This window comes from Electrona antarctica, assembly GCF_951216825.1.
Source record: "Electrona antarctica genome assembly, chromosome: 9".
NCBI classification, from domain to species: Eukaryota; Metazoa; Chordata; class Actinopteri; order Myctophiformes; family Myctophidae; genus Electrona; species Electrona antarctica.
In genome coordinates this window covers 7,782,913-7,927,091 of record NC_136790.1, presented here as the reverse complement: position 1 = coordinate 7,927,091, position 144,179 = coordinate 7,782,913, and the positions used below count along the sequence as shown (strand labels likewise).

The window sequence follows — 144,179 nt, the reverse complement described above, 5'->3', positions numbered from 1 at the left end:
GCAGACATCACATTGTCCAGTGGTTCTAGTCTAGAACAGGGGTTCTCAACGTTTTTGGCCGGGGACCCCCGGAAATGCTTTGGCAACGTCTCGGGACCCCCGCCCCGCCCCCTCCCGACCCCCAATATAAATTGACTGCTACAATAACCTTAAACCATTTTGGGCGGGAACCCCTTTTGGTGTTTTAAGCATTGTTATAATTTAGCTATTTAAAAATAGCAGATCTACAAGCTCATAGCGCGCCACCGAGTGGCGCGCTACGAGCTTGTAGGTCTGCTATTTTTGAAAGATCGTGAATTAAAAAAAAAAAAAAAAGAAATCTTTTTTTTTTCTTTTTTTTGAAAATTATTTGGGGACCCCCTAAAATAATTTGGCGACCCCCCGAGGGGTCGCGACCCACGGGTTGAGAACCCCTGGTCTAGAACATGTTAGTTAGTGAGGCCACCCGGCCCGGGCAGAGGCCCACCCGGCCCGGGCAGCCACGCACCCCTGGAGTGGTAGAAGGGCCCACTGCTGTGTGTGCCCAGTTGGACATTCTTCTATATCTTCGTTTGCTCTACTGTCAAATTGTACCACAGTACACAGTACTCATTGTTGTCGGGAGGAAACCACCTAACTCCATTTTTGAGGTTTTAGAAAAGAAAACCCACTTGTGTGAAGTGAGGGGTGCAGCGAGAGCAGTATTTCAGCCAGATTACATTTTACGTTGTCATTTACTGCCCTAAACAAACATTAATAGACTTGGCTGGCGACTGGTCAGCACCATTGGAGCAGATCCGGACATCCGGTTTGAAGTGCCTTGCTCAAGGGCACCTCAAAGAGTATTGTGCAACCTGATGTCAGGTTCAGGGGATCAAACCGTGAACCTTCTGGCCTCAAGCCTCATTGCTCCTCTAAACGTTAGAGTCTAAAGCACTGCAGTGTTTCCCAAACAATAGATAAAACAATAAATAAAAGAAAATCTACAAAATTCCATGAATTCGAAAACAAATGTTGAAGTAGTGAAAATAGCCAAACTACAAGATCACAACACGGCGCGAAGCCGCGCGTTGTGAGCTTGTGAGCACTGCTCTAAAGCATGATTTGTACTTATTTGTACAATGGTGTCCCACACGGAAATTAGACAATCTACACAGGCTTGTCAACTTGTAGATCTGTTATTGTTTTGCATGGGCCACCATGACGTGACTAACCTACAATCCTCTCAAATAACTATTAAAATAATACACGTACAGTACATACAGTGCACATAGCCTATTTATATCCATGCACGCTATACCGTACGATACACATGCAAGCTAAAGCACAAATATACGGTAGGCACAGTAGCCACACACTACTTCCTACTGCTAAAGCGTTTATATGTTTTACTATGTGTCAACTGGAGGAGACTTAATACTTAACCTAATATGTTCAAATCTGGATTCTCCATTAGCATTCTCACTGTGAAACACTGACAAACACAGCTAGGGACACAGTATACTGTTCTTTTATATCCTCATTATACAGGAAGTATTCAAGGTGTTCTTTAATGGCATGTCTTGTTTCTTTACACCTGTAAACCAGTGACGTGACAATTAAGTTGATTCTGATAAGAGTATGAAAAGAGTCACAAAAAAAAAGTACATTCACCAAAATGGCACATCGCAAGCGTTGGTCGATATTTGCCGTCGACTGAAAAGAAAGAAAGAAAATAAAAGAAGAAGAAAAATGGTCCAAGTACAGTTGCAACTTGAAAGGGGTTAAAGGTATATTCAGTGATTTGACTTAATCTAAATATCACTTATTTTTTCTTTTTTTCTGGATAATCCTCCCTACTATAGAGTGTGCTGACCATATAAGGAGTTCCTCCCTGTCCCCAGTGAGCCCCTGGGGTCAAAAAAACCTAGTTTCAGTTTTGGTGGCGGGTGGCAAAGCCTTCATCCAATCAGGATGAGAGGGGCCTTCCTCCAATCATGATCGAGTGGGGGCGGGCCTTGGTGCACATGCTGTTGGCCTGTTGCACTTCCCCCCACTGTAGAGCGTGCATGTGCACATTTTGTTACCGGGGCGGACTGGTTGGTTTTCCAAATCACTCAAATCACTGAATGCTCCTTTAATTAACACAGACGTGTTGTCTGTGTGTTAACGTGGTGTTCAGCCCATATAGTGATGTACAGAACAGTGTAGTGTGGTGAACACATGCAGTGAATTCTCTGCTCTCATTGTTGTCGGCTGTCTGCAGGGCTATAAATTCAACTCCATGATGCAGCCTGAGTAGCAGAGTGGTGGGAAAAGTACTCAAAATGTTTACTTAAGTAAAAGTATCAATACTGAATGAAAAAAATAATCGGTATCATATGTACTTCAAGTATACCAACAGTCGATTGACATTATGTAGAATGTCCCGTTTCACAAGATTTCAAATGTATAAAAATCTTACACCTACAAGTTGCAACATATTGTGAACTTGGAGATCGGCAATCTTCAAATGGCCAAAAGGTTTATAGGGCTGAAGTGGTTAGTGTATGTTTTGTAATAATAATCAAAATCTTCAAAAGTAACTAGTAACTACAGTTTTCAAATAAATGTAGTGGAGTAAAAGTATAACATTTGCCTAGTGGAGTAGAAGTAAAAGTCCTGAAAACTGGCAATACTCCCGTAAAGTAAAAATACCTCAAATTATACTTCAGTATTACAGTACTTGAGTAAAATGTACTTGATTACTTTACACCACTGCTGAATAGTGAGCTCAAAGGCACAGAGACGCAGGAAAACTGAAGCAGTAGGTGCTCTGATGTATTAATGCCTGGCTCACAATATATGTTACGATGACGATTTAGATACAAAAGATGAATGCTGAAGTTATGGTTGTGTAACAGAGAAGACCTCTGTTACCATGTTTGGACATGTATTTGAACCCTTATTTAATTTAACGATATTTGCACAGCATAAGGGCACTTTATTAACTCAGTCATGATTTCATTGTTGAATACCGATTGCTGTTTTAGCTGAGATGGCCACTCAGTTCCACCTGGGGGAAAATTATGTGCATTTGTAGTTGCTAATTTATGTTGTAGGTAAAGTTATTATATTGTATATCATGGAGACTTAATATAATATATTAAGTATAGTAATATACTTGTGGCAGTGGCGCCTGACCAATGGAGCCACGGGCAGCACAGGCTCCGCCTCTCAGTGAGGGCCAGTTGCCCGGCTCACCCGCATGTTTACACACATCAACTATTTTAGGCAAAGACTCCCCCCTGCCTGCCTCTTATGGGACCCCTTCCATTAGCAGAGTAGGGTGGGGCCTCCACTGAGTAGAATTTGGCATCTGAAACATTCCTAAAGTTTTTTGTTTTGTTCCGTTTAGTTGTGTTTAAATGGGTGACATCCATTATCCAATCAGATGGTTTGTGGCAGTAGTGTCTGCCTCTTCTCGGAGCTCCTGGCTCAAGCCGGAGAGTCACATTCAATTCAATTCCATTCAATTCAAAAGGGCTTTATTGGCATGAGAAAACGTATTTTGACAGTGCCAAAGCAAAACGTGGAACAATATATATTTTTTTTTTGGAATTCTCCAATAAATCAATTTCTATGTACCAAGATCACTCGATGCAGATCGTGAGAACGTGAGAACGATGGCTTATGTTTTGGCATTGCAACTTTTCAGGAATAGAAAGTCTGCAGTTTCTATTTGGATTCCCCATACAGTCTCACATACAGTACAATTAAATAATAGCACAATTTTGTACTACTCAGTCTGTGTCTCATAGGAGGGCTGTGGGCAGTTCACAAACCAGTCCACCAGTGACATCATCAATGGGGAATCCAAGCTAATAGAAACTGCAGGCTTTCTATTCCTGAAAAGTTGCAATGCGAAAATGGAAGCCATCGTTCTCACGATAATAAAACCTAAATATATTTTAAATCTTGTTTAAAAAAGCCTAGCGATAATGTCACTGGTAGACGGGTTGCTGAACTGCCCACAGCCCTCCTATGAGACACAGACTGATTAGAAAAAAATGCTTGTAATTTATCATAAAAACATTAGTGAGGACCAATTATATGAAGATAGGTGGAAAATTGTGAAGTGGTCCTTTAAGTAGGCCTACTTAAAGGAGCATTCAGTGATTTGGGTGATTTGGAAAAAAAACCAGTCCACCCGGTAACAAGATGTGCACATGCACACGCTCTACAGTGGGGGAAGTACAACAGACCAACAGCACGTGCACCAAGGCCCGCCCCACTCGATCATGATTGGAGGAAGGCCCCTCTCATCCTGATTGGATGAAGGCTTTGCCACCCGCCACCAAAACTGAAACTAGGGTTTTTTGACCCCAGGGGCTCACTGGGGACAGGGAGGAACTCCTTATATGGTCAGCACACTCTATAGTAGGGAGGATTATCCAGAAAAAAATAAAAAACAAGTGATATTTGAATTAAGTCAAATCACTGAATATACCTTTAACTGTACTTTTGAAGTACAATTCTGAGGTATATATATATAGGCCTACTTGAGTATTTTCAATTTCCAATATTTTTTACTTCTACTCCACTACATCTCAAAGATACATTGCTACATCGCACTATAGACCAGGGGTTCCCAAACTCTTTCACGTCAAGGACCCACAAAATGACACTTATTAGCCCGTGGACCCCCATTAGAAAACATATGCCAAGGACCCCCAAAATGACACTCATTAGCCCGTGAACCCCCATTAGAAAACATATGCCAAGGACCCCCAAAATGACACTTATTAGCCCGTGGACCCCCATTAGAAAACATATGCCAAGGACCCCCAAAATGACACTCATTAGCCCGTGAACCCCCATTAGAAAACATATGCCAAGGACCCCCAAATTGACACTTATTAGCCCGTGAACCCCCATTAGAAAACATATGCCAAGGACCCCCAAATTGACACTTATTAGCCCGTGGACCCCCATTAGAAAACATATGCCAAGGACCCCCAAATTGACACTTATTAGCCCGTGGACCCCCATTAGAAAACATATGCCAAGGACCCCCAAATTGACACTTATTAGCCCGTGGACCCCCATTAGAAAACATATGCCAAGGACCCCCAAAATGACACTTATTAGCCCGTGGACCCCCATTAGAAAACATATGCCAAGGACCCCCAAATTGACACTTATTAGCCCGTGGACCCCCATTAGAAAACATATGCCAAGGACCCCCAAATTGACACTTATTAGCCCGTGGACCCCCATTAGAAAACATATGCCAAGGACCCCCAAAATGACACTTATTAGCCCGTGGACCCCCATTAGAAAACATATGCCAAGGACCCCCAAAATGACACTTATTAGCCCGTGGACCCCCATTAGAAAACATATGCCAAGGACCCCCAAATTGACACTTATTAGCCCGTGGACCCCCATTAGAAAACATATGCCAAGGACCCCCAAAATGACACTTATTAGCCCGTGGACCCCCATTAGAAAACATATGCCAAGGACCCCCAAAATGACACTTATTAGCCCGTGGACCCCCATTAGAAAACATATGCCAAGGACCCCCATAATGACACTTATTAGCCCGTGGACCCCCATTAGAAAACATATGCCAAGGACCCCCATAATGACACTTATTAGCCCGTGGACCCCCATTAGAAAACATATGCCAAGGACCCCCGTAAGAGAAGGTCTTTACGGCTCTAGCAAAGATTCTCAACCCGTTTAATTTCAAGGACCCCCAGTTTGACATGCATGTCTACGGACCCCCATTTAATGGAATTTCTATCTCTGGGACCCCCACTTTATAATTATTAAATCAATGTTAATTTAACTCTGAGAGTGTACAAATGGAACCATTTGTACACTCTCAGAGTTACAGACCCATAAGGGTCCATTTGGTTCCTAGCTATCATATTTAGCTGGGGACCCCCTGGAACTCCCTCAAGGACCCCTGGGGGTCCCCGGACCCCACTTTGGGAACCACTGCTAGAGAGCACCGAAGTCTGACGTCAATATCGGTAGAGGGCGCAAATCCACAGGTTCATGTACTTTTTATTTGCATTGTAATCCCCATAGGGGTATTTTAGATCGGATCATATAAGTAGTGAATTTGAAAAATAAACATGTCACCCTGGCCGTTTCACTCATATGGATATGAAGAATCAACTGACTGAGAGAAAACGCTATTGTTACTGCTACTGAATTAGTTAAATTTTCGCTAGAAACAGATCGTATGAGTGACTGACTGTCGCAAACGATATAGACTCAGAGACACCTCCCTGACAATAACACAGAGACAGTTTGTTTATTTTTGGACCACAACGCTTATATGAAACGATTTTAAGATGAGCCCATGTTATTCTCCATAGAGAAATTACTTCCGTGAACCAGGGGAATCGAGGGGATGAGCGAGTGACGTCAGGACCTCGGCGCTCCATTGATTCTTTCACATAAGTTTAAAAAAAAAAAGTAGTACATTTTCCACCACTGCATACATACAGTACAGACAGAGGCCCACAGTCTTTCAGGAAGTTATTTTTTTCCCTCCACTAAAGACCTGGACTAACCTCTCATCTACATTAGGCCATTCACTCCCCCCCCCCCATACCTGAGCCATCCACATCCCCCTCCTCTCAACAGGTCAGGCTGCTGCAAAGACCCGGTCTCCCTTTAGACCCCTGGAGCCTGCTAACCCCCCTTTCTCTCTCTCTCTCCCCCACAACCTGCCTTCCTCGTCGTACCATCCTCCCACTCCGCTATACCTTCCTCAATATTCACCCCTCTCTCTCTCTCTGTCTCCATCACGTTATCCCCCACTCGTCTCTTCCTTCCCTTCCTTTCCTTCCTTCCCTTCCTATGTATCCCTCTTACCCTCCCTCTCCTTTATACCTGCCTTGTCCTAGCTAGGACACCTCCTTCCCTTGTTCCCTCTCCTTTATACCTGCCTTGTCCTAGCTAGGACACCTCCTTCCCTTGTTCCCTCTCCTTTATACCTGCCTTGTCCTAGCTAGGACACCTCCTTCCCTTGTTCCCTCTCCTTTATACCTTCCTTGTCCTAGCTAGGACACCTCCTTCCCTTGTTCCCTCTCCTTTATACCTGCCTTGTCCTAGCTAGGACACCTCCTTCCCTTGTTCCCTCTCCTTTATACCTTCCTTGTCCTAGCTAGGACACCTCCTTCCCTCCTTTATACCTGCCTTGTCCTAGCTAGGACACCTCCTTCCCTTGTTCCCTCTCCTTTATACCGGCCTTGTCCTAGCTAGGACACATCCTTCCCTTGTTCCCTCTCCTTTATACCTGCCTTGTCCTAGCTAGGACACCTCCTTCCCTTGTTCCCTCTCCTTTATACCTGCCTTGTCCTAGCTAGGACACCTCCTTCCCTTGTTCCCTCTCCTTTATACCTGCCTTGTCCTAGCTAGGACACCTCCTTCCCTTGTTCCCTCTCCTTTATACCTGCCTTGTCCTAGCTAGGACACCTCCTTCCCTTGTTCCCTCTCCTTTATACCTGCCTTGTCCTAGCTAGGACACCTCCTTCCCTTGTTCCCTCTCCTTTATACCTGCCTTGTCCTAGCTAGGACACCTCCTTCCCTTGTTCCCTCTCCTTTATACCTGCCTTGTCCTAGCTAGGTCACCTCCTTCCCTTGTTCCCTCTCCTTTATACCTGCCTTGTCCTAGCTAGGACACCTCCTTCCCTTGTTCCCTCTCCTTTATACCTGCCTTGTCCTAGCTAGGACACCTCCTTCCCTTGTTCCCTCTCCTTTATACCTGCCTTGTCCTAGCTAGGACACCTCCTTCCCTTGTTCCCTCTCCTTTATACCTGCCTTGTCCTAGCTAGGACACCTCCTTCCCTTGTTCCCTCTCCTTTATACCGGCCTTGTCCTAGCTAGGACACCTCCTTCCCTTGTTCCCTCTCCTTTATACCGGCCTTGTCCTAGCTAGGACACCTCCTTCCCTTGTTCCCTCTCCTTTATACCTGCCTTGTCCTAGCTAGGACACCTCCTTCCCTTGTCCCCTCTCCTTTATACCCGCCTTGTCCTAGCTAGGACACCTCCTTCCCTTGTTCCCTCTCCTTTATACCTGCCTTGTCCTAGCTAGGACACCTCCTTCCCTTGTCCCCTCTCCTTTATACCCGCCTTGTCCTAGCTAGGACACCTCCTTCCCTTGTTCCCTCTCCTTTATACCTGCCTTGTCCTAGCTAGGACACCTCCTTCCCTTGTTCCCTCTCCTTTATACCTGCCTTGTCCTAGCTAGGACACCTCCTTCCCTTGTTCCCTCTCCTCCTTCCATACTAGCCCCGCATGCCCAAGACGAGCGCATACCAGACCTGCCCTTCCCTTCCCTTCCCCGCTATGCCTCTCCTTCCCTTCCCCGCTATGCCTCTCCTTCCCTTCCCCGCTATGCCTCTCCTTCCTTTGCCACGGGCAGTGCTTCTCAAAGTGGGGTCTGGGGACCCCCCAGGGGTCCTTGAGGGGGTTCCGGGAGGTCCCCAGCATCGACCTCGGTCAGTGGCATCATAATCAGTTTAGCCACGTTAACGCGATTTATATCGGTTTAAAATCTTGAACAAAATGATAAACATTTTGGAAATGGAATTATTTGGGAACCTTTTTAACACAAATGTTCTCTTATGGGAGTCCCTCCCTGGCCCAAACTATCTTCAGAGGGGGTCGGTGTTCAAAAACAAATGAAAATGTTTGAGAACCATGCATTGGACTGCACCCACCCTTACCTCTTCTCATCACGTCTTTCCCCAAATGGCCCACCTAGCGGATCTACAAGCTCTCAACATGTCGCAGTGCGACGTGTTGAGAGCTTGAAATATGTAAATCTGAAATAAAGAGATACAGGGTTTCTGCTCGACAGTAGATATCATGTGGCGCCAACAGGCGGCCCGCAGGCCAAAACTGGCCCCCCAGAAATAATATCTGGCCTGTGCGATAATTTTGAAAAGTGACAGTCTCACATATAGGCTAGTATGTCCAAATAGAGAAACTATCCCCACCTAAAGAAGGTTTATTATACTTATAATATATATATATGTATATATATATATATATATATATTATATTATATATTATAATATACCGATACCATGTAGACAGGGAGAGCAGCTGGCACGGGGGTGAAAACAGTCTGAATGTTAATGTAAATTGATGTTAAAAAGGCCAACATTTTACTCCAGCCCCCATATATAAAGTAATTGAGAGATATTGGCCTGAAGGACAAACTTAGTTGCCTTTACCCCTGATGTATAATGTCCATACAGCCCACAATGGCTCTACCCCTCTGCTTCATAGCCAGCTCCTCCCTGGCCTCTCTTTCCCTTCCCCTCGGGTGTACTACCTTACCATCGCTCAGCATTCCTCAGCCCTGCCACACATAGAGCCTCATTGTGTCAGTGGGGTGGGGAGAGGGTGGGTACGCAGTCCGACCTCACCCTGCGCCGCGCCGCACATGCCGTCGGGATCACTTTAGGATGCTGCGAATGGAAGCAATGGGCATTTTACACTCTCCCTCCGTCCGTCCCTCCGTCCCTCCGTCCCTCCGTCCGTCCGTCCCTCCGTCCGTCCATTCCTTCCGTGTTTGTCCTCTTTCCCTCCACTCACCACACTGCTGTTGGACGTCAGCAGTGGTGTAAAGTAACTAATTACATTTACTTAAGTACTGTACTTTAGTACAAGGTATTCTTTACTTTAATGGAATATTTCCAATTTCCAATACTTTTACTTCTACTCTGCTATAGCCTACCTCAGAGGCAAATATTGTACTTTTACTCCACCACAATTATTTGAAAACCTTAGTTGTTACGTTGTAGATTTGGATTATCATTACAAAACATAGCCTAGCCCAGGCGGTGGCGTAACCGTCTGGGCACCCGACTGGTAATCCAGTCGCAGTGTGCCGCAGGTTCGACTCCCGAGCCCGACACGGCCTTTACTGCATGTCTTCCCCCATCTCTCTCCCGTTTCCTGTCAGCCTACTGTCTGTCCCTTCAAAAACCAATAAAAGGCGTAAGCCGCAAAAAAATATCTTTAAAAATAAATAAAAATAAAACATAGCCTACAGTACATTAACCACTTCAGCCCTATATGCACATTTCGGCCATTTGAAAATAGCCTAGAGCTAGAGTGTCTGTGAGCTTCAGTACCACAGACGAAAAACAGTCTAAGTCCAAATTTCATTCTGACCCCTCCACGAAAAGGCCTCGTTGTCCTGAATCCTTATCTATCATTTATACATTATCGATCAATAGTGTGGACTTAGACTGTTTTTCGTCTGTGGCATTTGTAGATATGCTAATTTCAAAAGACTTTTATACATTTCAAAACTTGTGAAATAGGACATTGGGCATTGTACTTAAAGTAGGCCTATATTTAGATATCAATACTTTTGTACTTTTACTCAAGTAAATGTGCAATTCCGCACTTCTACTTGTAACAGAGTATTTCAGTATTGATACCTTTACTAAAAGAAATACTTTTTCCACCACTGGACGTCAGCCACCATCAACAAGCCCGGGTTCTTTTTTCAGCAGCAGCTGGTCGGTGTTTCTGACCAAAAAGCCCAGCTCAAAAAGGGCATTGATGAGAAATGAGGGGGAGGGGGGTTAACCCATTCAGGCCTGACGTCGAAATTTAAAAAAAAAAGTTTTCTAAATCATGACAATTTTCGGAAAGATTTGAGGCACATTTTAACGATTTTTCAAAAATAGCAGACCTACAAGTTCATAGCGCGCCACTCGGTGGCGCGCTATGAGCTTGTAGATCTGCTATTTTTCAATAGCTAAATTATAACAATGTTTAAAACACCAAAAGGGGTTCCCGCACCAAAATGGGTTAATGGTTAATGTGGTTAAACGCTAACGTGACATGGATGCGTTCCAGGTCTCAATGGATTAAAGTGAGAGAAGAGGGTGGAGAGGTAAGGAAGGACACGAGAGGTGTAACTACAGGAGCCTGAGGTGCGAGGCTGAATGACTCTGCCCTGTACTGCCTGCCAGTCAACCTGGGGAAGTTGGTAGTTCTTCAAACAACACGGGAACAGAAATAGCCAGGTGAAGGAGTCTGATCCAGTTTACGCCGGTTCTGCTGTGCGATTCTGTGTGGAGCCAAACGGGCCTCCAAATGGAGACACATGCAGTGGCATTCCGAGGCACCGCCATTCCCACTACGGGGCTTCGTGCGGTTAGGGACATGGTTACAAATGCAAACGAGTCAGAATGGAGGTGCGTCGGAATAGCGGGCTTCAGAATGGGATGCGTAGCGTTAGGCCTCACTCAGACCTTTAAAACATTGATGCATGCTTGTTGTATGAATGTTGTTTGTGTCATGGCCGCCCCAATGCATTTCCAATGGAAGTCACATGGTTTGTAGCCCACATTTTGGACTACAAGCTGTTGTATGGCTTTCGGCTGTGTTTCGACTGCGCCCCTCCCCACAAATGTTGTGTCAAACACAAATGTTGTGTCAAACCATGTGACTCCCATTGGAAATGCATTGGGGCAAGCTGTGTCACACCCTTTGTATACAACAAGCATACAGCAATCTGTTGCGACCGTGTGAGTGAGGCCTTATTCCGACTCACCTGCCAGTGAGGAGCCCCCACCGGGAGGACGTACTGATGTATCCTATTGACTCACCTGCCAGTGAGGAGCCCCCCACCGGGAGGACGTACTGATGTATTCTGCTGACTCACCTGCCAGTGAGGAGCCCCCACCGGGAGGACGTACTGTTGTATGATTGTATCCTACTGACTCACCTGCCAGTGAGGAGCCCCCACCGGGAGGACGTACTGATGTATCCTACTGACTCACCTGCCAGTGAGGAGCCCCCACAGGGAGGACGTACTGATGTATCCTACTGACTCCCCTGCCAGTGAGGAGCCCCCACCGGGAGGACGTACTGATGTATCCTACTGACTCACCTGCCCCCCCCCCAATTGTGTTTGTAGTATAGAGCAGGGGTCCTCAATAGGCAGCGGACCACCTCTCTGTGGACCCTGGGCAACAAAAAAAAAAGAAAAATCGTTTTTTTTTTTTTTTAACTTGACAAAATAAGTGTTCTTTGTGCCTCAACACAATACCTCTCATTTGCTGTGATTTTTTGGAGGGGAATATTTGTGAAACATTTTATTTCCATACTCTGCACCCCAGTATTGGTTGGTTGGGAGGGGATCCGATTTGTATAAGCTTGTCTTGGTGTGACTGTACTAAAAAATATAGAGCCCCGCTCTCCGCTGGCCGCTGCGTGGCCCGCGCTGCGTGGCATGGGACCGGACCTTAGTCTTTTTCAAAAATTATTAGTGGACCTTCAGCATTTCTAGTTGAGGACCCCTGGTATAGAGCAATGGTTCCCAAACATTTTAGCCCGTGACCCTATGATGTCTCCTCGGTACCCAGACTAGTGAATATAGCAGATTCGCATTGTGCGCTTGTAGATTGGCTACTTCTTAAACGTTTGTTTTCTAATTTATGGAATTTGATTTTTCTTCTTTCTTCTCCTTCTTTTTCTTCATGAAATTAGTGTTTTTAATTCATGAAATGTGTTGCTTTTTTGAGAATGTTTTTTGGATATGTTTTGAAATAGTACTAATCCCGACCCAGTGTTTGGAAGTGTTATAGACGCTGGGCCAAGCCGGATGCACCACGATGGATTAGAAGCCCTATAGACTCCATGCTGGTGAGCACCCTCAGCACCCTCACATGTCACAACACACTCTTGTTAATGCTTCTCCTTGGTTAAATATTTATAAAACCCACACCTGGCATCCCAATTTTGGGCATTTCATTATATAGTCTTATAAAGTCTTCAAAGATAATAATTATAATAATAATCATCAAAGTTTTGCAGACATAGCAGATCTGCATGCTTGTAGTTATTTCATCACTTTTGTATGACGGGTATAAAATAAGGTAATTATGGAAACAAAAGATGAACTATGGACATAGTCAGGTTTTTGCCCGACAGCCACAACATGTAACACTAACAACACAGCCCAGTAAATGCTTATTAGCAGCGGTGGATAGTAACTAAGTACATTTACTCCAGTACTGTATTTAAGTACAAGTTTGAGGTATTTGTGCTTTATTTGAGTATTTCCAATACATTCACTACTACTCCACTACATCTCAGATCCAAATGTTGTACTTTTACTCCACTACATTTATTTGAAAATGTTAGTTACTTCGTTACTTTGTAGATTTAGATTATTATTACAAAACATACATTTACCACTTCAGCCCTATACATTTCTACCATTTGAAAATAGCCGATCTACAAGCTCACAATGCACATTGTGATTCTGCACAATGAGTTGGCTACTTTCTACTTTTGGTACTTCAAGTAAGTTTTGATGCCAATATTTTTGTACTTTTACTCAAGTATTTTAGCCTATATGCAAACGTCTGTGATCCAAGTGTTGACCCATTTGACCAACACAGAGGTTAATCAGTTATCGGTATCGGTCTTGAGAAGCAGGATGTTATCAATATCGGTTAAAAAAAGTAATGGTGATGGGCCATGGTGGTCTGCTGGCCCTGCAATATGAGTACTTTTACTTTTAGTACTTTAAGTACATTTTGATGCTGATACTTTTGTACTTTTACTCAAGTACATTTTCAATTCCATACTTTTACTTGTAACGGAGTAGTTCTAAATTGCAGTATTGGTACTTTTACTTAAGTAAAACAATTGAGTACTTTTTCCACCACTGTATGCCTATCCGTTGGCCAGGTATAGTAGTGACTCATCACAGCCAAAATGGCGCCCCCCCCCCCCCCCCCCCCCCCCCCCCCGAATTTGCATACCAAAGGTGCGAGGTTTGCCCCTATTGGCCTCGTTTGTTTATTTATCACGTGTGTCTCTCAGTAACATGATTCTGTAAAACACTCCGAGGAGGTTCCAGGGAGGGAGAATGGCCGCGATACGACCCCTTATTCTGACTGGGAGAAACTTTAGCCAAAAATAGCAGATTGTCACCAAAGACATTCAGTGTAGACGTAAAAATGTACAGAGCCAACGCAGGTCCAGTTTATTAGAGGGTTTAAGTGGTTAATGGGGGGGGGGGGGGGGGGGGGGACAGACAGACACACAGACTACACATTAGATGAAATGGGCGATAATTAAAAGGGTACTTTGTCATGAACACACACACACACACACACACACACACACACACACACACACACACACACACACACACACACACACACACACACACACACACACACACACACACACACACACACACACACACACACACACACACACACACACACACACACACACACACACACACCTCTGCAGTATCTATGTATGTACAAAGTATGCACATAGGTGTACGCCGGTATAGACAGACACACACATGCACGTGCACAGACACAGACACAGACTCTCTGCTGCATTCCTGAGAGGCTTAGAGGCTGGGTGTAAAGAGTGAGGCAGCTATAGCCACACAGAGGGATCTCCTCACGAGATGCACGGCCATGTGGCCTGCATGCCTTCAGCCACATTACACAGCACTGGAGCTCAACCCGCGCTCCGCGGACCATTAGTGTCCCATGGCATAACTACAGGTGGTCTAAGGCAGGGGTTCTCAACGTTTTTGGCCGGGGACCCCCGGAAATGCTTTGGCAATGTCTCGGGACCCCTGCCCCGCCCCCTCCCGACCCCCAATATAAATTGACTGCTACAATAACCTTAAACCATTTTGGGCGGGAACCCCTTTTGGTGTTTTAAGCATTGTTATAATTTAGCTATTGAAAAATAGCAGATCTACAAGCTCATAGCGCGCCACCGAGTGGCGCGCTACGAGCTTGTAGGTCTGCTATTTTTGAAAAATCGTGAAAATAAAATTTTGGGGACCCCCTAAAATAATTTGGCGACCCCCCGAGGGGTCGCGACCCACGGGTTGAGAACCCCTGGTCTAAGGTAGTGGTTTTCAACCGTTTTCATATCAAGGCCCATTAGTTATTTGTCACCATTTGATGACATTAAAACCTCTCAGACTCCTGTACTGCCTCAACTAATGAGATAGCAGGTGTTCGGAATCTCGAGTAACAACTCACCAAATACACTTCTCCCCAGACCTTCTGGAGTGCTCAAACGCTTTCCTCTGTCTCCAGTCATGTCTGTCCTCAGTATTGTTCACTTCCCATTGTTGTCGACGCTCTGTTGTTTTTGTCTCACTACTTGTATTTTATTTCCTTGTTTTATGGTGAATACTTGTAGTATTTTATTTCCTTGTTTTATTGTGAATACTTGTAAATGTATGTGAAGTTGTTTGTGTGTATGAGTGTATAATATATATATATATATATTCTGTGAAGGTATGAAACAGCTGAGGTTGTGAAAAAAAAAGAAAAAAGCAGTTGTAAGAAAAATGTATGCTTTTAATTATGTGAAGTTGCCTAAACTGAAATAAAAACAAAGTAAAACAAATAAAAATAAAAACTCTCAGACCCCAAAACTATAAAGAATATTTTGTTATCGCTGGATATCTAATTGTGTATAGACTTCTTTTAAATTAACAGTAATGTAGCCTAGATGTTTAACAAAAATGTAACTCTTGAGAGCGTAAAATGAAACCAAAAATGTTTCATTTTAAAGATCTATAACATCCATTCGGTTAGCAACTCTCCATCATTTGAGTTGGGGACCACCAGGAACCCCCGCAAGGACCACTGGTTGAAAACCACTGGTCTAAGGGAAAATGTTTTGAAATGTAAATATATATACCTGTATGTATATATTGTACGTTTAAATTATATTTCATTCTTACATAATAAACAAATGTTCAACTAATAGTCGTAGCGCTTGAAAACTTGAAATTAAATATTGACGGTTAAGGATGTGAGTAGTCTCGCGTTGCCAGACTGTTGCCTCTCGCAGTTTTCAAATGCTTCTGTCATACAGTCTGGAGCTACGGAAGCTCTATCATTAGTAAAATATAAAGCGGAAGTGGAGCCTCCTCCCCACTTCCGTTTCATCTTTACAGTTGCGCATTTTTTCCCTAATAGAATTCATCTAAGCATAATTTGCTGCTTAGCAGAAATAGAAATAAAACAATACAATGTAAAGATATTTTAAAATATATTTTCGTGAACGGAAATGGCAGCTTGTGTGTCCTTGAAGATTGTTCAAAATATGCTAGTGGTCTAGCATGTAAAAAATGTAAACCACTTGAACCCCAGCCTCTATATATTCCGGGGTGAACGTTCCCCCCAGCCTTTGAACCCCAGCCTCTATATATTCCGGGGTGAACGTTCCCCCCAGCCTTTGAACCCCAGCCTCTATATATTCCGGGGTGAACGTTCCCCCCCAGCTATTTAAACCACTTGAACCCCAGCCTCTATATATTCCGGGGTGAACGTTCCCCCCAGCCTTTGAACCCCAGCCTCTATATATTCCGGGGTGAACGTTCCCCCCAGCCTTTGAACCCCAGCCTCTATATATTCCGGGATGAACGTTCCCCCCCAGCTATTTAAACCACTTGAACCCCAGCCTCTATATATTCCGGGGTGAACGTTCCCCCCAGCCTTTGAACCCCAGCCTCTATATATTCCGGGGTGAACGTTCCCCCCAGCCTTTGAACTCCAGCCTCTATATATTCCGGGGTGAACGTTCCCCCCAGCCTTTGAACCCCAGCCTCTATATATTCCGGGGTGAACGTGAACCCAGCTATTTTTGACAAAGAGATTTGGTATATAGTGAAACAGTGTTTAAAGTACAGTTTCAATGCAGGTTCGTTTTACTCGAATAGAGTCTAAGAGCCAGATCACCCACTGACCATAACCTGTGACCTTTACCCAGATCACCCACTGACCATGACCTGTGCACCTTTACCATGCAGCCAGATCACCCACTGACCATGACCTGTGCACCTTTACCATGCAGCCTGGGCCAGATCACCCACTGACCATGACCTGTGCACCTTTACCATGCAGCCTGGGCCAGATCACCCACTGACCATGACCTGTGCACCTTTACCATGCAGCCTGGGCCAGATCACCCACTGACCATGACCTGTGACCTTTACCATGCAGCAGCCTGGGCCAGATCACCCACTGACCATGACCTGTGCACCTAGAGTAGAGTCTAAGAGCCAGATCACCCACTGACCATGACCTGTGCACCTTTACCATGCAGCCTGGGCCTTTGTCGCATGGCGGTGCCACGCATTGAGAATAGCCAACCTAGAAGCTCACAACTCTTATTATGAACTTAAGCCTCTGAATGAACTTACCAAATGGATAAAACATCTGCAGACAGTTTGCTACTGTGGTAATTGTAGTATTTAGGAAAAGTGACTTACTTTGAGAAATCACTCTCTAACATTATTCTTCGCACGATAGTGTGATTTTCCTGCAAGTGTCCTTTTGTCTAAACAATAGTCAGCCTTTCTTTCCAAAATCCATACATACACGATAACTATGGCCACCTCTTCTCCAACACAAAGGAGGCCTCCAGTCCTCACTAAGTGTTACAACCATCACCGTCATCCATCACCCTCACAATGACCCTGGTAGCTGGGCTGCATGTGAGGAGTGTGCAATGTGCATGCGTGTTTGTGTGAGGAGTCAGTGCGTGTGTGTGTGTGTGTGTGTGTGTGTGTGTGTGTGCCACAGAAGCAGGGCGTGGTTATAAGCACAACCCGAATAGGCTTTTGAATGTCGTGCCCCATTTATAGATTTATAGATTTTGGGGCATAAATAATATGTTTTTAATCCAGAACTGATCGATGTCACCATGGGCCACATACTGTACAAAAAAACCCAAAAAGAACAAACTGTACAAAAACGAACTTTCAAAGGGGCACTTTGCTGTCCAGAGGGGGAAAAGAGCAGGTGCTTTAGCACCACTTACGGTCAAAACGGTGCGTTTTTCCTCGCCATTATTTCCAAAAAACGCCCCAGTCTGCAAGGACCTCAACTCCAGCAGATGAGGGCAAATATCTCAAACCCTGAGCTGAGATGGTCTGCCTAGAGAGGCAGCGGAAAGCAGGTCACTGGGCCAGTAGGCAGGCAGGCAGGCAGGCAGGGAGGGAGGGAGGGAGGGAGGGAGGGAGGGAGGGAGAGACAGAGAGAGAGAGAGAGAGGGGGGGGGGGGGGGGAGAGAGAGCTCCTTAAGTATGGATAAAAGAGCCCTGTTCAACAGAACGCCCAGTCAGTACGTATGGAGGACACACATGGTGTTAATCATAACGTCTTAAATAGATCAAATGAAGGAAAACACATCTCAGCGTGTTTGTCCGGTGGCTGGATGTGTTGATGTATATGGATCACTCAGGCATGTGAGAGTGAGATAGTGGCGAGGTAAAGTGCGTGTGCATGTGTGTGTGTGTTTGATAGAGTGTGTGTGTGTGTGTGTGTGTGTGTGTGTGTGTGTGTGTGTGTGTGTGTGTGTGTGTGTGTGTGTGTGTGTGTGTGTGTGTGATAGAGAGTGTGTGTGTGTGTGTGTGTGTGTGTGTGTGTGTGTGTGTGTGTGTGTGTGTGTGTGTGTGTGTGTGTGTGTTAGTGACTTAAAGTATGTGTGCGTGTGCGTGCATGTGTGTGCGGGTGTTAGCGTGCGTGCGTGCGTGTGTGAATGATAGTGGTGAGGGAAGGTGTGTGCACAGCCTGCACGTGTGTGTCTGTGTGTGTGCGTGTGTGTGTGTGTGTGCGCGCGCGCGCGTCAAACAAGTCGGAGTAATTCAATATCGTTACAAATACAGGAAAAAAAGGCCCCCTTGTGGCAGACATGTGCCACATGCATCTCAGCTCAACCATGTCAGCAAAAGAACAGCAATCCTCTAAGCTGATTAGAGTGCACCATTAAACACAATGAATCAAGGCCTTAGACATTCCTGCTTGGAGTGGCTGTGCTGGTATTAGCATCTGTGCTAAACGGGCTTATTTTGGAATAATGGGCTCACCCAACACTCACACACAAAAGGGGATTTAAGTCTTAATGAACCTATCTGCTATATCTATAGCTGCTTCCTTTACCCAACATCAAAGTGGGGTTTTTTTGTTCTTCTTCTCTGACCTCCGAGGCCAAAATAAGAGAAGTACAGGCGTTTATGAACAAGACTACTGCTCCAGATGTACATTCCAAAATGTAAGTTCTGGCTATACTATAATGACATGGAATGAGCTAAGAATTAAGTTAGAGATTCCAGAGATTCAAGATTCAAGGGGGCATATTGATCACACACACATACATGTACTCAGGCAGCAACATGTTGGTTGTAGTATGCTCTGCAAGACCGTGCTAACAATAATAATTACAATATATCAAGATAGCAATAATGATAATATAGTAGATTGATGTAATGTAATGTGCTTTTAATGTGCCCTCATGTCATGAGAAGGACCAAACTGATGTACTGGAGTGTTCCTGTACGTGAGTGAGACATCTCTACTTCGTTATTTGACATGAACCCTTGTCATAAAACAGCAGGGTATAAATGGTCACAAAAGACTAATCTAAGACTAATCTAAAATAAATACCATTCTTAACATTTATGGTCAAGCAAACATTCTGTTAAGAATAATGTGCATAGCATACAGATACAGTACGCGTCGTCATCTCTCGGCCCCATGCAGCATGGGTCCTCTCAGTGGGGGTGTGGTTAGTAGATTGCCGCGCTATACCGTGCGCTTTAATCACCCGGTGGCTCAGGTCCAGTAAATAACTTTGGCAGCGTGTTCAATGGGCGCTCTGTTTACCAGCCGTGAGTCAGAAGGGGCCACGCAGTCCCAGACTCATGGATAAACGCTGGCATGTCTGGGATGTGCAGACAGCGTCCAACTCCAACCATTAGAGGGAGGGGGGAGGGGGGGTGGGGGGGCGTTACCTATAGGTTTCAGAGGATGTTTAAAGGTCGAGCATCACAGTGAAGACCATGGCATGCTACCGTAGGTATTTGATTTTAAAAGGCAAGGGAACACACAGGTACATTACTAACGGATGACTGCAGCCATACATTCACATGAATAAATGTGTTAATTGTCTACAGTGGTTTTCAACCCTTTTCACATCAAGGCCAATCATTTATTCTGGATTTGAGTGTGATGAAATCAAATGGACCACCTGGAACCCCCTCAAGGACCACTGGTGGTCCCCGGGACCACTGGTTGAGAACCTCTTTAATGGAAATAAAGTGAATAAATTGGGTGTTTTTTGTTTTTTTTTAAGATTTGTTTTTGGCTTTTCTGCCTCTATTGATAGTATCAAGTGAAGACTGACAGGAAAGAGGGAGAGAGAGAGAAGGGGAGAGACATGCAGCAAAAGTTGTCATGAATGGGACTCAAACACGCAACGCGCTGTCAGGCCAAAGCCTATATGTGGCGTGCGCCTGGACCGCTAGGCCAGCGGGCGCCCCAAATTGGGTGGGTTATTGTGGGCGGGAAGAAATAACCACATAATAATGCGTTATATGTTTGTTAAAACTGATAGCAATATAAGTGATAGCAATATGAATTGACTACACACAGTACCCACCAGCTCAGTGGCCTTGTGGTTAGAGTGTCCGCCCTGAGACTGGGAGGTCGGGGTTCGATCCCCGGCCGGGTCATACCAAAGACTGGGACCCAGTCAAGCAGGGAGGCCCTGCTTGACACTCAGCACCAAGGGTTGGATTGGGGGTAATTCCGCTCGACATACTAGCGTCATGTCCAGGGGGTGTACTTGTACATCAAGCTGCCTCACGCTACAGAAACGGTAGATAGGCTCCTGCTCCTATGGGCCTCATGGCTCGTCAAGGCTACTTACACACAGTACTCACTACCCACCATGTTGCCTGGTTTGTGGTGTGATTAATGATTGTCTGCATGTGTCGGTACTGAAACAATCAGTCTTATTACTAGAACACATACAGTAAAAGTGCAAAGTAATGAATGATGTTGTTGCGTCACCATGTCTTGGAATCTTCTTTGTAGAAGACAGGATGACAAATTCCTTTTCACAGAGGCTCTCATTCTAACAAGCAGGTCTCAGACAGACAGAGGAAATGTGCACTATGCCTGCTCCGTCTCAGCTGCGCAGGAGTGGCTCAACTGGAGACTTTACAGCAGTCGTTCCCAAACATTTTAGCTCGAGACCCAAAAGACACATTTTGTGTCATTTTCCACGGGACCCAAACTTACAAAAAATAAGTCATAATCACTTAAAAGAGCATTCAGTGATTTGGGTGATTTGGAAAACCACCCAGTCCGCCCCGGTAACAAAATGTGCACATGCACGCTCTACAGTGGGGGGAAGTGCAACAGGCCAACAGCATGTGCACCAAGGCCCGCCCCCACTCTATCATGATTGGAGGAAGGCCCCACTCATCCTGATTGGATGAAGGTTTTGCCACCCGCCACCAAAACTGAAACTAGGGTTTTTTGACCCCAGGGGCTCACTGGGGACAGGGAGGAACTCCTTATATGGTCAGCACACTCTATAGTAGGGAGGATTATCCAGAAAAAAAGAAAAAATAAGTGATATTTGAATTAAGTCAAATCACTGAATATACCTTTAAGTCTTATTTCAGAAATAGTTAAAATAGCTGATAGATCTACTATTTTTCATTAATGTTCACTATTGTACATGTATTGCCTATTATGACATGCCCCATAAAGGGATGACCCCTAGCGCCCCTGTTAATTCATCTTGTCATGGACCCCTGTGGGTCCCCAGACCCCACTTTGAGAACCACTGGGCTTTAGCTGATCAGCTGGGTAACTGTCTCACTTGCTGCCTGAATATAAAGTATAGCTATATCTGCTGTTGACTTAAGCCACATGAGATCTGGAGAATTGATTATTTTCCTGCAGAGTTCGCCAGATTCCTTTTATAACTTTTCTCAGAATAGGTCACACTGCTACTGCTACTGAGACCCTTCTTGTGTCCGTCCGTGGAGGTGGTGTTATTTTCACATGTCCTGTGGGAGACCCCTGGCTTTAAAATGAGCGGGGAGCTAGGAGGGCACCAGGGTCGGGTTTGGGGGTGGGGGTTAAGCATGAATATCCTCTATATTTTATATGTTTTGGCACCGGACAGAGAGGGAAAGTACAGGGGCTGCTTAAGCCAGCTCCCAATGCCAATTTGGATTATCCTTACCCCCTGCTTTGGAAACTCTATCCAAGCCCAGGCTTATTGTGAAAATAGAAATCCCTTTATTGTGCAGTTCTACTTTGACTGAGGTCCAGCCAGACTTTTAGAAATGTTTACAACGTGCGCTGTACACCGCTCCGTGTTAGTTGTTACGCAGGTGTAGTTCTTTCTTTCTAAGGTATTTCTAACACTAGAACATGGCCTTTTGCCCGGTTCTCAAAATGTGACTTGCACTGTAGTTGTACTGTTTGCTCCACACCAACGGTTGAATCCGGTACAGCAAATGTTTGACGAGGCTTTCAGTTCAAGGAAACACACCTTTACTGGCCAGCGCACCAATGCTGCTTTCTCCAGATATAAATATCCACACTTTCTGAAGAGCCCAGAGTCTGCATGAGGGAGACAATTATACCTCTATTCCTCCACAGGGCTTAATTATAGGCCTGTATATTCAATGTGTTAATGCATTTGCCTAAAACAGCAAAAAGAGACAGGCACGTACGTTTTAAATTTAAAGTGCAGTGCTTGAAATTATTGTGATACTTTGAACATATTTTCCGACCGGCTTACCTGCAATTATTCTATTTCTCAACAACTTCACATAAATTCCATCCTTACAGATCACTTTGGGTCTCTCTCTCTCTCTCTCTCTCTTGCTCTCTCTCCTATGTTCTTACACAGATTGGCCACCCTCTATCTATTTCACCTCTATTTCTACCATTCACTGGTAGACTACAGTAGGGTGCAATATTAAAATCCTAATGGCACTTTGTTAGATTGTTTGAGGTGTGGCACATGGGACTGCACCGGAATGTTATACAGATCACAGATATCATTTGCGCGCGCGACACACACACACACACACACACACACACACACACACACACACACACACACACACACACACACACACACACACACACACACACACACACACACACACACACACACACACACACACACACACACACACACACACACACACAGTGTAGTTTAGTAGTTGCTTGCAACACTTAAGCTTGATTTATACTCAGGACCCTCTGTCTGGACCATTACTGTCTGCTATCAAGAATAAGCTATTAATGGAATAAATAATTCTGATGAAGGACTTACTGGTCCAGTCCAATTGTCAAGGGTACTGTAGGCAAACAGTTCTACAACTAATGCTTTTATTCAAAAATACCTGTTTGCCCGCACATGTTCATTTTAAAACTATTAAAAAAAAGGTATAAAGTTTGAGATTATGGTAAAAAGACTTACATCTGTCTGTCTTTATATGTCTTATTAAAGATGTTGTGAGTAAGTAACCTATACTTCCACATGTCTTAGCTATACATATTAAATGTTTTATATACATCCTGATTGGCGAGTATGAAAAAAGAAAACAACTTCATAACCTTCCTGTCTGTGCCTCTCCACAGTGAACCCTCTATATGTACTGCATGTAGAATCATTTCACTGTCTGGCCTCCTGTGTCAGAATGGATGGTTGTCTACATGGAACTACGTAGTGGGAAGGTAAAGTCAAGATTTTGCTGAAGTCTTCTCCTTTTGCAGACAGTGAGGGCCTTTTTAAGTCACAGAGAGAACAGACTTATGTCAATACTGGGTGAGACAGACGTTCTGATTCATCCTAGGGCCCAACTTACGTAGAAATGACCTGAAATCGCAGATTTCCACAACAGCGGTCTGAACTGACTGTTTTGCGCGGCTTAGGAAAATAAGGACAGTTATCAAACGTGTTCTTCCCAGCTCTGACAGTCAAATTCAGGCAATGGTGGGGTGGGCTTACAGAAGGGGTGCCACGGGTATTACATGAACAGTAAGGGCCTCTGTTCCTTATGAGGGTCCCTTTATGATAACTATGACATTAGTCAGCATATGGAGAAAGGCCTTTCTGTTTTCACTTTCCGACACTGAGGGAAATCGCCCTGAATCGCGAAAGGGAATGGAGAAGTAAGGGTCGTCACTGTGAGCTACTGGAGAACATTCAGTTACAGTAACATGTAACACATTCTGTCAACAAATGTATCCAATCCATAGACGTACAGTACATAAATATTGAAAATGTAATTATTTTCGCTTACAATTTACAATTTACAATTTAGGCATTTAGCAGACGCTCTTAATCCAGAGTGACTTACATTAGGCAAGAACAAAAGTATGGGAATACATCACATATATAAAATGCATTATCAAGAAACATGCGTAAGCTAAGAACGTAACTAGAACATATCTATATAATGATGCTATACATATTAACTATACATATATACTATACTATACATATGTTCTATGATGTGCTATGACTACATACAATGCAATTATTGTGCTGTCTACATGACATGCTATAAGTCTGTTTCAAATGCTATCTAAGTCTAAAAAGTGCTATCTAAGGGGCTTAAACATTTACAATTCTTATGCTGTTTTTGCAGTAAATTCCAGGCTCCCAAAGATTTGCCGGTCAAATTGGCTGCAATCCTAATCAGAGTACTTACAGTAGGCTATAATTTAGTCACCCTCTAGAGTCGATTTAGTAAACTGGGCCGAATCTCTTCGCCTATACAAGCCACGTTGTGAGCTTGTATAGCTGCTATTTCTGGCGAATGTTCCGGCCAGTATATGTGTTCAAGGTGTTGAGTATTGTTTCTAAAACGGTTGCGGGGAATCATTCAATTGACCGTCGGGGTTGAATACTTCCCTTCAAAGCATTGTCTGATAGGAGTTGTTTTATGTTTGGTCTGGAGATTCTTTGAGTTAGATGAGATCAGTCCTTTTGGCAGCCGTTGTGACTCGTCTCGCCTACGAACTCCCTCTCCCTATCACACTTACGTTTTCTCACTGCTCACTTCCAGCACAGTAGCACCGGGTTCACGCAGTAGGTCGATAAGATCGGCTTGATAAATAACCTACTGGGAATTGTCGGTTGATACCATTCGAAGCGGGTGGTGTTTCTGTAAATATGACCAATGTAGCAGTCTGTTAGAAGTCTGACATTTTAGTGCCATGGTGATGCATGCAACAGTCAATTACAGAGACACTAAATCATCCGGCCTGAGGTGGAATTGTTCAGAAATGTTGAACGTTCTTCTTTGTTATGATATGAACACAATGAGAGTTATGCTATGCCTGTTCTGGTGCTCCTTTGCATCTTCTCAGAAAGATGTTGCTACATAACAGTACAAGGGCCACTACAGCTATTTTTAACACTGAGTCTTAAGTTTTCTTTGTTTGACCTGGAATTAAGAAGGCAAGTCAACTCATGCCATAATACCAGGGGACAATGTTATAATTTGTACAGGTATCTACAAGAGGGAAGAACGTGCTTAGTGGGTATTTGAACGCTGAAGCATAGCTACTGTCTGTCTGTGCCCTTCCAGTTACAGTAGTCCATGGCATTCTTTCATACCGTACCATGTTGCCAACACATGTCTGACATTGCAGTTCTTTCATGTTATGCTTTCCTTTGATTTTATGCCACTATATAAGAAAATCGTTTTCACCTTTTTCCCCAATTCCCCTCGAGTTCCAGCCACTGTCAACTCCTACAACTCAGAGTGTACAATAGTGGGTAATCTCTGGGACCCTGATCTACACTATAAAATATGTAGTGGTCATTGAACTATGAGAGTTAAAGAACCACTTTTCAACCTATCTTCATATAATAGGTCCTCACTAATAATCATGAAAAAAAAAATCTACTCGGTCTGTGTCTCATAGGAGGGCTGTGGCCAGTTCAGAAACCGTCCTACAGTGACATCATCGATGGGGAATACAAGCCAATAGAAACTACAGGCTTTTTTTTTTGTGGCTTTCACCTTTATTTTATATATTTTATGGAGGGACAGACAGTAGGCTGACAGGAAATGGGGAGAGAGATGGGGATGGGGGGGAAGACATGCAGTAAAGGCCGTCTGGATCGGGAGTCGAACCCGCGGCACACTGCCAGGCTGGATTGCCAGCCAAGGTGCCTGGACCACTGAGCCATGGCCCAGGCTATTTTTCCAGTTTTTTATGTGTCTATGAGGTGACAGTACTTAATTAGACACCCTGGATTAGTTTTTATGTGCAATGGTGTATTAACTTTGTATTTAGGGTTTCTTCCTGGAGGCTGAACCCTTGACAGTCAAACGGGCCAATGAAATAAACAGTAATATAGTGACATCACACTATCAGCCCCTCCCCCTTTATCATACAACTACAGCTGTGGTTCAGTTCAGGTGGATCACCACCCACCAGGCAAACCAGGCATACTTAATGAACTGGTGGGCGTGCCCACATAAAAACAACATTTTAACAAATACTGTATACTTTTTTGAAAAAATTATACCTCCTTATATAACAATAAGACCTGATGTTTCAGGGTGGGAAAAAATCACGGCACTCCATCTTTAAAGACATGTAAGGACGTATATTTAGACTAGTAACAGTGGTCCCTGGACGGTCCCACACAACGAGAAACAGTGGTGTATACAACTATGTCTCCTCCGATACGCACAAAGTAACTTCTCGAGGACTAGTCATACTCCAATTTAGGTGATAAGGTGACCACCGAAAACTACAACATGACGTCACGCCACAGTGGTAAGCGACTCACCGCTCACCCAAACACATCTCTCTGCTTTTACCAACCACCGTTTCGGTGGTCACCCTATCACCTAAAACTGGAGTATGAATAGGTGTACCACATGCGATCACGCTATCCTTTCCAGTTCCACTCCCTGCTGAAGGCACGCCGACCAACACAGAGCACCCTCCCCTGCAACTGTGAGCGGTTCGACGGAGCGCCCTGCCTAGTCGGAGGCACCGTGGACGAATCAAACCCCAGTGTCCACGGTAGTGGGCAGCCACTGTGGCCTCTGGACATTCCTTTGATATATACTGGAGAATTGTATTTCCTGTTGCAACATACAGCTGTGTTGCTCAGTAAAGCAACACTATTCATGCTGGAGTTACCTGTGGTTTAGTTTTTTTTTAGTTTTGTGGCCCCCCTCTTTTCTTTCTTCAGTGAAGCTGATCTTTCCATTGCATGCCTAACTTTAATAACATTGGACAGTTGCTGTGTTGTGCCCCAGATAGCTTTCGACAGGGAGTGGTGCAACCTGCTGGCAGATGCTCTTGATGAAAGAAGGGTCTTCGCGAGAAAACAAAATGCTTACTGAGACACGAGCGAGTGGCATCAGAGAGCAATCAAGCCTTTGATCTCCCGTCGACGCATGGGGACCCCTTGTAATCAGCAAAACGGAAATGCGGAAGGTGGCGTACGGAGAGTTGACAGAAGAGGAAAAGAAAAGCTTCTCATCTCGCATGCTACATGATTTTAATTGCCAGACTATTGTGTGTATATGCGGTCTCCTCAACGGCTTTTTTCTGCCAGAGTGACTGATGTAATTGCTCGACGCAGGCATTGAGAAATCACTGTTATCTTTTTTACCAATCACTTTCCCTTTGGATCAGTGAAGCTGGGTTGTGCAAAGGAAATGCACAAAGAATGGAACAGGAAATGGGGACTATTATGGCGTAGCCTAGGTGACAGTAAGATGGGTGGTCAGGCTTTTTCTCTCTCTCGCAGTCTGGGTGGTAAAGACATATGGCCTTAGATTCAACCAATGACTCGGATAAACTGTGAAAGCCAACATACAGTTTACACAGCTAGCGCTTGTTGTCTCAGGGGGGATAAAACAGGGGGGTCTACTGTCTGCCTCTCAGCATCACAACAATCAGTAGGACTGCTATGTTTAATCTACAGTATTTAGAGTCAGAGTTGATTTAGTGTAGTCTTTCGCGATGAGATTACATTTTGCAAGTGTTTAGGCTGCTTGTGTGATTTGTCTCATTTTCCAACAGGATTATCAGACTTGTGCAACCAGCTAGGTTTTATGGTTCTGACAGTGGCCTCGATGAGAGGGTACAATATCATGTACTGTAGACTGCTGTAGTTACAGGACTGCAGTGGCGAGCTTCTGTAAACACATCTATAACCATAACTTGGCTCTGGAGTCAGACAGCTGCAGTATCTAGGTGATTAAAGATAATTCACTGACGTGTGTGTGTGTGTGTGTGTGTGTGTGTGTGTGTGTGTGTGTGTGTGTGTGTAACTACCACCATTAATGTAGTAGGTGCAGATTTAAGATGCATTCGCATCTTAAATTCTCAACAGCCCTAACTGGGCCCTCATCAAACCCTGTACACTCAAGACACTTCCCCTGCTGCCACCCTTAGATCTCCATATATGGAGCTGTTCTGACATTGCATATGTTGATCAGACCTCATCAAACACTGTACACTCAAGACACGCTCCATGTATGGTCCAGACCTCATCAAACCCTGTACACTCAAGACACTGCCACCCTTAGATCTCCATATATGGAGCTGACCTGTTCTGACATTCCATAAGTTGATCTGACCGCATGAAACCCTGTACACTCAAGACACTGCCACCCTTATATCTCCATATATGGAGCTGACCTGTTCTGACATTCCATAAGTTAATCTGACCGCATGAAACCCTGTACACTCAAGACACGCTCCATATATGGCCAGTACAGAATTCATTCCATATGTTGATCTGAACCCCCATGCCAAAGCGCCAGCGCTCGCCCAGCAGTCTGCCGTCACCCAGGTGGATGCGTGCACTAGCCCTCAGGGCGTCTTACTGGTATTATGACTATGTCACTATTAGAAAATTACAGTTTCTCAACAGCATAGTGGCATAGTAATAATAATACATAATAAACCTTTGGATAGTATACATTTAGAGAAATGTCGACCACTTCACACAGTGTCCGGAACAGGGAAGAAAAATACACGTTTGAATAAATGGAAATGTGTGGGGATTTTATGACTTCTCACGTGTTACGTTGAGAGACATCAGTGTTACGTTGAGAGACATCAGTGTTACGTTGAGAGACATCAGTGTTACGTTGAGAGACATCAGTGTTACGTTGAGAGACATCAGTGTTACGTTGAGAGACATCAGTGTTACGTTGAGACATCAGTGTTACGTTGAGAGACATCAGTGTTACGTTGAGAGACATCAGTGTTACGTTGAGAGACATCAGTGTTACGTTGAGAGACACGTTTCAGCCATCCGTTGCAGGACCACACCTAGGTTGGAACCTTCCCAAAAATTAATCAAATGCCCTCTGACAGGAACACAGACATCTCTTTGGTGCAGCAGCCAGGAAACTCAGACTAAACACAACATGTTGCTTGTCTGTCTTTGGAGAAGAAACTAAAAAGATGGGGAGATTGGGAAAGGAAACAAATGCTCTGCTACATATTGACTCCTTGTACTAACTGGGCAAGATCTCTCTTGTTGCTTTTGGATGACACGCATAGAGGAGCTTGTCCCACTTCCCAGACTTCCCATAATTCACTCAGGGATGGGTAGAGGAGAGGGACCATACCAATATACCCCCCCCCCCCCCTCCCCACAGAAAGAAAGACAAGCACACATAGTTCCTGTGGATGTGGGCTACATAATTGCTGACTAAGCAAACTGAATTACCTTTCTATTGTATGTCAGGTGGAAGATCCTTTCTGTATGTTATGTCAAGTGGGGAGACCTTATCCTGTAATTTATAATTTCCCATTTGTTTTATCTCTTAATAGTGACCTTATACAAATGCATTTCCTGGCCTGGGCTGTGGCTCAGCGGTCCAGGCACCTTGGCTGGTAATCCAGTCTGGCAGTGTGCCGCGGGTTCGACTCCCGATCCCGACGGCCTTTACTGCATGTCACTCCCCCATCTCTCTCCCCATTTCCTGTCAGCCTATACTGTCTGTCCCTCCATAAAAATAAATAAAAATAAAGGCGAAAGCCAAAAAAAAAAGAAAAAAAAATGCATTTCCTCAACAGTAGTTTTAATACTAAACGTTGAAGATAGGATGTCCCTACTGTTCTATTCTGTTCCAACACCTCTGATTCATCTGTATTATTTAAATGCTTTAAATACATTTTAAGTGTACTAGAATAACAATAGTGTATGCTTTCATCTATAACCCACTATGTCGGTGTTGTCTGTCGGCCAATCAGGGATTGGCTGATGACGTAAGTCACGTAACTAAGGTACGTTTGGTGATCGGCTGGGTATGTATGTATGTATGTATGTATGTATGTATGTATGTACTGTATGTCAGGGTAAGAATGGTGGTCTCTTATTGGCTGTTGATGGTGACGTAACTAAGGTACATTTCAAGGTTGGTATAAGCCTTATATGCTGTTCTAAATCCTTTAGACCCGTTATTGACCTTATACTATAAGGTCAATAACGGGTCTAAAGGATTTAGAACAGCAGTTGCTCTGCTTGCGCACAAGTAGGCCATGTACTGTATGGCCTACTTGTGCGCAAGGCACAAGTTGGCACCTCGACAGAGTATTTAATCACATGGCCCCATGTCAGAGATACATTAATTAAAAGGGTATCTTTGAAAAACAAAGAAGGGTCCCGCACACTGTCAGAAAACTTGCCAAAAATGTTGCTCTTTATTCAACGTTTCGGTCTATTAGACCTTCACCAGGACAGACGATACAGGGCACAATAGAGCGTCGCAGTCCCGCCCCCTACCATGGACCAGGAAATGATTCTCCGTTCATTTTCCTCATAGACAAATAATTAGAAAGAAGAAAAAAACGGCAGGTTACAACACTTTTTTTCTTCTTTGTAATTATTTGTTTGGTCCAAAATATTGTTTGTGTTGTCATGAGTTGTCACGACTCGAGTTAAATACTTTAAGAAATGTCTATGGGAAAAATGCATTGGGATTCATTTCCTGGTCCATGGTAGGGGGCGGGACTGCGACGCTCTATAACCCCCAAACATTTATAGACCACACCCCCAGTGCCCTGTATTGTCTGTCGAATAGACCGAAACGTTGAATAAAGAGCAACATTTTTGGCACGTTTTCTGACAGTGTGCGGGACCCTTCTTTGTTTTTCAAAGATACCCTTTTAAGCATGCTTTATTGCCCTACGCACCTGTCAATAGCCTTGAGGTGTGCATCGGCCTTTTGCTAAAAAGAGATACATTAATAACATCACATGCTACACATGCAGCAGTCACTGCTAGGACACCTCAGGACACACAAAAACTAAAAGGGTCAGCAAACCAAAATGATTTCTTCACACTTTCGCTCAGTGGTATTTCGGCAAATCTCTCTGTGAAAACCAAAACAGTGGCTAAAAAAATAAAATATCCTGTGGGCCTAAAGTAAACCTGACCGAATACAAATGTCTCTAGCCTCCGTTGGAGAGTCTTGGGAGCATTAAGGATAACAAACAGACCCCCCACCGCCACTAAGGGTCTCTAGAACTAAAGCAAATAGCCCCAGCCTGGCCACAGCCGTATTAACAGTCAGCAATCAGCTGCTTCCCATTAGAAGGCCTTTGTGAACTGTCTCTTCGCAAGAATCCCAAACAAACTGATCCCCCTCTTCCGTTTGTCTCCCCCCCTAACCTTTCTGTGCATTGGTGGTGTTTCTCCAAACAACATCCGTTGACACCACAACCTCCCCACAAACAGAGGCTCCACCTGGCTGACCACTCTGACCACTGTCACTGCTTTAAGTGCCATTTTTGAGCGGAGCAGCCGCTCCAATGAATGCACAGCTTTGTGTGTATGTCTGTCTGTCTGTTGGAGCATGGAATGTTCGTGACATCATGTTGTTGCCATCAACAGATGTCATCATCACACAAGTGTGATTTTTACTACTACTACTACTACTACATAACGTGGTATAGTGTTGAATAAGATCATTTATGGTTGGCCAATGTTCAGCCTCTTAAAATGTTGCTGTATCACCCAATGTCTTCACAGTATTTTTGAGTGGTGTAAACCACTCCTACAACGGCTTTGTTAGTCTGTCTGTCTGTCTGTCTGTCTGTGCAGAAAAAATGAGCATGGTTGCTACGGTCACCCAGTTCACCCGGGTGTGATTTCATTACGTCAGACATTACGTCAGACCACAGCTGATCAGGCTATATAAGACCTTACACCACTCAGTTCACACGGGTGTGATTTTTATAAAAGTATAACTGTAGTGTAGTCGGCTACTGCTGTAGACGTTAAAAATTAAACTAAAATGTTGGAAGCTTGCTTTGCATGTGTATATGTGGATTACATCATGAATGGACCACAGGCACAGAATCAGCCGTGAGGTGCAAAACATGCTGGTTGGCAACAAGAGACAGATTAAAACATACAAGAGACAGATTACAACAAGAGACAGATTACAACAAAGGAGACATACTGTATAGTCCCTAATTTTCCCCATAATTAATCATGAATTTCATTTTATAGCACTTTTCCAAGTGCTCAAATATCACTTGAAGGTGAAGCGGCGAACAGTCGACGCCAGTGTCCTCACTTCCCACATTCACACACCAATGGTGGCAAGCTAGCACCGACCAACTCATTGGAAGTAATGTGGGGTTCAGTGTCTTTCCTTTTTTTTTTGCGGCTTCCGCCTTTATTTTATATCTTTTTTTATAGAGGGACAGACAGTAGGCTGACCGGAAATGGGGAGAGAGATGGGGGGATGACATGCAGTAAAAGCCGTCGGGATCGGGAGTCGAACCCGCGGCACACTGGCCGACTGGACCACCAGCCAAGGTGCCTGGACCGCTGAGCCACGGCCCAGGCCCCTAAGGACACTTGTCCTGAGCCACAGCTGCCCTAAAGGCAGATACTGTAATGCTTCTTAAACAATCACAGCCCTAACCACCATGCTCACACTTCTTCTTCTTCTTTCGTGTGTCATCATCAGATGTCCAGCTCAGTAGCGTACAGCCACACCCTCGTCTCAGGTCCCACATGGAATAGGCTGGCCTCCGAGGTTGGTTTATACAGGGGACAGGTGGTCATGATTAGGGTTGGGATTTGTTAGGATTTTAACGGTTCCGGATCCTTACCGGATCCCTCTTAACGGTTCCGGTTCCTATATTATTTGTTTCCCCTTTTTTTCTGACATATATTATGCTTATATTATAACTAACCTAACCAAGTACTTAATAAACACAAATTAATGTTCAGATTAATTTAATATGAAGGACCCCAGTTATACCCTAATGGAAACAAGCCATAGTGCTTTCTTGGGTTATAAAATCCTCTTAGCAGACCTTGTATTGAACTGTAGGCTACATTCCTGTGCTTTTTTCTGCAAACTGTTTATAAAGTAATCAATGTATGGAGGTATATATGCACCTAAAGGCTGGGCTCTCAACAGTTGCGCGATTAATTTAGAGCCAAATCAAAAGAGGTTGAGTTGCTTATAAGTTGTAAAAATAAGTGCAGACAAATAGATTTTTATTTAATTCATGGCTCTATAGTTAACGTGATTCAGACAGAAAGACGTCGAGTCATTGGCGCTCTAAATTAACACCATTAACAACAGTTGTACAATAAGCCTAATAAAAAGCTCTGTAGAAGTTAGTCGTTTTTATTTTCTAACATTACTAGCCTGGGGAAAGTGAACCAGCCTTGCATCATCCTCGTCCCCCGCCGGCTGTGGTGGAACTGCGGGGAGTGGGGGCACGGCTCTCAAACACGATGTGTCACTCACTCATCGCAAAGTGCAATAAATGCGATGCCATAGTTTCCTGCAAAGGTTGTTGCAACTTGCACCAGTTGCACGTCCACATTGAGGAAACATCTCAAAATCAATACGCCTACACGAGTCACAAGATGAATCTACTCACTCATATAGGTGGGGTGACGTCACCCCAGTAACTTGGCTCTGCATGCATGCACAGGCACAGCGGAGCTAAATGACGACTGATGAGAACCGTTTGGGGAACCGTTAATAAAAAAACGATGGAACCGGCTCCGGATCCGCAATGTCGGAACCGGGTCTGAAATGGACCCGGTTCCGAATCCCAACCCTAGTCATGATATGGTCAGCGGTCTGCTCCGGCTCCCCACACTCACACACTGCTCTGTCCGTCAGGCCCCACTTCGTCATGGATGATTTGAAGCGTCCGACCCCAGTTCGCAGGCGGTTCAGCAGGGTCAATTGCCGGCGTGGCAGTTCCTCTCCATCAAATGCCGCCACCCGGGTCCTGGATGTAACGGTGGATGCGTGTTGGCCCGACTGACTCCCACTCCTGCTTCCAGGCGGCTTCCCTTGCTAAGGCGAGGGTAGCAGCCTCTCGTCGGAGTCCGGCCGGGGCAATTTCTGCTAGTACTGGCAGATGGAACACAGAGGTGGGCTTCAGGCAGCCAGTTAGGGTCCGAAGAGTGTTGTTTATAGCAACGTCAACCTTCCTGGCACAGTACTCAGCTGTGGAGAAGACAAGGGCTTGTGTGGAGATTCGAAGCACCTTGACGGATGCACCCCAGCTAGTTATAGTGGCATGCTATTTTCAGTTAAGGCTTATAAAAGATTTAAAAAAATGTATCTTCTCAAACCGTATAGGCTCAGTGTCACAACACAGCCTACACAAATACAGTTGATTGATTGATTTAATGAAACATGCCTTGATTTCTGTAGTCTAGCAAAACTAGCCTACAGTAAAGTCAAAACTAGCCTACAGTAAAGTCAAAACTAGCCTACAGTAAAGTCAAAACTAGCCTACAGTAAAGTCAAAACTAGCCTACAGTAAAGTCAAAACTAGCCTACAGTAAAGTCAAAACTAGCCTACAGTAAAGTCAAAACTAGCCTACAGTAAAGTCAAAACTAGCCTACAGTAAAGTCAAAACTAGCCTACAGTAAAGTCAAAACTAGCCTACAGTAAAGTCAAAACTAGCCTACAGTAAAGTCAAAACTAGCCTACAGTAAAGTCAAAACTAGCCTACAGTAAAGTCAAAACTAGCCTACAGTAAAGTCAAAACTAGCCTACAGTAAAGTCAAAACTAGCCTACAGTAAAGTCAAAACTAGCCTACAGTAAAGTCAAAACTAGCCTACAGTTAAGTCAAAACTAGCCTACAGTAAAGTCAAAACTAGCCTACAGTAAAGTCAAAATGCTACAGTGATCATTTTCACTCAGTCTATGAAAAGAGAACACATTGCCAGGGTTCCATTACGTTTCATGACTGATTTCAAGATTTCACTAATCACTTTTAAATGGACTTTCGGGTCAGGCACCAACATACATCTCTGAGCTTTTAAGCCCTATGAGCACATTCATCATAGCCTAATGTTCTTGGGCAAGGCTCTTCTGGCGTTGCCAAAATCAAACCTTAGGACCAACGCCAAGATGATCAAGCCTTCACTGTTGCAGCTCCAAGACTTTATAAAGACCTGCCTGAGGATCAGAGTAGGCTCTCCCTGAGAACTTTTAAATCCTTTTAAATCTCTTAGTTGCTCTTTACTGTAGACTGTGTGTCTCCTCTTTTACCACTTGTTTTTACTTTTCCTCTCTCTGTGCATGTAAAGCAGTGGTACCTTTTCTGGATCTTGAGGAAAACAAAAAGAAAAAGAAAAAAAAACAGCTTGTGTGTTCCGTCTACTAATCCTCTAAGTTCCCATTTATTCAGTATCCCAATGTAAATGCATTTTTCAATGTTTTAAAGAAAAAGATGCATGACATTTTTTTACATCCATTGTATAATATTCATTATTATTAATCATCATAGTCAATAACATATTTGTGTTTTGCCAATTATTTGGGGGCCCACTTGCAATATCCTGACAGTCCAGTGGGCCCCGGCCCACAGTTTGCCAATCGCTGGTGTAAAGCACTTTTGTAACCCATGGTTTTGAAACGTGCTATATAAATAAGAGTTATTATTATGAATACAGTCGCTCATGCCTGGAGGACTGAGCATCCATTGTTGAGACCCCTGCTCTTGGTCTAGCTCTTGTACTCTCAAGTAGGCCCCATCTGGATCAAAGCTCCCCAGTTGTGCCCTGTACTTCCCACTTCCTGTGATCAATAGAGAGAGAGAGTGTGAGAGAGACACAGACAGACTGAAAGAGAGAGCACAGGACAGAGAGAGATTGAAAAAGAAGAGAACGTTCAAAAATAAAACAGAGAAATTGGAGAAGATGGAAGTGTGAAGTGAAGAGAGATGATTGCAAGCGGGGAGGGTATAATGTTTGGGGCGAGGGGGGGTGGTATTGAGGGGTGAAGAGTGGGTTATAGCTCAAAGGCCAGACCCAAATCAACATGAAGGTAGCCCTTCCAACAAAGCCACCATTCATCCATGTTATACTTCCCCAGGAATGGAAAAGGGCTCTCCCCCCCTACACAGAAAACAGAGCAGGGGGAGACCTGAAAAAGCAACAGAAAGGGAGAGGTCCCCGCCCACCGACGATGTGGATTAGGATCTGCTCGCCGTCGGGCAGCTAAAAGGGCCACGCATCTGCACCACAGAGCACAGTGGTGGGAGGAAATGAAAAGGCAGTGGTCTCATTCCTCATGTGGAAGAAGGGCAGATCGTATGGAGCCACATGGCGGCCAGGGGTACCCGATAGTGATCTGGGGCCATGCTGGCCTGTCGTGCTGCCATGGATGACTGAGTGACTGATTTACCCCATCCATTAGCACCACGCACAGCACAGCGTTGACAGACACATCCACGGTTTGGGATATGCTAGGCTGTGTGTGTGTGTGTGTGTGTGTGTGTGTGTGTGTGTGTGTGTGTGTGTGTGTGTGCACGCGCGTGCGTGCGTGCGTGCGTGCATGCGTGCATGCGTGCGTGCGTGCGTGCGTGCGTGCGTGCGTTTAATATCTCCACCTCCAAGTATTTATTCGCATATGGCATATCACTTGTGGGGATACGTTTTGTCCCTGCTTCTGGTCAGACTAATTAAATTAAACACATACAATACATTTATCTTCTGAGTTATGTAATGTGTTAACCACATTAACCCGGTTTTGGGAAAGGTTTGGCAACAATTTTAAAACAATTTCCCGAATGATTGTTTTATTCTACAAGCTCACAACACACAAATCGACATTCTAATGTTGATAATGCCAATATTGGCTATTGGCCTATATAGACTGGTGGAATTAAATGGGTATAGTTTACAAGAGATGTGCATGAAAAGAAGAACCAGTAACTATGCCTTATTCAAGCTACCGTTCATGAATAGCTGAATGCTGTTATTGAACGCACGCCAAGCAAAACCAAGGGTGATCAATAAGGATTTCCGGATATTAAAGAAAATAAAAAATAACATATCAGTTTCAAACAAAGCACTATTCCCTATTGATGTCATGGATGAGTTTGCAGAAAGAATGTTTAACTTGGAACCAGCCGAACGGGAATAAAGACATCGGATGAAGACATGATCAAAGGGGCGAGGGGGAGGGGGAGGGACTTTGGGTGGCCTCCGAGCTTCCGATTGGCACGTATCGTGGATTGGAAACGCCATTATTTGTTTGGATTGTGCAGTAGAGGAGCGCCCCCTCGGTCCGCCAGTCTGAAGTCCCAGTTATAGGACATCCTGTTTCCTGCGGGGAAGATGATGTTCATGAATCTCTTTGGCCCTCCCGGGGTGTTGTCTGAGGAGCTGGACAAACATGAAGGCTGCGACGCTCATGTTTTTATTGTGGTGTGTGTGTGTGTGTGTGTGTGTGTGTGTGTGTGTGTGTGTGTGTGTGTGTGTGTGTGTGTGTGTGTGTGTGTGTTGTATTTGGACGTAAGATAAAAGCACGCAGCACAGAGGAACTAAATTAACTAATTAGGTTGATATTATTATTTCAATGATGTTGACAGTGTGGAAAGTCACAGCAGCAGCCCGGGATAGAAGAGAGATACTGTAAATGATTGTAATCTGCTTTGGTGTTGCTGCTCCTGATATGATGAGAAGAGAAAATGACCCCGCTGTCATCATCACGGCCCCATGCAGCTAAAGCCAATAGCTAAATGTTGATCATCTAGACCGAAATGGAGTGCTATCATACAAAATGTATTTCATTTGAGAATGCCCTAAGTCATATATGTCAAACTCAAGGCCCGGGGGCCAAATCAGGCCCGTGAATGAATTATCTTTGGCCCGCGGGATGATATTTAATTAGTATTAGAACTGGCCCTCTGGTATATTGCACGGACCACCATAATACTACAAGTCCCACAATGCACTGCGAGTGCATTGGCACATATCACATACTATGAAAGCAGTGCTTGGTGAGGATCATAGAACAGGAAACTGAGCTTAATAATAATGCATTTTCAGTTTTAAATGCATTTACTTTTTTGCTGTTTGCCTGGGACATCCTCATGACCGCGGTGCCCGTGTGTTGAAACACAGTCCCTCGACCTCGACCAATTTCTTTATTTTGGCCCACTGTGTATTTGAGTTTGACATCCCTGCCCTAAGTGCATCTCAGTAGGTTTAAATCAGTTTGCTGCCAAGGCATATCTGAATGACACAGCTACATTTCTAGACACAAGAAATCATTAAATACATCAGAACTTGAGTCTTTAGGTAAGTAATTAAGTAGAAGGAACTGAGGAGTCAATTATGTTGTCAGTATTATCAGCCGATCAACTAGGGCCGCCACATCTACCAACACGTCCAGGACTCACCTCAACTAGGGCCGCCACATCTACCAACCCGTCCAGGACTCACCCAGGAGGAGGCCGCCACCCAGGCCGCCACATCTACCAACCCGTCCAGGACTCACCCAGGAGGAGGCCGCCACCCAGGCCGCCACATCTACCAACCCGTCCAGGACTCACCCAGGAGGAGGCCGCCACCCAGGCCGCCACATCTACCAACCCGTCCAGGACTCACCCAGGAGGAGGCCGCCACCCAGGCCGCCACATCTACCAACCCGTCCAGGACTCACCCAGGAGGAGGCCGCCACCCAGGCCGCCACATCTACCAACCCGTCCAGGACTCACCCAGGAGGAGGCCGCCACCCAGGCCGCCACATCTACCAACCCGTCCAGGACTCACCCAGGAGGAGGCCGCCACCCAGGCCGCCACATCTACCAACCCGTCCAGGACTCACCCAGGAGGAGGCCGCCACCCAGGCCGCCACATCTACCAACCCGTCCAGGACTCACCCAGGAGGAGGCCGCCACCCAGGCCGCCACATCTACCAACCCGTCCAGGACTCACCCAGGAGGAGGCCGCCACCCAGGCCGCCACATCTACCAACCCGTCCAGGACTCACCCAGGAGGAGGCCGCCACCCAGGCCGCCACATCTACCAACCCGTCCAGGACTCACCCAGGAGGAGGCCGCCACCCAGGCCGCCACATCTACCAACCCGTCCAGGACTCACCCAGGAGGAGGCCGCCACCCAGGCCGCCACATCTACCAACCCGTCCAGGACTCACCCAGGAGGAGGCCGCCACCCAGGCCGCCACATCTACCAACCCGTCCAGGACTCACCCAGGAGGAGGCCGCCACCCAGGCCGCCACATCTACCAACCCGTCCAGGACTCACCCAGGAGGAGGCCGCCACCCAGGCCGCCACATCTACCAACCCGTCCAGGACTCACCCAGGAGGAGGCCGCCACCCAGGCCGCCACATCTACCAACCCGTCCAGGACTCACCCAGGAGGAGGCCGCCACCCAGGCCGCCACATCTACCAACCCGTCCAGGACTCACCCAGGAGGAGGCCGCCACCCAGGCCGCCACATCTACCAACCCGTCCAGGACTCACCCAGGAGGAGGCCGCCACCCAGGCCGCCACATCTACCAACCCGTCCAGGACTCACCCAGGAGGAGGCCGCCACCCAGGCCGCCACATCTACCAACCCGTCCAGGACTCACCCAGGAGGAGGCCGCCACCCAGGCCGCCACATCTACCAACCCGTCCAGGACTCACCCAGGAGGAGGCCGCCACCCAGGCCGCCACATCTACCAACCCGTCCAGGACTCACCCAGGAGGAGGCCGCCACCCAGGCCGCCACATCTACCAACACGTCCAGGACTCACCCAGGCAGTATGACTGAGCTGCCATGGACACATCATCCAGCTTTTGATATTCACTAAGAAGATTAAACTAATGCTCATTCAAACTTCATACATTTCATCTGTATTAAATGACATTTATATTGTATGTATGAATACTAATTTATGAGCAAGGGCACCACTCTTGACAGCCACCATATTCAAATGCAGAGCCGTGCAGGTATTATTGTCTTGCAGATTCTGTACTGTGGTTGTCATAATAATAATAATAATTTCTCCTTGATCATCCCTCAATATTTTACATACTCAACCATCAATTGACAACATTTATACATTTTTAATCACTTAAACCGTATATATATATATATTATATAATTACTTGACTCATGTTTTCCCTCCACACCAAATCTAGCAGATCTCCAAACTCACAACACATCACAATGTGATACGCTGTGAGCTTGTAGATCACTTCAGTGTGCATTACAGTAATGCACTACACATCAGACTTCTCCCTAAACTATCACTTTCCGGCCCTGCGTGGCTTCTAAAGACCAGGTTAGAGAGAAAGGAATGTGTGGTAATCTGTACGTGTTTGTGTTTGTGTCGGTGGGTTACGGGTAGGGGGGTGGTGTGTGTTTGTGTGGGTGGGTAGGGGGTGGTGTGTGTGTGTGCGTGTGTGTGTGCGTGGTGTGTGCGTGGTGTGTGCGTGTGTGCGTGGGTGGGTAGGGGGGTGGGCTGGAATGACAGAGCATACTGTATCTGTGTGCTCATCTCAGCTGACACACTGTTCTGTGACATCTTGGTTTGGCTGCTCTAATGTTTAAAAGGCTATGGGGTGCTAGCCTGGGAATTTGAACAAGAAGGAATGCATTGTTAACCTGACTCCGCCAGATGGGGCAGCAGAGAGTACACTGGGTTCCCCCCCTCCTGCTCCCATCTGGGAACTCTCAGGCAGACTTGATGCCCGGCCACAAAACGGCCTGGCCAATCAGCGGCAGCTAGAGGCGGGATCAAGGCATACACAGTGCTGCCTTGATCCCGCCTGGGAGCAGGAGGGGGGAACCCAGTGTACTCTCTGCTGCCCCATCTGGCGGAGTTAGGTTAATGCATTGTATGCCCTTGTATTCTTTCAAAATAGCGACGTGGAGTGCCCATTTTGAAAAAGTTTTTTAGTTTATTTTTATTTTTTTATTATTATTTTTTTTTTTAAAGACGTGTCCAGACGTCTTGGGCACACCATGCGATTATCACATTGGCTGCCGGGTATTCATTAATTATTTATTCCGCCACATGCCACAGTCTTTACAAAGGTCCCGGGCCGTGAACCCGAAGTAAACAACGGCTGTGTAAAGTGCCGCACGATCCTATATTCACAAAAAACGCAATCTGGGAAAAGAATCCGAGATAAATGCTGTTTAGGCGGACGGCAGACATATTATGTTACAGCACCAGTACAAGTGAAAACGCCGGGTCCCGTTGATGCCGGACCCCCCCAAGTGAGACGAAATCACGATTGTCACTTTTTTGGCGGTCCTGTTCAGCGCGGTTGAACCTGCGACACGCTGTCAGGCTGCATTTACCAGCCTAGTAGGTGCCCAGACGGCTATGTCAGCCAGCCAGACCAACCCCAACAGTGTTTTAACGTGAAATAGACCCCGTTAAGGACAGCTTCCATTATTGTCCAAACACATTTGTCTTTCAGTGCACTTTCACTGGTGGGTTGGGACCATCGGTCGTAGTTAATAGTTATACCTGCAGTTACTCCGCCTGCCTGTCTGCCAGCCTGACAGACTCAATTACCTCATCTGTCCTCTCCCTCCTACAGTACATCTGTCCTCACCTCCTCATGGCGTTCCCCAGCTGTGATGAACAATCTTGTACACCTGCAGTGGTGGAAAATGACTAAGTACAAGTACTTGTTGGTACTTTTACTTTTACTATTTTTGAGGGGCCCCTAGCCCCTCCTATGCCCAGCTTTCCCGGTTTGTGTGAACACAAACATTGGCTGATGATTGGCTGAGCAAAGTACATATTGAAGATAAAAGTGAGGGTAGAAAAGTGAAGACGGCAATAGTGATTGGCTGGGATGACATTTGTGATGATTTGATTGGCTGAGCACGGAATGTGATGTATGATGATAAGAGTGATATTTTATTTTTTTACGCTTCTTACTTATACTGTAGGCTAAGTACATTTTCATGGCAACGTTTTTGTACTCAAGTCAAACTGTGAATGCCTGACTTTTTATTGTATATTTATTTATTGTATTGTATATTGTGGTATTGCTACTTTTCTTTCTTTTCAAAATCTTTTTTTATTTTCGTTTTATAACAGTATGGGTATCAAGTCACAGGTTCATAGAAAGAAATAAAAATAAAATATCAGATTTTAGTATCAGTGACTGAGGTAAACAAACATAGCCTACTGTATGAATCACAGAGATCGTGGGCAGACATAATGAAAAGACTGTTATTGTGCAAAACATGCCCCTTCAAGACAAAAGAAAAACATTTTCTCCCCTTCAAGTCCCAATTTAGTAAAGCCAATTCCCAATTCCCCAGCCTCTCTACAAGTACTCCATCTCTGCTAACCCCCACAATCAGTGGTATTGCTACTTTTACTCAAGTATCTTCCACCATGTACACCTGGCCTGACCTTCACATGACCAACGCTGAGGACTGGATTGCCATGGAAACCCAAGGGAAGGTAGACGTCAAGTTGGCACGAGACCAAAATACTTGATCTAATTATTTTTAGGGATAGCTAGCCAGAGACAAGGTTCGCTTCTTAGCCAACCTACCGAATGACTGGGAAATATAAATATTCCCATATTCCCAGCCTCTTCGCGCGCTAGATAGGGCAATAGGCTACAATGTTCTATTGACGGCATTCATATCCGAACCACTGTGTAACAAGTCTTCAACAATATGGTACATGAATAAATACAGTGGAAGTAATTGGTAGTGAATGAATGATAGAAAGGTGGAAGGATTAGGAGGGAGGAGGGTGATTGGGGGGGGGGGGGGGGGTACGAAAATAGCCTATGAGTCGGCTATTTCGGACACGCGACACCGTCATACGACGACATATGAATCAATCTAGAGCCAGACAGAAAGACAGATCAAAAGAAAGAGACAACAGCAACGAGGGGAGGACGAACAGGCAGAGACCATGAAATAGAGACTGGGAAGAGGGGAGGACGAACAGACAGAGACCATGAGATAGAGACTGGGAAGAGGGGAGGACGAACAGACAGAGACCATGAGATAGAGACTGGGAAGAGGGGAGGACGAACAGGCAGAGACCATGAGACAGAGACTGGGAAGAGGGGAGGACGAACAGGCAGAGACCATGAGATAGAGACTGGGAAGAGGGGAGGACGAACAGACAGAGACCATGAGATAGAGACTGGGAAGAGGGGAGGACGAACAGACAGAGACCATGAGATAGAGACTGGGAAGAGGGGAGGACGAACAGACAGAGACCATGAGATAGAGACTGGGAAGAGGGGAGGACGAACAGGCAGAGACCATGAGATAGAGACTGGGAAGAGGGGAGGACGAACAGACAGAGACCATGAGATAGAGACTGGGAAGAGGGGAGGACGAACAGGCAGAGACCATGAGACAGAGACTGGGAAGAGGGGAGGACGAACAGGCAGAGACCATGAGATAGAGACTGGGAAGAGGGGAGGACGAACAGACAGAGACCATGAGATAGAGACTGGGAAGAGGGGAGGACGAACAGGCAGAGACCATGAGATAGAGACTGGGAAGAGGGGAGGACGAACAGACAGAGACCATGAGATAGAGACTGGGAAGAGAGGCGCGAAGCAGACACTTTGGACCGTCGTTCATGGACGGCTGGGCCGGAACACTGGAGGCTCTGTGTTGACCGCGGAGGTGATGGCTATCTTTACCTCACTGATACAATGGCCTCATAGACGGTAGACACCACACCGGGCCAACACCACAGGCCTTGCCTCTCTGTATATACACACCAGAACCACCATCTACCTACCACTGGTCACTGCCAACACCACAGGCCTTGCCTCTCTGTATATACACACCAGAACCACCATCTACCTACCACTGGTCACTGCCAACACCACAGGCCTTGCCTCTCTGTATATATACACCAGAACCACCATCTACCTACCACTGGTCACTGCCAGGAAGAGTGTGCCACCTACAGGGAGAAAAACGCTTTCAGCTCAAGACCCAAAAGTGAAAGTTGGTGTCTCTCCTTACAGCTGGGACCTAAACTGACAAAATGTGTTGTGAATGAATCACATATGCCCCGTTTCAAATATAGTGACATTTGAGTAGGTCTGGTATATCTTCTCTTTGTAGGAAAGGTTAAAAAACGGGATATTTATACTTGCGAGTGCGACCCATAAAATGTTGGGACACCACCGGCCGGTGTAATGCATTGGTTCCAAAACTTACAATTTACAAAGCCTGGTCCAGGAGGCGACACAGTTTTAGACCACAACAGAGGGGGCGCTGTCTCAAGTGAACTTGAGCGACGAGAGACACCACCGAGCGAGCTAAAGCCGTGTCGAACGTTGCGAAGCCAACTCAGCCTTGTTCGAGTTGCGACCCAATAGGCACAGAATAGTAAATCCTCGTCCCTCAATGTGTTACAATGAATGAACACAGCGGAGCACTCTCTACCCCACTGGTGGCCCGTCTCACCCATTCACAAGCCGCGGCGCTACTTCTAGCCACTCCGTTCGTGGGGCAGAAAATTCAATTTAATTCAATGGAGCTTCATTGGCATGAGAGAAAATGCATTTACATTGCCAAAGCAAGTGTCAAAATATTTAATACAAATATTCTCTAAAAATCTTCTATAATGAAAATGGGGAAATATACATTTGGAGCAGGTACAGCATTGTGTACAGAGCTGTGTCACATTGCATCGTCATATACATGCTATATGTACAGGGTATAAGCCTTTTTAAACAAATAGCAGCAATATTTGAGATCAATGTTGTGCTTTTTTGTTTTTAGGTCGGAAGTGATACAGTATTTGATGACGATTTGATGATACTTGATCCCTTAATTTCGTTTTCTTTTTAATAATCGCAGCTTGTCAGTGATCAAACTCCCTCCACCACCCAAGCCTGCTCCTTGTGGCATTCATTTATTGAAGATACCATACATCACAACACTCTTGACCAAATCTTCAGCATTGTGGTGATACTGTGGCGACAGTGTGTCCCCTTTGGTTGTTGGGGTATTTGCTAAAGTACATTTTGTGTTCATTTTGACAGCAAATTCTGACACACCATTTAGTTCGGCTAGTGCCAAAGTTGCTTGAAAATCTTGAAGGTCCTCGACATGAATATGTTTGTGGCTGGGAAATGAGTGAGTATGTGCGTGTCGTTAAGAACGTGGTGCATTGTGGAGAACGGAGGTATCTTGTATTTAGTTTCTTATTTTAGACAGTATTTGTTTTATTGTTGAGAAGTTGAGAAAGAGTGTGAGAGGAGAAGAGGAGAGCAACAGGTCAGACAAGTGACAACACTGCAGCCAGATCGCACAGCACGGCCAGCGAGAGGCAGCTACTACCCTCTCTGCAGAGCTCACCTTCCTGGCCACAAGCACGGCCAGCGAGAGGCAGCTCCTACCCGCTCTGCAGAGCTCACCTTCCTGGCCACAAGCACGGCCAGCGAGAGGCAGCTCCTACCCGCTCTGCAGAGCTCACCTTCCTGGCCACAAGCACGGCCAGCGAGAGGCAGCTCCTACCCGCTCTGCAGAGCTCACCTTCCTGGCCACAAGCACGGCCAGCGAGAGGCAGCTACTACCCGCTCTGCAGAGCTCACCTTCCTGGCCACAGCACGGCCAGCGAGAGGCAGCTACTACCCGCTCTGCAGAGCTCACCTTCCTGGCCACAGCACGGCCAGCGAGAGGCAGCTACTACCCGCTCTGCAGAGCTCACCTTCCTGGCCACAGCACGGCCAGCGAGAGGCAGCTACTACCCGCTCTGCAGAGCTCACCTTCCTGGCCACAGCACGGCCAGCGAGAGGCAGCTACTACCCGCTCTGCAGAGCTCACCTTCCTGGCCACAAGCACGGCCAGCGAGAGGCAGCTACTACCCGCTCTGCAGAGCTCACCTTCCTGGCCACAGCACGGCCAGCGAGAGGCAGCTACTACCCGCTCTGCAGAGCTCACCTTCCTGGCCACAGCACAGCCAGCGAGAGGCAGCTACTACCCGCTCTGCAGAGCTCACCTTCCTGGCCACAGCACGGCCAGCGAGAGGCAGCTACTACCCGCTCTGCAGAGCTCACCTTCCTGGCCACAGCACGGCCAGCGAGAGGCAGCTACTACCCGCTCTGCAGAGCTCACCTTCCTGGCCACAGCACGGCCAGCGAGAGGCAGCTACTACCCGCTCTGCAGAGCTCACCTTCCTGGCCACAGCACGGCCAGCGAGAGGCAGCAACTACCCGCTCTGCAGAGCTCACCTACAACACTGCAGCCAGATCGCACGGCACGGCCAGCGAGAGGCAGCTACTACCCGCTCTGCAGAGCTCACCTACAACACTGCAGCCAGATCGCACGGCACGGCCAGCGAGAGGCAGCTACTACCCGCTCTGCAGAGCTCACCTTCCTGGCCACAGCACGGCCAGCGAGAGGCAGCTACTACCCGCTCTGCAGAGCTCACCTTCCTGGCCACAGCACGGCCAGCGAGAGGCAGCTACTACCCGCTCTGCAGAGCTCACCTACAACACTGCAGCCAGATCGCACGGCACGGCCAGCGAGAGGCAGCTACTACCCGCTCTGCAGAGCTCACCTTCCTGGCCACAAGCATTTGGAAATTGGCTTGTGTTTTCTTGGCTTCAACGCCGACAAATTGAACTTGAAGCTGGGCTGAATTAACACTTTTCTTTTGGCGGTCACGTGATCCAAACATGTGACGTATCCTAGACTGTCCGAGGAAAACCTTGTATGTCTTAAAAGTGATAAAAAACGGCAAATTAAACAATGAAAACATAACTTGTGTAACCCGTGTTTGGAGGGACTTTATTCAGCTCTAAAATAGTATAAATGGGCCCTTAGTCTAGTCTTAGTCGACACAATATCAAAATCTTTGTCTTTTAGTCTTATGCCAGTGTAAAATTTGACAGCTAATTCTGATTTAGTCTTAGTCTTTTGACTAACACACCATTTAGTTGTATCCTATTTTACTCATCTGAAATAGTTTAGTCTAGTCATCCTAGCTATTCGGAGCAGTGGCTGCCATTAACACAGCGCCCATGGTATTAATACAGCACCCATGGTAATAATACAAATCTTCTCTAAATGAATCACAACAGTTAAAGGCCCACAGTGGCAGTGGAGTTGCTAACATTTTATGATCCGTTTTTACTTGGCGTCATCTTCTCAACAATGATTTATTAAAACGTTTTTCATCAAGAGGAAGAAGAGGAGCCTCGTTGCGTCAGCCAGCTCTCAGTCTGTTTGGATCCATGACTGCTAGAGCTATTTCCTTTTGGCATTCCTCTAGGTTTTTTTTTCTTCTCGTGATCAGACACCCTGGCAGGCCTGAGGGAAGAGGAGATCCAGGAATGGAAGAGGGAGAAGAACGGAACATTTTCGGTATTGAAATTGAACACTCAGGTGCCTCAGGAAAGAAGTGGGCTTACACAGCGACACTGTGTTGTAAAGCTCGCTGCTGTAGTCCAGGCTGGCTCTCAAACATTGGCATGTAAAGGATTTACATTGTTAAATCTGTGGACGTCTTTGGTATTACCGCACGGGCAGAGCCCAAGACGTCTGTGGACGTCTTTGAAAAAAAAAAAAAATATATATATATATATATATATTTTTTTTTTATTAAAGAAAATCAAAACAATGATTTTTTTTTTAATACGTGGTGCCAAAGTTTGTGTTTTCGCCATTGAGAATGCATTTGGCGTTTAAATTAAATAACTCAGAAACTATAAAACATTTCAAAGTAAAAAGTTCCAGCATGTGTCTCCACAGTCAGCTGAATTATATAAAATGTGAATGGATTTTCTAGGTGAAAGTGATTTTTGGGCAGTTTTGCGTGGGCTCTCAATGTGTTAAAAAGAAATAATATAAAATAGGGCTAACTGTTCCTCATTTTTGCTGACGACCATCTGGAAGTGCCATTTCAAAGGACCCCAGGCTGGGGGTCCCCGGACCCCACTGTGAGAAGCACTGGTTCAGGCCAGGGCACAGTTTGTATCCGGAAGGAAAGGGCAGATTATTGGTGAAGGGTTTGCCCGCCCTCTCCAGACACCTCCCCCCAACACCACTGCCTCCTCCCTTCCTCTCCCTCCCTCTCAGACATTTATTTCTTCTCCTACAGTGGTGGAAAAAGTACTCAAATGTTTACTTAAGTAATACTGCAATACTGCAATATAAAGTTGAGAGTAAAAGTACAAAAGTGTTGGCTACAAAATGTACTTAAAGTACCAAAAGTGAAAGTACTTATTGTGCAGAATGACCCATTTCAAGTTTTGAAATGTTTTAAAAAATCTTTTGAAAATAGCCGATCTACAAGCTCACAATGTGTCGCGATGCGACACATTGTGAGCTTGTAGATCTGCTATTTTCAAATGGCCGAAATGTACAGTATATAGCCTAGGGCTGTAATCAAAATCTACAAAGTAACTGGTATAACTAAAGTTTTCAAATAAATGTAGTGGATTAAAAGACAATATTACTCAAGTACAAATACCTCAAATTTGTAGCTACTTATGTAACCGTAAGTAAATGCACTTAGTTACTTTACACCTTGTCTGGCTCCCACCCATCACACTCTCCTCTCCTCTCCCTCCTCTGGCTCCCACCCATCACACTCTCCTCTCCCTCCTCTGGCTCCCGCCCATCACACCCTCCTCTCCTCTCCTCTCCTCTCTCTCCTCTCCCTCCTCTCCCTCCCACCCATCACACTCTCCTCTCCCTCCTCTGGCTCCCGCCCATCACACTCTCCTCTCCCTCCTCTGGCTCCCGCCCATCACACTCTCCTCTCCCTCCTCTGGCTCCCGCCCATCACACTCTCCTCTCCCTCCTCTGGCTCCCGCCCATCACACTCTCCTCTCCTCTCCCTCTTCTGGCTCCCGCCCATCACACCCTCCTCTCCTCTCCCTCCTCTGGCTCCCGCCCATCACACCCTCCTCTCCTCTCCCTCCTCTGGCTCCCGCCCATCACACTCTCCTCTCCCTCCTCTGGCTCCCGCCCATCACACTCTCCTCTCCTCTCCCTCTTCTGGCTCCCGCCCATCACACCCTCCTCTCCTCTCCCTCTTCTGGCTCCCGCCCATCACACCCTCCTCTCCTCTCCCTCCTCTGGCTCCCGCCCATCACACTCTCCTCTCCTCTCCCTCTTCTGGCTCCCGCCCATCACACCCTCCTCTCCTCTCCCTCCTCTGGCTCCCGCCCATCACACCCTCCTCTCCTCTCCTCTCTCTCCCTCCTCTCCCTCCCACCCATCACACTCTCCTCTCCCTCCTCTGGCTCCCACCCATCACACTCTCCTCTCCTCTCCTCTCCCTCCTCTGGCTCCCACCCATCACACTCTCCTCTCCTCTCCCTCCTCTGGCTCCCACCCATCACACTCTCCTCTCCCCCGTTCTCGTAATCTTTTCATCTTTCCGTCCGTGTCATGTCCTCTCATGCCTCTAATCAGGCACCAGCTGATGCTAAGTGAAGCCGTAATGATTTTTTAAATGAGCTGAACATCTGCCAGGAAAAGGAATTTGCAGAATTCTACACATTTTCTTTTTCAATTATTTTCATGTAAATGAACCATTAGTCCAGTTATTAAAGAATGTCATTAATGCCCGTCCTATATTCCCACTGGTCAACTCAGTGGTCACTCGGGTCGTATAAAGGATGAATAATTACTGAGACTGCTACAAATAGTGCTCCACACAAACCACAACCCGACAAGACGTATCCAACTCTCTCTTTCTGTCTCAGGCTCTGTCTTTTTCTCTCTCTGCGCCGTCCAAAACACACACACACACACACTAATACTCACACTCACACAGACACACACTGGCAGACCATAATAAACCGTAACCCACAGACACGATCCAACTCCGCGCATCAGTCTGAGTCCACGGCATCATGCGCAAAGTATTTTCTCCAAACCTCCAAGTATGTCCTACAAAGCATTGTCTTTTTTATGCCAAAAAGCATAGCAGATCTGCGAGCTCACAACACGCAGGGCCGGTCCTGAGCAATCTGGCGCCCCAAGCAGGATTTTTACTCTGTCCCAAAAATTGAGGAGACACTGTGGAGGCACTGTGGGGACACTGGGGAGGCTCTGTGGAGGCACTGGCGGGACACTGGCACTGGGGAGACACTGGGGAGGTACTGGGGAGGCACTGGGGAGGCACTGGGGGGGCACTGGGCAGACAGAGTTGGGACAGAGTAAAAAAATAAATGTTAAAAAAAAGGAAAAAAATAAAAATGTTTTTGTTTTTTTTGGCGCCCCTCCCCCATGGCGCTCGAAGCCGCTGCTTCGTCGGCCTGTAGGAAGAACCGGGCCTGACAACACGTCACAATGCAACGTGTTGTGAGCTTATAGGTCGGCTATTATTGGCGCACCACGCCGTGGTACGATGCAGTACAAAGAGGGCTTTACTCAGGGTAGTTCAGAAATGGTCATTACGGTCGGTAAGTGCAGAGGGGAGGGACAATGTGCAAATGAGACCACCTGTTATTTCATCTGAGCTACCAGCTGAGCTGCTGCTGGCGGACAGCTGACCCGTTTCCGATATGGGGCCAGCAGTAGGGCCACGCGCGTCTGTGAACAATTTTCATTCTTTTCACTGAGAGATTTTGACTTCTTTTAAACCACCTCGTTAATAAAATGAAACTTAATACATCAGCGTCAAAAGGCCACCGCGACCAATAACAATGTGGTGTAATACTTTGCTCTTTTACAGAACTGAACCTTTTGCACTGATCATGAAATGACTGATCATGAAAAGACTTTAGAGATATTTCAAGCACAGCAGTTTTGTTACTGCTTAAGAATTTGGGGTCCATTTTGGGTCAATTTAACATACATGTGTATATTCTTTTCCTTTTAGATTGTCGTTTAAGGAGTTTGGTTGGACAGTGGAAGTGAAGTGAAGACAATCACCTATTTCTCTTCAGCGTGCTGAAATAGGAGCTCAAGATGACTTTCCCACACATTTCAACTGAAGGAAGGATTGTTTTTGTCACTATGCTCAGAGCAGTGGAAAGTGGGTGGAAAATGAAAAGAGGAGGAGATTCATTGAAGTGGGAGAAGTTGGCCCATCAGAGTCGCTGCAAATTGTCTCTGAAACGAACGCATGTGGAGGAAACACCCAGTGGCTACATTAGTACATTCACTGTTCCCCCCCCCCCCCCCCCCCCCCCAAGATATTTGTTATATTTAATCCATTGAGACCTGGAACGCATCCATGTCACGTTAGCGTTTAACCACATTAACCATTAACCAATTTTGGGCGGGAACCCCTTTTGGTGTTTTAAACATTATGTTATAATTTAGCTATTGAAAAATAGCAGATCTACAAGCTCATAGCGCGCCACCGAGTGGCGCGCTATGAACTTGTAAGTCTGCTATTTTTGAAAAATCGTTAAAATGTGCCTCAAATCTTTCCGAAAAATTGTCATGATTTAGAAAACTTTTTTTTTAAAATTTCGACGTCAGGCCTGAATGGGTTAAGTGACACGCAGCAAAGTCGTCAGGGATCGGGACTCGAACCGCGCTGTCAGGCTGGATTACCAGCCTAGGTACCCTGGACTGCTAGGCCGGTGTCAGGCCGCTGTCAGGCTGGATTACCAGCCTAGGTACCCTGGACTGCTAGGCCGGTGTCAGGCCGCTGTCAGGCTGGATTACCAGCCTAGGTACCCTGGACTGCTAGGCCGGTGTCAGGCCGCTGTCAGGCTGGATTACCAGCCTAGGTACCCTGGACTGCTAGGCCGGTGTCAGGCCGCTGTCAGGCTGGATTACCAGCCTAGGTACCCTGGACTGCTAGGCCGGTGTCAGGCCGCTGTCAGGCTGGATTACCAGCCTAGGTACCCTGGACTGCTAGGCCGGTGTCAGGCCGCTGTCAGGCTGGATTACCAGCCTAGGTACCCTGGACTGCTAGGCCGGTGTCAGGCCGCTGTCAGGCTGGATTACCAGCCTAGGTACCCGGACTGCTAGGCCGGCCCGGACCGGCTACATTCACTCTGACTCTGTCAGGCTGGATTACCAGCCTAGGTACCTGGACTGCTAGGCCGGCCCGGACCGGCTACATTCACTCTGACTCTGTCAGGCTGGATTACCAGCCTAGGTACCCGGACTGCTAGGCCGGCCCGGACCGGCTACATTCACTCTGACGGCACTCTGAGAGACATATAGGCTAGTCAGTAGTGGTGGAAGAAGTGCTCAGATATTTTACTTAAGAGTAGCACATTAGCAATACCACAATATAAGTAAAAGTCATGTATTATAATTGTTATTTTAATAAAAGTACAAAGGTATGTTGGCACCAACAGTACCAAAGTAAGAGTACTACAAAGGTATGTTGGCACCAACAGTACCAAAGTAAGAGTACTACAAAGGTATGTTGGCACCAACAGTACCAAAGTAAGAGTACTACAGTTCGAACTTTAAAAAGTGTAAAATGTACGTGTACAGTGATGTGACATGTAAGCTTGTCGATCAGCTTTTTTTCTCTCCAAATAACCTAAATATAAAATAGGAGGGCGGGCAGATGGACCACGGCCACGTCACTCTGACTCAGACAACCACAAACAAACCCGCTACGCCCATATATAGACAGATACATAATGTTGTGATTTTGGGTGACCATCTACAGTATAAGACCTCTAGAAGTCTCCATTTAAACCTTGAGGTGGTGGGTGAGGATCATCTTCTGAAGTGTATCACACACACACACACACACACACACTCCCTCTGCCAACCTGGGGAGAGCAATGGACTGACATCATGCTTCCTTCAATGCATGAGGAGTCCAATACACTTCTTTTCACCTGACGAGGGGGAATTTCCCCAGTAGGACGTAGCGTGTGGAAGGACGACCACACTAGAGAAATCAACGATCAAGCCACACTTAAAATAAACGGTATGGAAATTGAAAGAGTAAATGAAAAAAAAATCTTGGGTGTAATAATAGATGACAACATGCAATATTATATAAAACCAAATATAACCTCAGTCAGAAATCACTCTACTTGTTGTATTGTTCACTCATAGTTCCACACATCACTTACTGTGTGGAGATATGGGGAAACACATATAATACAAACACAAACCCTATTTTTATTACAGAAGAGAGCCATACGAATAATAAATAGATCTGACTATTATGAACCTACCAATTTATTTAAATATAATACACTAAAATTCTACGATATAGTAGCCCAGAAAACAGCTTTATTGGCGTTCAAAGCGCAACATAAATTGCTCCCTGACTGCATTCAGAAGCTGTTCCAACCGAAAGTAAACCATTACGAGCTGAGGGATGTACTGATGTTTGAAATAAAAAAGCAAGAACTAACATTAAAAAAAGATGTGTAATGGCAGCAGAAATATGGAATAGCTGTGATAATGACCACAAAAATTGCAATTCAATCTATAAATTCAAGAAAATATTTAAAAGTAATATAGTATAAAAATATAAAACATCATCATAAACCTCTTATAATGCATCATTTCCATCTCCATATGATTCTACCAAACATATTCCTTTGCTTGCCAGTTTATTCTATTTTATTTGTTCTTATTTTTATTTTTTGCTGTTTTTTATTTTTATCATTACAATTTACAATTTAGGCATTTAGCAGACGCTCTTAATCCAGAGCGATTTACAATAAGCAAGAACAAAAAGCATGGGAATACATCACATATGTAAAAATGCATTTATCGCGAAACATGCGTAAGCTAAGAACGTGACTAGAACATATCTATATAATGACACTATACATATAAACTATAACTAGAACATATCTATATAATGACACTATACATATAAACTACACATATATGCTATACTATGCTGTACATATATATATATATATCATTTGCACTAATGTAATATAAGTAAGTAAAAAAGGGTAGGCACTATATAAGCTACGGCTTCAGCCTACACCTTTTCGGTCCAAAACGTTTTTGCTGTAATAATCATGTACATGTTATTTTAAGACCGAAATAAACTATTCATTCATTCAAGACGTTATTCCAACCAGTTCCTTTCCCCTCCATCAGGCTGACCAGGGGGAGGCAGTATAGAGATCAGGTGGCCCGGCTGACCAGTTGGAGGCAGTATAGAAACCAGTTTGTGAGGGTACTACCTACCCTAGGGGACACAGGGAGAACATGCAAACTCCACACAGAAAGGCCTATTTTTCAACCCCACCTAGGGTAATGGCACTGATGACACGGAGGAGAGAACACGCCCCCAGCACCCACATCTGATCACCCCTCCGGTTGCGCCTGACTCCTGACTGAAGTCAAAAGTAGCAATACCACAATTAAAAATACTCATATTCACTTGAGCAAAAGTACAAAAGTAATGGCATGAACATATCGTTTTGATATGAAAAAGTACTAGAGTAAGTATAGGCGCGGATACACAGCGCATATTTTGTAATAATAATCAAACTCTACAAAGTAAAGTAACAAAGGTTTTCAAATACTCGTAGATGCGTAAAAAGTTTAATATTTGACAGTGGTGTACCATAGAGTATTAAAAATGGAAACAAGTAAAGTAAAACTACCTCTTCAGATTGTAGTAGCCTGCAGTTGTTGAGTAAATGTACCTAGTTTTCATGCACGCACTAAAGTTTTTTTTAATTATTTTGTATAGTATACTATTATGTTGGACATGACATAGCACTGTCTGGCGGAGTCTGTCTATCCAGCTAATTCCCCCTCTCCTCAGGTTGACTGTATGTAATTATCACCCAGTTAGAGAAAGGGCTCAGTTCCAAGGCCCTGGGGCAAATCTCCCCCTCTCTGAATTATAGGAGGCTTGACCCAGGTCCCAGGTCATTGACCACTATCTCTTTCTCCTTCTGTCACTCAACGTCCTGTGCAATCATGACAGACTGCACTGGGCCTGTGACTGCTTCAAAATAAAAAAGAACACCTTCGCTACTCACCAATACAAAGATGTTTTGTGGAGTTGAAAGCCTATACATTCCCTAGTGGACACACTCTGAGCCCCCCCACCGCATGTATAAAATGCACTTTTTGGCCAGAAAACAAAATATTTCACCGGGAAAAACAAATATGTTTTACCACTGCGCCCTCTACAGATCTTGCTAATAGAAAGATCCCATTCACCATTCACTGTGCACAGGTGCCTTGTCCTACTCCTAACACAAACATTAAATGCCATTGACAATGAATGGTGAAGTTACGTCATACATATGTAGACGAGCAAATTGGCTATTTCGTCCTAACACAAAGATGAAATTCCCATTGACAATATCTTCATACATCATGAAGATGTATGATGATAAAAGCGTCCCTCACTTCACACGGGTGTGATTTGTACAGCAGTCGACAGGCTGTGCAGTCTGTCTATCATGCGTGCACACACAGTAAGTTGAAAGTCCCATATAGCGTTAAGGAGACGTCCTTAGTTCTAACGCTATGGACCAGAGCTATAGGTCACCGTATCTTTCCCCATTTACTGTCTCACTATCTCTCTCCCTCATTCTGAATTGCTCTCCTCCAATCAGATCATTCTCTCATGTAGCAGTGAATGCTAATTCTACTGCATTCCACTGTCAGATTGACATGCATCCCTGAGGGGAGCAGAGTCAGCAGACTGTTGACTGATCCTTATCTCCAAGACCTGCTGCTCACAGCCTGAACCAGGTCCTTATCTCCAAGACCTGCTGCTCACAGCCTGAACCAGTGATTCTCAACCTGAGGGGAGCAGAGTCAGCAGACTGTTGACTGATTGTCCTTATCTCCAAGACCTGCTGCTCACAGCCTGAACCAGTGATTCTCAACCTGGTGGGCTGTGGCCCGTGAGGATACTGCAAGTTGGCTGACATACGTAACTTTCCTGTTCTACCTCAGATTTGAACCCAGGTCTCCAGCCTCCCTGCATCATAAGTGCTCAATTTCTTACCACTGAGCTAATAGAACCTGCCTGGAGAAAAACAACTTTTTACCTTCAGGATCTAAATCTGTCAAAAGAAGAGCAGGGAGACCAAATTCAACCACGCCCATTGTGCATGTTATATTGTATTCACTGTGCATACATAAAGCGTGACATAGAATAGCATGTGGCCATCTTGTCATACCAGATGTCATATTGTAGAACATATATCACTCAGTGCATGAATTCCACGCCGTCTGGAAGAAGCTGACCTAAGATTTAATGCAACGTGCTGTCACTAGCTTGTCAGCGTGGGACTATATGTGACTAAATTTGACTGAGGGACTGCCATTGGATTTTTTAGAATTTTCGTTTTTTCACATCATATGAAAGCAGGGAATCATAGCTTCAAATTGACATATTGGTTGTTCAGTTTGACCCACCAGTTTTGGAGATATGGCTTATAGAGTAATGTCTTGCAGAAAACAGCGAGTTGAGAAAACAGGCTTGAAAGGTTCACTTCTGTGGTCTCTAACATTACACCTAGCTACATGTTTAAGCATTTATTTCATATTTACATGTCGATATCAGCTCTGACACTTATTTCAGACATGCTCTAGTATGTGAAGAGTCTGCCTGTGCTATTAACTCATTTTTGGGGAAAAAAAATAACTTTTTCTCCTCTGGTGAAAAGCTGAAATGTGCGCGATGGCAGTCTCTCAGTCAAATCTGGTCACATATACATCCTCTTTTCATCAAAGACACCATTTTGTTTCTCAATGCCTTGTTTTCATTCATGTCTCCGTACTGTGTTCCAACGTGTCAGGATGGTATTTCGTCTCTCTCAACACAGCTATACCTACGAATCTAAATCTATAATTACATGATGTATACAACGACATATAGCCACGGGCAGCAACGACATTCACTTCACTCATTTGAAGGGGAAATCCCCGTTCCTTTGATATGGTCCACTGTCAAAGCTCAAACCTTTTCAAAGGACCACAGACAGAAGAAGACCGAACCCTAGTAACTCCATATTTCAACTTTTTACTGTTTTTTAATGCTCTCTTTTGCTGTACAAGAAGAATCAAGCATCAATAGGTCTGGTGGGCGATTTGTGCAATTTCAACATGGGGGGGGGGGGGGGGGGGCACGCAGGCAGGTAAATTGTCATATCAACTAAACATGGAATGCTTGTAATAATGCCTGAAATAATTCCCAGTACAGCCATTTATCTACATATTAATTGACATGTTGCAGTAAAGGTGGAGCTGTCATCCATGAGCTGTCATCCATGTACAGGTACATGCCACAATAACAGCATGCGTTATACAATAACAGACATTGTTTCATACATTAAGCACACTTTATAGTAGTACTGTAGCAGACATTTATGAAATATTAACGACACTCTGGAATTTCTGACAATTGCGTTCTTCAGACCAGGCAACTGTTGGCTACTATACTGTGCAACGTGTGCATGCACAAAATCCTGCACGTACAATGTCTGTTTTGATCATTATACCGTCTTAAAACATTTGTCAATGAGGAGTGCCTTGGTGAACTACAACCCTTCAGCAGGCTTCTTAGGAGCAGCTGACTGTAAACAAATAATGTTTGAAATATGGATTCTCGGCTGAACTACTTGGACTGCTCCGATTATGGCTTCGGCCAAACAGCAGAGCTCAGCTTAGCAGTACATTGTTTGTGCACTGGTACAAGATCACTCATAGTCTCATACCACACATAGCAGCCATCTTTTGGCTCCGTTACTGTATAAGCCAGGCCATCTCCCTTCACGACATCTGGGCTGCAGCCGGGGTGGAAAGCGCAGCCCCCACCTCTTCCTCTGTCTCTGCCCAGACCTCTTGGCTCAGCCCCCACCTCTTCCTCTGTCTCTGCCCAGACCTCTTGGCTCAGCCCCAACCTCTTCCTCTGTCTCTGCCCATACCTCTTGGCTCAGCCCCCACCTCTTCCTCTGTCTCTGCCCATTCCTCTTGGCTCAGCCCCCACCTCTTCCTCTGTCTCTGCCCATTCCTCTTGGCTCAGCCCCCACCTCTTCCTCTGTCTCTGCCCATTCCTCTTGGCTCAGCCCCCACCTCTTCCTCTGTCTCTGCCCAGACCTCTTGGCTCAGCCCCCACCTCTTCCTCTGTCTCTGCCCATACCTCTTGGCTCAGCCCCCCCCTCAGCCCCCACCTCTTCCTCTGTCTCTGCCCAGACCTCTTGGCTCAGCCCCCACCTCTTCCTCTGTCTCTGCCCAGACCTCTTGGCTCAGCCCCCACCTCTCCCTCTGTCTCTGCCCAGACCTCTTGGCTCAGCCCCCACCTCTTCCTCTGCCCATACCTCTTGGCTCAGCCCCCACCTCTTCCTCTGTCTCTGCCCATACCTCTTGGCTCAGCCCCCACCTCTTCCTCTGTCTCTGCCCAGACCTCTTGGCTCAGCCCCCACCTCTTCCTCTGTCTCAGCCCCCACATCTTCCTCTGTCTCTGTCCATACCTCTTCCTCTGTCTCAGCCCCCACCTCTTCCTCTGTCTCTGCCCCTGTACCTCTTGGCTCAGCCCCCACCTCTTCCTCTGTCTCTGCCCCTGTACCTCTTGGCTCAGCCCCCACCTCTTCCTCTGTCTCTGCCCCTGTACCTCTGGGCTCAGCCCCCACCTCTTCCTCTGTCTCTGCCCCTGTACCTCTGGGCTCAGCCCCCACCTCTTCCTCTGTCTCTGCCCCTGTACCTCTGGGCTCAGCCCCCACCTCTTCCTCTGTCTCTGCCCCTGTACCTCTGGGCTCAGCCCCCACCTCTTCCTCTGTCTCTGCCCCTGTACCTCTTGGCTCAGCCCCCACCTCTTCCTCTGTCTCTGCCCCTGTACCTCTTGGCTCAGCCCCCACCTCTTCCTCTGTCTCTGCCCCTGTACCTCTTGGCTCAGCCCCCACCTCTTCCTCTGTCTCTGCCCCTGTACCTCTGGGCTCAGCCCCCACCTCTTCCTCTGTCTCTGCCCCTGTACCTCTGGGCTCAGCCCCCACCTCTTCCTCTGTCTCTGCCCCTGTACCTCTTGGCTCAGCCCCCACCTCTTCCTCTGTCTCTGCCCCTGTACCTCTTGGCTCAGCCCCCACCTCTTCCTCTGTCTCTGCCCCTGTACCTCTGGGCTCAGCCCCCACCTCTTCCTCTGTCTCTGCCCCTGTACCTCTGGGCTCAGCCCCCACCTCTTCCTCTGTCTCTGCCCCTGTACCTCTTGGCTCAGCCCCCACCTCTTCCTCTGTCTCTGCCCCTGTACCTCTTGGCTCAGCCCCCACCTCTTCCTCTGTCTCTGCCCCTGTACCTCTGGGCTCAGCCCCCACCTCTTCCTCTGGGCTCAGCCCCCACCTCTTCCTCTGTCTCTGCCCCTGTACCTCTGGGCTCAGCCCCCACCTCTTCCTCTGTCTCTGCCCCTGTACCTCTTGGCTCAGCCCCCACCTCTTCCTCTGTCTCAGCCCCCACCTCTTCCTCTGTCTCTGCCAATACCTCTTGGCTCAGCCTCACCCAAACACAAACACAGGGCAAGGGAAGGCTAGTTTGTTTGTATAGCATGTTTCAATTCAAAACTATTGACATTAAAACAATATGCTGTATACAATAATAATTAGCACAGGGCATCAACAACATGAACCCTTGTGTCCCTATTCTGGTTATGTAATAAATTGTGAAAATAGACAAACATTGGCAACTTGACATGATGTGAGCTTGTACTGTCTGTAGGTTTGTTATTGTTCACTGAAAGAGATATAGACCCCTGGGGGCCCCGGTTGCACTCTCTTAACCAGGGGTTAAGAATGTGCACAATGAAACACATAAAAGGACATTTGAATACGACACAAATACAGTATTGTATTTGTAGGAATTTGTATTCCTTTTAAAGATGTATTTATTATTTGGCGTGTTGTGCTGATTTCTTCTAAACTCAGATAGGTCAGTGCATAGAGACGGACAACCCAATGCAGAGAGCGAGAGGAGAGACATGCGAGACGAGATGGGGGTCGGATCTATACATATGAGAGAGAGAGAGAGAGAGAGAGAGGGCATTTTGTTTTGCACAACAGGTTTAGCAGACTTCAGTTGTCCTCTCCGTAGCCCTCCATTCCTGTAGTTGTATACTTAGTTTCCCCTATACTTCAACCTAACTTCACATGCTGGAACGTATCCCAGAGCCAACTCCATGGCCATGGCTGCATTTCCCTATACTTCTGCCATATAGCCTGGAAACCAGACCAATAATCTGCCTTTCGAAAAATAAAGAAATATACAAATGCCCTCGTCAGTGATATTAGTCTGGCCATGCCAGGCTAGAGCTCTGCCAGTCCCAGTGGAAGAAATACTCAAGATGCTTTACTTCAGTTTTACTTGAGTAAAAGTACAACCGTAATGGCATCAATGTGTGTGTGAGCTTGTAGAATGGCTATTTTCTTTTCTCTCAGGCCTCACTCAGACCTTTACTGCATTGCTGTATGCTTGTTGGATGAATGTTGTGTAGTGTCATGGCCGCCCCAATGCATTTACAATGGAAGTCACATGGTTTGTAGTCCACATTTTGGACTACAAGCTGTTGTATGGCTTTCGGCTGTGTTTCGACTGCGCCCCTCCCCCTCATACAACACAAATGTTGTGTCAAACCATGCGACTCCCATTGGAAATGCATTGGGGCGGCCATGACACTACACAACATTCATCCAACAAGCATACAGCAATGCAGTAAAGGTCTGAGTGAGGCCTTATGACTCATATTTTGTTGAAGATAAATGAATGTAAACCAGCAAATATTACTGCCTTGGATTGGCTATTTTCTAATATATAAATCTGCAATCAGTAACTAAGGTTTTCAAAGAATTGTAGTGGATTAAAAAAAGAACAATGAAATGTACAGTACTGTACATGGCATGTATCAAGTATCGAGAAATGCAAATACTCAAGTAAAGTAAAATAAAATAGAAATGGTGCTAGTATAGTATAGTACAGGGGTTCTCAACGTTTTTGGCCGGGGACCCCCGAAAATGCTTTGGCAACGTCTCGGGACCCCCGCCCCGCCCCCTCCCGACCCCCAATATAAATTGACTGCTACAATAACCTTAAACCATTTTGGGCGGGAACCCATTTTGGTGTTTTAAGCATTGTTATAATTTAGCTATTTAAAAATAGCAGATCTACAAGCTCATAGCGGTGGCGCGCTATGAGCTTGTAGATCTGCTATTTTTGAAAAATCGTGATTTTTTTTTTTTGTAAATAATTTGGGGACCCCCTAAAATAATTTGGCGACCCCCCAAGGGGTCGCGACCCACGGGTTGAGAACCCCTGGTATAGTAGACCTACTTGAGTAACTGTACTTAGTTTATTTTCCACCTCTGTATCCCAGTCTTCTACATCCCATTTCCAGCTGTTTCTATCTGTGACCTCATAGTCTCGCGTAGCCAGACAACTGAGTCTGGAACTACACCTCCCGAAATCCGAGTAAGGAAGCTGTGTTTTCCGTTCACGAAAATATATTTTAAAATATTTGATTTTTTTATTTCCATTTCTGCTAAGCAGCAATATATATGCTTAGGTGATTTCTATTTATATTAGGATACATTTGCGCGACTGTAAAGACAAAGCGGAAGTGGAGAGGAGGATTCACTTCCGCTTTATATTTTAATGCACTGCAGAACTAAGTCCGTAAAGTAGTAAAAGTAAAAGTACGGTAATCAAAATGTACTTGAGTAAAAGTACTAAAGTATCGGCATCAAAATGTACTTAAAGCACCAAAATTAGAAAGTACTTATTATGCAGAATGTCCCATATCACAAGTTCAAAATGTAAAAAAAAAAGATCTTTTGAAAATAGCAGATCTACAAGCTCACAATGAGGCGAGGCGATGCATTGTGAGCTTGCAGATCTGCTATTTGCAAATGGCCGAAATATATAGGGCTAAAGTGGGTTGAAGTATGTTTTGTAATAATCAAAATCTACAAAGTAACTGCTAACTAACGTTTTCAAATAAATGTAGTGGAGTAAAAAGTACACATTTTGGACCTGAAAAGTAAAAGTATTGGAAATTGGAAATACTCAAGTAAAGTCCAAATACCTCAAAATTGTACTTAAGTATACAGTACTTAAGTAAATCTACTTGGTTACTTTCCACCAGTGCGAGAGAGAAGCAATATTTCTGATAAGCCTGCATCGTGCGGTGAGAGACCACGTTATACTCGTTTGGTTCTTGCACTGATAATTAGTGTTGGACTACTAATCCAATCATCACAGAGTGGCTTCCCTCCACACGTTCACATCTTCCTGTCTGCTTTCCCAGACAGTCTTGTTAACATGTCTACCACACTGACACACAGCATGTCCACCACACACTGCACACAGCCTCAGCCAGTGGGGGAAATAATAAACACATTACTGCCTCCAGTTGCATTCGACATCAATCATACTGCAGTGCTTTATGGCATGCTGCTTGTTGTTGTTGACTTCAATGGCTCTCGTCAAGTCATTATTTACTTTCTTACTATACTTTCTTTTCTAGATCACTTTAAACACTTTGTTGGACATGTGACAACATTCTGAGAGTAGTTTTGGGGGGGGGGGGGCTAATGGGTGGAAAGGAGGGAACACCACACACATGGTTGCTGAATAGCTGAGGGCCTTTTCTAGTTTGTTTGGCAAAACAAGCACGGTAATTATGTCTAACCTGCAAATTGCTCCAGTTTGGAAAACGCATGGCTTAGTCAAAGAGTTACTTTCTGAGTAACGGATCACAGGCACACACAAAGAAAGCAGGGACACTTTTGCAAGGGTTATTTTAGGGATGTCCCGATACACTTTTTTCGCTTCCGATCCGATCCCGATACCTCAATTTCTGTGTTAGCCGATACCGATACCGAATACAGATACCAGTGTAGTGATCTCATGTTGTGTTTATAGCTACAGTATATCTCGTGTTGTGTTTATAGCAGACTCCTCACTCAAACGTGCACTTGCAGTTTGGGCAACTCCAAAGCAAACTCCACATGCCCCAACATTTTATTTACCTGCCATAGTGTCAACCCCTTACCCCTGTGTGGGATCTGTGGTTAGACTGGCATATTTGCCGATACCGATATGACGCGATATGACAAATAAGGGCCGATCCGATACTTTTCCCGATACCGATACAGTATCGGGACATCTCTAGTTATTGTGCTGATATATAGATTGTACGTATCGATGGACAGACCTGCATTGACCCCTGTGGGGAAATGCAAGTGTCATAGCAGTACCACGTCCACATGTAGGCAACACAGGACAGATACTGTACAGGTACGAGCAGAAGAGATGAAGACAAACAGAACTAATATGAAAAACAAAACAATTAAAGTAAAAATGTAGTAAAGATCAAAATACTTTAATGATCGAGCCATTATGCAGACTCAACGAATAAACTTTTCATAAATATAAAATAGGTGCAATTATCCCCAATAATATATATCTTTAGTGAATGAATGATATGTCTAGACTATAATTGACGGTGGATATGATGTTCTATGTAAAGTGTCAGACAGCCTATACAGTGTGTATAGGAGTACAGTCAATCGATGCCAACGGTGGATAATGTGTAATATACACCATGTATCAGCAAAGCATCTACAGCCATTAAAGTTGCAATCCGGAAATTATTTTGAATACTCAAAACATTACTGGAACAAATGCATGGAGTATGTTGTTAATACATTATAACTAGCCATGTGTGCAGTGGATGGAGGCGGTCAGTGGTGGAAAAAGTAATTTATCACATGTTTTACCCAAGTAAAAGTATCAATACTGCAATGTACTGTATAGGGCTGACAATTTACATTTTAGGCATTTAGCAGACGCTCTTAATCCAGAGCGATTTACATTAAGCAAGAACAAAAAGCATGGCAATACATCACATACATAAAAAGTAAGTTATCATGAAACATGTGTAAGCTAAGAACGTAACAGTGGAATATATATATAATGAAACTATACATATAAACTATACTTATATACTATACTATGCTATACATACTATGAAGTGCTATGACTACATACAATGAAATTCTAGTGCATATATGTCAAACTCAAGGCCCGGGGGCCAAAACAGGCCCGTGAATGAATTATCTTTGGCCCACGGGATGATACTTAATTAGTATTAGAACTGGCCCTCTGGTATATTGCACGGACCACCATAATACTACAAGTCCGACAATACACTGCGAGTGCATTGTCACATATCACATACTATGAAAGCAGTGATGGTGAGGATCATAGAACAGATTCATAATAATCCATTTTCAGTTTTAAATGCATTTACTTTTTTGCTGTTTGCCTGGAACGACTGCGGTGTCGACTTGTACCAATTTCTTTATTTTGGCCCACTGTGTATTTGAGTTTGACATCCCTGCTGTCTACATAACAGGCGGACATGGTTAATGTATGTTTTCTAATGGAAATCTAAATCTACAAAGTAGCTACAGAGTAACTAAAGTTTTCAAATAATTGTAGTGGAGAAAAAGTAAAATATTTGCCTTTGAGATGTAGTGCCTTGTGTAGTAGAAGTAAAAGTATAGAAATTTGGAAATACTCCAGTAAAGTAATAAATACCTCAAAATTGTACTTAATAAGTACAGTACTTGAGTAAATGTACTTAGTTACTTTACACCACTGCAGCAGGTAGGACACTACTGCCTGAAGTAACACTTGCCCTGACCAAGCAGGAATGACCTTCCGTCTGAGTGAAATGTTGTCTGGAATGTTCTGTTGGAATCCTGATATAAATGTTACAGATTTCATTTCGGGCGGCGGTGGCTCAGGGGTAGAGTGGCTGGATGGGAACCGTGAGGTTGCCAGTTCGAACCCGGGCTCCCCCAGAGTTACTGTCGAAGTGTCCTTGAGCAAGACACTGAACCCCAAATTGCTCCCGATGTGCTAGTTTGTGCCTTGCATGGTTTCCGCTGCCATCGGTGTATGAATGTGTGTGTGAATGGGTGAATGTAATGCACAATATCTGTAAAGCGCCTTGGATAACGCTCCACACGTCCCAAACTCTTCTCCCTTCTGGCCCCAAAACTGTGGAATGCAGTCAGAACTGTAGCATCACTCCCAATCTTCCGCCGTAGTCTGAAGACCCACCTTTTCAGACTCCATCATGGCCCATAGCACTTATCCTACCCCCTTAGATAGCACTTTTTAGACTTCGATAGCATTTGAAACAGACTTATAGCATGTCATGTAGACAGCACAATAATTGCATTGTATATAGTCATAGCACATCATAGTAGCCTACATATGTATAGCATAGTATAGTATATATGTATAGTTAATATGTATAGTGTCATTATATAGATATGTTCTAGTTACGTTCTTAGCTTACGCATGTTTCTTGATAAATGCTTTTTATATATGTGATGTATTCCCATACTTTTTGATAAAGGCGCTATATAAATGCACCATTTACCATAATACAGTAGCTGCAGTAGGCTACACACAACCATGCAGCCAGTAGATGTTATGTATTGTAGCCTATTGTACGCTATTCTCTTCCCAACTTGCTACTGTGTGTTAGTCACAGACTTGTCACTTGGGAGGATTTAGTGAGCTTGGGATCTTAATAGCACAGCACGAGCACCGTCCATAAACCTGTCATTCTAATGTTGTGTGAAATCTGAAATCTTCATGCTGCTGAGCAGCACTGCCACCGGTTGGTAAAGGATGACATCTTGTGGCCAAAGAGAGTGTAGCGGCTAACAGAATTATTTTGTCTCCCAAAGCTGTTTCTCAAAAATAACCCTTCCATCTCTCCCAAGTGTTGTGAATGAGTCTTGATTGCAAGTCCAATAATATGTGCATTATTTCCAACCTCCTGTGCACAAAAAGCCAATCGAAGCCCATATGCATCAAAACGCTCACACTCTATCATTGACAAAATGCTGTGACCTGTGGTGCAACACCTACAATTTGGCAAGCAAAAATGTGTGTACAAATTCTAATATTCTAATATATTCTAGTAGTAAGTGATTTTATCTTAACAGTTTGACTCCATAAAACGCTTTACCCGCTATTTAATCAAATATTCTACGCTGCCGAGATTGTTTTATTACCTTTAGAGCATACGCTGAAGTATTTGCAGCTTTCAACAACGAAAATCCGGCGAAAAATGGTCCGTCGGCTTGTTATGATCATCAGCACCAGCGGCCATGACAATGCGCTACAAGATCCGCCTCCAAGAGATGTTGTAGTCCAGACAAACCCCCCGTCCACTTGCATTGGGCTCAATTTTCCAGAAGCCCTAGCAGCCTTTCGTCACCATAACCTGACGGCCTCGTCACCAGGTCCCGGATAAATCCGCTGTTTCTTTTTAATTATTTTAAAACGGCGTATTAAACGCAAGGGCGGCTGTGGCTCAGGAGGTAGAGCAGGTCGTCCAATGATCCATGGGTCGGCGGTTCGAATCCCGGCTCCTCCTGTCTACATGTCGAAGTGTCCTTGGGCAAGACACTGAACCCCAAATTGCTCCCGATGTGCTGGTTGGTACCTTGCATGGCCTCCGCTGCAATCGGTGTATGAATGTGTGTGTGAATGGGTGAATGTAAAGCGCCTTGGATAAAGGCGCTATATAAATGCACCATTTACCATTTATTAAACAAATGTCGGGTATAGCGTATTAAGCAGAGTCAATCATTTGATTAAACAATTAGCGGCCGTCAAACTGTTAATGTCTCCCTTCCAGTGTCCTTTCAAAGGTAGGTTATTTTGCTTATGGATAATGTAACTGGCGTTCGTAATATCACCCAAATCCGAAAACAGTTACAATTTCAAACATGCATACAAAACTCTTGTAGCAATACTGTAGTGGTTCTCAGCCCTTTCTAGATCAGGGCCCACTTGAAAATGTGTTCATGGTCCACCCACCCCAGATGGGTGGACCGTGTGCATTTTCAGAGCATGTTTACTTTAATGCTCAATCAAACGATTGTGTTCTGGCTTGGAACAATGGAGATAAATAATGTAGTATACTATACTTTAGTATACATTTTTTTATCAATGTTATAAAGTATTTTTGCCAAATATTTGGGGGCCAACTTGTAATATCCTCACAGTGTTTAACATGCAGGAACGAAACTAACTTCATAAAAACTAACATAGAAACAGAAACCCCAAACTCCACCTCCAGCCACCATGTGACCCAGGCAGGGTGGGGCTGTGGGTGCACTTGTTTCTGGGTGTCCAACTTCTCTATACTATAGTCTCTGGACCAGGAGGCCAGGGTTCGAGAGGAGGGAGAGGTGTTAAACGTGTGTCCACAGCCATGGCGTACTACCAACACAAACTGGCAGAGAAACTCACCATCCTCAACGACCGAGGCAAAGGGGTGTTGATACGCATGAACTACATAAAGAAGGTGAGGGAGAAAAGAGTGTATATATGTTTTTTTTACCAAGACAACTGATGCTAGAAAGACACAGGAGAAATAAGGAACTGAATGTGTGTTGACACACACACACACACACACACACACACACACACACACACACACACACACACACACACACACACACACACACACACACACACACACACACACACACACACACACACACACACACACACACACACACACACACACACACACAAATTGCAGATCTACAAGCTCACAATATACGAGTCACAGCGCTGCCATTTTGAAATGCTTTAAATATAATAGGTTTTGGACATGCAACAATATTCTGGTTAATAAAGCATGGATCAGGAGATGTACTATTGGTTTAAATGGCTCTGATGATATAAAGACTTAAAGATACCAAAGTACATTGATTTTAAGGAATCACTTAATATACACAATATCTCTAAAGACCTGTGCAGAGCGACGTATAACTGAAAGAAAACGAGTTTGTTGTACTGTACTGTACTGTACTGTACTGTACTGTACTGTACTGTACTGTACTGTACTGTACTGTACTGTACTGTACTGTACTGTACAAGCTCTCCTCCCTGGCCTCTGTGCGTGCGTGCTAGGCTGCGCAACAGTGCCACTTGGTGGTCAACAAACGCTAATTTCCATGCTTGGACGGACACGTACACATAGGGACACACATTGCTGTCTAAACTGTCCATGAAAGGCTTCAATATGAACCGCCTCAGAACTGCTGCTGCTTACAAATAATAGAAACACACAGTAGCCTAATAGCCTTGAGACATGTTCCTACAGGTCAGCTAGTGATATCCCTTGGTATGACATTATGACCTAAAGCATTTAAACGTATTTGTCACATATAATAATGTTTAGCATTTATTGTTCCGTATTATTTGTACATTTCCATGTGGTTTGTGCAGTATTGCCTTTTGCCTTCCCCTCTCCATCTAAGCTCAGTTCACAACCAAAGAGGAAGTGCATACAGGAAGTCAGCCTGATCAACTGTCAGTCTCTTTCAAAGATCATTTTGCTCTGTCACAGCTGCTGTAGCACCAGTGTTGTTTTCGTCGACTAAAACTAAGACGGAAATTATTCGTCGACTACCTTTTTCCACTGACAAAAACTAAATGGAAACTAAATGAAAACTAAGCTGTGATGACTAAAACTAAGACTAAATATACTGACAATTTAGTCAACAAATAAAAACTATTATAAAATGTTAGGAAGGGACTAGTGGACAAGAGATCCAGTATAAGTCATTTTACACTTGGTTGCATGCTGAAAATAGCCCATCTACAAGCTCACAACGCGTCACAGGGCGACGCGTTGTGAGCTTGTAGATGGGCTATTTTCAGCAAATGTAAAATCAGCCATTATGACGGCATCAAGGCCTGCCAAAACACATTTTAGTCGACTAAATCAACTGTAGATTTAGTCGACTAAAATCTCATGACATTTAGTCGACTAAAACTAACACATTCCAGGTGACTAAAATGTGACTAAAACTAAGTGAAAACTATTCAAGAGACTACGACTAAAACTAAAATAGAAATTTGATGCCAAAAACAACACTGTGTAGCACACTCACTGCGATGGGCAGGACTATGTTTTCAGCAGTGGTGGAAAAAAGTACTCGAATGTTTTACTTAAATAAAAGTATCAGTACTGCAAAATATAGAAACACTCTGTTACAAGTAAATGTCATGAATTCAAAGTGTACTTTGGTAAAAGCACAAAAGTATTGGTATCAAATTGTACTTTAGGTACTAAAAGTAGAAAGTACTCATTATGCAGAATGTCCTATTTCAAGTTTTCAAATACTTATACACATATTTTGAAAATACGCAGATCTACAAGCTCACAATGGGCTATTTTCAAATGGCAAAAAATGTATAGGGCTGAAGTGGGTAACGCATATTTTTAGTAATCAAAATCTACAAAGTAACTACTGTAGTTACTCAAATTTTCAAATATATGTAGTGGATTAAACGTACAATATTTGCATCTGAGATTCATTTTATAGTGGAGTAGAAGTAAAAGCATTGACAGGCAGCGGTGCAGCGGTGGCCGAACGGTTTGCGGAGCGGTCTTGTTATCGGAAGGTCGCCAGTTCGAATCCCCGGACCGGCACGTTAAAATTACCACCGCTGAAGTGCCCTTGAGCAAGGCATTGAACCTCTACCATGAAATGTTCTATGAGCAGGGTCTGGCTGTAAACAAGCATCTCGAGCTTAGTCCATTCACCCTGGGTAAACAAAGAACTTTGCTTTGCTTTGCTTTGACAATTGGAAATAAGTAAACTAGAAATACCTCAAAATTGTAGTAAGTACTGTACTTAAGTAAATACTTACTTTACACCACTGGTTTTCAGTGAATGTAAAAGTGGCATATGCAATTCATCTGGAGAGGGTGGAGAGGGTGAGGGTGGAGAGGGTGGAGATTGACATTGACAAGTGAGCAGGATTTATTTATTGTGACATGCCGTCCAATTCAGGAATTTATATGCAGTAAGAGAGATGGATGATGACAACGAGAGGGAACAGAATTTAAAAACATGACCTTCACGTTCCTATTCTGGGCATAGGTGAACATTTGGTGAAAACTGGCCAACGCTAGGCGAAAATAGCCCATCTCCAAGTGAGGTGTTGTGAGCTTGTAGATCTGCTGTTCAGCGAAGATATTTGATCCAGGGACCACCATCCTGACTAAGAGCAACCTGGGGACCACCACTATTATGGGTCCATCATAGACCCACATGACACAATTAGAGGTAGGGGTTCATGCACCATTCCATGGGTTAAGATTAGGGTTTTCTTCCTTGTTACTCACTAATCACAGCTGGACAAATCTAGTTTTACAACATTTGTTTGAAAGAAAGAAAGAAAGAAAGAAAGAAAGAAAGAAAGAAAGAAAGAAAGAAAGAAAGAAAGAAAGACCTACATAGAGACATTCTTTGCCACCATGCCAGTCATGAACCAATACAGTCACCCTGAGACAATAACTCACAACGAACCGTAGCAACCACAACACAACACACATCAGTCTTCAATTGAAAATTAACATTAAGAATTGTTGGCTGTTATGTCAAAGGCCAAAACCTCTAGCTCGAACCAAAAGGAAATAGCAAATTCACTCATAGGATTATTGAAGTGATCAAGAGCCACATACTGTTCCCTGTTACAACTCACATACCTCCATACATAACAGTTCATGATGAGCCCTCCAGCGACGTCTCCTCATTCTCCTGGCTGCCATTTTCTCACTCAGCCAGTTGGATGTTTAGTACTGGTGTAGTGGTAAACTGTGTTGTCCCAGTAGTCAGGGATTTAGGGCAGGCTCTAGGGTCCAGCATTCACAGCTCATCACAGGCGAATGGAAGAGGCTGAGCCTGGGGGTCTGGGGTCATCACACCCTGGCTCGTGTACCTGTGAAGCAGGTTGGGAGAGACACCATAAGCTTGGGGGTCTGGGGTCATCACACCCTGGCTCGTGTACCTGTGGAGCAGGTTAAGAGAGACACCATAAGCTTTGAGTATACTGTAAGTCAGGGGTTCTCAACGTTTTTGGCCGGGGACCCCTGGAAATGCTTTGGCAATGTCTCGGGACCCCCGCCCCGCCCCCTCCCGACCCCCAATATAAATTGACTGCTACAATAACCTTAACCCATTTTGGGCGGGAACCCCTTTTGGTGTTTTAATTTAGCTATTGAAAAATAGCAGATCTACAAGCTCATAGCGCGCCACCGAGTGGCGCGCTATGAGCTTGTAGGTCTGCTATTTTTGAAAAATCGTGAAAAAAAAATTAAAACAAAAATGTTTTATTTATTTATTTTTTAAAATAATTTGGGGACCCCCTAAAATAATTTGGCGACCCCCCGAGGGGTCGCGACCCACGGGTTGAGAACCCCTGCTGTACACCAGTGGTTTTCCCACCCTTTTCATATCAAGGTCCATTATTTATTGGGCATTTGAGCCATGGACGGCCATTTGAAGAAATGTACTGTAGCCTCACATTTCCATGCTGTATTGATGTTGGTACTATAGGAGAGATAACAGGCAAGCGTTGATCATAACAATTCTTCTACATCCTCTAATTGTGTAGAGTTGTAGACTTCTTGAAAATTAAGTAATGCAGATGTTTAACAATTTAATTCTTGAGAGAGTAAAAGATCTATAAGGCTCCATTTGATTACCAACTCAATAATTTAGCTGGAGAGTGGAGACCACCTGGAACCCCCTCAAGGACCACTGGTGGACCACTGATTGAAAACCAGTGGTGTAGAGCAGGGGTTCTCAACGTTTTTGGCCGGGGACCCCTGGAAATGCTTTGGCAATGTCTCGGGACCCCCGCCCCGCCCCCTCCCGACCCCCAATATAAATTGACTGCTACAATAACCTTAAACCATTTTGGGCGGGAACCCCTTTTGGTGTTTTAAGCATTGTTATAATTTAGCTATTGAAAAATAGCAGATCTACAAGCTCATAGCGCGCCACCGAGTGGCACGCTACGAGCTTGTAGGTCTGCTATTTTAGAAAAATCGTGAAAATGTATTTAAAAAAAACAATTATTTTTGAAAATAATTTGGGGACCCCCTAAAATAATTTGGCGACCCCCCGAGGGGTCGCGACCCACGGGTTGAGAACCCCTGGTGTAGAGGAAAGAAGGAATACCAAGCATAGATCTCTGGGGCTACTCCGGTCAATGAAGTGTTGTCTAAAATATAATGATTCCTGACACTATCTTCTCCTTTTCTTCATCGCAGACATGTACACACCCAAAGCTGCGACCGTCCTTTCTGACAGACAAGTCCCTGGAACCTGCGATCAAATATATCAACAAGAAATTCCCCAATGTCGATTACAGGGGAAACAATGTAAGTATAGAACTATAGACAGAGCCAGCACAAGAGCTTTTTGACAAGTGCTCAATGCTCTCCCATGTTAAAGCTACTGTCCATTCGTTATATGTCCGTTGTCTCCCTCTGCCAGTGGAGAGAGGTAATTGCAATAGCAAAATTGCAATGAGGTCAATCTGAACAACTACAATGATGATAGTGGTGTGTACATACTAAATAACATTGTCAAACGGTAGGTGGCGGTGCCCTACGCAACACCAGGGTCTAACATTTCTTAATGGAAGAGCTGGCAGACCACCTCCAGCCACTGCAGAATGGTCCATTCATCCATCTTCAACCGATTATCCGTAGTCAGGTTGCGGGGGCAACAGCTCCACCAGAGAGCTACAGACTTCCCTCTCCAGAGCAACATTAGTAACTACATCCTGGGGGATCCCGAGGCGGTCCCGGCAGATATTGGAGATACAATCCCTCCAATTCGTCCTTGGTCTGCCCTGGGGTCTCCCCCACTGCAGAATGATGCACTAGTTATTCTACCATACAGAATGGTTAAAATAATGTTTTATTCTTTAGTGAAAACATTGCAGTGTATGTTACGGCAAGTGACAGTAAACAGTGCAAAGGTAGAAACATGTGAGAACACTATCTTCAGCAATATTGCAGGGCAGCACATTCTACTTGTAGAAGCCATTTAACTGTTTTTGTATTTTCTGATTATTATTTCTGTTATTTAGCCTTAATAGTTTGATTTTGATTAGTGGCTAATTGAATTATTGTTTGGGCACAGACGGGCACGCCTCCCAGGCCTAGACTATAATTATGGACAGGTGTGAGGGGGAAATTATGCACCTACGTGGCGACACGGTTTTTACCAGCGGCACAGAGAACAGAAACAATGTCATATATGCACTTTATTTTCTATTAAAGCAAAGCAAAAATGAGTTCTGCCTATGCACATTGGAGTTCTTTATGCCTGCGTACGCCTACAACCACAGAATGGGTGCATCAGTGAGTTTGTCAACAATTTGTTTGGAAACTGACAAACAGCACTTATAACACTACTTATACTGTGGCACACAGCACTCGGATTAATTAAATAATTGTTCACTTTGTGATACAAGTATGACATTTGGCATATTTGGATATTCTAGGCCGGGCCACTCTTTTAGTGAAAAAGGTGCTGGCACCATTTTTGTCAAATTATATGTGACCATACCATTGCAACCTACAGTATATAAGGCAACATTTTCAAATTTTCATTACGCTTTAAGTAGCATTCAAACTAGGGAATTTTCATGATTCTGAATTCATTCCAAGCATTAGTTTTGCACAAAAAACACTCCTTTGGCTAAAATCGGCCATAGCCGTCATCACAAATGTGATGAGGTCAGCACATTTGGGCACATTTGGGCAAGTGGCTATGGCACCCAAGAAGTGTTTTTTTGTATAAAACTAATGCTTGGAATGGATTTGGACAGTTTGACACGTCACATGTTACTTAAAGCATATGCATTTTTTTGTTTTTGCCTTACACAGTATAGGTTGCAATGGTATGGTCACATAATTTGAAATGTATTTATTTTCCATAAGAGTGACCAAGTTCCATGCTTGTATCATAAAGTGAACAATTCTTATGATTTAGGCTATTAATCTGCCCCAATAATCGGCACAGAATCGTAAATAATGTTCTGGGGAGAGCATTTGCCCCGACTAAATGTATAGTAGTAGAATAAAGTATTGAAAAATGGAAATGCTCAATAAAGTACCTTGAAATTGTACACGATTACAGAACTTGAGTAAATGTACTTAGTTGGGATACTGTCCACCGCTGGACATAATGCGATGGACGTTGTGTCAGCAAAGCTTTTCAAAGATCAGAGCCACACAACCAAGGGCAGCAGATTGCTATACAGCCGCTTCCCCTGCAGGCAATCAGGCTTATGAACCAACATGTTAGGAAAAAGTAAAGTCACCTTGGGAAACACTAATCCCCCCTGCCAAGGACACAGATACATGTTTAAACCTTCAAGCACCTTTATCGCAAGGATCAACATACATGCTGCTATTCTTGCCTTGCATGTATGTTGTAAGTTTATAATCATTACTAATTTTATACATTATTATTATTTCTGTTAATTAATGTGTGAGGACAACATTGGACAATATTGTATTCTTATGTACCCATACGCAAGATAAGAATGAAGAAACCTGGGGCACTGATGGCCTATATGCCTCTAATGCAGCCTGACAGCGAGGGTTCGATTCCCGAGCCCTGACAACCTTTGCTGCGTGTCACTCCATCTCTGTCTCTCTCCCTGTTCCCTGTCACTCTTCCACTGTACTAAATAAATAAATAAACCTTTGTTTGACCTTTGGGCAAGTAAAACAGGACCTGTACTGCTTATCATAAAACCATCTGCCAGTTCACTAAAATGCAAATTCTACATCTTCATTTTTGCCATTGGAATAATGATTCATTATTTTGGGTTATTGCAGCAACATCTGACGGGCATCCAGAGACAGAAGGGTGATGTGATGACAGTCACCCTGAGCTACTATCAGTCCTTCCTCGACGTCCTCGAGTTCAGAGTAATTAACACACATTCACAGCTCTCATACCTAATTAACATACATACTGTACTGCATACACATTCACAGCTCTCATACCTAATTAACATAATACTGTACTGCATACACATTCACAGCTCTCATACAGTTGGGTGCCACCGATATTGTCCCTTATCATTTGACCCATTTAGGCCTGACCTCAACATTTTTAAAAATCCTTCTAAATCCTCCAGTTTTCTGAAATAAATATTTTCACGATTTTTCTAAAATAGCAGACCTACAAGCTCGTAGCGCGCCACTCGGTGGCGCGCTATGAGCTTGTAGATCTGCTATTTTTCAATAGCTAAATTATAACAATGTTTAAAACACCAAAAGGGGTTCCCGCCCAAAATGGGTTAACTGTCCTTTTGCGCAGATCACGCAAACCTCAGCAAAAAGAAAAGGACAATATCGATGGCCTCCAACTGTACCTAATTTGAGCATGAAGCCAAATTCATACTTAGATTCGTCTCCCTGAAAATAGAAGATGTACAAGCTTGTATACGTACATAATGTGCTACAGCGAATATAATATACAGGCTTGTATATCTGCTATTTTCGGTGTGCAACAGGATTCACAAAGTACTGTATAAGGCATAACACCCCCCCCCCCCCCCCCCCCCTCTCTCTCTTCATTCATAGACACTCATTATTTTAGACATCAACTTTCCCACATGACATTTACATATAGAGTGGTTTATGCTAGTATTGGAAGATAATAGACTTGCGTAGCGCACCTCAACATCAGCTTGGGTTATTGCGTTACACTTTGGGGAATTTTGCATTTTCCGTCAGATGGAGTTCAAATCCTTGACCAAGACTCACAAGGTTGTTGTGAGATAGAAAAGAAAATAGCGTTGGGATTTGGGAATCCATTATATGGCGAATAATAGAAACGCTAATAATAGGCCTACTGTTAAAGTGTAAGAATGCAGAGTCCAAACAAATGTCATTGTCACACGTTTCTGCAAATGCTAGCTGTTAACATTGGCTGCCATGGATGGAGTCTGGAGATGTCAGTCTTTTCAAATCCATCGGTTCACTGCCATGGACAGAGTTCTCCGTCTTTTAATGTTTTATATTGATTATGGTTGGTCGCGCTCCTATGCTACATCGGGTTAGCTCTGGGATGCTATAGCGCGATGTAAACAGGCGTATGACCCAAAAATGGCCATCCACGGCCACGCCCGCCTTGTTTTGATTTTTGACATGCTTTTATCTCGGATTCTAATCCCAGATTCCGATTATAATCAAAACAAGCTTTGTTTACGGCCAATCGCGGACGCGTCACTGATCGGCGATCGCGGTTACAACATTTATGTTTTGTGTGACTTAAATATTATATTCTTTCACAGCTAACGTTTTGAACTCATATCTTTGCTTCTGGGGGGTCCCTGGAACAACATATTTTCAGATGGGGGTCCGGCAGCCAATTAAACAGGTTTTTCAGAAAACTGTTAGGATTTAATAGACATTTTGTAGAATCTGTTCTCAGGTCAACGTGTTGGCTTATCTATTACTTCTCCTTCAGGACCATGTGTACGAGTTGCTCAACACCATAGACGCCTGCCTGTGCTACTTCGACATCGTAAGTACTATTATTATTATCATCGATCACAATATCTATCTACAAATGCACCAAGTCTCTGTGTGTGTACAGTCAGTGGTGGAAAGTAACTAAGTACTTTTACTTAAGTACTGTACTTAAGTACAATTTTGAGGTATTTGTACTTTACTTGAGTATTTCCTATTTCCAATACTTTTACTTCTACTCCACTACATCTCGGAGCCAAAATTTGTACTTTTACTCCACTACAATTGTTTGAAAACTTTAGTTACTAGTTACTTTGGAGATTTTAATTTTGATTAGAAAACATCCATTAACCACTTCAACCCTATTACCTTTCGGCCATTTGAAAATAGCCGATCTACAAGCTCACAATGCGTCGCGTTGCGACGCATTGTGAGCTTGTAGATCGGCTATTTTCAATAGATTTTGTACACATTTTGAACTTGTGAAATGGCACATTCTGCCCAATGGGTACTTTTACTTTTAGTACTTAAAGTACATTTTGATGCTGATACTTTTGTACTTTTACTCAAGTACATTTTCAATTCCGTACTTTTACTTGTAACGAAGTAGTTCTAAATTGCAGTATTGGTACTTTTACTTAAGTAAAACAATTGAGTACTTTTTCCACCACTGTGTACAGTACAGTGTACAGTACGTACGTCTGTAAAACAACCAACTTCAAATTCGACAGACACAAAAGCCTCTGCCGGAATATGGACCTGATCACCCCTATATGGAGCTGGCCTGTTCTGACGTCACAATGATATTCTGACATCTGTATAGACTCCATATTTGGGCATGCCATCATTGCCATGGCTGGGCTTGGCTGGGAATTGCATGCGTGTGCAATTTCATCAAAATCAAAATCTCATTTCATTCAATTTCATCATAATGTGAAGTTGCTACAGCAACTGCAATACACATTCCCAAATATAAACAAACACACTGATGAAGGCTGGATATAGCCGAAATGTTTGTTCCCTGTTCAAAATGAAATACATTTTTTGAACTGCAGTCTTGGTGTCGACCCACTAGCGTTAGTTATTTCAACTCACACACGCGCACACACACACACACACACACACACACACACACACACACACACACACACACACACACACACACACACACAACTGAGAGTGCACAACAACAGCTAGTTTCAACTTGTTTCCAAATGACAAATTAAGCAGGATAGTAGTACCCCGTAGCATGCCATAGAAGCAGACAACATGGACACAATCAATGAAAAATCCATTCGGCAAAAAATAGTTACAACCATGACCTTTGATGTCTTCAATCACGTAGTAATCCATAATCAAGGGTGGATGCTGCTTAGCCCGTCTCCGGACCCCCCGGGTTGAGCTCCTTTGGACCCCAACCCATAGCCATCCAAATGTCAGAAAACTTTAACGTAGGGTGCCGAGAGGGGCTAGATGCTGCTCCTCTATAGGGACTGCTGACTTCCTTTCTTTCCAAAAACTTTGCAATAGACGTTGGACATTGTGACTGTGAGGCTAACATTTAGGTTACTCTCAGAGAGGCTTCTCGTTTATATTTAATCATAAACAAAGACGCGATTTTCTGGGGTGAAGAAAAACAAATCTGCCCCATTCTTGAAACAAGCACATGATGTCAGGCATCAGGCAGGCATGACCAATCAATCTATGCAGGTACAGATGGACAAACTAGGCAGTGATAGTAGCTATGGATCTAAATAGGAAAAGGTGAATACAGTACAACCGATGCCATATTTTGCTAAATTGTGATTGAATGCAGTGATTGCATCCACATTATGTTTACCTGCCTAATTGACATTATGAGATCATCTCAATTATTTTTGCATAATCATCAGAATCATGTCCATTCATTTGTTTAAATGAATCTGTTGAAAAATGTTAATTTAAAAAAAATACCAGAATAGCAACGTGACGTGTTTGTAGATTGGCTATTTCCACTATTTTAAAATAAAATTAGAAATTCTTTAATTATTAAAATTATATTCTTATTATAGTAAATTATTTATTTGTAGGCTATTATTGGTACTGGTCTTTGGTATTTTTTTTTGTATATTGAAGTTTTGTTAATTTTTGTTTTTGTTAATAGTTTTTTACGTTTTATTTTGAAAAGCTTAAAAAGGCATTCATTTGTATTTATAGTACCATTTATTATGTAATGTCAAAAACGCGCAGTTATTTGTACTAATATGGCAATTAATCGTCAACAAAAATGTTCTACCTGAGATTCAGTGTTGTTTTTGTTGACTGAAACTAAAACTAAAAATGTTCGTCAACTGCCCTTTTTCACTGAGGAAAACAAAATAAAAACAAAATAAAAATGAGCTACGATGACTAAAACTATGACTAAATATACTGACAATTTTGTCAACAAATAAAAACTAGATAAAAACTAAGCTATGATGACTAAAACTAAAACTAAATATAATGACAATTTCGTCAACAAATACAAACTATACTAAAATGCCAGGGAGGGACTAGTGGACAAGAGTAGAACAATAAAGAGAATTTAATGTTTGTTTTACATCACCATTACATCACCTAATCAACATGAGTTAGACTTTAATATATCGCCCCTCACTTGACACGGGTGTGATTTATTTTTATTTTTTTGTATCTAATGCATCAACTTTTCTTTTTGGCGTGTTTATCCATGAATGTGGATATGTACATCCATCCATCCATCTTCAACCGCTTATTTGTAGTCTGGTTACATGGGCAACAGCTCCACCAAAGAGCTCCAGACTTAAGTGGTTGACACCCAGCACAATGAAACATACACATAGTACATTTAGCCAGAAGCTTATGTTTCATACATAGAAAATGTAAAAACCTACTGTGTAATGAAAGGTAGAAAAGAAAATCAGTGCACCGTGGCCCAAAATGGTTGAAAATATGTCAACATGTTACAATGTTTATTCATGCGGGCCTCGACGTGTCATCATGCATCGCGTTTTCGTTCAAAGGAAGTAATTAATTATGGACTTTTGATACACAAAAAATTACATTTTCCCATTGTTTTGGCATAGATTGGATTAGCCCTGGTCCAGTGCTTACAGCGAGTCTCTCTCTGACGCCCTGTGGAAGTCCCTTCCGCAGCCCTCTGGTCACATTCTCACTCCCGTGCGCGGGTTTTCAAATACCAGCAAATAAACAAAACGACGTAACTACTCACAGAAACAAAGCCTGCTAGACCTTGGTAAAAGTCTATTCTCGTAGCTGGGAAGCGTCTCAGGTCCCCAGCTTCTCTCTAAAATGCAATTTGTGCCATTTTAATAACGCAATGTACCCTGAATTTACCGGGCAGAGTCATTTCTTCTACTACGGCATTTCCGGGTTTTGCCTGCACCGATCTGGTTGGATTTATTTTATTTAATGATTAAAATAGTGCATTTTAGAGAAGCTGGGGACCTGAGACGCTTCCCAGCTACGAGAATAGACTTTTTCCAAGGTCTAGCAGGCTTTGTTTCGGTGAGTAGTTACGTCGTTTTGTTTATTTGCTGGTATTTGAAAACCCGCGCACGGGAGTGAGAATGTGACCAGAGGGCTGCGGAAGGGACTTCCACAGGGCGTCAGAGAGAGACTCGCTGTAAGCACTGGACCAGGGCTAAGATTGGATATGCTCTAAAAGTGTGAAAAACATATTTTTCACTGGACAGCAATTATGGACAGTCATTATATTAAGTTTTCCATCATTCTCGCTTGAAGCACAATTAGGTAATTGTGCTCCTATTCAGGCACACCATTTAAATGGCTTGGTTGAATGCTTCTGAAAGTTCTTCTGAATGTAATTCTACTTCGTCAATGTTCAAGTATGTTATTTCAATATATGGACTGCTGAGCTTAATAACAGCCCTGAAAGGCTGAAATTCAGAGCACCTGATTGCACCTCTTGAATTGTTAAACGGTGACCCCAAGTTACAAGAATCAGTTGAGAATCATCTGACGAAACCACGTCAGAGTAGTTGAACTGGACATTGTTCTATAACTAGAACAATGTTGTCTTGTTAGTCTATAGGCTACTAGCCTGGTAAACCAACCACCCTGCATGGGTTCAGTTGGTTGAACTGGACATTGGTTCAATCATTTGGTGTTGTCTTGTTGTACTGTACTGGGATCAGTAGTTAAACAGGATGCAAGCGTCGATATTTCTGTGACTGGTTATGGTTCCAAATACATTTGCAGATTCAATCAAAACATGTTCCATTCCTGGATGTATTTCTTACAATTGTGTTTTTTTATCAAAAGGATGACAGAAAATACTATGTGAAATATTTTTTTTAGATTAGATGGAAAAAAGTAAAGGGCTAAAATAATTGTCAGACTAAAACTAGACTAAAATGTCAACAGTTTTTGTTGACCAAAACTAGACAAATACATTTACGGATTATTGAACTAAGATTAAGACTAAAATGCTCGACTTTTAGTCGACTAAAACGTGACTAAATAAAAATAGGATGAGTTCGACTAAATACTATAAAAACTAACAACGGTGATTGAAACTGGACTAAGACTGAGACTACATTTAAAAATAGCCGACAAAAACAACACTGCTGAGATTTAAAGAAGTGTTTGTCCGATCAAAACGCCAATAGTGCATCTTCTTCTTAAACTGACTGAATGTTGTTGTCAGTCCGTCAACTTTGACTTCACCAAGAGCTACCTGGACCTGATCACCACCTACACCAGTGTGATCATCCTGCTGTCTCGCATCGATGACCGGAGGGCCCTGGTGGGCATGTACAACTGTGCCCACGAGATGACCAGTGGCACCAGGTCAGCAAACCACACATTCTATTACACTGGTTCTCACACTTAAAGGAGCATTCAGTGATTTGGGTGATTTGGAGAAAAAAAAACGGTCCACCCGGTAACAAGATGTGCACATGCACACGCTCTACAGTGGGGGAAGTACAACAGACCAACAGCACGCACACCAATGCCAGCCACACTCGATCATGATTGGAGGAAGGCACCTCTCATCCTGATTGGATGAAAGCTTTGCCACCCAAAGCCCAAACCGAAACTAGGGTTTTTTGACCCCAGGGGCTCACTGGGGACAGGGAGGAACTCCTTATATGGTCAGCACACTTTATAGTAGGGAGGATTATCCAAAAAATAAGAAAAAATAAGTGATAGTTGAATTAAGTGAAATCACTGAATGTACCTTTAATAATGTCTCTAAGAAATTAAAAAGAGTGTACAAATGTAACCAAGTGGACCCGTGGGGTCTCATTTGGTACATTTGTTCACAGAGAATAAAAACAAAAACAATACACACCATAAACAACAATAGGTAATAATACAGAGGGTAAAACAAGCAATATGCAGAAATACGGTATGGGTACTTGGGTTAAAACATTTAGGGGATAAAAGCAGCTTTATAAAAGTGAGTTTTAAGGAGGGATTTGAAGCGGGGGATGGACTCTGCGAGCCTGATCTCCAGAGGGAGGGCATTCCAGAGAGTCAGGGCTCTGAACGCAAAGGCCCGGTCGCCTTAATAAGTATCTCATTTTACATGACTCAAAAATATATACGGCAAGGAATGCAGTCCCAGGTGAGTGACACAAGTCATCTTTTTCCCATTGACTGATGATAGTGCCTAATACTTTTAGAGGATTTCCTTCCTCAATACCATATTCTGATGCCTTTCAAACACCTCAAAATGACACGAAACATACGGTACACCATGGTGTATGATGGTGTAGCGCGCCCAAAAATAGCCAATCTATATGCCACAACGTGTTGTGATGCAACACGTAGTGAGCTTGAAGATCAGAAAACAGCTGAATTATACTGTGGAAAAGTATAAATCTGGCTTTAACCAGCTTTAACCATTTCCCCATCATTGAATAAGGGATGACATTTTGATAAGCACAACTGTCCAGCTTTGACAAGCATGTCATTCATCTGTCACAACTTAAGTTACTCCAAGTTACATCATCTGTCAATATGGCCAGTGATATTACTCCTGATTCGACACAGCTGTCTTCCACATCTAATTGGAGTGCAATTGCGAAATTGTCCTCACATTGCCTCGAGTCCTAGCTGCCACTTCACCCTGTTTATTTATACTGCCCACTTCAATTTGGCACGCAGTCAAAAATATTTAGACAGATGTTTAAAAGTGTTGAAAGCTCTTGAGACGTTTTTAAGACTCAATAAAAATGCTGAACGTCTCCAATAGGCTCTATGCACAGCAGCCATATTGGAAAGATACTTCCTTCATGCATTATTTATTATGGATCCCACCACAGTTCTAGGGAAACCCAGCTGTGATTGGCCAGTAGTCACTGATTGACAGTTCTCGTTTTTTCAACAACCGGTATGCCTAATACTTTTAGAGGATTTCCTTCCTCAATACCATATTCTGATGCCTTTCAAACACCTCAAAATGACACGAAACATACGGTACCAAACTTATAACGGCATTCTGATGTTGGAGTTCTCATTTAGATTTCATCATTTAGGGTTTGTATTAATATTAATTCTATATTGACAAATATGTATGTACATGTTGAATCCAGCGATCCATCCTACCCACGGTTAGGCCAGATGTTTGTGGAGTATGAACACCCCTGGAAGAAACTCACTGAGGAGTTTGGCCCTCACACAAGGGTGAGCTCAATTCACAATCTAAACTCTCTCTCTCTGTGTGTGTGTGTGTGTGTGTGTGTGTGTGTGTGTGTGTGTGTGTGTGTGTGTGTGTGTGTGTGTGTGTGTGTGTGTGTGTGTGTGTGTGTGTGTGTGTGTGTGTGTGTGTGTGCGTGCGTGCGTGCGTGCGTGCGTGCGTGCGTGCGTGCGTGCGTGCGTGCGTGCGTGCGTGCGTGCGTGCGTGCGTGCGTGCGTGCGTGCGTGCGTGCGTGCTCCAACACTTTTGTACTCTTTTACTCAAGTGCATGGTGAGTTCTGAACTTTACTTGTAACATTGCGGTATTGATACTTTTACTATGCAAGTACTTGTGTGGAAGACAGCTGTGTCAAATCACTGTACTGTCCAATTTATCTTCATGCCCTGACATGACAGTCGGTGACAGAGGCGCTGCTCTCGCTGCATAGGGTCTACCCTCGCAGGAACCTGCCCCCGGAGAGCTGGCGCAGCGCCCAGCTCCTCAGCCTGTTCAGTGCCCCCGCCACCATGCTGGACCCCCCCTGCTGTGACACAGTGAGTAGTGACCAGTGGTGGAAAGGAACTAAACTGCAGGGGTGCCCACACTTTTTGACTTGAGAGCTACTTTCAAAATGACCAGCTCGGCAAGATCTACCCACCAAATCAATTATTATACCATTGCTGAAAATAGTTTAAATATGTACCCGAGGGGGCTTCGGAATAGTAGAGTTCGTGTTACATTCTGTACAGTATAAGACAAATGCACTTGGAATGGGAAATAGAGGGGGAGAAATGTTGTTTTATCGTTTTTTTTCTTCAATATATTTAAATGAAATACTCTTTAGGGGCATGTCATGTGATCTACCTGCACAGCCTTTGTGATCTACTGGTAGATCGCGATCTACCTTTTGGGCACCCCTGAACTAAAGTAACCGCAGCTCTGAGCATGTTCAAGGGGTTTAGCCATAGAGTTATAAAGGATAGAGTGCAGACGGGGAGCGACAGCCCCGCCCCCCCTGCTATTCATTTCATTGGAAGTTGCTGAGTGGTGTTTTGAAGCACCTGGAAGAACATTCTACTTCCGCATTTGCCAACCAACATTTGGTCCTCGTGTTATATGCACAGGCCCGCCTGCAGTTTCAGCTTTAACCAGTAGGCTTGACGGCTCCGTTGGCCAGCCTTTCTGGGGGCTGGGGTTTAACAGCAGTTCGCCTTTTTACGGCAGCCCATTTGGGACAAAACACTGTGGAGTGCAACTAGTCATTATGAAAAAATAATAATAATCTGAGCGATCAAAAAAAGCGATCTGATAAACCCCTTGCGCGTGGTCAGAGCTGCACTGGGCTGGCAATGCAGTTATGTAATTTTTGACTTGTACCACTCGTTCTTGGACGTAATGACCCACCCCACGCGCACGTGCACACACACTTATTTTTTAAACGAGCATAATTGTTATTTTCCCACAGTATAAATAGCCAGAGAAAAGGAACAGAGATGAGTGTGACTAGACTGAAGTGGTGTTTGAAGTCAGCAGTGCCCGTCTTATTTATTTATCTCTACATCCTGTGCTCCCAGCAATATGATTTACAGCAGCAGGATGACAAACGGAATCGTTTCTGCTCCTCTGGATACTTGTTCTGTTCATGAATTTGTCGTCGGGTGGTCCCCAGCATTCTTAAAGAGTTTCCACCCTTAACCACAACACTCTCCAGTTGGCGGGTTAGCAGTGATTGGCCAAATCACTGCCCCTCTCATCCAGGCTTCCAGCTATTGTCCTTTCTTTTATAGCGCCAACAGGAGGCTCTCTCTAGCTGCCTTGTTGTGTTCTTGGGGGATAGCAGGCACTGGGAGGTCTCTAGGACTGTGGTTTGTGTGTTCTTGGGGGACTGCAGGCACTGAGAGGTCTCTAGGACTGTGGTTTGTGTGTTCTTGGGGGATAGCAGGCACTGAGGTCTCTAGGACTGTGGTTTGTGTGTTCTTGGGGGACTGCAGGCACTGAGAGGTCTCTAGGACTGTGGTGTGTGTGTTCTTGGGGGACTGCAGGCACTGAGGTCTCTAGGACTGTGGTTTGTGTGTTCTTGGGGGATAGCAGGCACCGAGAGGTCTCTAGGACTGTGGTGTGTGTGTTCTTGGGGGACTGCAGGCACTGAGGTCTCTAGGACTATGGTTTGTGTGTTCTTGGGGGATAGCAGGCACTGAGAAGTCTCTAGGACTGTGGTTTGTGTGTTCTTGGGGGACTGCAGGCACTGAGAGGTCTCTAGGACTGTGGTTGGTGTGTTCTTGGGGGATAGCAGGCACTGAGAGGTCTCTAGGACTGTGGTTTGTGTGTTCTTAGGGGATAGCAGGCACTGAGAGGTCTCTAGGACTGTGGTGTGTGTGTTCTTGGGGGATAGCAGCCACTGAGAGGTCTCTAGGACTGTGGTGTGTGTGTTCTTGGGGGATAGCAGGCACTGAGAGGTCTCTAGGACTGTGGTTGGTGTGTTCTTGGGGGATAGCAGCCACTGAGAGGTCTCTAGGACTGTGGTTTGTGTGTTCTTGGGGGATAGCAGGCACTGAGAGGTCTCTAGGACTGTGGTTGGTGTGTTCTTGGGGGATAGCAGGCACTGAGAGGTCTCTAGGACTGTGGTTTGTGTGTTCTTGGGGGACTGCAGGCACTGAGAGGTCTCTAGGATTGTGGTTTGTGTGTTCTTGGGGGATAGCAGGCACTGAGAGGTCTCTAGGACTTAACGTCTGGGTTTCCGAGGCTACTAGGACTGTGGTTTGTGTGTTCTTGGGGGATAGCAGGCACTGAGAGGTCTCTAGGACTGTGGTTTGTGTGTTCTTGGGGGATAGCAGGCACTGAGAGGTCTCTAGGACTGTGGTTTGTGTGTTCTTGGGGGACTGCAGGCACTGAGAGGTCTCTAGGACTATGGTGTGTGTGTTCTTGGGGGACTGCAGGCACTGAGAGGTCTCTAGGACTGTGGTTTGTGTGTTCTTGGGGGACTGCAGACACAGAGGTCTCTAGGACTGTGGTTTGTGTGTTCTTGGGGGACTGCAGGCACTGAGAGGTCTCTAGGACTGTGGTTTGTGTGTTCTTGGGGGACTGCAGACACTGAGAGGTCTCTAGGACTATGGTTTGTGTGTTCTTGGGGGACTGCAGGCACTGAGAGGTCTCTAGGACTGTGGTTTGCTTCCTGCCTATAGGGTCCTCCTACATCTCACCAGACTATAGTCTGTGCGGTGTGCATATCCATTCTCTAACTTGTCCAACACTTGGCCTTACTCTGGTGTTGTTTGAGCCTTATTTGCGTCTTAAAATAATTGATAATTAATTGTAATAATAATTATAAATCTCTATCTCTCAGTGGAACCAGAAAACCACGGCCACTGCTATGCCTTAAAGTCAGTGGACGATGGGCCTGTCCTTCAATCACTTGAACCTCCGCAAAAAGTAACGCAAAATACCCACATTCCACAATGGGTAGATATACTGTAGGTCACTGTAGTATAGGGCTACCACAAGTATCCCAGTCAAAAAGCTAAAATGTCTTCTGTGCAAGACGTTTGTTTGCTTTGAGTCTGCACCCGTCCTTGATTCCTTGAAGTACTGTCAGTAGAGCATGCTTAGCTAGTCGTTGCATCATACTCGTGATCATGTTAAATCATAATCTGACAAAAAAAAACAAGTACGCATCTTGTTTTCCCCTGCTTTCCTTCCAGCTCTAGAGCGTTATCCTCGTTGAACCTCTCGTCCACTTGTCTCCTCTCCTCCGCTGCCTTGGACAGCGCTGTCCTGCCTTCAAACACACCCATTACATTGTCTTTGATGTGCAGCACTGTTATGATCCATGCATGCGCCTTCCATGGCTGGCCTGTCTCCCTCCGAGACCATGACTCTGGTTGTCGGCAGAAAATAAATGTATTATTCACAGCTTGAAGAAGTACTCTTCATGTCGCACGGTGCCATCACTGCATCTTGATGCAAGCTAATTTTAGTCTGATGTCGTTGCATGCTGGATCAGATACTGTAAGTTGCTCACAGCAAAGTGCAGCAAATGTAAAGGGTGTGACAGAATATACTGTAATGTTTTATTGTGGCTATGTGGCTTGATTTGTCACATAAGCCAATAATAATGTAAGGAGTCTTACAGTGCATCTTACTGTAGAATTGGAACATTTTGTAAAAAAAAAAAGAAAAAAAAGTATATGTAAGGTTAATGTGTCTATAAATGTCTCCACAGATAGCCTGTGAATATCTGTCTATGGAGGTGATGGAACGCTGGATCATCTGTGAGTATCACCATCACTTCACAGGCTAAATACAGTGGTATAAAGTAACTAAGTACAAGTACTGTACTCAAGTAGGCGGGATCAAGGCAGCACTGTGTATGCCTTGATCCCGCCTCTAGCTGCCGCTGATTGGCCAGGCCGTTTTGTGGCCGAAGCATCAAGTCTGCCTGAGAGTTCCCAGATGGGAGCAGGAGGGGGGAACCCAGTGTACTCTCTGCTGCCCCATCTGGCGGAGTCAGGTTAGGTGATGGAGGCGTTGCCTAGCAACCAGGCCAATGTTAAAAGCTGATTTTCGGCTAAACCGTTTCATATTTGGTGTAAAGCTTTAGGTTTCATGTTCGTATTTAGCAGATTACCTCCCTGAGGTAATCTGGGGGTACTTATCAGTAAAATAAATAATATAGAAAAACAGCCCACATGCTGGATGATGGGGTGGTGGTAGCAGAGAAAACAGCCCACATGCTGGATGCTGGGGTGGTGGTAGCAGAGAAAACAGCCCACATGCTGGATGCTGGGGTGGTGGTAGCAGAGGAAAACAGCCCACATGCTGGATGCTGGGGTGGTGGTAGCAGAGAAAAACAGCCCACATGCTGGATGCTGGGGTGGTGGTAGCAGAGGAAAACAGCCCACATGCTGGATGCTGGGGTGGTGGTAGCAGAGAAAACAGCCCACATGCTGGATGATGGGGTGGTGGTAGCAGAGGAAAACAGCCCACATGCTGGATGCTGGGGTGGTGGTAGCAGAGAAAACAGCCCACATGCTGGATGATGGGGTGGTGGTAGCAGAGGAACAGCCCACATGCTGGATGCTGGGGTGGTGGTGGATGCTGGGGTGGTGGTAGCAGAGAAACAGCCCACATGCTGGATGCTGGGGTGCTGGTGGATGCTGGGGTGGTGGTAGCAGAGAAACAGCCCACATGCTGGATGCTGGGGTGCTGGTGGATGCTGGGGTGGTGGTAGCAGAGAGCACCAGTGGTGGAAAAACCTGAGTAAAAGTATCAATACTGCAATATAGAAATATCCTGTTCCAAGAAAAAGACCGGAATTCAAAATGTATTGAATAAAAGTGAATGAATGAATGAATAAATGACTCAATCAATCAATCACTGTGTGCAGTGGGATTCCTGCTGTGTCACAGCAGTCTAAATAGCAACGCTGCGGCCCATGAGCTGTGGAAGATGGGTCTGAGGAGCGGCCTGTACCTCACCCTCATCCGGGAGGAGTCCCTCAACATACACAAGGCCACCGAGGAGGTCTTTGACAACATTAAGGGGTATGTAATGTATATATGACGAGTCCCTCAACATACACAAGGCCACCGAGGAGGTCTTTGACAACATTAAGGGGTATGTAATGTATATATGACGAGTCCCTCAACATACACAAGGCCACCGAGGAGGTCTTTGACAACATTAAGGGGTATGTAATGTATATATGACGAGTCCCTCAACATACACAAGGCCACCGAGGAGGTCTTTGACAACATTAAGGGGTATGTAATGTATATATGACGAGTCCCTCAACATACACAAGGCCACCGAGGAGGTCTTTGACAACATTAAGGGGTATGTAATGTATATATGACGAGTCCCTCAACATACACAAGGCCACCGAGGAGGTCTTTGACAACATTAAGGGGTATGTAATGTATATATGACGAGTCCCTCAACATACACAAGGCCACCGAGGAGGTCTTTGACAACATTAAGGGGTATGTAATGTATATATGACGAGTCCCTCAACATACACAAGGCCACCGAGGAGGTCTTTGACAACATTAAGGGGTATGTAATGTATATATGACGAGTCCCTCAACATACACAAGGCCACTGAGGAGGTCTTTGACAACATTAAGGGGTATGTAATGTATATATGACGAGTCCCTCAACATACACAAGGCCACCGAGGAGGTCTTTGACAACATTAAGGGGTATGTAATGTATATATGACGAGTCCCTCAACATACACAAGGCCACCGAGGAGGTCTTTGACAACATGAAGGGGCAGCATGTAAAACCGAATAGCAGTGGTTCCACAAATATTGGGTCGTGACCCATTTGTGGGTCGCGGACACATTTGTATGGGGCCCTTTTATTTTTTGGTTTCCTACATTTGGTTTTTAATTATCATTTCAAATCATTTTCAAAAAACATTCCCAAAAAAAGCTAACATTTTTATGAATAAAAAACAACATTAGTAGTTCCATAAAGAAATCAAAGAAAAATCTAAGAAATTCCATACATTAGTGAAAATGGCTGATCTACAAGCTCAAAACACGGCGCAAAGTGACGTGTTGTGAGTTTGTAGATCTGCTTTTTTCACTAGTTTGGATCCCAGGCGAATATCTAATTTCTGTTTTGGTTCATGGCTAAAAGGTTTGGGAACCACTGACGTATAGGGGTCAAACTGCTAATCCGACTAACCAACTTTAGTCGATCATAAATAAATAGTACATCATTTAATCCATTGAGACCTGGAACGCATCCATGTCACGTTAGCGTTTAACCACATTAACCATTAATAAACAATCCCCATAGGCAAAAAAAAGCTTAAAAAGAAATCCAAAATTATTTTTAAAACAAAATTCTCCAAAATATTCAAATTATCTACAAGCTCACAAAACGTTGCAAAGCTACCCATTATGCAGATCTACTATTTTAGCAAGACAGTGGATTGTGTGACAAAGTAAAAAATAATGCTTGCGTGGCTAATTGATTGATATTGTATAAAAATAAAATAAAAGCATGCTTCTAGATTATGCAATTAATCAAAAACTAATCGATAGAACAATCTCTAAGCAAATAATCGATAGTTGCAGCGCTAACGAGTTATAAATGAATTACTATACCTACAGTACATGACAGCTCTGTTCAGTATGTTAATTAACTAATTAAACCTTGACTGGAGTCCCTCATATCAGGGCTTTGTACTAGTGTATTTCCTGTTTTCACTCTACAGTAGAATATTTTAGCTGAAAAAAGACGATCCACAAGCTCTCACAACGTAGAGCTTGTAGATCAAAGCACTTGTTCGAATGCCGCCGTCCCCTGTCAAAAATAGCTAAAATCGCTAAAACGAAAGAAAGCAGGAAAGTAAATGAATAGAAATTAACACTCATTTTTTACTTTCTCTCATAACAACCCGTTATTAGACAGTGTGGGGGACCCTTTTCTTCTCTAATAACAACCTAAAACATGAACCTTGGTTGAAAAAAACCCAACCAACCAACCAAACAAAACTTCAAACAAAACAATTTAAAGAATTGCAACATTTTCAAAAATGGTGATCGTCTATTGTTGCTGCATACCAGCAGTCTGCACTCACCGCTGTGACTTATTTCTCCATTTGCATCAGATATGGAAAGCGAATAGCCGACATCAAGGAATGCAGGGAGTATGCCATAACCAACTGGTGAGTCTGGCAGAACATCCAGGAATCATTTGCATGAGAAATAATTCCATGTTGCATATTTGCCTCGAAATGAACGTCTCTGAAGCACTACTTCAATCATGCTATCAACAGCGGGGCGACGCACAGAGAGCGGAGGCAGTATCTGAGAGGAGCCTTGACAGAGTTAGCCAATGTCTTGGAGGATGAACCTGGCCTGCTGGGACCCAAGGTGATACAGAGAGGTCACCCAATTACAATTGTTAGAGCAGTTTGACACTTTTAAATCAGTGGTTTTCAACCTTTTTCATATCAAGGCCCGTTATTTATTCAGCATTTGAGGACCCGGACGAACCACCATTTGATGGCATTTAGCCTCTCGGAGCCAAGACGTAGAATATTTTGTTGTCGGATGTGATTTTGTCCACAATTCCATGTTGTATTTATGTTGGTACCATAGGAGATAACAGACAAACATTGATCCAAATAACAATAATTTTATCCTACATTATATTATATTATTGCGTAGACTTCTTGTAAATGAATGCAGATGTTGAACAATAATTTAACTCTTGAGTGTAAAATGAAACAAAATGGACCGTAAGTGTCCATTTGGTTAACATCACTGTTAGCCTGTGAACCTAGCCTGGGTTGTAACATCACTTAGCTGGGGACCACCTGGACCCCCCCCCCCCCCCCCAAGGACCACTGGTTGAAAACCACTGTTTTAAATCATGGCAAGGTACTGTATATATATGTATTTGACACAATAAATTCTGAGTAGTACTGCCTTGGCCTAATGCTATGGTGAGATGTGAGTAGTACTGCCTTGGCCTAATGCTATGGCGAGATGTGAGTAGTACTGCCTTGGCCTAATGCTATGGCGAGATGTGAGTAGTACTGCCTTGGCCTAATGCTATGGCGAGATGTGAGTAGTACTGCCTTGGCCTAATGCTATGGCGAGATGTGAGGTGTGCTTTTTAGACAATGTGCCAACACTGTACGAAGAAGCAATTCCTTTGACTCGGTAATAATATGACCATAGATAGTAATCGTTGTACTTCTGAATTGTGAGTGTACTAAAGTCGCGGGACATTTCCCTTTTGATCTGTGTGCCAACCCCCCTCCCTTCCCTCCCAGGCCCTGTTTGTCCTCATGGCTCTGTCATTTTCCCGTGACGAAGTTCTGTGGCTCGCCAGGCACTCCGAAAACATCCCCAAGACCAAGACCCCCGAGGACTACGTTGACAAGTAGGTCATAGGTGGGGAGACACGTCAGAACATCTGCCAACTGTGGTGGGAAAAGTACCCATTCTTTTGTTATTATTAAGTAAAAGTATCAATACTGCAATGTAGATATAGTCCGATACAAGTGAAATTCCGGAATTCAAAATGTACTTGAGTACAATAGTATTGGCATCAAAATGTACTTAAAGTGCTAAATGTAAAAGTACTCATTATGCACAATGACTTATTTCAAAATTTCAAATATATAAAATATATGAAAATAGACGATCTACATACAAGCTCACAACGCGTTGCATCGTGACACATTGTGAGCTTGTAGATCGGCTATTTTCAAATGGCCGAAATGTATATAGTGCCGACGTGGTTACTGTATGTTGTGTAATAATAATCAAAATCTACAAAGTAACTAGTAACTAAAGTTTTCAAATAAATGCAGTGGAGTAAAAGTACAATATTTGCCTCTGAGATGTAGTGGAGTAGAAGTAAAAGTACCGGAAATTGGAAATACTCAAGTAAAGTACAAATACCTCAAAATTGTTCTTACGTACTTAAGTAAATGTACTTGAGACCCCTGACAGATAGAAATGTAAGCATCACTTGTGATGTCATGTGAGGCCGGTTGTTCAACATAATCACATTATTCATCATTTGACCCACTGCTCTGAACGGAATGGAACAAAACAAGGAAGGTGTCGTATCCCAGGGGTTCACAAACCTTTTAGTTTGAGACCCAAAAGAGACATTTGTTTGTCTCCCCGGGACCCAGACTTACAAATACAACCACTTCAAGCCCTAGTAAAGAAAATAACAGCTATTTTCACTATCTTTTTTTAAATGTATGTATTTAAAACTCAACCCTGCCCATTGTATTTATATCGGCCACATGACGCCTTTTGTGGATGTTTAGTGCCCGGAACAAACATTAAAGTCCATAGACTTGGCTGGCAAACGATTTACGTCTTAAGTGCTTTAAACAAACATTGTAATATCCTCAAAATCCTGCCGTATGACCTTAAAAGCCATGCATTGGGCCCCTCAAAACATACATATATTCTCGATTATCCGATTAATTGAAATAGTAATTGATAGAATTATCGATCAGAAGATAATCAATAACATCTAACAATGTGGTACAGTATAATAAGCCAAATACACAACCAAGGCCTTATTGTACGTCAGCATTGTACAGTACAGTCTACTCTACAATGTATGTAAAACTGGAAGAGGATCGGTGAGCGTCGATGATGTTGACTATGTCATTTTGCAGTCATCTGGCAGAGCTGCTGTTCCACATGTTGAAGCTGAGTGCTCTGATGACCAAGCACCGCTACGTGTTGCAGCGCTACCATGTCCAGTACCTGGCCCAGTTTGATGCCCTGGTACTCAATGACACCATACAGGTACAGAGCAGATTGTGTGTGTGTCCGCGTGTCTGTGCGTGTGCGTGTGTGTGTGTGTGTGTGTGTGTGTGTGTGTGTGTGTGTGCGCGCATGCATTTCATCTGTCTTCCCCGGGTAAAGATTTAATTAGATACAGCTGGAACAATGGCAACAGTTTGTTTTATTGGATTCTTTTAATTGAATCATTTTCCCTTTGAAGAACATGCACGTGTGCCCGGAAGAAGAGTCCATCCTGACTAGTTCATTTGTCTCGACCATGTCTGCTCTCTCAATCAAGCAAGGTAAAACGACCACTAAGATGCACTGCACTCAGTGTGTACACAGTGCAGCATAAGTGTACAGTACAGTACAGTACAGTACAGTACAGTACAGTACAGTACAGTACAGTACAGTACAGTACAGTACAGTACAGTACAGTACAGTACAGTACAGTACAGTACGCGAATATTGGGTCTGTAGGTGACGAGTCCAAAAAACGGCTTGTGATTGGTTGTCAGAGGGGTAAGGCAGCGCTCTGCTGTGCTCATTTTGACCGCAAGTGGTTATATGGCCCCTAACAATAAATCCAACCCAGCTCTAACCCTAACCTCAGTCTTAACCAGCCACGTAAATTCCACTAACCTCATATCATTTTTAACCAGCCAAGTATTTGTTTTTAGCAAAATAATAAAGAAGTCTGTGGTTGTTGGAAAAATAGTGGCAGCAGCAAGATTCGAACTCAGGGGGTGTGGGTTGAAAGTTGAATGACAAGCCCAGCACGCTAGCGAGGTAGCTGCCAGAATGAGTTTTCTGTCTGTATTAGAACATGAGAAAGCCCCACCCGCACGGGCGGCCCAAAAATACTACTAGTATAGTAGCCGGCGGTGTATAACAAGCGCTCCCTAAGAACTCGTCTACTAGTACAGGGGTTCTCAACGTTTTTGGCCGGGGACCCCCGGAAATGCTTTGGCAATGTCTCGGGACCCCCGCCCCGCCCCCTCCCGACCCCCAATATAAATTGACTGCTACAATAACCTTAAACCATTTTGGGCGGGAACCCCTTTTGGTGTTTTAAGCATTGTTATAATTTAGCTATTGAAAAGAGCTACAAGCAGATCTACAAGCTCATAGCGCGCCACCGAGTGGCGCGCTACGAGCTTGTAGGTCTGCTATTTTTGAAAAAAAGTGAAAATAAAATTTAAAAATAAATATATATATATATATATTTTTTTTTGAAAATAATTTGGGGACCCCTAAAATAATTTGGCGACCCCCCGAGGGGTCGCGACCCACGGGTTGAGAACCCCTGTACTAGTACACCCATTGTTGTCTTTTCTGCCACACAAGCAAAATACAGTACAGTACAACATGTTGAATATGAGTTGCAATGCTTTACATTTCTCACCACAGTTGAAAGAAAGGAGGAGTTTGACTTCACTGCACTTAGACTGGACTGGCTGAGATTACAGGTACCGTTTATTAGACAGTACAACGTGTCACTAAATAGTTAGCGATGTTCATTTTCTTTTAAATTGTCACCACTCATTCACTCACTCACATAATTGTTTAGAACAGGAAAACAGAGTGGGTCGTGAGAAGGGCATTATTATTATTATTTGTTTTATTTGTTTTAAAGGCTTTTTCTGCCTTTATTTGATAGTGTAAGCTGACAGGAAATGGGGGGAGAGAGATGGGGAGTGACACGCAGCAAAGGTCCTCTGTGATCGGGAGTCGAACCCGCGACACACTGTCAGGCTAGATTAGCAGCCTATAGAGCGTCGCAGTCCCGCCCCCTTTCATGACGACGCCAGGCCCAGGAAATAATTCCCAATGCATTTTTCCCAGACACTTCAAAAAGTATTTATTTAAAGACCTTTTAAGCGTCGTACAAAGCCAACTCGAGTCATGACAAATCATGACAACACAATATTTTGAACCAAACAAATAATTACAAAGAGTGGTTTCTAATTCTTTGTTTGGCCCAAAACATTGTGTTTATTGTCATGATTTGTCACGACAAGAGTTGGCTTTGTCCGCGGCGTAAACGTCTTTAAATAAATACTTTTTGAAAAGTCTATGAGGAAAATTAACAGGGAATTATTTTCCGGGTCTCTCGAGGGGGCGGGACTGCGACGCTCTATAGGTTACCGAAACCACTAGGCCAAATGGCATTATTATTATTAAGAGTGTAACTATATTCCTTTTGTATGCTCCATTTGGTTCCATTTGTACACTAGTCTTGCGTAGACAACCACAATCTGCGAATGCTATATAGACGGAAGCATTTGAAAATTGCGAGAGGAAACAGTCTGGCCACGCGAGACTATTTGTACACCGACTTGAGTTATTTTTCACAGTGGCAGTTTGTCACCTTGTTGTACACCAGGCTTACACGAGCGTAAACAAGGCTCCTCTGGCGCTGAAGGAGTACCCTGACCTGGCCAAGGTGATGAGCCTGACCCAGTTTCACACCAGGATGGTGGACAACGTGGAAGAGATGCTGACAGAGGTCTCGGACCTGTCCATACTGTGGTCAGTTCCAATGTGGATTTTTTTTGTTTGTTTTAGTCATAGTCTTTGGAATAAAACTTCATTTAGTTTTAGTCATATTTTAGTCATCTTAAATATCTTACTTTTAGTCTAGTTTTAGTCGCCTCAATATCATAAGATAAATCTACAGTTGATTTAGTCCACTTACTGTAAATGGATCTTGGCGGGCTGTGTCATAAATTACTTTTATACTTGGTTGCATGCTGAAAATAGGCGATCTACAAGCTCACAGCAAGTCGCAGAGCGACGAGCTCGTGAGCTTGTAGATCGGCTGATGATCTACAAGCAAGATGTAAGACATTTTAAAACATGAAATGAGACATTCTGCATAATGAGTACTTTCTACTTTTGGTACTTCTCCACTCTTCTCCACTAGTCCCTCCCTAAACATATTAGTCTACTTTCTACTTGTTGACGAAATTATCAATATGTACTGTACTGTACTGTACTGTACTGTACTGTACTGTACTGACACGGTTTTAGCCTGACTCTCATTATAACATTTTAATTTTAATTGTGATATACGAAAAAGTCCTTCTGCACACCTACAAAGGACAGGTGCGTCGGATAACAGGAAACTGATATGTAGAAAAAAGGAGAATCCCGCACACTGTCTTCACTTAGGTTGGTTTTTATTGCAACGTTTCGGTCGTCAGACCTTCATCAGGCATAAAGCAGTACTGACAAACAGTCAGCATAAATACATCTCTGAGATCAGCGGGGGCCAATCAAATGACACACACCAATCCGTTAACATGGAGAGGGACTGCCCACAGGTGAGTCCAGGTGGTATATTTTTTCCATGATAAAAGGAACATTTATAAATATACACAAAATAGAATAAGATAGCTACAATAGAATAAATCAATCAGTATAGTAAAGGCAATATACAATGAAAATTGAAAACCTTTTTAAATGTACTGACTGCGGAATGAATATTGGACAATTATATTTAAGTAAAACATGTCCCTGGAGGGCATAATGTCCAATACATGTACTGGGGGTCAGACCTAATAAATTACAGGTATAAGGGTCTGTACTCCAAAATACACTACATTGACATCACACACAATGACAGCGGGAGATCAAACAGACTAGAACCAAGATATCAAAAAATCGAGAAATCAATAAAATATCAAAAAACCCCAGAGGTGAGAAAACCTCAAAATTCACAACATCACATTTAGTAAGAATTCATCATTTAAACCTTTTGGGGCTAAGGTGTCGCAAGTGAAAATCCAATATGCCTCACGTCTCTTAAGGAGAAGGTCATGGTTTCCGCCTCTGGGTGGTAGAGGGACCATCTCCATGCCAACAAAGCGTAAGGTGGATATGTCATGTTTCATATCATTGAAATGAACGGCAACCGGGTAATCCCTGTCGTTTCTGCGAATAGAGCTTTTATGCTCGCTGATGCGCGTTTTTAGCTTCCTAGTAGTCTTGCCAATGTATGCAAGACCACAGGGGCAACGTAGCATATAAATCACATGGGTAGATGCACATGTGATGACACTTTTGATAGGGACGGATTTGCCTGTTTGTGGGTGACGAAAAACCTTAGCTTTGTTGGTGTTGTTGCATTGAGCGGTTTTCTACAAAACCGGGATCAGACTATCAATCCTCCCAATAAATTTATTTCTGACCTAGCCACCTTTGTAATGGAGTACAACAATTTCTGCTTTGACGGAGATTTTTATTTGCAAACCTCAGGTGTCAGTATGGGGACTATTTGTGCGCCTAATTATGCCAACCTTTTCATGGGTTATTTTGAGGAGAACTTTGTTTTTAACCCTGATAAGAATGTGTACCTCCCACGAATTCTGAAATACTATAGGTTTATTGATGACATTTTCTGTATCTTCCAGGGTAACTTAGAGGAGTTAAACAACTTTGTTGAACTACTTAACAGCTTTAAGAGTCACCTGACGTTCACCTGTGAGTCCAGCCCGGAAAAAGTACATTTTTTGGATATGTGGGTCTATATTGACAACGGTGGCTTATCTACCACCCTTTATAGAAAAGAAACTGACAGGAACACATTATTGCTGGCTAAGAGCGCACATCCCACACCCCTTATACAAGGTTTGCCAAAAAGCCAATTTTATAGACTCCGGAGAATATGCCAAACAACAGAGGATTACATAAATAAATCGTCTGAAATGAAACAACGTTTTATTCAAAGGGGCTATCCGTCAGAATGGGTTGATGCGGGTTTCGAGGCAGCCCTCCAAAAACCCCGCTCTGATTTATTAAAAAAGAATATTAAACAGGATAAGAACTTCTCAGTCACTTGTATCACTACTCATTCCCCATTTTCTCATCACATCCGATCAGTTTTTAAAAAACACTGGCATCTGCTCCAATCTGATCCGGAACTTTCACGCACTTTCCAATTCCCTCCGCTTTTTGTGAACAAACGGGGGAGAAATATAAGAGACTCTCTCGTTCAAGCTAACTTTGCCAGCAATAAACCAGCGCAACTCACTCAAACCCTACTGAGCCCCATTCCAAATGGCAATTACCCCTGTGGGAACTGCGCTCAATGCAACAACACCAACAAAGCTAAGGTTTTTCGTCACCCACAAACAGGCAAATCCGTCCCTATCAAAAGTGTCATCACATGTGCATCTACCCATGTGATTTATATGCTACGTTGCCCCTGTGGTCTTGCATACATTGGCAAGACTACTAGGAAGCTAAAAACGCGCATCAGCGAGCATAAAAGCTCTATTCGCAGAAACGACAGGGATTACCCGGTTGCCGTTCATTTCAATGATATGAAACATGACATATCCACCTTACGCTTTGTTGGCATGGAGATGGTCCCTCTACCACCCAGAGGCGGAAACCATGACCTTCTCCTTAAGAGACGTGAGGCATATTGGATTTTCACTTGCGACACCTTAGCCCCAAAAGGTTTAAATGATGAATTCTTACTAAATGTGATGTTGTGAATTTTGAGGTTTTCTCACCTCTGGGGTTTTTTGATATTTTATTGATTTCTCGATTTTTTGATATCTTGGTTCTAGTCTGTTTGATCTCCCGCTGTCATTGTGTGTGATGTCAATGTAGTGTATTTTGGAGTACAGACCCTTATACCTGTAATTTATTAGGTCTGACCCCCAGTACATGTATTGGACATTATGCCCTCCAGGGACATGTTTTACTTAAATATAATTGTCCAATATTCATTCCGCAGTCAGTACATTTAAAAAGGTTTTCAATTTTCATTGTATATTGCCTTTACTATACTGATTGATTTATTCTATTGTAGCTATCTTATTCTATTTTGTGTATATTTATAAATGTTCCTTTTATCATGGAAAAAATATACCACCTGGACTCACCTGTGGGCAGTCCCTCTCCATGTTAACGGATTGGTGTGTGTCATTTGATTGGCCCCCGCTGATCTCAGAGATGTATTTATGCTGACTGTTTGTCAGTACTGCTTTATGCCTGATGAAGGTCTGACGACCGAAACGTTGCAATAAAAACCAACCTAAGTGAAGACAGTGTGCGGGATTCTCCTTTTTTCTACATAATTTTAATTGTGATGAAATGCGGCGCTGGTCAGTCCGGCGGTTTGCGATTAGCTCCGGACACAGACAGTCAGTGGTGGAAAGTAACTATTTACTAAGTATACTGTACTTAAAGCCTTTAAAAAGGGGAATACTGTACGACTAATTTTCACCGACGTGATGACACTGATCACATGACCCTAAATTCTAGACCTCCAGTTCTAGGCTAAACAGAATATTATTTCCACGCAACAATACTTGTTGTTACTTTGTAGATTTTGATTATTATTACAATTTACAAAACATACAGTGCTTAGACTCTTCCTCCGTATACAATGGTCTGATGTTTTCATTTTTTGTGAAATCAATGTCTGATTCCATGTCTCTTCGATTTAACCCGAGTTATGTTTTTTTTTTAAGGGTCTAGCAATATAAGCCTGGGCTTCTGCCTTCACCTTTTCGGTACCACTAGTTAATAGTGGATTTTAACTTGTCTATGTACGTTTGTAAGTAGTAAGTACTGTACACACTAGGCTCTTTTCTTTTTTTATGGACCGAAATAAAATCTACTTACTTTTAACCACTTCAGCCCTATGTGCATTTCAGCCATTTGAAAACAGCCAATCTACAAGTATGCTGTTGGCGTATGAAGTTGAATTGAACTGTTGAACTCTCTCGTCTATAGTTTCTACCCGCGGGTGTTCGAGAAGATGTTCATGCTGTGTAACGGCGAGGCCGCCATGAAGCGCTACCTCATGGCCTTCCCAATGGTCTGCTCCCACTTCAGCCGCAGCGGACACCCGCTCTGCCCAGAAGAGGTCAGTATTGAGACACCGGCGGCCACTAAGACCTGCTGGAACGCATCTCACCTCATAGATTTTAACCACTTTATTAACCATTATTTTAAACTTTTAGCTGTTGAAAAATAGCAGATTTACGAGCTCATAGTGCGACACTTCTCAATCGTGAAAATGTGTGCAAATCTTTGAATATAAATTCGTTCACAGCGAACAATTTGAACTCAAATATTCGCTTTTGAGACCGTCAAAAGCGAATATTTGAGTTAAAATTGGAACGACATATTTTTAGATGGGGGGGTCTGCGGCCAAATCATTCTGGGGGTCCTTGACATGAAAGAATTGGAGAAACACTGACATATAAACATACTAGAAGACACTTTTAGAATCAGGTCCTCAGGTCTTAAATGGCACGTATACATTATTAGTGGAAAGTGGAGGGTCCCCCGACTGCCCCCCCCCCCCCCCCCCCAGCAGCACTTCTGTCTCACAATCTGGTTTATAACACATTCCTGTCAACTGAACGAGCATGTCAAAACATTAATAGGTCTTTTTAATATGTTTTGCCAGGCTTTGTGAAAAGCAGCTGTGCTCATCACGGCTATGGGAAGACTTTACAAAGAAATGCCCCCCTTAATAATAACCTAACCACATATGGGAATAGTAAAGACACTGATAACTGAAAGATAATTCACATGCAGTTGGAACACAGAAGGAAAAACAATTTGAAAACGTCAGTGAATGTCGGGCTAAATTTAACTAATGTGGGAGACATCCCTCTGCGTGTTGTTGTCTCACTGTGTGTGTGTGTGTGTGTGTGTGTGTGTGTGTGTGTGTGCGTGTCTACAGCGCATACACGTGTACGTCTACAGTTGGAGGCCATCGATATTGTCCTTTTCTTTTTGCTGAGGTTTGCGTGATCTGCGCAAAAGGACAGTTAACCCATTTTGGGCGGGAACCCCTTTTGGTGTTTCATAGCGTGCCACAGAGTGGTGCGCTACGAGCTTGTAGGTCTGCTATTTTTGAAAAATCGTGACAATATTTATTTCAGAAAACTGGAGGATTTAGAAGGATTTAAATTTTGAGGTCAGGCCTAAATGGGTCAAATGATAAGGGACAATATCGGTGGCACCCAACTGTACACACACGGACACGATCTCATATACACTGTGCATTTCTGTGTCCAGAAAGAGGCCATCCAGAAGAAGAGTCTGCGACTGTGTGTGACATTCCTGGAGCACATGGCCAAGCAGACCTGCAGTGTGATCTTAGAGATCTGTGCCGAGCAGTGCAACCTCAATGACAAGGTGAGATGTTTATGACTTCAAGAATATATTCTTTCAGAGCGAACTTTTTTTTTTCTTTTTTTCTTTTTCTGCCTTTATTGATAGGTTGAAAGTAATCTGACAGGAAATGGGGAGAGAGATGGGGGGGGGGGGGGGACACGTGGCAAAGGCCGTCAGGAACGGGAGTCGAACCCGCGGCATGCCATCAGACTGGCCTATAGGTGCCCAGACGGTTGAGCTAACCGTCCGGGCAGAGCGAACGTTTTTAACTCAAATCGTTGCTTCTGAGGGGTCCCTGGAACAACATATTTTCAGATGGGGGTCGGCGGCCAATTAGATATAATTTTGGGGGTCCTTGACATGAAAATGTTTGACGACGACTGACATAAAAACATGGGTTTTTTCAGAAAACTGTTATGATACGATAACATAAAAACTAGCAGCAATTTATGAAATGTACTTCAATAAGGTATGTGCTCTTCTCTTTCTCTCTCTGCGTGACAACCCATCAGCTGCTGCCCAAACACTGTGCGGAGACCATCAGCAAGGCTCGCATTCGCAATAAGAACCAGAAGAAGCCAGTGGCGAAGAAAGGAGAGCTGCAGAAGGAGAAGCCAGGAGCAGAGAGCCTGAGGAAAGACCGAGCTGTTGTCACCAAGTCAGTGTTCATTCATTATTAGCAGAGAGCCTGTGGAAAGACCAAGCTGTTGTCACCAAGTCAGTGTTCATTCATTATTAGCAGAGAGCCTGAGGAAAGACCGAGCTGTTGTCACCAAGTCAGTGTTCATTCATTATTAGCAGAGAGCCTGTGGAAAGACCAAGCTGTTGTCACCAAGTCAGTGTTCATTCATAGAGCCTGTGGAAAGACCAAGCTGTTGTCACCAAGTCAGTGTTCATTCATAGAGCCTGTGGAAAGACCGAGCTGTTGTCACCAAGTCAGTGTTCATTCATTATTAGCAGAGAGCCTGTGGAAAGACCAAGCTGTTGTCACCAAGTCAGTGTTCATTCATTATTAGCAGAGAGCCTGTGGAAAGACCAAGCTGTTGTCACCAAGTCAGTGTTCATTCATAGAGCCTGTGGAAAGACCAAGCTGTTGTCACCAAGTCAGTGTTCATTCATAGAGCCTGTGGAAAGACCGAGCTGTTGTCACCAAGTCAGTGTTCATTCATAGAGCCTGTGGAAAGACCGAGCTGTTGTCACCAAGTCAGTGTTCATTCATAGAGCCTGTGGAAAGACCGAGCTGTTGTCACCAAGTCAGTGTTCATTCATAGAGCCTGTGGAAAGACCGAGCTGTTGTCACCAAGTCCGTTTTCATTCATTATTCTCTTTTTTTTAAACACCGCTGCACAACAAAGTTAAAGGACCACTTCCCCACTTTTCAACCCATCTTCATATTATAATTGGTCCTCACTGTGTGTTCATGATAAATTAGTAAAATGACCACAATGTGTCTCATAGGAGGGCTGTGGGAAGTTCATAAACCCGTCCACCAGTGACATCATCGTTAGGCAGATTTTTAAACAAGAGTTGTTTTTTGACACTAATCAGCCCGCCCACCCCCCATTTGAAAAGATATGCCTGGGACCCCCATAAGAGAAGATTTTTACGGCTCTAGCAGAGATTCTCAACCAGTTTAATTTCAAGGACCCCCAGTTTGACATGCATTAGTCTGCGGACCCCCATTTAATGGAATTTCTATCTCTGGGACCCCCAATTTATATTGTAAAACCACTGTTAGTTTAACTCTGAGAGTGTACAAACGGAACCAAATGGACCCGTTTGTACACTCTGAGTTACAGACCCATAAGGGTCCATTTGGTTCCAAACTATCATTTAGCTCGGGACCACCTGGAACTCCCTCAAGGACACCTGGGGGTCCCCGGACCCCACTTTGGGAACCACTGTGTTAAAGGATGCATTTAAGTTATTCCCTAATCCCTATATATCAAGTGTATAATTATTAACAGGCTCCAATGCAATCCTTCCAGTACAGGATGATAATACCTTCATCTAAATAGCCTCATAGAACGGGAGCAGATCACGTCAACGTATGGGCTGGTATTATGCTGAGGTGATAATATGCCTTCTAGGAATTGAGGAATGTCTCCTGGGACCCGAGTGGGTGGTGGAGGTGGGGGTGGGTGGTGGAGGTGGGGGTGGGTGGTGGAGGTGGGGGTGGGTGGTGGAGGTGGGGGTGGGTGGTGGAGGTGGGAAATCGTGTCAGAAGAAGAACCCTGTGTGCGAAGAATCCCACATGCAGTACAGTAATAGAGGTCCTGTGCCTGCCCTAATCCCACATGCAGTACAGTAATAGAGGTCCTGTGCCTGCCCTAATCCCACATGCAGTACAGTAATAGAGGTCCTGTGCCTGCCCTAATCCCACATGCAGTACAGTAATAGAGGTCCTGTGCCTGCCCTAATCCCACATGCAGTACAGTAATAGAGGTCCTGTGCCTGCCCTAATCCCACATGCAGTACAGTAATAGAGGTCCTGTGCCTGCCCTAATCCCACATGCAGTACAGTAATAGAGGTCCTGTGCCTGCCCTAATCCCACATGCAGTACAGTAATAGAGGTCCTGTGCCTGCCCTAATCCCACATGCAGTACAGTAATAGAGGTCCTGTGCCTGCCCTAATCCCACATGCAGTACAGTAATAGAGGTCCTGTGCCTGCCCTAATCCCACATGCAGTACAGTAATAGAGGTCCTGTGCCTGCCCTAATCCCACATGCAGTACAGTAATAGAGGTCCTGTGCCTGCCCTAATCCCACATGCAGTACAGTAATAGAGGTCCTGTGCCTGCCCTAATCCCACATGCAGTACAGTAATAGAGGTCCTGTGCCTGCCCTAATCCCACATGCAGTACAGTAATAGAGGTCCTGTGCCTGCCCTAATCCCACATGCAGTACAGTAATAGAGGTCCTGTGCCTGCCCTAATCCCACATGCAGTACAGTAATAGAGGTCCTGTGCCTGCCCTAATCCCACATGCAGTACAGTAATAGAGGTCCTGTGCCTGCCCTAATCCCACATGCAGTACAGTAATAGAGGTCCTGTGCCTGCCCTAATCCCACATGCAGTACAGTAATAGAGGTCCTGTGCAGTACAGTAATAGAGGTCCTGTGCAGTACAGTAATAGAGGTCCTGTGCCTGGGGAAAGATTTAACAGCACTCTTTCTGTTACTCATCAAAATGTTTATGACACAATTTGTCTGAGAAAAGTGCAGTCACTGTCAATGTCAAAATAGTCATATTCTCTCTCTCTCTCTCTCTCTCTCTCTCTCTCTCTCTCCTCCTCCCCCCCCCCCCCCAGTATGGACAAGATGCATTACAACCTGACAGAGATGTGCACCGCCTACAGCTTCTGCAGTGACTTCATCGTTTTTGATCACATCGTCGTTCCTACAGAATTCCTGCTGTCTCACCTGGAGACCCGCCTTTCCGAGTACGTGCTATATATTATGTTCAAGAAACGGCGGCCATTGAGCAGGGACGGGGGTTACTAAATGGGACAGGAGGAGGTGGCCATTGAGCAGGGACGGGGGTTACTAAATGGGACAGTTTGAGGAGGTGGCCATTGAGCAGGGATGGGGGGGGTTACTAAATGGGACAGTTTGAGGAGGTGGCCATTGAGCAGGGATGGGGGGGTTACTAAATGGGACAGTTTGAGGAGGTGGCCATTGATTGGTTACTAAATGGGACAGAATTCATATATCTCTGCTGTCAGGAAGAAACCACATAACTCCAAAATGTTCATTTTTCAGGAAATGAAGAAAACCTTGTATTTTGAAAGCAAAGCAATACTGCCTCATCAAAGTTGGTGTTGTGACTTTATATATTGTCAATTCCATGAGAGGGGGAGAGGTGGCGGAGTTAGCTGCTTTAGCAGACAGTTTGAGGGTCCAATGAAGTTAAGAGGTTTTGTCCCAAGCAAATGGAGTTAGGTGGTTTCCTCCCAACAGCAACGACCTGTATTTATTGACAGAGCGCACGCACCGTCAAAATGCATGCTGCGCAGCAGATCAAAGGCATGTGAAGCGCTTTTGCGTACCGAGAGCTGGGGCCGCTGGGACAGGAATTTAATTCCTGAGAATCCTCACACAACATTCCACTGCATTGCAGCCCGGCCCTCGTCAAAATGTCCAAGAAGCAAGCCCAATTACGAGCTCTGGTGTCACGAATTAGTAATGTCTATCTGCGTCCCGTAAGTAGACTTAGAAATAAAACTTGTGTTGACTAATCATTACAAGTGGCTCTTATTTTGAAGAGGAAGTCCGTTTCGGTTGTATCCAAGCTGCAAGTCGTACTGGTGATGTTGTTCGAAGCGCTAGTATAACCAAGTAAACAAGACCCACGTCGATTAAACACTAGCTTTTATAGCCAAAGTTCATATGTTCACAAAATGTACTTTCGTAATGTAATTTCTCAATACTGCAATGTAGAAATACTCTATAAATACTGTTAAAGTCCGTAATTCAAAAGTACAAAAGTATTGGCATAAAAATGTACTTAAAGTACCAAAAGTAAAAGTACTCATTATGCAGAATGTCCCATTTCAAAAATAATTTGAAAAAAGCAGATCTACAAGCTTGCATCGTGACACATTGTGAGCTTGTAGATCGGCTATTTTCAAATGGTTACTTGTGTGTTTCGTCATAATAAGCCAAATCTACTTTGTAGATTCATATTATCTACAAATGTCTAAAAATCTTTTAAAAATAGCCAATCTACAAGCTCACAATGTGTCGCATCGCGACACATTGTGAGCTTGTAGATCGGCTATCTTCCAATGGCCGAAATGTATAGGGATGAATTGGTTACTGTATGTTTTGTAATAATAGTAGTAGTAACTAGTAACTAAAAGTAAATGTATTGGAAACTGGAAAGACTCAAGTAAATTACAAATACCTCCAAAAAAATGCAGTACTTAAGTAAATGTACTTAGTTACTTTACACCACTGGTTATCACACCGGGCCTTTCAGAAACGGCTGGCAAAACAACACACCGGGAAAAACAGCAATGTTTGCCTGTTGGCGGACGGCGAGCCTGTGTGCATAAGGGTGATCATCATCGAATGATGAATCCTCCAAACATGCATTCAAGCAGATGCTGAGTCTCATAAGGATAAGTATTTGAATAATAACGGGGCGACCTTGAATTATTACAATACTAACACCGTTCATCATAATTAAATACCGCTAAGATCAGTTCTTACCACATTGCCCCACCTCTGTATCCCCCCCCCCCTTTTTTCCAATTTATTTCTATTCCAACATGTACATATATCTAATGTGTTTGAGATATGTCTGTCTGTCTGTCCGTCCGTCCGTCCGTCCGTCCGTCCGTCCTTCCGTCGAATTCCTCAGCACAATTTCTTAACGAGCCGCTTGAGAAATGTGCGAACTCCGCTTTGGCGTCTGACTTTCCCCGGTGGTGTTTGCCAGCCAATCAGACAACGAGAGGAGATCTGCCATGTCACGCCACTGCTCTGCGTCATCTCAATTGTATTTAGATTAGGGGCTTGTTGGTACCAGGGGCAACTTAATGTTTCCGTGCACATGTGCTCTGCTTAGGCTCCGTGTCTCAGTTTGATGATTATCTCCCCAGTCGCCCCCTAAAATTAGGGCCCCTGAGTGGCAGACAACTTAACTATAATGGTTCCCTTCCCAGCCACGTTTGTAAATACAGTTGGAAAAGACAACTGTAGGTCAGAAGGGCGACAGTGAGAGAGAGAGAGAGAGAGAGAGAGAGAGAGAGAGACAGAGAGAGAGAGGATTTATACACAGTGAGTCCCCTGCAGCAGTGAATGTGACGAATGCCACGACGGCTCGTTTAGCCCCGTTTTAACGCGTTAGGATCTGAGGCCGAAGACCTAAATCCTAACAGTTTTCTGAAAGAACGTATGTTTCTTTCTATATCAGTGGTTCTCAAACATTGTCCATGTCAAGGACATCCAAAATGACATGTATTTGGCCACGGACCCCCCCCATCTCAAAATATTTTGTTGCAGAGACCCCAAAATATTTTGAGAACAATTTAACATGTTTTTTTTTTTTCAAAGATTTCACATTTTCACGATTTTTGAATAGACAAAGTATAAAAAAGATAATAATACATTTTATTTATAAGGCGCCTTTCAGGGCACTCAAGATCGCCGTACAACAGGTTAAAAACAGTTAATACAAAACACAGTTAAAAGCAAAATCATAACTAAGGTACAGCTTGCAGCAGAAGACAATATATTAATAGATAAAGTGCTCAATATACAAATTATCAGTCAGGCCAGTGCACGCACATCCCAAAAATTCAACGGGTGGTCGAACAAGTGAGATAAACTGAAGAGTCTGCACACCGTTTTAACATCAGTATGTAAAATGACTACAGATGCTTTCCCGGGCTGAATAGGTTATAACTTAATCCATTGAGACCTGGAACGCATCCATGTCACGTTAGCGTTTAACCACATTAACCATTAACCCATTTTGGGGCGGGAACCCCTTTTGGTGTTTTAAACATTGTTATAATTTAGCTATTGAAAAATAGCAGATCTACAAGCTCATAGCGCGCCACCGAGTGGCGCGCTATGAGCTTGTAGGTCTGCTATTTTTGAAAAATCGTTAAAATGTGCCTCAAATCTTTCCGAAAATTGTCATGATTTAGAAAACTTTTTTTTTTTAATTCGACGTCGGGCCTGAATGGGTTAAGGCAGCAACATCTGTCCGGGGCCAATTCGCCTCCCTAAGCACGTGAGCTATGAAGTGACGTGCGTTTGAAAATGTCATTCCTTCTTGGCTTACACAGGGTCATCGTGAGAATGGCCAAAGTGGGCCAGCAGACCACCCAGGAGGAGATCAAGCGTCCGTCGGACCTGCTGGCGGCGGTCAGGGCCTACATGAGCTGTCTGCAGAGCCTGTCCAGCTACATGAACGTGGACGTCAGCAGGCTGACCAAGAGCGTCCTCCTGCAGCAGACACAGCCGCTGGACGCCATGGGACAAGTGACTATCACCAGCCTCTACACCAACTGGTGTGTGCTGTGTGTGTGTGTGTGTGTGTGTGTGTGTGTGTGTGTGTGTGTGTGTGTGTGTGTGTGTGTGTGTGTGTGTGACGTGTGTGTGTGTGTACGTGCACACACTGATGTGAATATAAACATAACAGTGATCACGAATGCTTTCATTATAAGCCGCAAATCAAGCTTGTTTTTCAGCCTGGGAAAAAAAAAGAGTTAAATGGATTTTTTAAAAACTGTTCCCATAGGCATAGACATCATAAGCGTGCTGACTTTTCTTTTCAAAATCTTTTTATTTCCGTTTTATAACAGTATGGGTGTCAAGTCACAGGTTCATAGAAAAAAATAAAAATAAAATATCAGATTTTAGTATCAGTGACTGAGGTAAACAAACGTAGCCTACTGTATGAATCACAGATCGTGGGCAGACATAATGAAAAGACTGTTATTGTGCAAAACATGCCCCTTCAAGACAAAAGAAAAAAAAATTCTCCCCTTCAAGTCCCAATTTAGTATAGCCAGCGTGCTGACTTTTCACTTCAGTTGTTTCCTGTTCCGGAGCTTTACAGACCGGTGCAGAACAGCATCAATAAAAAATAATACGTCAAAAAACGATCTTGGCGCAGAGGGTCAAAGGACCAGAAGACGTCAAAGTTCTAGGCGGCAAATTCCTCCCCCCATGTCATGATACACAGTACATAATGTCCTCTGAAGGTTAAGCATGTATCGTACCTCCCCAGGTACCTGGAGGGGCTTCTGCGTCAGGCCAGCACTTCCCAGATCGCCCACTGTCCCAACATGCACTGCTTTGTCAACCACGCGTCCGAACACCAGCAGGCGTTCAACGCAGAGGAGTACTCCGACATAACAGGTCAGCATTGGCGGAGCGCCTCCAATGGGCTCTATATGCACACACGGTGGCGTTTTGAAGCACCCAGAAGAACGTTCTACTAAACGCATTTTTTCGATATCCAAAATGCGGAAGTGCCAACGAGCGCTCAACGTTAAATCCCAGCTGCACGGGCCCACATGCAGTCCCACTCCCGACCAGTAGGGCCGAACGCTTCACCGTTGGCAGCCGTTCTGGGAGGCTTGGGAAGTATAGGAAGAGATATTCTGTGTGCACATAGCCCATTATGCCTCATTAACCAAGTGCCACTTGGTTGATGTGAAAACAAACCCCCCACTTTGCAGAAATACAAACCATTATAATCAGTTAATTACAATAGAGATAATTGCTTCCTGCTCATCGTCACCTTTGTCTTTCCTACAGTCTGACAATGATTAATTTAATTCAGAACGCCACACGTGGTAATTACCCCACGTTCCCCAAGTAGGTTGGCAACAGCGTAAGATAACAGTCATCAGATAAGCCTATAAAGGGTCCATAGCAACAGCTGTTCTCTGTCTTTTGGAGTTTTGATGTTGCTACGCACACTAGCTGAATGTTTTCAGACATGATGTCCGATGGTACTGTATGCCTTGTGGTAGTTATGAGTTACAGGGTATGGCCATATAAAGTAAAAGTATCATAGAACTTTGGGTGGTTGTGCATAGCCTACTAGTGTAATCTAAGTCTTAGATTATCAAACCAGTGCTGTTTAATATGGGGGAAAATGCAACTGCAACATTTTCTCTTGATATATATATATTTTTTTTCTTTCTGGCTTTAATGCCCAGTGAAGAGAGACAGGAAACAGGGAGAGAGTTTCCAAGTGTGGTTGTTTTAGCTTCTTTTTCTAAAGATATTTTGGGGACTTTTTCTGCCTTTATTGATAGTGCACATGCAGTAAAGAGAGACAGGAAACAGAGAGAGAGAGAGAGTTGAGGAGTGACAGCAAAGGTCCGCCAGGCTCGGGAATCGAACCCTGGACTCGTCAGGCATCAGAGCCTGATCTGATTTTGCTCAACCACTCAATTTAACGGAAACATTTCATGAATCCTAGGACGATGAAAAGTCAATTTGAAACAGCATGGGTGTCAAATCATAGGAGAAAATTTAAAGGTAGTGCAAGTAATTTTCTTTGGTTAAAATAAGTGTTCAAAAGCTCTATATTGTGATAGTACTCATTGCTATAGAGTGTTTGTTCAGTATCTCCAGCTTATTATTAAACAGAAAAGGCATTTTCAGAAACTGAAACTGGGATACAAATTGTATCCAATCAGGATAGAGAACGCAGTCAGGATACAGATTAAACAAGTGGAATTGTAAGTGATGACACAAAGAAATGAGCAGGCAAAATTGGAACTGGAACACTATAAAAATTTATTTTTTGTATGTATTTTCTGTTTATTAACCGTTTCACGTCCTAGGGAACCCAATCGACGTTTCATAGGACGTGTGTACACGTCCTAGCGCATCCTCAATGATATCAGGCGAGAGAAGAATATGCTGAATTTTTTCCTTTTTATTATCTTTGACTGAGACTCTAAGGCACACCCGTACAGTAGCTTCGCTCTGCCTTCATATTAGCTTACCGTTCGATTAGCTGTTAGCACGGCAGAAAGAATGCCTCGCCTCTCCTAATCCAGGGCGCTCTCCGTGGTTTTGATCTGATGGATATACTACGCGCTTCATTTCTGACTTCAACATGCCTCTCGTTCAAAATATGAATGCTTTGGAGCTTCTAGCGATATAATAGACTCGAGACCACGGTAAGCTTACAAAATATTTCTCCGGTTTTCTTCCCCCTTCAGAGTAAAAGCGGCCATGTCTTTCCGGCACCCCAGAGCTCCTATTTTGAAGGAATCCCGGCACCGATTGTGTTAAAGACCTGGAGAGACAGCAATGATTACTATCAGAATATAGTGATTTAACCAACAAAAACCTTTTTGTTTTAACTCAAAAATATCACTTACCCTACCTTTAATCATTCTCGTCATCGTGCATGAAAAAGAGTACTTTTGTAGTAATTTGCATGCAGACACTTAGTTTTCAAGTAGCAGTACCGACAGCAGTACTCCAACGATAATTCACAAGCTTCGTAGCTGAACTGGAGCACTCTTGCCGTTTCGGTTCACTAGTTTGACAACACACGACAAGGGCCATTATTACGCAGGAGGAAGTTGAGGTCATTGTCGTTCTTCATTCTAACCCGCCGCAGCTGTGACAGAATGTTTGGGAGAATGTAAACGTATCATCTCCTCGTCGTCATCATCACATCCTCACTCCACCTCCATTTATTCCATCAACTTTAGCTCTTCTGTTTTGTGTGGTGGGAAGTAACGAAATACATGTACTTAACCCATTCTGGACGGGAACCCCTTTTAGTGTTTTAAGCATTATGTTATACTTTAGCTATTGACAAATAGAAGATCTACAAGCTCATAGTGCGGCACCGAGTGGCGCACTATGAGCTTGGGGGGGGGGGGGGGGTCCCTGGAACAACATATTTTCAGATGGGGGTCGGCGGCCATTTACATATAATTTTTGGGGTCCTTGACATGAAAAACTGAGCACCACTGATATAGAAATATGTATTTCAGAAAACTGTCAGGATTTAGAAAACATTATTTCAAATTTTGATGTCAGGCCTAAATGGGTTAAGTGCAATTGTGAGGTATTTGTACTTTACACTTGAGTATTTCCAATTGCCAGTACTTTTACTTCTACTCCACTACATCTCAGAGGCAAATATTGTACTTTTACTCCACTACATTTATTTGAAAACTTTAGTTACTTTGTAGATTTTGCTTATTATGACAAAACATACAGTAACCACTTGGCCATTTGAAAATAGCCGATCTACAAGTTCATGATCTACAAGTTCAACTATTTTCAAATATTTTTTATACATTTGAAATGGGACATTCTAATTAATGAGTACTTTTACTTTTGGTACTTTAACCCATTCAGGCCTGACGTCGACATTTAAAAAAAAAAGTTTTCTAAATCATGACAATTTTCGGAAAGATTTGAGGCACATTTTAACGATTTTTCAAAAATAGCAGACCTACAAGTTCATAGCGCGCCACTCGGTGGCGCGCTATGAGCTTGTAGATCTGCTATTTTTCAATAGCTAAATTATAACAATGTTTAAAACACCAAAAGGGGTTCCCGCCCAAAATGGGTTAATGGTTAATGTGGTTAAACGCTAACGTGACATGGATGCGTTCCAGGTCTCAATGGATTAAGTACATTTTGAGGCCAATACCTTTGTACTTATACTCAAGTACTTTTACTTGTAACGGAGCAGTTCTCCAATGCAGTATTGATACATTTACTTAAGTAAAACAACTGAGTACTTTTATTTTCCACCACTGTTATTCCATCACTTGCAGTCGTTCCTTTTTCTTACCACCTACACGCTTCCCCTTGCGGGAACACGATGACCTCCAGCTACAGTATAATTACATTACACAATCTTGTACTATTGAGTCGCTCGCACGCACATTTGGTTGGTATTACAATACTCGTGAGGACAGCAGCATTTTAGGTTAGCTATCTTTAGTTATATTTTATATACAGTATATATATTTTTTATTTTTTACATTTTAACCCTAAATGCCTACAGTATAACCCTGACGCCAACATGAATTTCACCCTAATTGTAACTAAGCATTAGCTCAGAGAAATCATTGGTTGCACAACATCCTGTCAAGTTTGATTTGTCAAGTTCCACTATACTTGTGGGGACATCCAGCCCTCATGAGTATAGCACACACACACACACACACACACACACACACACACACACACACACACACACACACACACACACACACACACACACACACACACACACACACACACACACACACACAATACCTCAGGGATCATTCCACCTCCATGGTGGACTCCCACAGAGTTTCGACATCAGTGTCTATATTTATTTCTATGTTTTCTGTCCCTCCCTCCTTCAGCATGACTCACTCTTATTACGTACACCGTATCTAGAACTCTTAAACCCTCTGCCCTCAGTAAAATGTTATGTATAGACAGATGCTAGGTTTCCCAAACATTTGTGGGTCATGGACACATTTTGTATTGGTCCCTCAACTCCTTGTATAGTTGCAAGCAACCATTATCCCCAATGGCAGTTACAAAGAGTTGCAAGGAGTTGCATTGGTGGTTTGGGCCTTAGCTTGTAGATTTAAGCGATATTACACGAGAGGGTGTTCTTTATCGTCATTAATGCACGCCTGCGGTGCCGTAGGAACTAGGAACTCGCCTATCTCGTGGAATATGCAATTAAACAGTTATCTGGATGTTACGGGGACCACACGGTAACTCTGTCATTTCTCGACCGCTTCGGACGTGGGGCGGCTCGCCGCAACCGAGCCGGCACCCTGGGTGCGTTGCTGTGGCTCTGGGTGAGTTCCGGGGACCCCCCGGTGACCCCCACACGGAGTTGCACCACTCACTTCACACATTTTTTAAATGACAGATGTAGTCACCACGACCACAAATGTCCCAAGAAACTAGCTAGACTAGCCACCGAGTCTGCTGCACTCTGGGAGAAAAACACAGCTGAAATCATTGTTGCGACAGCAAGTCGCACTTATTATGCAAACGTGCAGGAAACCTGTAACACTCAAGCCTGTCACACGCTTCCGTCACACACTCTTCATGTAATGCTGCATACACACACACACACAACACACGACACGTCACAACACACGACACGCCACTACACATACTATGTGTATACGTGTAGGATTACTGTAAGCACGCTTCATGTAATGCTTCCGCTCTTCATGTCATGCTGCTAGCCACCGCCCACCCCAGAAAGTGTCAGCTACTCAGCTCCGGATCAGCGGAGCGCTAAGCGACCCCGCATAAAACCAGAAAATGACTTTTGCTTATTCCTTCTAAATCTCTGTATATAAAATATAGCTAGCGCCCCTCAAAAACAATGTGAGTACTGTTTTTTCACCACTGATTGTGTGACTGTGTCCCGTGTGTGACTGTGTTGTGAACAGAGCTCCGGGCCCTGGCTGAGCTCATCGGTCCGTACGGGCTGAAGTTTCTGAGTGAGAACCTCATGTGGCACATCACCTCTCAGGTCAGCGAGCTGAAGGTATGACACAATGCACCGTCTTTTAACACCAGAGGGAGTGCAACAAATTAATGCTTAATTGGGTCGTCCACTCACAGTTAACAGCCTTTGTATTGAGTTTGTGCTTGAAATGTACTGTAATTCTGCAAACTGTTAATAACATTTTCAATCAATCAATAAATCAATCAAAACCATGTTCAACCCAGATTCGGCACAAACAAGGGACTAAATTATTTTCGCTCCTATGCCACCAAAATGTGGAACGCCCTACCAACAGTCATTAAGACATGCGAATCCCTTGACTCCTTCAAAACCGCTCTCAAAGGGCACCTACGGATGGCTGCAATTCGAAACTGGCCCCCGTAAAATCTCAATCCCCCCCCACCGCCCCCCCCCCCCCTTTTCCCCTCACTGTATAGGTTTCTTTTCCATTTTTACCTCCATTATGATGAATTCCTGTATTGTTCTTTGTCTATATAGAAGTTTGTACGTCTCTAAATGTTTTGATGAATTGAACATGGTGGACCCTGTTGTAAACAAGTGTAATGCTTAATTGGGTCGTCCACTCACAGTTAACAGCCTTTGTATTGAGTTTGTGCTTGAAATGTACTGTAATTCTGCAAACTGTTAATAAAATTTTCAATCAATCAATCAATCCATGTCTGGCTCGGAGGAGCCCGCCAGGGGTCCAAACGGACCCTCATGGCTACGGCTCTGTAACTCCGAGTATATTGTCTTTGGGACGCCAATCGAAATGATCAGTGTTTACTTAAAGATGGAATGCTGTGATCCCCCCCTCCCTCTAAATCATGATCATCAGGTACTATGATTATAGTACCCCCAAATGCAAATTGAAAGGATACAAACAGCAGAGGGCAGTGTTTTCCTTTTTTGTGCAACCTTAACATGGATGGGAGGGCCGTTCGCAGCACAGACGAACGGAGGGCCGATGAGTCTTGCCCGGACCTCCCGGTCCCTATTGGGGCGCGTTTGGACCTCCCGGTCCCTATTGGGGCGCGTTTGCAGCTGCAATCAGCTTTTGCTGTGTAGATTAATTCACCTCCAGCAAGGACATATAATATTCATCCAGAATGACATGAAACCTGTCACTCTCTGCTGATATCTCTCCATTAGTGCTTCTAAATGTGGTGATTCTCTCTCTCTCTCCCCCCCCCCCACCCCCCGTCAGAAACTGGTGAGTGAGAACATGGACGTGTTGGTGCAGATGAAAAGCAACTTTGATAAGCCAGAGGAGATGGCCAGCCTTAAAAGAAGACTACCCGGTAAGAGATGGAAAGGGGGGGGGGGGGGGGGGGTTGTACGTGTGAGTTGATAAAAAAGGGAAAAAGCCTTTATGGCTGCCGCTTTAAGTGGTCAGATGGGTGGGCCACGAACGCTTTTAATATTTTCAAGTGTGCCCTGATCCAGACAAGGTTATGGACCACTGGTCTTCTAAGGGTGCATACGTTGGTTGGACATGCTAAGGCCTCACTCAGACCTTTACTGCATTGCTGTATGCTTGTTGGATGAATGTTGTGTAGTGTCATGGCCGCCCCAATGCATTTCCAATGGAAGTCACATGGTTTGTAGTCCACATTTTGGACTACAAGCTGTTGTATGGCTTTCGGCTGTGTTTCGACTGCACCCCATACAACACAAATGTTGTGACTCCCATTGGAAATGCATTGGGGCGGCCATGACACTACACAACATTCATCCAACAAGCATACAGCAATGCAGTAAAGGTCTGAGTGAGGCCTAACAGTTCCGACAGGCATTAGTCTGACGACAACACCGTCTCTCCCGACATGCGTGGCCAGTTACAACTAACCCGGTCTTCTACACCCTCCCTAAGACCAACCAGTAGCCTAGAGGTCAGCAGTGACGAGGGACCTGGACATGTTTTGAGCTTGTAGATCTTGCTATTTGTGTGGCGTGACGCCGTCCATCGTACGTCAACGTATAAATCAGGCTATAAGAAGCAGCTGATAATGCACTGCAGGACAGCTGAGTGCACCGTGGGAGGCAGAGCAGAAGCACCGTGCACCGTGCACGGTGCACCGTGCACCGTGCACCGTGCACCGTGGGAGGCAGAGCAGAAGCAGTGGTGGAAAAAGTTCTCAATTGTTTTACTGCAGGGGTTCTCAACCCGTGGGTCGCGACCCCTCGGGGGGTCGCCAAATTATTTGAGGGGGTCCCCAAATTATTTTTTAAAAAAAATAAAAAAAAATGATTTTTTTTTAAATTTTATTTTCACGATTTTTCAAAAATAGCAGACCTACAAGCTCGTAGCGCGCCACTCGGTGGCGCGCTATGAGCTTGTAGATCTGCTATTTTTCAATAGCTAAATTATAACAATGCTTAAAACACCAAAAGGGGTTCCCGCCCAAAATGGTTTAAGGTTATTGTAGCAGTCAATTTATATTGGGGGTCGGGAGGGGGCGGGGCGGGGGTCCCGAGACATTGCCAAAGCATTTCCGGGGGTCCCCGGCCAAAAACTTTGAGAACCCCTGGTCTACAAGTAAAAGTCCAGAATTCAAAATGCACTTGAGTAAAAGTACAAACGTGTTGGCATTAAAATGTACTTAAAGTACCAAAAGTAGAAAGTACTCTACTCACTATGCAGAATGTCCCATTTCAAGTTTTCAAATATATACAAAATATTTTGAAAATACCTTGTAGATCAGCTATTTTCAAAACTAGTAACTAGTAGTAACTAAAGTTTTCAAATAAATGTAGGCCTAGTGGAGTAAGTATACAACATTTGCCTCTGAGATGTAGTGGAGACAGTAGAAGTAAAAGTCCTGGAAATTGTACAAACACTTGTGTACTACAAATACGTCAACATTGTATTTATTGTATATGTACAGTACTTGAGTGAATGTACTTTACTTTCCACCACTAAGAAAACCCATTTGGGTCCCAATTTAACACTCTCAGAGTTAAATTAACCCTGAGGATTTTAAGTGCGGTTGGATAAAGGGGGGGGGGGGGGGGGGGGGGGTACAGACTGCTGTAAGTGAATCACTCCAAACACAACGCATTATCAGCTAATTGGTTTTCACGTACAGTGCACACCTAAGGGCTATCTAACTGACCTGGGTTTATGCTACTTGAAAGCTTTGATACCCACACACACTCTTTGATACCCACACACACGCTTTGATACCCACACTCTGAGCAATTTGGTTTTTGTGTGTACTGTATATCAGGGGTTCTCAACCCGTGGGTCGCGACCCCTCGGGGGGTCGCCAAAATATTTTAGGAGGTCCCCAAATTATTTTCAAAAAAAAAAAAAAAAAAAATGTTAAATTTTATTTTCACGATTTTTCAAAAATAGCAGACCTACAAGCTCGTAGCGCGCCACTCGGTGGCGCGCTATGAGCTTGTAGATCTGCTATTTTTCAATAGCTAAATTATAACAATGGGTCCCGAGACATTGCCAAAGCATTTCCGGGGGTCCCCGGCCAAAACCGTTGAGAACCCCTGCTGTATATAGACATGAGACTGAAATGGACAGTACATCATCATCTTGAATTTGCAAGGTCAGTCTGGTGCTCTTACAAAATCAAATATATAGAGAAAATAGAGAAGGTTCAGAGAAGGGCTACTAAATTAATACCAGGGTTGAAAGAACTGTCATATGAAGAAAGTTTAAGACTCTTACAGTTACTAACGTTAGTGTATAGGAGGCACAGAGGAGATATATTTGAGGTCTATAAACTTGTTCACCAGATATATGACTTTACAGCCGAGCCAGGTACGAGTTGAGAGGGAATTCCCTTAAACTCTTACCACTAAACTGTCATTCAGAAAAGAGAAAGAGTTTCTTTACACTTAGAGCTGTCAGAGCATGGAATAAACTTCCAGAGGAAGTGGTCCAGGCTCCTTCAGTTAATAGTTTTAAGAACAGACTTGACAAATTTTGGTCAACAAAAGAGTTTTTGTATAATAATAGGGCTGGCTTGTCATAAACTGGTAAATTAGGGATTTTGGAACCGTATTATTGTATATAAAATAAAATAAAAAATGAGTGTGCGAGTGCACATGAATTTTATTTTTATTTTAAAGTGTAAAAAAAAAAAAGATGAATGTTTGTGCTGAATGTATGAACCTGTGTATGTCACAATTTTAATATGTAGCCTATACTGTTTTTGAGTCGTAGAGGATTTATCCTGTGCCGGAAATCATTTCAATAAACTTCAATAAACTTCAATGAAGCGCCTTGAGTTTCTGACAAATTACACAACCATGTTCACATTGGTATCTCTGCACTGATGTTAGGGGTTTCCAAAAGGTAGATCACAAAGGCTATGCAAGTAGACCACAAGATATGCCCCTAAAAAAGTAATAATTTAAATATATTAAAAAAAAAAGTATGCATAAACATAAATCACAATACTCCTCATTTTTGGCATCTGCCACTTGGATTAAAGGAGCATTCAGTGATTTTGGTGATTTGGAAAACCACCCAGTCCGCCCCGGTAACAAAATGTTCACATGCACGCTCTACAGTGGGGGGAAGTGCAACAGGCCAACAGCATGTGCACCAAGGCCCGCCCCCACTCGATCATGATTGGAGGAAGGCCCCACTCATCCTGATTGGATGAAGGTTTTGCCACCCGCCACCAAAACTGAAACTAGGGTTTTTTGACCCCAGGGGTCACACCCTGTGAAGTGAGCGGTGCAACTGTTCTTTATAGTTGCGCGGTGCAACTGTAGAGAACAGTTGCACCGCTCACTTCACAGGGGTGTGATTTTTATTATTACAGTAGAAGTTTACAGACCAAACTGTAAATAAAAGGTTTACATGACTTTCTGTCTCAGTCCGTATATAGCGAGCTGTAGTGAATAAGTACAGAACAGTTGCAACGCTCACTTCACAGGGGTGTGATTTTTATTATTACAGTAGAAGTTTACAGACCAAACTGTAAATAAAAGGTTTACATGACTTTCTGCCTCAGTCCGTATATAGCGAGCTGTATTGAATAAGCAGAGAACAGAATATGGGACAGAGTTGCACCACTCACTTCACATGGGTGTGATTTTTATTATTACTACAGTAGAAGTTTTTTTCTTATGAAAGCAGAGAGTCTTCTGTTTCATACGGTATATAGTATTTATATGTCGCTATAGGCCTTATTTTGTGAATATTGAGTTCGGGTCCATGTCTTCTCTGCAGTTATATCTGGTGGGCGCAATGTGCATCCACCCAGTATCCAATTTATGACAAACTGTACATGGGATCAATGTTTACTCTCTTCCTCGTAAAAGTACACATTCAGGGCTTTCATTCGATGTATAGGATGTATAGCATATTTATTGTGTTTATTGTTATATCTGCCTGTCAATGTCTGACTATAAACCTTCATAACTATGCTTTCTTTTTGATGATGATGATGATTGCCGCCTCGCCTAATCTATCTCACTGCTTTCATTGTTTTGATCGCAGTAACATTGGGGGGGGGGGGGAGTCATGGGCACATTGGGCAGCAAAAGTCTTGATCCGTACGGCTATAAAAAGTCCCATTCCACCGTTCGGTTCAGAACTATAGTATAACGGTGAGACGCGTTGTCATCAGCTGATTTTGTTTTTCAAGCTAGTGTAGGGGAACATGCCTGGGCATGCTAGCCTGGCACGGCCAGACTCATAGCGAGGGTTCACTGATGTTTCCTCCGGGGAAGAATCTTCAGTGAATCCCCGCTATGAGGCTGGCCAAGCCAGGCTATGGGCATGCAGCTTGGGGGCGATGGAGGGGAAAAAAAGCGTCACCCGGCTGTGATGTCGACGAGAAGGAAAAAATGACTTCCACAGATGACAACACCACGGTTTAGGTCGCGGAAAAGTTTGTTATACATTACACCCGGGTCGATTACGTCCCCGACGCGTTCATTGCGGTCTTATCACTACAATTATAATGAATAAAAAAGCGTTACAATCACACGTCTGAGCGATCTCCGATTATGACGGCTCTGCATGGCGATACGTGATCCACCAACGGAACACTGTCTTGTCGTGGCGGCCCCTCGATACTGTGGTTAGTTCGTAGTATTGTAGGCTCGGGGATCGTTTGGTCGCTACAGTATGAAGAAGGAAACATGCATCTGTCCATGTGTGTTGCAGACTATGCATTGCAATGCCGATCTGGTGCATATGTGTCTAGGCAGCGTTCCGTTCAGCGTTCATCATGTTTTTTTCCGAGAGACAGAGGAGAGCATGTACCCCCTCGCAAGATCCTCCTCCTGGAGAAACAGGAGGGGAGGGGGGAATCAAATGTCCGAGGTGGAAAGCCTGGTGAGGCGAGGTTAGGTGAAATTTGATTCTTTTCACACACCGACTAAATCGGCATGGGCGCATCCATTACACTGGCTTCTACACGTAAAGCGGCCCGCCCTCCTGTTTTCAGGAGGGGAGGGGGTTTTAGTTTTTTTGTTTTTTTTTCTGATCACGTAAGCGGGACTAAGCAGCAATGATAGGGCGATGGTTCTTCATTGTCCGGGTGGGTAAAAAGATGAATGAAAGTATGCTATAAAAAAGTGATTGAAACGTATTGATACGTGATTCGCACCCGACGTTTGATTAATTGATAACGTATTGATACGCGATTCGCGTCGGCTGTGTTAAGAGAAGTACAAATGTGCAAGGCAAAGAATCCAAAAACCTACCATTTCCATACAGAATGGAAATGTGTTTGTCTTATATGCAACACCAGTTACATATAACATTAAAATAATGCTGTTGGCCCAGACGGTGGCGTAACCGTCTGGGCACCCGACTGGTAATCCAGTCGCAGTGTGCCGCGGGTTCGACTCCCGAGCCCGACACGGCCTTTACTGCATGTCTTCCCCCATCTCTCTCCCGTTTCCTGTCAGCCTACTGTCTGTCCCTTCAAAAAAAACAATAAAAGGCGTAAGCCGCAAAAAAATATCAAAAAAATAAAATAATAATAATGCTGTTGAGCTGGTCATAAGATAATGTGGTCATTACTTTTAAACTGCTGGTCATTTTAAAAGTAGTTTAAAGGGCACCCGCACCACCGAGTTACATCTAGGAGGTGAAAGGAACTTCTGCAAGGCAATGCTTTTCTTAGTTTTCCCCACAACAACGTCATGTTGTTCTTATTACTCAACAAACTTTGTTTTGATATTTGTCATCTCATCCTGCCACTGCATGGCCTCTACACTGTTGAAAGGTTTATTATGGGCTATAACAGTATAATACAATCCCCTGGGCACTTCTTCTAGAACGGTACTGTACAGATTATAGAAACGTTGATCCCATTATGTCAGGAGAACGCAGCCAAGCTCGCACGTCACCAGCACAGAGAGCCAAGAGGGAACCCCTAAAATAGTATTCTTTGTTCAAAATCCCTTTTTTGTGAGATGACAGATTGTTGCCACCGCAACAGCCTGCATGGTGCAGCCGTTATACAGGGGGAGACAGAATTGGGGACAATATTACAGCATTTTTGCCTGATTTTACTCGTACAGCCACGTGTCCCTTGCCGAAATGCACAAGCTCGCAAAGTCGTGTCACATTGTTGAGTTTTGTAGATCAGCTGTTTTTGCCACAGCACACTGTCACTCTGACTGATTAATCACACTTGCTGCCGGGCACTCATTCAATCTCTACTGCAGCCCAAGTTTTGGGCCAAGGGCACTTGTTTGAATAGGGCAGTGGTTCTCTTGATTGACCTGGTGCCTCGTTATGTGCCCAGAAGGGCCCTTAGGTCTGCAGAACAGGGTCTGTTAGACCCACCCTCCACCAAACTAAAAACTAAAGGTGACAAATCATTTCAGGCCATATAGCAGCCAAACTTTGGAATGCTCTCCCACTAGCGCTGAGATTTTCCTCCTCTGTGGGCATTTTTAAAAATAGCCTCAAAACATTTATTTTTAAACAAGCATTTGTGGATGGTTCAACCTGAACTTAATATACGTTTTGTTTTATGATGTATTTATGATGATCATATTGTGTCTTGTTTGAGCTGAATTGTACAGCACATGTTTTATCTGCATTGTTTGCTTGTTTACTTTGTTCTGTATTTTTACTTTGTGAGTCCTCTCTGTGAAAGGTGCTATATAAATACAATTTACTTACTTACTTACTTCTCAAAGTGGGGTCCAGGGACCCTCGGGGTCATTACAGGTCTGTAACTGTACAAACGGAACCAAAATGGACACGTAACATGTGTACACTCTCAGAGTTATGGGGAGCTCTTTCTTTCACTCTATATATGCTATACCTTTGTTTGCTGTGTTTGCCGTTATATTATCATATGTATATAAGCCTGCATATCTCAACTAGTGGGTCACACACACTGCAGGACTAAAATGTAATGTCAATTTGAAGCTATAATTCCCTACTTTTATATGACATGAAAAAACAAAAATTAAATTAAATCCAGTACTGTCTGTCATGTTTTGTCACATATGCTGCTGCATTGTCTGAAGGAAGCCAAACTAAAATACGTTTTACTCTTATGTACCTGTACACAAGATGTAATAAAGTACAACCCTTAGAGATATGGGGCCTGACTTCTACCTCTCTCCTCTCCATCTCCTGTGTAGGTGGAGAGAATGTGCTGAAAAGGATGACTATCATAGGGGTGATCCTCTCCTTCAGAGCAATGACACAGGAGGGCCTGAAAGAAGTAAGGGCACGTCCAAACAAGTTACACCATAAAAAATGCAAACTAAGACCATAGTAAGACTTGTAGGGGTCTTATTAGATGAATTATAAATCACATAATTTAATTTCCCCCTTGTTGCCTTTCAACTGGCAATGACAACCAAAACCATTAGAGCTGTCATCTTGAACTGAATTGTAAGAAACATGATTCATACTGTTATGCAATTATGTTTTCTAATGAACTTGATTACTGATCATTTTCTCTCATAAAATCAGCAGATTAGCCAACCTCTGGACGACAAAACACTTCATCTATCTAGCCAGATTGAGCACATGGCTTGAATAGAATTCTCCTTGGCATTGTACATGCTATTATTGCAGTGGTTCTCAAAAGTTTTAGCCCGTGACCCAGAACTTAAAATAGACATTCTCCCGGGACCCAAACTAGTGAAAATCGCAGATCTACAAGCTCACAACGTGTCACTTCGCACCACGGTGTGAGTTTGTAGATCTGCAATTTTCACTACTTATTTTCTTCTAATTCATGGCATTTCTTAGATTTTTCTTTTATGAAGTTACTGAAAAAAAATCATCGAATTCTGGTTTAATTAATGAAAAGTTTAGCTTTTTTATTTTTTGGTAATGTTTTTCAAAAATGTTATGAAATAATAATAATTAAAAACCAAATTTAGGAAACAAAAGAGAAGGGGACCCATAACAATGTGTCTGCGGCGCCAGTGTTTGGGAACCAGTGCTATATTGTATCTTGAAATGTTCCCACTGATTCTCCGCTCTCTGTTCCTATATTTAGAGTCTACACAAGCACTGCCCTTACCTCATGGGGCCCATCGAGAGCCTGAGGGACTTTCTGTCCCCTGAAACTGACATCAAGGTAAATCATATCATGATACTTCGTCACGTCATGAACATGCTCTCTGAAACTGGAATGTTAGACGTGAGTCTGTGTGTTTGTTTATTTTTCCTTCAATTCGCAAACCGCTATGGTCCAATCAGCGTCACATTTCTTGTGCCCGCTTTCCAGTAGGCCACAGAAGTACCTCCGCACATGTGTTTCCGGTTTTACATGTTTAAGCATTTTTTGAGTGGTGTAAACCACTCCTACAACTGGCTTTGTTTGTCTGTCTGTCTGTCTGTCTGTCTGTGCAAAAAAAATGAGCATGGTTGATGCTGATTGGTTGATGCTGATTTCATTACGTCAGACATATAATACCTATATAATACCTTACACCACTCAGTTCACACGGGTGTGATTTTATTTAATATGGAGTGCCGTGATTTTGTTTCCCCCCTAAAACATGATCATCAGGTACTATGATTATACTAGGAGGAAGATTTCTTTCAAAAAAGTGTGCAGAAAGTGTTAAAATTATGTTTTTATGTGGCCACACCCACCCGTTCATTAAGTATACCTGGTTTTCACCTTAGCACCACCCACCTGAATTTAAGCCTCGCCCACAGCTGTAGTTGTATGATAATCTGGGAGGGGTTAGGGTTATGATGTCACTAAAATAGTGTTATTTTGATTGGGCCTTTTGACTCAAAAGGCTTTCAGCTTTCAGGAAGAAACCAAAAATACACAGGGAAGACATGTTTGAATATCACCACACCTGGAGGTCTATTAGAGTAACTCCATAGACACAATATGCAAAACAGAAAAAGTAAATAAATCACAGCACTCCATCTTTAAACTTTAATGTTATACTGGAAGTGAAATAGTGAATGGCAGTTGGATTAAACTTAAATCTTGCCCAAATATGGAGTCATAAGTCACACACACACACACACACACACACACACACACACACACACACACACACACACACACACACACACACACACACACACACACACACACACACACACACACACACACACACACACACACACACACACACACACACACACACACACACACACACACACACACACACACACACTATTTTTTCTGTCCGTGGATCTGGGGAAATTGGGCCAGTTGGTTCTAAAGGCTAGCTGATTGGTACGGCTGGGTCATGCTGACTGGAACTATAGATAGGTGTGGTTTCCTGCTGAGCTTTTGCTCACGTTGACAACATGTCTTGGGACTCGTGTGGTGCTCACTGCACGGTAAATGCATTTCCGGAGGAAGCAGCATGCCATGTAACCATGGTTATAGTGAATTTTGTTGCTGTCGTGCAGAAACCTATTTTTTGTATTTTTTTTTATTAATGCCATATTTGTAGTAGCAAATCCGCAAGCTCGAAACACATCACGTTTTGAACTTGTAGATCTGCTACTTGGGCGTCTGGTTCAGGGTTAGAGCAGCTGGATGGGAACCTGGCGTGAGGTTACCAGTTCGATCCTGGGCTCCCCCAGAGTTCTGGATAAAAGCGCTATATAAATGCACCATTTACCACACACACACACACACGCACGCACGCACGCACACACACAGCTAAATGGAATGAAATGTCCTTTGCATGGAATCTGAATAAGGATTAGTGGAACAATTTAGTGTACAATAACAGTACCTGATCACATTTCTGGGAGTGCTGGTAATCCTTCTGACTATAAAATAACCTTTTCTAGACCACACACACCCAGTAAGAAATCAGTAGAAGGAACTGGAATAGTGCTCGAGTCCTCTTACGTTAAATAATTAACTAATGTTCCATGTAGTTTGGCCTAGTATCTTGATTTTTTTCTCCTTTTTCTCCCATATTCGGAATGTAGGGCATACCAGTGTTTTTCACAATGTATATATTTATTTAACATTAGTGAGTTTGACCCTGAATCATCACGTCATAAGAAATTTATTAATTCTGGGCGGGAACCCCTTTTGGTGTTTTAAGGATTATGTTATACTGTAGCTATTGAAAAATAGCTCATAGCTTGAGCTTGTAGGTCTGCTATTTTTGAAAAATCGTTAGAATATGCCTCAAATCTTTGAATATTCTTTCTGAGTGAACGTTTTTAACTCAAATCTTTGCTTCTGGGGTGTCCCTGGAACAACATATTTTCAGATGGGGGTCTGCGGCCAAATACAGATAATTCTGGGGGTCCTTGACATGAAAAAGGTTGAGCACCACTGATACAGAAACATGAGAACAGAAGGCAATACTGTAGTACGAGTACCAGACCACTTACTACAATAGAGTAGTTACGCAACAATTGTTCCGTATAACATGCTCAGTGGTGGAGCAAAGCTCAATGATCTCAGCGTACAATCAATTGTTTCTACTTATCTTCCACTGGAGCGCTCTGGGCCTGGGTGTGTGTGTGTGTGACTCTAATAGCCCCCCTCCCGACCCGCCCACCCCAGCTCGCTTACGTCTGGCCCTTAAGAGTGAGGCATGACAGCCGTGCCACAGGCCAGGCCAGGATAACCCCAAAGACGTCACCAGACCCCTCGTGCCTGCGTGAGAGCCTCTGCGCGGCCCGCTGCAGCTCTGCAGTCTATAAACCACATCAACCAACATTCCGCGCTGTGCATGTAACCAGAAATATGGCAATACCAAGAAATGACTCTCGAGTTGCAGACGTGTCGAAGATTTATAAGTGTCATTGCTTCAAGAGATTGATACTTTTACAGCTTCTGTTTCTTATGAATTTCTTTTGCAATAAAGAGGCCGCTATAATAAGACCCTAAGCACAGGGATATTAGATTGCACAACAACAGATACTGGTCAGTTGTCACTTTGCATTATGTTATTGTTTTTTGAAGGGGCGCTAGCCCCTCCCATTGCCTGGCTTTTGAAATTACGTCATATGGACTTTTAATGTTTGTTTAGGGCAGCAGTTAAAGAAACATTGACGACGTGAGACGTCATGTGGCCGATATAAATACACATTGTGACTGATTTTGTTTAATACAACAACACACTGCATTCATGTCTCATAACGTATATGGCAGTGAATCTGCAATGAATGAAAGTGACGCTGCCATATATGTGCAGGCTTCTAAAAGTCAAAATTATGCTTCATTTGGCAGCCAAGTCTATGGACCTTTATGTTTGCTTTATGTATGCCCCCAGTGCCGTCTTGTGGCAGCCACAGTGGGTGCCCCTCACTTCACATGAGTGTGACTTTTTTTGCCACCCTATGTTTTGCTTGTTCTGAACTTTCATAAGCCATCCGAATGAGAAACGGTTTTAAATGCTGAAGCTTGTTGTTGTTTTTGCTTGAACTTGCAGGACACAATGAAAGTCTTTGAGCTGGCTTCTGCTGCAGGGCTGCCGTGCGACATTGACCCCGCCCTGTGTGCGGCGATGGCCAGCATGCGCACAGGTACGCCGCACGTGACGCCACCAACACAAAGTTATAAAACCCATTAAGACCTGGAACACATCAATGTCACCTTGGCTTTAAACCACTTTAAGCATTATTTTAAACTTTAGCTGTTAGAAGAAATAGAAGATATACAAGCTCATAGCAGAGCTTGTAGATCTTCTATTTTTGATATATTTTGTTAAATGGCTAAAATCTTACACAGCAAATATTTTCAACTCAAAACTTTGCTTCTGGGGGGTCCCTGGTACAAAATATTTTCAGATGGGGGACGACGGCCAAATACAGATATTTTAAGGGGGTCCTTGACATGAAAAATGTTAAACCGATATGACTATAAATCATGTGAAGTCGTGAACTTTTTTAAATGGAAAATTACATTTCAATGAAAGATGTGCAGCACGAGTCTATATAGGGCAGTATTATGCGTATCTTAAGTACCAGGTCTTATTACTTAACTTAAGACCTGGAGGTGTGGTCAATGCTGTTTGGCCACTCAGAATAGCCAAATGGCATTGTGGCAGCGGTGGCCGAACGGATAGCGGCGCGGTCTAGATACCGGAAGGTTCCCAGTTCGAATCAGCCGTCCGACACGTTAAAATTACCACCGCTGAAATGCCCTTGAACAAGGCATCAACCACTACGATGAAATGTGTTCTATGAGCAGGGCCTGGCTGGAAACAAGTTCTTGAGCTTAGCCCAGATACCCTGGGTAAATATAGATTTCATTTCATTTCATTTCATTGATCACGCCTCCAGGTCTTAAGTTAAGTAATAAGACCTGGTACTTAAGACACGCATAATACTGCCCTATCTGTCCAATGTCGTGTGCTGCTGAAGACGGGCGATCTACAAGCTTGCAAATGTGCTATTTTCAGTATACATCGGTATATATACTGTAAGTCAAGCTTTCCTTTGAAAACCTGCAGACAACACATCACTGGAAGAGGAGTACAAGCTGTCTTGTTTGCTGCTCGTCTACATTGCTGTGTCGCTGCCAGTCCTGGCCTTGGACGACAACTCTGTCTACAGTCACGTCCATGGAGGTGGGCCATCATTACGTTCATCCATCCATCTATTTATGCTTTTGTCAGGCTAGAAAGATGTATCTTTATCTTTATTACGAGGACATCCACACTACACTATTAACAGTCATACTATTCATTCTTTCATTCATACTATATTCATTCATTCTTGTATACATACGTGGCCAGAGCACACAAGCTGGTAGAGGTTTGGGTTGTGTAGTTACCTTGCCATGATGTAACTCCAAATAGAGGTTTGGGTTGTGTAGTTACCTTGCCATGATGTAACTCCAAATGTGGACAAGAAATACAAAATAATTGCTCCAGTCATTAGAAAATGATAATTGAAAATATTATGCTCCTCATTGACTTACATTGTACGCTGAAACATCTCTCAAAGTCACTCTTTTAGAACGTAAAAAACTCAAACAAAATTGATTGAGACAATATAGAACATCACCAAACCTCGTACTGTTTTCTTTTGTTTTTTAATAAAAATGTTAACTTTCTGATGTTTATTTTACTATTTGAAGATCTGGATCCAGATCCACGGATCCAGGTTTTCTTCCTAATAAAAAGGGGAAAAAAATACGTTTTGGTGGTCATGTTCAATATTGTCTGAATCAACTTTGTTTGTGTTTGTTTACGTACTAAAAGTAACTTTGAGAGCTGTTTCAGCGTACGTCAACAAGGAGACATTTTTGAATTATCAATTTCTAATGACTTTTGATTTCTTGTCCACATTTGGAGTTACATCATAGCAAGGTAACTACACAACCCAAACCTCTACCAAAGTGGTCTTGTTACTTTAAAGATGTAGTGCCACAATTTGTATGTGCAATGGTGTATTAACTTTGTATTTAGGGTTTCTTCCTGGAGGCTGAACCCTTGACAGTCAAACGGGCCAATGAAATAAACAGTACTAATATAGTGACATCACATTATCAGCCCCTCCCCTAACCCCTCCCCCTTTATCATACAACTACAGATGTGGGTGCGACTTCAGTTCAGGTGGATCACCACCCATCACCACCCACCAGGCAAACCAGGCAAACGTGGGCGTGTCCACATAAAAGCATGATTTTGACAAATACTGTACACTTTTTGGAAAAAGTTCTTCCTCCTTATATTATAATAATACCTGAAGATCTTGTTTTAGGGTGGGAAAAAATCGTGGCACTCCATCTTTAAGTAACAAATGTGAGCACTTTCGCCCCCACCGACTACTGTACAACCAAGCTTACTTGGATGTACAGTACTTGCATACTTGCATGTATCCTGTATGACTGACGTGGTCCTGAGCAAAGTATGTCTTGCCTAATGAGAACCATGTTTCTGCCGAGGGGATTTGTGTTTACAGATAACTCTGCCTGACGTGCATCAATACAGTTACTTTTGGCATGTGGCCCTGCTGACCCTCAGTGCTTGGCTCAAAGCCTGGACCCAAACCTTAAGAGAATTAAACAGCAAGAGATCTTTATCAAGGCTGGGTGGCGGCGTTTGTCTCCGCTTATTTTCTCTCTCTATTTTCCATTGACATGTTTTAAAGGAGATAGACCATATAAGCTTGAGGAAATGGTGAGTTTCCTGTTGAGGGCTGCGCTTCATTACGGGCCTATTGTTTGTACTCCATTGCACGATGGTTTCGCTTGCCAGCAAAATAATAATAAAGATAATCCAATATTAAAATTGGCTGATGGGTGGGTGATGGGTGGGTGATGGGTGGGCAGTGAACAGACGGACAGCATGCACTGCACTGTATGTCAGACACAAACAGAAACTGTTGCCTAACGACGCAGATTTGTGCATGGCCGCCAGGCCACAGGGCCCTGCGTGAGTTCAGGTTTGTGCATGGCCGCAGGGCCCTGTGTGAGTTCAGGTTTGTGCATGGCTGCAGGGCCCTGCGTGAGTTCAGATTTGTGCATGGCCGCAGGGCCCTGCGTGAGTTCAGGTTTGTGCATGGCCGCAGGGCCCTGTGTGAGTTCAGGTTTGTGCATGGCCGCAGGGCCCTGTGTGAGTTCAGGTTTGTGCATGGCCGCAGGGCCCTGCGTGAGTTCAGGTTTGTGCATGGCCGCAGGGCCCTGCGTGAGTTCAGGTTTGTGCATGGCCGCAGGGCCCTGTGTGAGTTCAGGTTTGTGCATGGCCGCAGGGCCCTGCGTGAGTTCAGATTTGTGCATGGCCGCAGGGCCCTGCGTGAGTTCAGGTTTGTGCATGGCCGCAGGGCCCTGCGTGAGTTCAGATTTGTGCATGGCCGCAGGGCCCTGCGTGAGTTCAGGTTTGTGCATGGCCGCAGGGCCCTGCGTGAGTTCAGATTTGTGCATGGCCGCAGGGCCCTGCGTGAGTTCAGGTTTGTGCATGGCCGCAGGGCCCTGCGTGAGTTCAGGTTTGTGCATGGCCGCAGGGCCCTGCGTGAGTTCAGATTTGTGCATGGCCGCAGGGCCCTGCGTGAGTTCAGATTTGTGCATGGCCGCAGGGCCCTGCGTGAGTTCAGGTTTGTGCATGGCCGCAGGGCCCTGCGTGAGTTCCACTGCAGCTACACCCTGAGTTATAGCCATATTGTATACATAATATTTATTACATTATTATATAAGTCCGGTCATTATGGTTACTACTGTATGATTGCCTAATGGATACACTGTCAAATGCACATGTATGGAGATCCACATATATAATGTCAATGCACAAGTGTGAGGGCCACATAGCGGCCTAAACCTTGAGTAATAATAAAACTCACACGCGTGTGAAGTGAGTGGTGCAACTCCGTGTGGGGGTCCCCGGAAGTTCCAGACCCACAGGAACGCGGCCAGGGTGCCGGCCCGGTCCCGGACGAGCCGCCCCGCGTCCGAAACGGTTGAGAAATGACAGTTACCATGTGGGGGTCCTCGGGGGGTCCACATAGCTGTCTATAGGAGTGGTTGCACCACTCAAAAATATAGCAGATAAGAACCAATCTTCAAACTAACATCATGTTGCATAGCTTGAAGATCTGTTCTTTTCGCAAAATGGCACAGCTTAAGTACTTTCAACCTGATTTCCCTATTTTGTTCATAAAAAATATATAATAACAAAATTGTTAAAAAAGCCCATAAACGCCTCACGATGCGAGCCATTTTCACTATTGCTCGTGCAACATTACTAAGTCTAGGGCTTGACTGTTCCATTTTATTCCATTCTATCTGTGCTAGTCTTCATTCTGTTTTCTGGTCCATATGGTTGCATTTCCTGAGGTGTGTCTGTCTCTGTACTCCGTCAGGCCACAACAACAACATCCACTGCTTGGCCACGGCCGTGAACCAGCTGGCGGCGGCCATGTTCACCATCCAGAACAAGAACATAGAGCAGCATCTGAAGGAGTTCCTCCTGGTGAGTCCTCACATATATACTGTACACACAGCACTGTTTCCTCCTGGTGAGTCCTCACATATATACTGTACACACAGCACTGTTTCCTCCTGGTGAGTCCTCACATATATACTGTACACACAGCACTGTTTCCTCCTGGTGAGTCCTCACATATATACTGTACACACAGCACTGTTTCCTCCTGGTGAGTCCTCACATATATACTGTACACACAGCACTGTTTCCTCCTGGTGAGTCCTCACATATATACTGTACACACAGCACTGTTTCCTCCTGGTGAGTCCCCACATATATACTGTACACACAGCACTGTTTCCTCCTGGTGAGTCCTCACATATATACTGTACACACAGCACTGTTTCCTCCTGGTGAGTCCTCACATATATACTGTACACACAGCACTGTTTCCTCCTGGTGAGTCCTCACATATATACTGTACACACAGCACTGTTTCCTCCTGGTGAGTCCTCACATATATACTGTACACACAGCACTGTTTCCTCCTGGTGAGTCCCCACATATATACTGTACACACAGCACTGTTTCCCAAACACTGGGTCGGGACTCATGCAGTGTTTTTCTTATGGGTCCCCTTCCGCGATCCGACTCACAGACAAAGAGAAAAGCAGGCTAAGATCATCCATACCCCCTCGTTCACTTCGCATTGGACTCAGTTTCCCAGAAGCCCTTGCAAGCCGGCGGTTGGTTGATTTCCGGTTACGTCATCATAAAGCGGCGGCCTCGTCACCAGGTCCACGACAAAGCCGCTATTTCTTTTAAGTTATTAAAAAACGGCGAATTAAACACATTAAACACAAATAGCGGGTTTAGCATATTACGCAGGGAAAGACAATGGAATAAAAGGCGTGAATAGCGGGTTCCGCAAGGAAGCTGTTTTAAGAAGTAGTGAAAATAGCCCATCTACACGCTTGTAGATCTGCTGTTTTCACCTGGGCAATAATCTAATTTCTCTTTTGGGTCACGGGCTAAAACGTTTGGGAACCACTTCTGTACAGTACAGTACAGTATCCTATAACTACAGCACATGGTGTTCCTCCTCGGAACTCTAAGAAGCAGCGACACATTTTGTCCCCTCAGGAATAATCTACAAGTGGTATTTGATAAAAACGCATAGCACGTGGAGTCAAAACAAGGAGGACAGGACACACACACACACACACACACACACACACACACACACACACACACACACACACACACACACACACACACACACACACACACACACACACACACACACACACACACACACACACACACACACACACACACACACACACACACACACACACACACACACGAGGGGGGGGCCCTCCTAAACCTTCGTGTTTGCTTATGTCAGCATTCTTGTCCTTATGGCTTTGTCAAGAAACATGCCACCCCAGCTGTGTATACCATCCCATTAAAATAGGTTCATGACTGTACGTAAATCTTTCCATTTTGTTTTTAACTCGGCCGTTGCTGTTCCATGTATAGCTGGCCTCCTCCACTCTGCTTCAGCTGGGACAGAATGAGGACAGGCTGGAGATCAAGAACCGAGACTCCGTCTATCTGCTCCTGCACATGGTAACCCTAGTCAAACAATACTATAAGATTCTGATAGAAAAAACCTATTAAAATCATATTGAAAATCATATTAGAATTTGAAACCAATCCTATTGGATTTGTTCTTATAGGATTATTGTCCTATAAGAAAATCCAATAGGATTTGTCCCAAATTCTAATAGGATTTTTTTTATAGGATTATTTCTTAAACTCTGGTTCCACAATAACACCATATACGGACCAGTGGTGGAAAGTGACTAAGTGTATTTACCTATACTGTATTGTGTAAATTGCTGAGGTATCTGTAGTTTACTTGAGTATTTCCAATACTTCTACTCCACTACATCGCGGATCCAAATATTGTAATTTTACTATATGTAGCTTTAGTTACTAGTTACTTTGAAGATTTATATTTCATATATACATTCTGGTCATTTGAAAATAGCCGATCTACAAGCTCACAATGCGACAAATGAGACATTCTGCACAAAGAGTACCTTTTACTTTTGGTACTTTAAGTACATTTTGATGCCAATACTTTTGTACTTTTACTCAAGTAAATGTACTTGTAACAGAGTACATTTCTACAGTGCAATATTGATATTTTAAGTTTTACTTAAGTAAAACATTAGAGTACTTTTTCATGCCATACACAGAAACCTTATACTGCTAGAAAGCGTCAAGACACTTATTCACCTACTTACTGGTGCCTGTTACACTGTTAATTTAACTCATGTACAAATGGAACCAAATTGGACCCGTAAGGGTTCATTATAGGTTCCATTTGGTTTTACTGTGTGTCAGGCTTACCACACAGTACAATTCCTGTGTGCTGCGGGTACCTTTTTATGTTCGGAAAGTTAAATTAACAGCCATGAAATGTGCTGTTCAAGGTTCATTAACGATCATGTTACAATTATATATAATTTGTTTCTATTGTCGTCAAGTTACACTTATCTAACGTACCCTTTACCCTTCATTGCATTGTAGATTGTGGAGGAGTCTCCGTTCTTGAGCCAAGACATGCTGGAGAGATGCTTCCCATATGCTCTGCTGCGGAACGCATACAGGCAGGTCTTCAAGACCATTAATATCATAACTATTGGCTAACAGTAGGGGCTTCTTCTTCTTTTTAAGTGGTGCACACCGCTCCAATAACTGGCCGAGTGTGTTCGTATGTCCCTATGTCTGTCTATATCCGTCTGCCTGTTGCGGGTATGAACAGCCGCAATACTGCTGGGTGACCTAAAGTGGCACTGTTGAACAGCCTACAAGGCCATTCACACTGAGCACTATAACTATAACAATACAAGTATAACTAACAATAAAACTGTACAGTACAGAGTACAGTACAGTAGTAACTATCACAATAAAAGTGTAGTTGCACTGCTCAGTTCACACGGGTGTGATTTTTTGTTCTAGGAAGGGCTTCTGATGGCAATGCAGGTTTCGATGTTGTTGTGTTAACTGGGGTTCATGCAGTCGCACAGAAAGAATACAAATAGTAGTATAGTATACATGACATACTGTACAACACAGGACATCACATTCATAATAACAACACAATAAAGCTATAAGCTTTAAATTAATTCATTAAATTAATTACAGCCATAAATCATTCATTTATGACTTACTGTTGGCCACTGAGCAGCCGCAGCGGAGCAAATTGGGGTCGCCCTTTAAATGTCAAGGGGGAGGGGACGACATTCATCATGTACCCTCCCTCGCCCCCAAAACGTGTGGTGAGATGAGTGTCCGCTTTAAGGGCTAGTTTTTACTGGCCCCCGTAAAATCTGAATCCCCCCCATTTTTTCCCCTCACTGTATATGTTTCTAGTTTCCCTTTTTACCTCCATTATGATGAATCCCTTTTATGTTCTTTGTCTATATAGAAGTGTCTATTTGTACGTCTCTAAATGTTTTGATGAATTGAACACGGTGGACCCTGTTGTAAACAAGTGTAATGCTTAATTGGGTCGTCCACTCACAGTTAACAGTCTTTGTATTGAGTTTGTGCTCGAAATGTACTGTAATTCTGCAAACTGTTAATAAATATTTCAATCAATCAATTGTTGCGGATCATATTGCTGCTGTTGTAAAGCTGCAATCCAGAACTGCTGCAATACAACACTTTTTTTTATGAGTAGAACATTACTTTAAACAATCTGTATGTTAGTGCTGTCCAGCGATAAAATATTTAATTGTGATTAATCGCATGATTGATCCAATTAACATACTGTATGTAAATAGGCAACAAGTGCAGATGCAAGGATGGGGGCAGAAGAAGTCTAGAGAGATGTGTTTTCAGAGTGCGGCAGAGGTTGTCACAGTTTTTGGTTAATTAACCATTGTCTTGTATTTTTAATAGATTATTTTCTAACATTCTTTAAAAACAAATCTCTGAATAAAGCGCTTGAATTACAGTAGTCTGATGTCGTCTTTCAATTTAACTACTTAAAGCCTATACAGTGTTCTGTTGATCGGGGGCCCCCATGGGTTGCCTGGCTAATAAGCCAGACCGGATCAGCCGTTGTACGCCCATTTCCTACACCAGAGAACTGGTGTGGCCAATCGGGACACGGTATGCAATATGGGCGGGCTTTGGTACAGTGACGTTCAATGCTTGAGACCTTTGACTGACAGTAGCTCTGACCAATTGCGTCAAAGAGAAAATGTTTGAACCCGCCCCCCCGGGAAATAAGATCCATACACAGCATCTCCAGACTCAAATACCACACGACAGTGTGATTTGAGTCTGGCTTATTAGCCAGGCTACCCCCTGGGGTCCATAATTGGTCCCATCCTTTTTTCCCTCTACGCTAAATCTCACAAAACCTTGTGACCTTGTATTGTAGATTCGGCTAATTTCAGCAAACGTCTGCCTATTCTCATCGAATGGTTGCCTATTATGACATGACCAGAATAGGCCCGGCCCGGCCCGGCCCAGCCCAGCCCAGGGTTCATGTTGTTACTATCCAGCCATGGTCTACAGTCAGAATAGGCCCGGCCCGGCCCGGGGTTCATGTTGTTACTATCCAGCCATGGTCTACAGTGTTTACAGTCTTCCCAATCTGGCCAGTTCCACCCACCCAAATCCATCAACCCCAACCCACAACCCCCATATCCTTTAACACTTCTATACATACAGTTCCTCTTTGCTAATTTCAGTCCCTCAGAACGCTTCTATTTTGCAGCCAAGCCTGTTCCCACACAGCCTTCTTCCTCCCTCCCCTCTGCTTCCAGCCTATTCTCCATTTATAACCCTTTGTGGCTGGTTGCCACACTGGAGATACGGCTGTTGAGATCACTTGGCGTGTGTGTGTGTGTGGGGGTGGAGGTGCGGTCTGAGAGAGTGTCCCTGGGCCAAGGCTCACTGTCTTTTTGTTTGAGCAATAATACATGTACAATCACAAAAATACAGTATAATCATGTTCAATTTTATATATCCATTTCTCTACCTTAGCGACCTACACAGTGTACACATGTACTGTATGCAGAGCTGACTATAGAGGGTATGCGCATGCATAAAGTGAGTGGCAAATCGAGTTTAATGTCGTTTAATGCAATCAGATAGGACTTCTGTTTGGATGTATGGGCTGTAGTTTTTCTTGCCACTCAGTAGGCAATAGGCATACCTGCATAACTTCCGGGGGGGGGGGGGGGAATAATGATGATGATGATGATGTCACGTCCCCCTTTATCAGTTTACCTTCTCATTCTCGGTTCTTCCTCCACTGTGTGTGTGGAGGCCTTACATCCCATTTATACATGGTTGTGCATCCATTGTGTTGCACCACAAATAGATGTACAAGCTGACGTTGTGAGCTTGTAGATCTGCTATTTTTGGTGCACAACACCGGCAGCCCGCAACCATACACAGGCTTTACTGGATGTGTGGGGACTGCACATGAAATTTACGTAGCATTTGTTTGTAATTAATAGCCTATACAAATAAAAAAGTATGTCCTGCACCACAGTGGATAACAGCTCTGTCCCGAGACACTGCGCGCGCGCACGCACGCACGCACGCACGCACGCACGCACACACGCACACACGCACACACGCACACACGCACACACACACACACACACACACACACACACACACACACACACACACACACACACACACACACACACGTGTGGAAACTCTGGTCCCAATACAAAGGCCCCTGCTGAATGCACCAGTGACGCAGAAAGCTCTCTTGCCGAGTTGAGTGCCGGTGGCTTCTGAGCACTGGGAACGGTGACACAGCAGTGTGAGGAGCCATGACCTTCTGAGCACTGGGAACGGTGACACAGCAGTGTGAGGAGCCATGACCTTCTGAGCACTGGGAACGGTGACACAGCAGTGTGAGGAGCCATGACCTTCTGAGCACTGGGAACGGTGACACAGCAGTGTGAGGAGCCATGACACTGGGAACGGTGACACAGCAGTGTGAGGAGCCATGACCTTCTGAGCACTGGGAACGGTGACACAGCAGTGTGAGGAGCCATGACCTTCTGAGCACTGGGAACGGTGACACAGCAGTGTGAGGAGCCATGACACTGGGAACGGTGACACAGCAGTGTGAGGAGCCATGACAGACAGAGGCCATGACGCCAACTCCAAACGCACGTAGCGTGTGCAGAACGATTCGTATTAGTCCGGAGTCACTGAGGACCACAATGGGACGGTAAGACCTTTCATAATATGTACCTTGAACTCATTACAGATCATTTACAATCCATACCAAAAAGGAAACGTCATCTCTCGGCGCCTGGCGGCTCAGCGATTTAGTGCACACTGCACAGACCACATATGCTCCTTGGCGCCATGTGGACCCGAGTTTGAGTCTTGTCACGCATGTCATGTCTCCTCTCTATGCCCGCTTGGTTTCCTGTCTCTCTATAACGCATACAAATTATGACGCACGCCACGCACGCACGCGCACAATACCTGGAACTTAATAATAGTAATACCTGGAATTTAGTGATTTTCGAAGTACTCAAAGTCACTTTATGCACGTGTGTGTGTGACTGTGTGTATAGTAGCTAGCTAAGTAAGCTCTTATTGTCGGCCATACTGCACAGATCCCAGCAATAGGTTATACAACATTTTATCAATAATTAGCCTGATTAAAGTACACTTGATTTAGAAACCGCAGGTGCCACAGCATTGGGACTGTCATGGCAGCTAAAATAACTTTGAATTGTGCTATAATGTTTTGGTGGAGGAGGCGGATGGCTGCCCACCCAGAGGCTGACTCTTCCCATTGACCCCATAACTTTGGCTGACCAGAGTCCCCCAGGGCTCCATACTAGGCCCACTCCTTTTTGCCCAGCTGTGTCTCTTTGTAAGTAAGTACTGTATGTATGTTTTATTTCGGTCCATAAAGAGCACATAATGTGTACATACAAACATACATAGATACATTTAAATCCACTATTACTAGTCAAGTGGCACCGAAAAGGTGAAGGCTGAAGCCGAGGCTTATATTGCCTACCCTTTTTAAACATCAGGTTTAGAACAATGAGAATTTTAGCGATGACTTGATTGGCTGATCAAAGTACATAGAGGAAAAGTGTGAGTCCAGAAAATTGAAGACACCAATTGTGATTGGCCGGAATGACAATGGAAATGATTTGATTGGCTGAGCACGGAATGTGATGTACTGTATGATGAAAAGAGCACCCCTCACTTCACACAAGCGTGATTTTTTTCTCCTCAACACTCAAATCTCTCCGCTGAAAATAACAGATGTACAGTACAAGCTCGGCTGTGTCGCGATGTGAGCATAGATAGAAAAGGAACGCTAGGGTTAAAGTGGTTAAAAGGGAGTTTGTTTCTCTTGCCAAAATGCTTGCTCAGGGGAAAATATTGGCCGTCTGCTCTACATGCAGTGAATTGTCTTGAGATGACTTGTGATTTGGCAAGCAATATACTGTAATACAATTTAATAGAAGATTAGATTAGATAAGATTAGATTGTATTGTCCCAGAAGGATATGTGTTTTCACATTGACTTGGACTGATTTTATATGGAAACGTTTTGTCTTGAGGTGTAATACTGGCCTGGGATTAGCCAGACTGATGACGATGGATTCACTCACACGTTGCTCCACGCTATCAGTTTTATGACTTTGGCCTATAGGCAGAGATCGGGTGCAGTACTTATCATTATCAGTCTGGCTAATGCCAGGCTAGTAATTTACATGCAACATCGCCAAAGCATGTGATCTTCAATGATCTCCCGAAGTCCCAATTAATTTTAGTCACATAAATGAAAATAGGTGAACATTCTGTAAACAATAGCAGTTCCGCAAGCTCACAATGGCACAGTTGGGACAGGAGTGTGTGGATCAGCTATTTTTGGTGTAGATCAGTGGTTACTGGTTGTCAACCCTTTTCATATCAAGGCCCATTATTTATTCAGTATCTGAGCCACGGACCACCATTTGATGAGATTTAACCTCTCAGACACAAAACTAAAGAATATTTTGTTGTTGTTGGATACGATTTTGATGTGGTACAGTGGTACGTACCATAGTAGAGATAACAGATTGATCAAAATGTATATATACAAAAACCTCTAATAGTGTAGACATCTTGTCAAATTAAGTAATGTGGATGTTGAACAATTATCTAACTCTTGAGAGCGTACAATGAAACGAAACCAAATCCATTTGGTTTCATTTTACACTCTCAAGAGTTAAAGATCTTTAAGGGTCAATTTGACACCAACTCTCCATCATTTAGCTGGGGACCACCTGGAACCCCCTCAAGGACCCTGGGGGGACCCCAATAAACAAAGTGCATAGGGGTTATGTAAGAGGTTAACTTCATATTCCCACATGGGTCCTTGTGACCCTTTGATAAGATTTATAGTGTCATAAAGTCAGACATGTCTTTCTGAAGTCCATATCTTTGGGGGAGAGTTGTAGCTGACCAGAAAGCTCAGAGGGCACGGGTTAATCAACCGAGGACATGAAGTGTGTGTGTTGAAGCGACGGATCTGCAGTTTATGCCGCTGGTTCTCAAAGTGGGGTCTGGGGACCCCTCAGAATAACCACTGGAACCACACACACACACACACACACACACACACACACACACACACACACACACACACACACACACACACACACACACACACACACACACACACACACACACACACACACACACACACACACACACACACACACACACACACACACACACACACACACACACACACACACACACACACACACACACACAGTGACTTTAAGCAACGACGGCTACGCCAGTCGGATACGGCAACCGGAAATGGATCAGTGCTCGATACATAAACCTGCTCTCCGTCGCAGCCCTTTCTACTATGGCAGAAGCTACACTTACACCTAGTGTCTACAACGCCATGTCATAACCATGTTTATTGAAATTATAGCTGTCATACATTTACACCGATTGCTCCATCACCTCTCTTATGCTGTGTAAAGTGTTGGCATGCTCTGAATGAAGAAATAACACTAATACCATATGTCATATTAACCATGTTTATTAAAACGGTTTTAGAATAACACAGATTGCTCCAGCACCTTCCTCTTTCCACTGCTGATCATGTCCAGCGCATGTAAGAATTAAGCAATATCGGAAAGTTAGCTGACGCGCGACGGGGTGTTTAAAAAAAAAAGTGTTTATGTTTGACACATGCTGCATAGACGCGTCACCATGGGAACCAATGTCGCCGTCGCCGACGGATGTTTGCTTAACGATTTTGACAGCTACGGCGACGGCGTCATAGCCGCCGTCCTGAAACAGTCGTTGCTTAAAGTCCCTATTAGTTAGTAGCAGTACTTGCGCGCTCTGCTTGCACATAAGTAGGCCATGTACTGTATGCCCTACTTGTGACCTCACAGAGTGCATTTCTAATGTTTGTATAATGTAATGCTGGGCGCTACACTCCCTCTGCCAACCTGGGGAGAGCAACGGACTGACCTCATGCTTCTTTCAATGCATGAGGAGTCCAAGCCGCTTCTTTTCACCTGACAGGGGGGAGTTAGCGTGTCGACGTAGCGTGTTGATTCGTGGAAGGAACGAGTTATTCCAACCAGATTCTTTCCTCTCCAGCAGACATCCCGGCTGGCCAGGGGAAGGCAGCATAGAGACCAGGAAAATTTGAATTATCTTTCTGTTTAAAAAAACAATCTCTCTTACAGACGGCTAGACTCCTCCACACTGTAAAAGTCGTAAGCTATCTGTACACCTGCCCAGCTTTTTATTTTGCAGTGCAGTGTGGCATTGATTCTTTATAGATTTCTGTACAAATGTCCATTGATCACTGCGGTGGGTGGAAGAATGGCTTTCACGCGACCGGGAAGATTTGTATGCTGCAATGTCAACTAATCTAAGCTTTCACAGTACATGGTGCCGTGTCAAAGAGCATGGGAGCATGGGAGTCGGCCTGACCCAGTGGCCAAAGCCAGACAAGCAATAGCAGGGGGACAACAGGGAGTGGGCAGGGGCTTTCCCAAGCCATGTTGCAGCACCGCTCTCACAGCCCTCTATAAAAAGACTAATGAATTTAGGACCTGCAAACTGTAAAAGTGGTTATACGGGACAATCGTTGTTGCCTCCTCTGATCTTGTGTGCATACTTTACTTCAACCACACGGAACGGGTCCCTGTTCTGGGCATGTTAGAATAAGGTGAAAAAAGGTAGAACATTTCGTCGGAAACGTGTGAGCCTGTCGATTGTCGACAAAGAGATTTGGTTGTACAGGGAAAAAAGGAGGAGGCCAAGCATAGTCTCGTGGGGGGCTTTTATTGTTTCCTTGTTTCATGTTCATTCAATTAATTTGAAGTAAAAGTATGTTTTGTGTATGATCTCACTCATCATCTCAACCTACAGTATCACTCACCTCCAGTACCCCCCACACACACACACACACACACACACACACACACACACACACACACACACACACACACACACACACACACACACACACACACACACACACACACACACACACACACACACACACACACACACACACACACACACACACACACACACACACACACACACACACACGGTTGCAACTTATTTAAAAAAAAAGCCAACCCTTCCTCTCCCTCCAAAATAATTTGAGATGTGCAAGTGTTTTCTGCTCAAGCGAGCCCCCACCCTCACATTTTCTGCGCACAGGCAGCACTGCCCAGCGCAACCGGACCGTTGTCAGACTGCAGAGCTGTTTTGCGGGGTGGCTTTCGAGGACAAGCGTTGTTTATATATTTTTGGTTCGGGTGTCTCTGGCAATTCGGAGTGAAAGGCTTTCTCTGTCGCGGTACTACACCCCCCCCCCCCCCCCCCCCCCAAACCTCCCCCCTCCCCGATTCACGGCGGCAGTGGAAAGTTCTCATTCGGGGTTTAGAGTACACAGAGGCTGAAAGCATAGCAGTCATCATCACTTCATCAGTGAGGTCAGCTCACTAACACTTCAGAGACTTGCTTTACGCATATACACAAACACTCACAGACAAAGACCTACAGAGGCGCGCGCGAGCACGCACACACACACACTGGGGAGAGCATGATGAAACACATGTGGTGTAAAGTAAGTAAGTGCATTTACTGTTGTACTGTACTTAAGGAATTTGTACTTTACTTGAGTATAGTTACTAGTTACTTTGTAGATTTTGATTATTATTACAAAACATAATTCACTACGATCAGCCCTATTCGGCCATTTGAAAATAGCCAATCCAGCTCGTTAGATGTAGATCTAACAATGCGTCCGATGCTACTGTACACATTGTGAGCTTGTAGATCTGCTATTTTCAAAAGATCTTTCATACATTTGAGAACTTGAAACGGGACATTCTGCATAATGAGTAGGCCTACTTGTACTTTTCGTATTTTAAGTACATTTAATGTCAATAGGCTACTTTTGTACTTTTACTCAAGTACATTTTGAAAACAAGTTTTACTTGTAACAGAGTACTTCTATATTGCAGTGTTGGAACTTTTACTTAAGTCAAAAAAATTTGAGTACATTATCCGCCCGCGCACGCACGCACGCACGCACGCACACGCACGCACACGCAGCGGGTCACAGTGGTCTTACAATTAAAATGAGGTCAAAGGTTCATGGTGGCAGGTGGCTCGGCCCAGCCAAATCCCATCTTTTGGCCCACACTGCATTTGCAACTAACCAGATCGGATCTGTCACAGATCTGTGTTCACACTGGCAGCTAAATCCAGCCTGAATCAGATCTGTGCCACATCCAGACTGGAATCCGATTTGTTTAAATAAGTCTAAACACAAACAAGTCACATGCGATTTGTATTCATTTTTTTGTAACTTTGTATGCCAACTCCCTAGAGGCCAAGGAAAAACCTTTGCCTGGAATTTTTCACATCTGCCCTTTATAGTGCCACCAGGAGGCCGACATATGTAAAACACATTTTCTAATATTACTCCTTCAGATTTTATCCAAATTTCACTGAAATCGGTACACATGCTCTCCATAGTCATGTGATCAAGACGCGTTTGTTTGATTTCTCATAATCCACCTTCATTGCCTACGATTGGCGTCTAAACCTTTTCAGGAGTAGCCCGCTTTGTACCCGTTTTGTACAAATTGCCACAATTACTCAACGCAGCGTCCGATTGCGGTGAAACTGTGCATGCATATTCCCACTAGGCTGAGGAAGAAATGCCACTTGACAGTTTTCAAATCAGCCTCATGCTGGCGCTACAACAGACCAAGCGTCACACACACACACACACACACACACACACACACACACACACACACACACACACACACACACACACACACACACACACACACACACACACACACACACACACACACA

General features: G+C 44.1%; 1 protein-coding gene across 1 annotated transcript; it reads left to right on the top strand.

The window, feature by feature from the left end:
- Positions 1–67,231: 67,231 nt before the first annotated feature.
- nckap1l (NCK associated protein 1 like) lies at positions 67,232–135,113 on the top strand. Its single transcript, XM_079510850.1, has 31 exons — positions 67,232–67,352; positions 72,126–72,236; positions 74,715–74,807; positions 76,357–76,413; positions 81,046–81,188; positions 82,940–83,030; positions 83,440–83,577; positions 87,243–87,291; positions 88,407–88,563; positions 90,645–90,701; positions 90,813–90,909; positions 91,818–91,927; positions 93,192–93,324; positions 93,524–93,605; positions 94,714–94,772; positions 95,690–95,835; positions 100,057–100,189; positions 101,356–101,475; positions 101,967–102,112; positions 104,765–104,896; positions 108,254–108,478; positions 109,201–109,331; positions 114,383–114,480; positions 115,649–115,742; positions 123,031–123,113; positions 123,903–123,983; positions 127,285–127,378; positions 128,308–128,424; positions 131,657–131,766; positions 133,264–133,353; positions 134,323–135,113. Exons 1-31 carry the CDS (start codon positions 67,260–67,262, stop codon positions 134,440–134,442), a joined length of 3,390 nt encoding a protein of 1,129 aa, XP_079366976.1. The 5' UTR covers positions 67,232–67,259; the 3' UTR covers positions 134,443–135,113.
- Positions 135,114–144,179: the final 9,066 nt, after the last annotated feature.

Bases quoted from the DNA above. Each gene is read 5' to 3' on its own strand.
- nckap1l (XM_079510850.1), top strand. From the start codon at position 67,260: ATGGCGTACTACCAACACAAACTGGCAGAGAAACTCACCATCCTCAAC. The intron at 67,353-72,125 runs GTGAGGGAGAAA...TCTTCATCGCAG, and splicing joins GCATGAACTACATAAAGAAG to ACATGTACACACCCAAAGCT. The intron at 114,481-115,648 runs GTATGACACAAT...ACCCCCCGTCAG, and splicing joins CTCAGGTCAGCGAGCTGAAG to AAACTGGTGAGTGAGAACAT.